At 36.0% G+C, this 144179-nt stretch overlaps 7 protein-coding genes and 1 long non-coding RNA gene across 9 annotated transcripts in view; 2 read left to right on the top strand and 6 right to left on the bottom strand.

Annotated features, from left to right (window-relative positions):
• Positions 1 to 6978: 6978 nt before the first annotated feature.
• Positions 6979 to 8277, top strand: LOC109150726. Its single transcript, XM_019298710.1, has one exon. The coding sequence runs from the start codon at positions 6979 to 6981 to the stop codon at positions 8275 to 8277; it is 1299 nt and encodes a 432-aa protein (XP_019154255.1).
• Positions 8278 to 13492: 5215 nt separating this feature from the next.
• LOC109150725 (putative late blight resistance protein homolog R1A-10) lies at positions 13493 to 20681 on the bottom strand. The gene is made up of 2 exons (XM_019298709.1): positions 19722 to 20681; positions 13493 to 14710 (listed from the first exon to the last, which is right to left on the bottom strand). Exons 1-2 carry the CDS (start codon positions 20679 to 20681, stop codon positions 13508 to 13510), a joined length of 2163 nt encoding a protein of 720 aa, XP_019154254.1. The 3' UTR covers positions 13493 to 13507.
• Positions 20682 to 52048: 31367 nt separating this feature from the next.
• Positions 52049 to 54072, bottom strand: LOC109150765 (putative late blight resistance protein homolog R1B-16). The gene is made up of 3 exons (XM_019298754.1): positions 53334 to 54072; positions 53057 to 53149; positions 52049 to 52456 (listed from the first exon to the last, which is right to left on the bottom strand). The coding sequence occupies exons 1-2, from the start codon at positions 54042 to 54044 to the stop codon at positions 53126 to 53128; spliced, it is 735 nt and encodes a 244-aa protein (XP_019154299.1). The 5' UTR covers positions 54045 to 54072; the 3' UTR covers positions 52049 to 52456; positions 53057 to 53125.
• Positions 54073 to 54129: 57 nt separating this feature from the next.
• On the bottom strand, positions 54130 to 132888 carry LOC109150724 (putative disease resistance RPP13-like protein 3). Its single transcript, XM_019298708.1, has 6 exons — positions 132758 to 132888; positions 112113 to 112424; positions 108147 to 108311; positions 76349 to 76354; positions 54178 to 55584; positions 54130 to 54139 (listed from the first exon to the last, which is right to left on the bottom strand). Exons 2-6 carry the CDS (start codon positions 112376 to 112378, stop codon positions 54130 to 54132), a joined length of 1854 nt encoding a protein of 617 aa, XP_019154253.1. The 5' UTR covers positions 112379 to 112424; positions 132758 to 132888.
• On the bottom strand, positions 73722 to 75286 carry LOC109150766. 2 transcript variants are annotated; one of them, XR_002049210.1, is made up of 3 exons: positions 74533 to 75286; positions 74305 to 74354; positions 73722 to 74053 (listed from the first exon to the last, which is right to left on the bottom strand). XR_002049210.1 is itself a non-coding variant. In XM_019298755.1 (2 exons), exons 1-2 carry the CDS (start codon positions 75238 to 75240, stop codon positions 74027 to 74029), a joined length of 735 nt encoding a protein of 244 aa, XP_019154300.1. In that variant the 5' UTR covers positions 75241 to 75286; the 3' UTR covers positions 73722 to 74026. The 2 variants fall into 2 exon arrangements, 1 of the variants encoding a protein (XP_019154300.1); XM_019298755.1 differs by lacking the exon at positions 74305 to 74354.
• LOC109150772 lies at positions 76375 to 92582 on the bottom strand. The gene is made up of 8 exons (XR_002049216.1): positions 92546 to 92582; positions 92288 to 92430; positions 89636 to 89747; positions 89185 to 89325; positions 88784 to 88924; positions 88596 to 88693; positions 82756 to 82758; positions 76375 to 76385 (listed from the first exon to the last, which is right to left on the bottom strand). It is a non-coding gene; the product is annotated as an uncharacterized LOC109150772 (long non-coding RNA).
• Positions 125420 to 127216, top strand: LOC109150723. The gene is made up of 2 exons (XM_019298706.1): positions 125420 to 125743; positions 126164 to 127216. Exons 1-2 carry the CDS (start codon positions 125420 to 125422, stop codon positions 127214 to 127216), a joined length of 1377 nt encoding a protein of 458 aa, XP_019154251.1.
• A 6947-nt stretch (positions 132889 to 139835) lies between the features above and the next one.
• LOC109150722 overlaps positions 139836 to 144179 on the bottom strand; it is a 6525-nt gene continuing 2181 nt past the window's right edge. The window contains exons 2-4 of the mRNA XM_019298705.1: positions 141825 to 142173; positions 140920 to 141482; positions 139836 to 140736 (exon numbers count right to left, since the gene is read on the bottom strand). Of these exons, the coding sequence (XP_019154250.1) occupies positions 139836 to 140736; positions 140920 to 141482; positions 141825 to 142173 (1813 nt within the window). The remainder of the gene's footprint in view (positions 140737 to 140919; positions 141483 to 141824; positions 142174 to 144179) is intronic.

Genomic DNA, 144179 nt, shown 5'->3' with positions numbered 1-144179 from the left:
GTGGCTGTTTCTGGAGAATGGACCTTTCTCCCAAGCTTAATGATGATATTTTGTACAGTGTCCGCCATTGATGTGCAATTTGGGTATGCAAGAAGGTAAACCCTAGGTAGAAGAGCAGAGAGAAAATAATCAGTGAGCAGAGATATTTTTGAACTCTTCTTCCTTTCAAGCTTGACCCGATAATTATATATAATCCCAAGGGAGAAGAACCCTATTCAATGCGGCTTATCAGATTACAGGCAGAGCTGATGTGATTGATGCATCGGTATACCTCCTTTTTAGGAAAGAAACGGAAGAGTTGAAGATTTGAAATTCGAAAAAGGCTAATTACTTTATGGTAACTTAGGTTAAGATATTCTCTTAACAAAACAGAAGGGAGTTTTAAAAGGAAGTCAAAGGCTGAAATTTGACCCGTAAATATAACACCATGTACTCTCCTTCTGTGAATCTTAATGCCTTATTAATCAATCCTGTAGATTCCCAGAGCGGATCTGAGAATCTCAAATCGATTTGCATCCAGGGGCTTAGTCAGAATGTCAGCCAATTGTTTATCTGTTTGAATGTATTCCAACTCTATCTCCTTGGACTCTACCAAGTCTCTGATGTAGTGATGCCTTATGTCAATATGCTTCGTTCTAGAATGTTGAACTGGATTCTTCGAGATATTGATTGCACTGACATTATCACAGTAGAGTGTCATAATTCTTTGAGTAAGCCCATAGTCCAGAAGCATCTATTTCATCCAAACCAACTGAGTGCAACATCCGCCAGCGGCTATATATTCTGCCTCTGCAGTACTTAAGGAAATTGAATTCTGTTTCTTGCTCAGCCACGATACCAAGTTCTACCAACAAAGAAGCATCCACCCGAAGTACTCTTTCTGTCATCAATATTTCCTGCCCAATCAGCATCACAATATGCAACTAGACTAAGTTCATTGTCCTTGGAGTACCATAGCCCGTATTGAATTGTTCCTTTTATATATTTCAAAATTTGTTTAGCAGCTATTAGGTGTGATTCTTTTGGATCAGATTGATACCTTGCACATATTCCAACACTGAACATTATGTCTGGCCGACTAGCGGTTAAGTACAGCAGACTTCCTATCAGACTTCGGTAGACTGTGTTATCCACTGATGCACCAGTGTCATCTTTTGATACTTTCGTGGAGGTAGAAATAGGTGTCCTGGATGGTTTACACGACTCCAGATCAAACTTCTTGACTAAATTCATAGCATACTTTTCTTGTGAGATAAAGTACCCTTCAGAACTTTGTTTAACTTGCAGCCCTAGGAAATAAGTCAGTTGGCCAACCATGGACAGATGTCATCCACATAAATCTGAGCAATTGTAACATGACTTCTAGTGGTTTTTACGAACAGGGTTTTGTCAACAATTCCTCGCTTATACCCATGGTGTAGCAGATACTGTGTCAGTCGTTCGTACCATGCCCTTGGAGCTTGTTTGAGACCATAGAGGGCTTTTCTGAGCTTGTAGACATGGGATGGATGATCTGGATCTTCAAATCCTTTCGGTTGAGCCACATAGATATCTTCATGCAGGTACCCATTCAAAAATGTTGTCTTAACATCTATCTGAAACAGTGTGAATCCCATAATACATGCGACTTCCAACAAAATTCTGATCGACTCTAACCTTGCCACATGAGCAAACGTTTCATCATAGTCAATTCCCTCTATCTGAGTGTATCCTTGAGCAACTAACCGAGCTTTGTTCCTTGCAATATTTCCAGCTTCATCAGTTTTATTTTTGAAGATCCACTTTGTTCCGATTATGTTGACACGATCAGGTCTTGGAACCAGATCCCAGACATGATTCCGGTCAAACTGGTGCAGCTCCTCTTGCATAGCCTGGATCCACAGATCATCCTGTAAAGATTCTTTTACACTTTTTGGTTCTATTTTTGAGGTATAGCAGGCTGATCCAGATATTTCTATCAGATTGTTTCTCATCCGGCTTCTGGTATTCATCCCATCTGTTGGATCGCCAATAATGTTGTCTGAAGGATGATTTTTCTGAGTTCTGGTGGGCTTTTTCTTACCCACATTATCAACGAGATACGTCTCTTGTTCAGAACTTTGTTGATCTTCATCTGATGAATCTTGAGTTTTGGATCTGGTGTCTTCAGCCGTGTCTAACTCACTAAGAGGAGGTTCTGTCTCTGGTTCAGTCACTGATGCTTCTACAGATTCGTCAGGATAGTCATCTATAACAACATTTACTGATTCCATTACAGATTGAGTTCTTTCGTTGTAGACTCGATAGGCTCGACTGTTTGGAGAGTACCCCAGGAAGATACCCTCATCACTCATAGGTTCAAACTTCCTCATTTGTTCCCTATCGATCAGCACATAACACTTTGTCCCAAACACATGAAAATACTTCAAGTTAGGCTTATTCTCCTTCCAGATCTCATATGGCGTTTTGGACGTACTTGGTCTCAGGTAGACTCTATTCACTATATGACATGCAGTGTGTACTGCTTCAGCCCAGAAACGTTGTGGTAGATGAGATGCATGTAGCATAACTCAAGCCATTTCCTGCAAGGTTCGATTCTTTCTTTCCACCACACCATTCTGTTGAGCTGTTCTGGGAGCTGAGAATTCATGGGCTATACCATTCTCGGAGCAGAAATCTGAATATAAAGAGTTTTCAAACTCTTTACCATGATCACTTCTTAGTCTCTAAATTTTTAATATAGGCACGTTCTTTTCTTTTTGAACCCTTATGCACAAGGTTCTAAAAGCATTGAAGGCTTCAGATTTTTCTCTTAGGAAATATACCCAGCTGAATCGAGAGAAGTCATCTACACACACAAATATGTATTTCTTTCCACCAATACTTTCAGTTTGTGTTGGTCCCATAAGGTCTATATGAACCAGTTCTAGGCATCTTTCGATAGTAATAACTTTTACTGCTTTGTGAGGAGTTCTTATTTGTTTCCCAATGGCACATGCACCACACACCCCTTCTTGTTCTATTCTGATCTTAGGTATCCCTCGCACAGCATCCAGTTTGATCATTTTATCCATGTCTCTGTAGTTTATGTGACCCAGTCGTCTATGCCAAAGTTTTGATTCATCTGATTTTGATAGGCGACAAGCATTTTCATTAGTCAGTACATAACAGTTGTCAGAGGATTGTGTTCCTTCCATTACCCGTTGATCTGCTTTATCCCTGACTCTGCAACCGTTACGATTGAAGCACACATTCCAATTTTGATCACACAACTGACTGATGCTAATAAGATTTGCTTTCAGACTACTGACTAATAGAACTTCTTCTAGATGGGGTAAGCCTGGTACATTTAGGGTACCTTTTCCAACTATTTTCCCTTTTTGTCCATCTCTATATGTAACTGATCCAGTGCTAGGTTGAACAGCCATAAGACACTTGACATTTCCTGTCATATGTCTAGAGCACCCACTGTCGAAATACCATCTTGCTTCGGTTGTAGAGGCGGTCAGAACTATAGTGGGGTAGCATATTACTTCTGACTTCCTGACCCAAACTTGTCTTGTGAACGGTGTAATAGTCTTGTTCTGATATTTCTCCTTCCTTTGGTCTCTGTAGAAGAAGTAACACTCAGGTCGAGTGTGACCTTTTGTTTGACAGTAGTGACAGATGGGTGTATATTGTCAGATTCTAGCAAATTTAGCTTTGAACTTTGAGTACTGAGATTGAAATGCCACTCTGCCAAAATCATTTTCTGCATGTGTCTTCCCTTTTTCCTTTATCTGGACTGACCGGGATGACTGTCCTATTTCATACCTGCGAGCTGGTGTATCAATTGACGTACCCTCTTTGACAAACACAGGAATAGTTTTCGAAGATTCTCCTCGTTTATAACCAAGACCCTTTTTGTCATTTGGATTTCGTCCAGAATCCAGAATTTTGTCTAGAGTTGATGTGGTGTCCATCATCTTTATGTTCTTCTTCAGATCCTCCAACTCTTTTATTAGTTTTCCTTCTCGAGTTCTTATCTGAGTTATAAGATCTTCTTTTGTGACAAGTTCTGTGTTCAGTTTCTTCAGAAGATCATCCCGTTGCTTTAGTTCTTCATTCAGATTTTTATTAACTTTCACCAGTTGCTCCCAGCTTGCAACAAGTTTAGCAAATTCCATCTCAAGTTGAGTATGCCTCACTTCAAAATCATCTGTCGAAATATAGGACTCTTCATCAGATTCATTTTCTTCGGACTGGTTTTCTGTAGCTGAAAAGAAAGCCACAAATTTTCCCACGTTGTCATCTAACTGACCATTAGATGCTTCCTCCTCATCATCACTTAGTGTAGCCACAATCATAGCATTTTTTCTTTTGAGATAAGTTGCACATTCACCCTTTATGTGTTCAAATCCTTCACACTCTCGACACTGCACTGACCGGTTGAGAGACCTACCTGTGTCAGTCGAACTGCTTTTGGGTTATCTTGGTCGGCCAGTTTGAGACTGATTGTTCTGATATGAGGAGTTACTACCTTTGTATTGTGTCTTGTTAGGTTGTCCTTGACTCTTTCTGTTAAAGCCTTTCAAGATCTTCTTAAAGTTCTTGGTTAGTAGGGCCAATGCTTCATCATCTATGTCATCTATGTCTGATTCTCGATCAGCTTCAGCAACAAAAGCCACTGACTTGCCTTTTCTGTTGATAGCAGGGTCATCATCAGCCAGCACTTCAAGTTCATATGTGTGTAAGCTTCCCATAAGCTCTCCCACACTCTTCTTTTCCTAGCCTGTGTGTTCCTGAATTGCGGTTACTTTCATTCGAAAGCGTTTTGGCAAAGATCGAAGGATCTTTTTGACTACTCTTTCATCAGTGAATGGTTCGCCGAGTATTGAGGCTCTGTTCATCAGATTTTGAACCCGACTGTGAAAGACTGAGATTGTTTCCTCTTCGCTCATTCTAAGGGCTTCAAACTCAGACAGAACCATTTGAAGCTTTGATTGCTTCACATCACTTGTTCCCTCAAACCTGGTTTCAAGAATTTCCCATACTCGTTTTGCTTCCTTTACCGCAGTGACTAAGGTAAACACAGATTCATGCAGAGATCCTACAATAGAGTTCAGTGCTTTATTGTTCAGGTCAGAGGCCGTCATCTCATTTTCCGTCCAAGTCTCAATAGGTTTTGCCGTAGTGGTTCCATCAGGGTTCTGAATAGTTGGATGGCTCCATCCAGAGAGAACAGTACGATAAACCCTGGTACCTTGTGCCTCAAGATAGATCTCCATTCGAGCATTCCAGAATGAATAGTTGTGACCATCCAATTCTGGTGGTTTCATGTTTGCATCCATCCTGAATAAAAACAACCAGCCAAAAACACACAAGCAGGCAGACTGCCAACCGACAACCAGTGACACTTCCAGTAAAAAGAGAGCAATGTAAATGCAAAAACTCCCCGTACGGATCAAGTCACTATGTAGAATTAAAAGCTCTGATACCACATGTAATTTTGCATTTTCTCAATTTAATAATATTAATTAAACGACTGACGAATTAGTCTGACAGATTCAGCGATGATATCAGTCAGATAGTTGAAACACTAATTAGCTTGCGGAAAGAATAAACTAAGGCAGACAGCGAAAAGAACAACACACAAGATGTTTACCCAATTCGATACAGTGTGTATCTACATCTGGGGGACGATCACATAGGCGTCCAATCCACTAACAAATAATCCAATGTACAAAGGTAGAGAACAGTAATCTCACCCAAGTGCCCCACACATGGTACATACCCAGTCTTCACTAATTTAGTGGATTGTTGAAGATGGAGAGTTGTGCATACAGAAGTCCAACGAAATCCCTTCACTTGGAGAGCTAACTCTGATGCAGTCCACTTCAATGACGCAATCCAACGTTGTTTCCACAACTGTGTGATCTTAGCGTCCTTTTCGTTTAAGCAACGATATTTCTTCTCAAGTTCTTCATCATAATCAACAAGAACGAATTGTCTTGAGAAGAATCATGATAATCAAAGATGTGATCTCTTAGTATATGTCGGAGTGTTTCTTTCTTCTCAAAAGCGTAACCCTAATTCTTGATCGAATAAGAGTATTTATAGTTCCATAATAAGAACACTCTCCATAGATATCTCTGATTGTAGATGGTAGGACGATATAAGAAGAATGTAATCTTAAAGATCCGGTCCATACCTTTCCAAGACAGATACGCTGATCTTCTTTCCAAAACTGACTTCTTAAACCGCGTTCTGTAAAAAGGAAACATCTTCTTAAAACAGATCTTCAGTGTCAGTCCCTCTGTTGCTATATCTGATCAATCAGTCCTCTGTAGAACAAACCGACACCAAGCTAACCCTATCTTAGTTTGCCATAATAATATTGCCAATTATATGTTGGGTTTTTTGAGCAATTAAAACACTAACAGAGTTGATTCATCACGAGAGTGGGGAAATTCCTTGTTCTAGTCCTTGTTAATTTGCTCGCGTGAGTGACTTATAGACTAGGTTTCCTATGTGCATCCCCTCTATTCCTTGGTTGTGTGATTTTCACCAATCCTTAGGTTGCGCTATGCATCTAGAATATAATGCTCCCTAGCTTGAGTCCTATTTCTTTATTTCGTGTTTACATCTTGTTAATATGTGTTTGTGTTACTTTGTTTAGTTACCATAGCCTCAATCTCGTTATGATTTGCTTAGCTTCTTGTTGGTTTCCTTATGCATGTGCCTAGTTTATTGCGATTGCATATTGCGTGCCATAACCCCCAATCTCCCGAGGACGACATTACACACCCGAGCTCACATCTTATTTTTGCTACATCAAAAATTGGCGTCGTTGCCGGGGATTGGAAATTTGGTGGTTCTATGTGATTACTTGTTTGACTAGCATTGGAGTTTCGGGAATTTTAGGAGACTAAGCTTTTATTTTTTGTTTTGTTTATTTGTGTTGTGGTTAAGTGCTTACAAGTCTATATCTTTATGTTTGATTGAAAGAGATTTTCAAAGATGGACCAAGGAGGATATTACAACTCTCAATCTTTTGGAGGCTTTGGAGACTACATGCCTCAACAAGGATACTATAATGTTCCATCCTTTAATCCTTGTACACCTCAAGCCCCACCTCCAAATAGCTACCATGATGCTCAATTTCAAGATCCTTACCCACCACAATCCTACCAAGACTTACCTTGTCATTCCCAACCTCCATGCCATAATCCATATTCTCAACAATACCAAGATCCTCAATATGATTTTTATGATCAACACCCTCAATTTTCACAAGACTACTATCCACCTCAACATCCTTTCCCACCACAAGATTACTCTCCAAATCCATACCCTTCACCCATTCATTACACACCATACCCCCGAGACACGCAACCCCCATATGATCATCACACCCATTCACCAAGTGTTGGAAAGTATGAATTAGATGAGGAGACTTTAGCATTGGCTAGGCGTTGGGGAGTCACTATTGTACCCGATGATTATATTGAGGATGAGGGCTATCCAATGCGACCAAGTGAGGATGAATATGCCAATAATCAATGGGAACCTCAAGAACCACTCTATCAAGAACCTCAACAAGAATTCAAACCATTTGATCAAGATCCGGAGATGAAGTTCATGATGGCCAACATGCTTAAGCAAATGAATGAGCAACAAGTTCTACTAGGCAACATGATGGCTCAAATACAAGGGTTGACAACTCAAGAACCCGTTCAAGAATTGTCTTCCAATGTAGATGTTCTACAAGAGTTTCTCTTGCCAAATGAAGGTCATGTGGTTGAAGAAAATAAAAAGCGAGGTGAGGACAATGATGGTGAAGATGAAGATGATGAGGTCTATGATGAATGCATTGAGATGGAGACACCAAGTTGGGGAGAAAGTGTAGAGTTTCAAGGGAATGGGGATAAGGAACAACTTGGAGATGGTCCAATTGAAAAAGTGCTCAAGGAAGATGAAATTGATGAAATATATGGCACAAACAAGGAATGCCCTTCAATGGATGACACTCCCTTGGATGAGGACTTTAGAGTGATTTGGGAACCGGGAGGTGTCAATGTTTATCAAAGTGGAGGCCCCCATTGGCCAATCTTCATGTCCAAGGATTGTTCTTTCATTATAGTGCATGAAGAGGACCAAAGATTCTCCCTACTTGCTCTAGAAAAGAAAAATCAAAAAGAGGAAAAAAATGGAGATCAAGAAATGGATCAAGCTCATGGCTACTATCTTGATCCAAAGTTTAGGAAGAAATCCTTGGTTGATTTATGGATCAAGAAGGATTTGAGGAAAGAGGCATGAAGTTTGGAATGAAGAGAAATGGAATCCTAGCAAATGGTGTGCCGAACTTGATCTTAAAGGAATTTGTTGATGCCCACCATTTGAAGCACTATCTTGAGGATAAGTTTGCTAGGAAGGATGGAATGTTCTTTCTCCAATCCAATGATGTTTGAAACTTGAGAGGTTGAGTCGAGCTAGCGACGTTAAACTTAGCGCTTCATGGGAGGCACCCCATGTTATCTTTCATTTTATTGCACTTTACTTTTTTTTTTCTGTACACTTTTATTTTTGATATATCATGCTTTCACTTGTGCTTTCATGTATAAATTCTCTTGACTCTAGGTATGACACTAAGGAGTATGCTCAATTCCAAGAAGGCTTCATGATAATTCTTTGAGACAAGAGATTCATTGGGGGAGTCTCATCTACCTTCTCTACTTTCTTTAATTGTGCATAATGCTTTACTTTGTGTAGATAGTAGAGATTGTGTTCCTTGTGCTTATTGTGCTATCCTTCCCCCTTGTTCTTTGTTGTCTTTCACATCGAGGACGATGTAATTTCTAAGTGTGGGGGAGGACAAAAATTGGGAAATTTTTGAAATTTTTGAAACTTTGCTAGGATGACTCATTGTGCATAATGTTTGGTAAATTGTCTTTCCTTGCTTGAAGTTGTGATTACTCCCTCTTTGTTGGTTTGTTTTGGTGGAACTTGTTGCAATTCAACTTGTGATTGATGAGCCAAGGGGTAACTCATGATTGATCTATTCTCTTGCCAATACCCTTGTTAAAAACTTAATAATTGAATAAATTCTTGATCTTGTGTGTTATGCATTGCTAGTGAAGGCTTATGTGAGATTCCGGTCATGGTTGTTTTGCTAGAACTTGGCTCATTACTCCTCATGTGAAGTCTAAGGTTTTCATGTTTTGAAATGATTTAGGCCATTTTTGTTTAGCCCGAGCCTTTCAAGCCTACCCTTTACACATGTTTTTACCCCTAGTTGTCCCCGTTGAGCCATTTGTTTGTTTAATAAGTGCTAAGCACTTGTCCCTACTTTGTGATTGTTTTTCCTTGTGTTAACCCTCATCATTTAACCCTTAACCCCTAGCCCAAATGTTTCCCTCCACCCTTGAGAGAATAGAGAATTTATTATTTTTCGTTGAAGATATCTTTATTGGAGTTTGTTTTATAAGCAATCCTCTTGATAATTTTGCCTAAGTGTGGGGGTCTTGATTCATTGAATAAGTTTGTTGGTTGATTTGAAAATAAATGAAAAAATGATGATGAGAAAATTGAGAAAAAAAATCTTGAAAAAGAGATGAAATGAGAAAAATGAAAAGAAAAGGAAGAAGAATAAAAGTTTGAAGCTTGATTCTAGTTTGTGTTGAAAGTTGTACTCAACCCCCACCTCTTTAGAGTGTTGCTCTGTGTTCCATTGTAAATTGCTCCTTAGTTTGTATATGTCATATCTCTTCTAGCCTCAATTGTGAATAAATGTGAAATTCTCTCCTTTGTTTATTTTCTGTACCCCTTCATTGTTAGCCATTCACCCTTAGCCCCATTACAAGCCTAATAAAGACCTACTTGATCTTAGCATGCATTCTTAGAGTTGAGCTAGTGGGAGTATGAAGGGCAAGCCTATGAGATCTCATTCAAAGCCAAGTTTTGCATAATCTCAACTTAGTATTTGTGCACACTTGATCCTCACATACTTTAATAATTTTGGTGCTTGGTTATGGGCTTGATAATGGAACATGTGTGGAATGCAAAAATGATTCTTGAAACAAGTTGTGCTGTAACAAATTGGATTGTGGTTTGATAGGTTGTGCAAAGTGGGAGTGTGATCAATTTCATTGCTAGGATGGTGATTTATTTATTTATTGATCTTTTTTTTTTTCTTTTTTTTTTTTTTTTTGCTTGAGGACAAGCAAAGGTTTAAGTGTGGGGGAGTTGATAAGTGCTTATTTGTCTATTCCCCCCCCCCCCCCCCCCCCTTCACTAAGCCATTTTTCATATAGATCTTTCCAAATTTTATGAGATTAGGACTAAATTGTGTTATTTTGCAAGGAGTTTGATTTGGAAAGCATTGGAAGCAAAGATGAGTAATATCATGAATTTTGGTGGATATTGGAATCAAGTGGAGCATTATGGATACATTTAGAGTTCATGGGAGCAAAGGAAAAGCTAAGAGGAAGGGAAAAACACTTCCAAGGAAGCCTAAGGGTGGTGCATTCAATGGTATTGGTCATTTGAGCAAACCAAAGCAAAAGAGAAGCAAAAGTTCATGGAATTGAAATTCCCGACCTGCACGTCGACGTCATAGTCATTGGATCATATCTCGAGCTAACAATGTCCAATTGAAGTGATTCTTGTGTCATTGGAAAGCTAACTTGAAGGTCTACAACTTTGATTCAAGCACCAAAGGCTAATTCAAACGTTTAGAGAGTGAAAAATGACATAGAGGACAAACTCAGTGCACAGGCAGTGCACGCTGCCTTTTGGCCACGGGTCTGGCCACGCCCATGGCCACACCCGTGGCCACTAGGCAGTGTAAACTGCATTTCTGGCCACGGGTGAAGCCACGCCCGTGGCCACACCCATGGCCAGCCATCTGCAACTCATATCAGCTCATTTTTTTTCTCTTTTAAAAGGGGATTTTTGATCCCAAAAACACATCTTTCATTTCCCTTTAGATTAGTGTAGATTTAGGTTGTTTTTCATATTTCAAGCTTGTAATCAAGGATTCAACACCTAGATTCCAAGATTCGCCATCCATTTCTCAATGAAGTTTTCTTTCTCTTATCTCTTTCTTTTGCAAGATTTATGTTTAATGCTTATGTTTTTGTGCTCTTTATGCTATTTAATGATGAGTAATTAGTTTATGGGCTTGAGTTAGGGTTGTATTTTCTATCTTGATGCTTGATTTGTGATTATTGCAAAAAGGGGAAGAACACTAACCTAGGGTTCTTGAGTTTATGAAGGATTTGTGTTTGTATATTGTTAATGCTTGGTGTACAACTTTCATTGGCATGTTTTGGAGGATTCTTGGCCTCAATGAGAGTTGGGTCAAGATTCCAAGTCACTCCTTGCATAAACCCGATTTTTCCTATGAAAATGGGGAAAATGGGAAAATTTGGGGTTTTAGATGCTTTGTATTCTTGAAGAACTTGGAATTGATTCACCACGAGAGTGGGGCAATTCCTTTTTATTATCCTTGTTAATTTGCTCACGTGAGTGACTTATAGAATAGTATTCCTACGTGCATCCCCTCTATTCCTTGGTTGTGTGATTTTTCCCAATCCTTAGGTTGTGCTATGCATCTAGAAGATAATGCTCCTTAGCTTGAGTCCTATTTCTTTATTTCGTGTTTACATCTTGTTAATATGTGTTTGTGTTACTTTGTTTAGTTACCGTAGCCTCAATCTCGTTATGATTTGCTTAGCTTCTTGTTGATTTCCTTATGTTAGTGGCTAGATTATTGCGATTGCATATTGCGAGCCATAACCCCCAATCCCCTGAGGACGACATTACACACCCGTACACTCACCACATCTTATTTTTGCTACAACCAAAATTGATCGGGTGTGTAAAAATGGTGAAATCATTTATTCAGCATATTACTTACTGTCTTCCTCCTATTCACGCACATCCATCCTTGAGAGTAAAGTTTGGAGTACGTAGAAAATGGGAATACATATAAAATTTTCTATTCATATATTACAGCTCCTGCTATCATCATATCCCGTCCATCATTGCTCAAGAGTACGTACACAACATCCATCCATCCATGGCAAACGGTTAGCTGAAGATCGAAGCACCTCTCGATCATATCACTCCATGGCAAACGATAAGTATCAATGAAGTTGAGCTTCTTAAGATTTGGAAGAAAACTAGTTGTCCATGGGATGCCACTACCCGGAATACGTTCAAGATTTAGATCTTTAATGATTAGCTTCTCAAGTTGCCCAGCTGCACAAAATTATTAAAGTAAACTGGATTTTCAGAAAAGAGTCCACCTTGAATTTTCATTTTTTTTAATTCAAAATTTTTGTAAAGAGATCCCACGTACAAAGATGCAACCAAGTTATAGTCTCTAAGTGTCTATGAACAGCCTGAAGTTTTTAATGAAAAAGGAATTCCCTCAACATAAAAATTCCTTAACAGTGACATTTTCCACAAGGAAGGTCTCATGTTCGAGTCCATCAAGGGTCGGCATACTTTGTTGAACAAGAAAGAAAAAATATAACCACCATGACTTATTCACCAACTATGGAAAGTTAACAGACTCAGATGCCCCCATTTATTGAGTGAAAAAAAAAAAAAAAAAAAAAAAAAAAAAAAAAAAAAAAAGATGTCCATCAACAACATCTTCTGAGAGGCAGAAACGCAGTGCAGTTTACCAAAATATAAAATAGTATGCTTTGCAACAGAGTATTCTGCCAATTCAATTACCTACCTGCCTAATCTACCAAAGCCCGCATCCACAATAAACAAATGCAAAAACCATTATGCACTCATTCATTCATCACTCTCTTCCTCCTCTTCCCTGCAATTGATAAATTAAGTAATTAAATATGAAAAAAAAAGGTGAACACACTGCAGTTAGATAGGTAAGGAAATATGAGATAGAAGTGAGAGGAAACATATCAGATATGATGGCATGAAGAATTCAAGTAGCATGAATTGAAGTAAGTGCATGTTAAATGGTCACACATATAATATATTAGAGGGATTGAAAGAGACCTTAATATTTTCCGAACGAACAAGGAGGGTATTTCCATAGTTGTATTGCTCTTCTTGAATAAACTTTGCGGAAGCCAGAACGGAATCCCAACACCTGTTTAACTGAATCAGTGCTACTGTGGTGGTATCCACTAAACCACTAGGAATCTCTTCCAAAGAATAGCAATTACGTAAGTCCAAACATTCTAGCACAGGGAAATGGTCACCCACGGCATTCCAACGTTGAAAAAATACACCTTCAATTACCAATCTTTTCAATTTACGGAACCCTTCCTCGGATGGCTCCCATATTTTGTCTTCCTTATAAATAGCATGTTTCAGTTTTAGAACCTCTAGATTAGGTAACATACCAATAAGCCTCATATCACTCCATTTCAATTTAGTCAAGAAGAATTTGAGCTTCTTAAGATTTGGTAGAAAATCAGTTGCCCATGGGATGCCGAAACATGGAATACAGAGATCAAGCCAATTTTTAATGCTTATCTCCTCAAGCTGCCTCAAGTGCACAAAATTATAAAAAACAATCTAGATTGTTTCTATTGTATCCATTATAAATCTCCAATTTTTTTTTTTTTAATTTTGGAATCCTTGTAAACAGATCCTTTGTACAGAGCATAGGATCTAACCAAGATATAATCTCTAAGTTTCTATGAACAACTGACAAAGTTCCTAATGAAACAATATGTCCAATGCAAATATTACTTAATAGTGGCATTTTCCAAATTCCAGATGCCTCAAAGGAATGGAATGTAGCATCAGCTCCACGAACAATAAAGCTTTGCATATTCAAATGCTCAAAGAGCTCTAAATCAAAATATTGGGTGGAAGCATATGTTGAATACCTCAAAGCTAAGTACATCAAATGAATAAGATTTGCAAGCCCATATAGTACCCCATATCCATGGTAAGATTTACATACTATGTCTACTACTCTTAGTAGTTTGAAGTGTGAAAATAGATGTTCCACACTTACAGAGTAATAAGAGTAGAAAGAGTGAAAGGAATGTGATTTGTGAAAGCACTTTGTCAAAGGAAGTAGATCAAACCCAGATGTAGCACTTATCCAATGACAAGAGATTTTCTTCTTGTAAAATGGAAGTTTTTCATCTCCAATGACATTCAAGAGATTTTCATGTCGAGCTTCTCTCAAACACAAATCACGCAACAAGTCATGTATTCTTACTGTCTTCATTTTCCCATTGTAGCTTTGTTTGCTAACAAAAACAAGACTTCTACCAACAAGATCTTGCAAGCATTCTATGGCCACTTCCTCCATATTTCGATGGTCCTCTGCCCTCAAAAATCCCTCTGCCGCCCACAACCTAGCCAACTTCTTCACATTGATCTCATAGTCTTCGAGAAAAACTCCAAAATATAGAAAACAAGCTTTTAAGTGGTGTGGTAATTGGTTGTAACTCAAATAGAGTATTCTGGAACATGCATCATTAGAATCACCAATTACATATCTACTTACATTTTCTGCAACACTACTCCACTTCTCCACTGTCACTTCTGTCTTAGCGAGAAGACTAGCTATTACAATAACAGCTAGAGGTAATCCATTACATTTCTTCACTATCTCTCTACCAATTTGCTCAAACACTGAAAGAAATTTCGTTTGACCAAACACATTGCAGTAGAGATTCCAACTTTCGTTCGCATCTAAGAATGACAAGTTAATGGTAGAGTTACCTGAACTTGCATATTCAGCCACCTCCCTGAGCCGAGAAGTCAATAGTATACGACTTTCATTATTATCATCTGGAAAGCATCTTTGCACACTATCCCAAGCAGTAGTGCTCCATATATCATCCATCACTATGAAATATCTCTGTTCCTTCAAGTGTTTACGTAAACGGTCTGCTAATGGCCTTCGTTGCCATTGCTGCTTTGTTCATCACTTGATGCACTAACACAACCAACAAGGCATTGGAGCATTTGTGATAGCTTATGCTCTTGAGATACTGTAACCCATGCTCGTATGTAAAAATGAGAAGTAATTGATGAATCTTCATAGACTTCGCGAGCTAAAATGGTCTTGCCAATTCCTCCCATGCCTACAATTGACACAATTTGTAGCTGTTGTGCTGATTGTCGGGTGAGCTGATCCATTATCGTCTTGAACTCCTCGTTGCATCCAACCATTCTACTGTCAAACTTTATTGAAGTGTTTTTGGAAAATTTACTCACAGTAATATTATTCTCGCGTTCTGGGTCAGGCTGTGATGATGTTGAACCAAGGAGTAGTCCTATTTGTCGCATCCGACCAAGGAGTGAAACACTAGTGATTGATGGACCCTTTGCAAAGTGGCGTTTACATTTAATCTTAATCAGCTTCTTCTTGAGGTAATCAGTCTGTTTTACTGCTTGCTTGAAGATTCCATGAAGACTGATGAGGAGGCAAGCGTCCTCTATACTGCTTGGTTGAAGAAGATATTTGCTACTCAATTCCATCTCAATCCTTTCTTCGGCTTTGAACGCTATATCTCTCATCCCTGCCTCTAAACGTTTAATCGCCGAATTACCATAGACGATCTCAGATTTCTCAAGGACTTCTTGGAGGAAACCAAGATTTTCATGGAGAGAAACTATTTGCTGTTTGTGTTGAAGAGGGAAGCGTGGTTCTGACTGCAAGAAATGTAGATATATATAGTGTTCCTTTAAGCGAAGTTACAGCAGCATAAGCCATTTGAGTCTGTGTATGTGGTAAGCTGATCGATGATCAGAGCAGAACAAACTAAGAAGAAATGAAAGATGTGATACAATCAATTTAGACAGCAATTCTATCGTCAGCGCTAAAGTCTACACAACTGGAATTAGTGGACAGTAGTTAGCGCGTTTTCTTTTTAATTAAATTACAAAAATATATTTACATGCGTCAAGTTTTTATGGACCATATTTTTTTTCTTAATTTTTGAATCAAAATTATTTAGTTATTTTGTTTTAATTAACATATATATGACTAATAATGTTACTATCATTATCATAACCAGTGTTGCAAAAATCGCGCTAGGCGCTAGGCGGTGGGAGGCCGCCGCGAGGAATGGCCTCGGCGGCCTCCTCCGCGGCCGGCTAGGCGGCCGCATAGACCGCCTAACCGGCCGGTTCAGGGGATTTTTAAAGGCATAACTTTTAACTCGGTTGTTCGATTTGGACAAATTTTTTTTTCAAATCGCGTATTTTTTCAAAATGCTTCTTTAGCTCTAAATTCTAGTTTTTTATGTAATTAGATGGTTTAAACAATCTTTTGAAAAATTTTACAAACACTTTCGTAAATAGTTTCTAAGAAATAACTATGGAAACCTTATGTTTTATTACTAAATTTTGAAAAATTTGAATTTTTAATTGTATTTTTAATTTTAAAAAAAATTAAAATAAATAAATAAATAAACAAATCGGCGCCTAGGCGCCCCCTTGCCGCCTAGGGGGCGCCTAATATTTTTTGCAACATTGATCATAAGTTATATATTATGATATTTATGTGGATTGAAGTTGGTTTATGTGGCTAAGGTCTTTGTAATCAAACCCCTTGCAATTTTGATAAAGATTAGGCTGATGTGAGTTGCCCGCAGACGTAGGAGTTTAGCTCCGAACTGCGTAATCATTTGTTGTGTCCCTGGTTTTGATTTTATTTTCGAACAATATATTAATTAATGGTAAGTTAATTTGATAATTAAAACCAAGTATAACTATAGGTTTCAACTTGCATTCAAGACTCATGGATCAATTTGAATTTGTATCAAACCTCGGAGACTTAAATTATTAGTCTATCGATTTTGTTGTTTTGTTCAATCTCACGGTGTTCTAAGTGTTTCAGGATGGATCGATATAAGCCCCCTCCTCAGTTATCAAGTGATAACTACGTCTATTGGAAAGCCCGAACCAGAACTCATCTTAAAGCTCAAGGAGAACATGTTTGGCGTTCTATTTTAACAGGATGGACACATCCTACCAAGGCTGGAGCAACTGCAGATGATCCCCCAGTAACAAAACCTGAAGTAGAATGGACTGATGCTGAAATAACCGACGCTGGAGATAACGACAAAGCTCTTGACACAATTTGTTCACTAATGCATGAAAGTCAATTTACTTTGGTTACAGGTTGTGATTCGGTGAAAGCTGCATGGGAAATTCTCGAAACCACCTACGAAGGAACGAATTTTGTAAAGTAATCAAAATTACAACTTGTTCAATCTGACTTTGAGGAACTATGAATGAACGAGGATGAGACCATTGTTAGTTTTTATGAGCATGTTCAAGAATTTACAAATAGAGCAATCATGCTTGGAGAACCTTTCTCTCAATCGGAGCTGGTCAAGAAAATTCTAAGGTCATTACCACATCGATTCAGGATGAAGGTAACTACTATCCAAAAACATAAAGGTTGGAAAATTATTTACAATTTGTCTTCACAGTGCAACGTAGAACGTGGCACTCCTTTTCAAGATTCGAATGAGAAGAGGTGATGGGAGAGTATGGCTACGTGGTCAGCGCCGACAACCAATTCATCATCAATCTTATCCTTAAAATTTTTGTAATAAATAAAAGGCTTAACAAAAGATAAAGTAGGTCCATTCCTATGTTGTAGTTGTTTGTATGTGTTTAAGAATTAGATGTTAAGGAGAAAGGAAAGATTAAGATTAAAAGCATGCATTTAGTTTGTTTGGTCATTATAAAAGTACACTAGAAACAAAACAAAATAGACGCAACAGGCGTATGCAAATAGTATACAAGAGATGACTTATTTAAGTACGAACCTACCCTGCCTTATTCATTCCTCACTCTCTACCTTCCCCATCATCACATGACCTTCTGGATGCTGGAAACAATAAATTAAGGGTTATTAAAAAAAAAAAAAAAAAAGAAAAAAAAAAAAAAGGAAAGGTTGTCACATTTATATATAGGTAAGGAAATATGAGGTACAGAAAATTGAGAGAAAGCATGCAGATAATTATTGATTGCAGAGAAATTGAAAAGAATTCAAATAGCATGAAATGTGAAACGGTCAGAGATATAATGAAGGCAAGGATAGAAAGAGACCTGAATATATTTCTAGAACGAACAAGGAGGGCTTCATTTCCATAGCTACGATGCTCATCTTGAATAAGCTTCGCAGAAGTCAAAACGGAATCCCAGCAGTATTTTAATTGAATCAATTCAAGTGTGGTAATATCAGCAAACGTAATAGGGATCTCTCGCAACAAACGGCAATCACTTAACTCTAAATGTTGAAGCACAGGGAAATGATCACCCACAGCATTCCAATCTTGGAAACATATGCTTTCAATTACCAACTTTTTCAATTGACGGAACCCTCCCTCAGATGTCTCCCACTCTCTGTCTTGGCAAGCATGTATTAATTTTAGAATTTCTAGATTCGGCAACATACAAATAAGCCTCATATCACTCCATGCCAACCTAGTTCGGAAGAATTTGAGCTTCTTAAGATTTGGTAGAAAACTAGTTGCCCATGGAATGCCACTATTAGGAAGTTTGAGATGCCACTCTTTGATGCTTAGTTTCTCAAGCTGACTCAAGTGCACAAAATTATAGAAACCATCTGAATTTTCATTTTCAAAATTCATTTTACCTTGAATCCCGAGTTCTTTTAAATTTGGAATCCTTGTAAAAAGATCCTCTGTACAACACTTTGGACGCAACCAAGATATAGTCTCTATGATTCTATGAACAACCTCCAAAGCCTCTAATGTAAAAGGAATTATGTCGGCATAAAAATTCTTTAATAGCGGCATTTTCCAAATTCCAGATGCCTCAGAGGAATCCAATATAACACTACATCCACGGACAATAAAAGTTTGCATATTCCAATGCTCAAAGAGCTTTAGTTTAAGAGGGCCTACTCTTTCACTTAGGGACAAAGCTAAGTATCTCAAGTGAACAAGATTTACCATATATAACATCTTATCTTCAAAGTTCCAGAGTTCAAGTTTCATGTCTACTACTCTTAATAGTTTGAAGTGACAAAGAACCTTAATGCTGAAATCAATAATACGACCAACAGAGTGTAAGGAATGGAATTTGTCAAATCCCATAGATTTAATTTGAATATTGTAACATTCAGGTTTAATACTTATCCAAGGACAAGCAACAGCACCATGATCATCATTTCCAATGACATACAAGAGATTTTCACATCGAGCTTCTCTTAAGCACAAGTCTCGCAAGAGATCATGCATCCTAATTGTCTTGATTTTGCCATCATAACTCTGTTTACCAACAAGAACAAGACTTCTATCAACAAGATCTTGCAAGCATTCCATGGCCACTTCCTCCAAATTCTTATTGTTCACTGCCCCGAAAAATCCCTCTGCTACCCACAACTTAACTAACTTTTTTACAGTGATTTCATAATCTTCTGGAAAAACTCCAAAATATAGAAAGCAAGCTTTAGACGGGTGTGGTAATTGGTTGTAACTCAAAGATAGTACACTTGAGCATGCTTCATTAGAATCACCAATTACACTTTCTGCAACATTCTTCCACTTTTGCACATTCTCCTCTGTCTTGGAGAGAAGACTAGCCACTAAAGTAATAGCTAGAGGCAATCCTTTACATTTCTTCACTATGTCTCTACCAATTTGCTCAAACACCAAAAGAAATTCCGTTTTACCAAACACACTGCAGTAGAGATTCCAACTTTCAGTGGCATCTAAGAAAGGCATGTTAATCATAGAGTTACCGAAACTTGCAGCATATTCAGCCACCTCTCTGAGCCGAGAAGTCAGTAGTATACGGCTTCCATTATTATCATCTGGAAAGCACCTTTGCACACTATCCCAAGCTTCTTTGCTCCATATATCATCTATCACTATCAAGTATCTCTGATCTTTCAAGCGTTTACGTAGTGTTTCTGCTAATCTGCCTTGGTCATTGCTACTTTGTTTATCACTTGATTCACTAACACAACCAATAAGGCATCCGAGCATTTTCCCCACGGTATACTCTTGGGATATAGTAACCCATGCTTGCTTGTAAAAATGAGAAGTAATTGATGGATCCTTGTAGACTTTCTCAGCTAAAGTGGTCTTGCCTATTCCTCCCATGCCAACGATTGATACAACTTGGAGCTGCTCAGCTGATTGTTGCGTGAGCTTATCCAATATCGTCTTGAATAACTTGTCGCATCCAACCATTCTATTTTCAAACTTTGAAGCGCTTTTGGAAAATTTACTCACAGTAATATTATTCTCGCGTTCTGGATCAGCAGGCTGCAATGATGTTGAACCGAGTAGTCCTCCTTGTCGCATCCGACCAAGGAGTGAAACGCCAGTTATTGATGGACCCTTTGCAATCTGCTTTTCAGTTTTAATCTTAATAAACTTCTTCTTGAGGTAATTAGTCTGTTTTACTGCTTGAGTGAAGATTCCATGAAGCCTGAGGAGGCAAGCCTCTATACTGCTTGGTTGAAGATATATGCTACTCAATTCCACCTCAATTCTTTCTTCAGCTTCGAACGCTACATCTCTCATCTGTGCCTCTAAATCTTTCATCGCCGAATTATTATAGGCGATATCAGATTTCTCAAGAATTTCTTGGAGGAAACCAAGATTTTCATGGAGAGAATTAACTATCTCTTGGTTGTCTTGAAGAGGCAAGCGTGGTTGTGATTGCAAGAAATGTAGATGGAGTGTTCCTTTAAGCGAAGTTACAGCAGCATAAGCCATTTGCCTCTGTCTATGTGGTAGCTGATCAGAGCAGAACAAAGAAGAAATGAAAGATGTGATGCAATTTACACAACCATGATTTTAAAATTATATTTTCAAAATAGGAACAACTAATCAGGTTAATGTTTTAAAAATTCGGTTTAATTTTTTAAAAATGTAAGTAGGGATTGTAGATCAGGTTCATGAATACAAGTGAATTAGGCTGAGCTTGGAAATAGGAAAAATAATTTTTTGAAAAATATTTTATTCTTTACAAGGTAGTATGTGTTCTATACTTTCTAAAACATTTGTATTTCAAAGAATCTAAGCCTCTATCACCGGAGTTCGAACCTATGACCACCAATTTGGAATGGTAACCGAGATGTCATCACACAACATGGTAGTTGGCAATTATTTTTTATTTAGTTAAAAGTAAAAAAATTATAATTTTTCTATTTGATTAATTTTTTACAAACATGAGGATAACCCTATTACATGGTAGTTGGCAATTATTTTTTATTTAGTTAAAAGTAAAAAAATTATAATTTTTCTATTTGATTAATTTTTTACAAACATGAGGATAACCCTATTACAAAGTTATTTCTTATAAAATATAAATTATTTTAATGATGATAATAATTATTATTTATATTAAAAACATAATTATAAAGTAAACTTTATAATAGTTAAAATGTAAATAAATAATTTTAATTTATAATTTATTATAACTAACAAAAAAAAATATATAAATTATTAGCTAAGATTTTATTATAGATGCTTCTATGATTCCAATTGCATAAAAAGAGTATGTATTGAATTAACTAAGACTCTTGTTGTGAGAAGATTGACTTTGTGAGTTTTATGTGTTTGATAAATTGTTCCAATTAGAATTGAATCGCCATAAGAGTATGATTCTTTGCTAATTGAAGTTTGTAGCTCTTCGTATAAATAAGAACAGGAAAGAAGAAGAAGACCAAGAAGATTACCTAAATTAAAGCAGCACTAAGAAATCCCAGTAGCCTCTCTTCACCCTATCACCACAACCAGATAGCTAAGCTCTACTTCTTCTTCTTCTTCTTCTTCTTCTCCTTCTTCAATTCCTCCTTGCTTAGCTTGTTGGTGCTAAGGATTTAGTTGTTCGAACATTTGATATGAGTTGGTATCAAATACCCGGCATGTTGAGAGAGAATTGAGGTAGGTGCAATATAATAAGAATAGGGATCAACTTTTCTATGTATGATTTGGAAGAAGCTACTAAGCTAGTGAGGCTAAATACCTCATTATTATATATATTATGCCCATCTTGTGCATACCTCAAATTCATTAACTTAATACTTAATTTTTGTTTCATTAGCAAAAAAACAAAAAGCACATGGTTGGGGCAATTTTCTTCCGGCATGCAGCAGAGCGTAGTGGCTAATTAATATAATTCAATTTCCATCTCTCAGCTCCTCATGTGTGATTAAGGCAGCGCAAGTGGAGTACTTCAATATAGTAGATTTCAAGAGCGAAAGCATTATATTTTTAATTGCAAAATGACAGCATTATATTGACTTTTAATTTAGTACTTCATATTAAAATTTATGTGGCTTTCTGCAACTTGTAACACTAATTGCCAGAAATATGAAATTAAATATTAGAGAAAGATAATGACAACGTGAGACGGAATTGTTTAATGTTAATTGCGAATTTTACAGCACAAATTTTTCTCTTTTTTGCCTCTCTATTTTGTGTGTATCGAAGTCAACTCCAGCTTGATCCAAAATAGAAATAGCTAATTACGTTATTGTTTCAAAAATTCACTTTATAAAAATTAAGTAGGGATTGTAGATTAGGTTCATGAATACAAGTGAATTAGGCTCAGCTTGGAAATATGAAAAATAGTTTTTAGAAAATAATTAATATTTTAAAAAATATTTCCATTTGTTAGTGTTTGGATGAAAGTTAGAAATCAATCTGTTCTATATTGATCACCAATTTGAAATGGTAATCGGGATGTCATCGATCACACATGATAGTCAATTTTTTTTTTTTAGTTAAAAGCAAAAATATTATATGTTTTCTATTTGATTCATTTTTTTTAAACATGAGCATAACTCTATTACAAAGCTATTTCTTATAAAATATAAATTATTTTAATCATGATAATAATTATTATTATATTAAAATAAAATTGTAAAGTAAACTTTATAATAGTTGTAAACATTAATAATAATTATAATAAAAATATGAATAAATAATTTTAACTTAAAATTTATTATAACAAAAATAAATATATAAATTGATCAATATAATTGCTTTGAAGTTAAAAAAAAAATGAAGAAAAAATGTACTTTATTATTATTATTATCTTTTTTTCGTAGTGTGCGCCAAGTCAGTCAATAATTTTTTTTTGGCTTGGCTTGGCCTGACCAGTCATTGATAAATGCAATAACGTACTCTAAACTAAAAATATTAAAGAAAAAGTATTTTTTTGGATTTTGGATCGGGTTAAATTTTTATTGTTTGTTACAGCTTTACTCAATACATAGTTTAAATGGTCATTGACAAATATAATAAGTTTAAACTAAAGAAATTGAAAAAAAAAAAAAAAAAACGTAAATGCCTTTTTCTAAAAAAAAAAAAAATGTGGTCTATGGGGAAGGTCGGGTTAAGATTTTTATTGTTTAGCTCAATCTAACCAAACCCATATTTTAACGGAACTCGCCTAGTTCAGTTAAAATAATAACTAGACAGCGGCCCAACCCACCCATTTGACACTTCTCACAGGCAGGGTTGGTCCTATCATTTTATAGGCTCAAGGCAAAGTAAAAAAAAAAAAAAACTAGTAATTAATGAAGACTAGTAATCAAGACCCTTTAAAAAAAAAAAAAAAAAAAAAAAAAAAAAAAAAAAACTAGTAATTAATGAAGACTAGCAATCAAGACCCTTTAAAAAAAAAAAAACTAGTAATCAAGACCCTTAATATATAAAGTTAAAACTAGTAAGCTACCCGTGCGATGCACGGATTAGAATTTTAGAATTAATAAACTTATGTTTGTTGTATTGTTGGATAACTATTTTTTTTTTTTTATGTGGATATTAAAATTCCTATAGGATTTCAAATTTGCGATTTAAACATACTTAAAAGTAATAAGCGTTAGTGATATAAAATGACAAATTATTTTAAATTACAAATTATTAAAGATCTCTTTGTACAGTACATTGGTGATTGAATTACAATGATTGCCTAACTCATTACAAATCAAAATTTTAATTAGTCCATTTGAAGTTCTGAATGTAATACTAATCATCTATATTAATGGAATCTGTATTCAAGCACGACTTTAACTTACAATTATACTCGAATTAAAAAGACAATCGTTATACCCTACACCACGGCGCGCGTAGCACTGTGCGTCGCGCACCTCGCAAAACGACGTCATTTTGGGGTCGTTTTGGGAGGCGCGGTAGGAAGTTGCTGTGATTATGTGTATTTGTTCACACAATTATGTATATTTGTTCATACAGTTATGTACATTTTTTATACAATTATGTACATTCTTTTTATACAATTATGTACATCCGAATTAGAAAATTTGTGTGTATTATGTTAAGAGTTGATGTGTATTATGTTAAAAGTTTATGTTTATTATGTATTATGTTAGATTATGTGTATTATCTTTTAAAAAGAGTATGTATATTTTGTTATATAATTATGTACATTCATGTATACAATTATGTGTATTCTAGTATAACATTATGTACATTTTTGAACAGCGGGTTTTTTTTAAAGAAAAAATTACTGCCATTCACTGGGGCTGGAATTTTCAAATAAAAAAAAAAAAAAATTAAAACGACGTCGTTTTGCATCTGGGCGCACAATGCAACGCGCACCGTAGTGTAGGATATAAATTGCCTTAAAAAGAAGCCACAATTTGGCTATCAATAAAAAATCATGGAATAAGGGTCAAATAAGCCACTGAACTGCACACAAAAATGCAATTAGGCCACTGAACCTAAAAAAACCTACAATTGAGCCCCTAAACTAACCAATCTCATTCAATTTGTCTATTTTTCAGGTTTCTCAAGTTGCTAACAAGTTACCCTTCCACCTAAGATGCTTATGTGGCATTTTTTAAAAAATAATTTATTTTTAAATTAGTTTTTTTAATGTTTAATAAATAAAAATTAAAATAAATTATTTTTAAATTAGTCTTTTAATGCTTAATAAATAAAAACTAAAATAATTTTTTTTTTTTTAATAAATAAAATAATTTGTATTTGTTTAAAGTTCGCAAATCACCAAATACAAACTAATTATTTTAAAATTCAAAAATTACCAAATCACGATAGTTTCAATTAAATAAGTTGTTATTTGTTTTAATATTTGTTCCTGGCCACGAATCCACGATGCAGTAATTGAAAAAGTGAAATATATTATGCATATCTAATTTGAAGTTGACTGTGATGAAGTCTGCAAGAAGTCTTACTGCGATTAATCTCTTTGATCTAAACAAGTAATTCGATTGTTTAATAGGAAACAAATTAGTAAATTAAATTATTTTAATTTTTATTTATTAAACATTAAAAAACTAAATTTTTAATAGGAAACAAATTAGTAAATTAAATAATTATTTTAATTTTTATTTATTAAACATTAAAAAAAAACTAATTTAAAAATAAATTATTTTTAAAGAAATACCACATATGCATCCTAGGTAGAGGGGTAACTTGTTAGCAACTTGAGAAACCTGAAAATTTGACATATTGAATGAAATTGATTAGTTTAGGGACCCAATTGTAGATTTTTTAGGTTCGGTGGCCTAATTGCATTCTCATGTGCAGTTCAGTGGCCTATTTGACCCTTATTCCAAAAATCATTTATAATAGGCCTACAATTTGGCTGTCCATGAGGTCCACGTTTAATTTGGCAGATTAATCATCAAGGGATATATATGCTCATTTCCATACCTACACCTTGAGGGCAAAGTGTGTTTTTTAAGGGGTACCCGTGGAGAGTGATATACCCTTAATTATACAATAATCATAGGAATAAATTATGTAACTTAATTAGAAGAATTAATTAACGTTTCTAGAATTAATAATAGAATAATAAGAATTGAGTTAATACCCAAAATCGTCCTAGACTATAGTGGTTTTTCTCAATTTCGTCCTAAACGACTTTGGTGACCTAATATCGTCCCAGACTTTTGTGTTTCGCTCAATTTAGTCCTCCATTTGTTATTCCGTCAAATTGGTGTTAAATAAAGGGACAATTCAGTAATGTCAATATTGATCTCTCTTTACTTTCAACTTGTGAAGTGCGAAATTCCTCTTTCTTGTACGAATTACACCTAGAATTACTCCCAGACCTACAAATCAAATTTTATATTCACAGTTTTAGGAGTAATTCTGGGAGTAATTCGTAAAAAAAAAAAAAAAAAAAAAAAAAAAAAAAAAAAAAAAGGGATTTCGCAGTTCACATGTCTATGAGTAAAGAGATGCCAATATTAAAATTACTGAATTGTCTATTTATTTAACACCAAATGGACAGAATAACAAATGAGGGACTAAATTGAGCAAAAATACAAAAGTCTGGGACTAAATTGAGCGAAACACAAAAGTCTGGGACGATATTAGGTCACCAAAGTCGTTTAGGACGAAATTGAGAAAAACCACTATAGTCGAGGACGATTTTGGGTATTCACTCAATAAGAATTGTACAACTTAATTAATTAGTGGGAGATCAGAGTTAATATCATGTCTAGATTAGCATAGGGAAATTATGTATATCATAATATAATATATGAGTTAATTCTAGCCATGGTCCTCCGACTATTATGATTTTCTAAAATTGGTCCTCGCCTTTTAATTTGGATAAAAAAAGACACTTGTTTCATATATATATATATATATATATATATATATATATATATATATATATATATATATATATATATATATATATATATATATATATATATATATATATATTGGTTCCTGTGAGGTCAGGTCTTCCTGTGCGGTCAGTGCGGCATACACCATTAGTTATGCATAAATACACCATATAGTGTTCGAAAATACACCAGAGTGAAATGACAAAAAATACACCACACAAAAATAAATACACCACACATTATGGTGTATTTACGAACACTGTGTGGTGCATTTATGCATACCTAATGGTGTATGCTGCACGGGAAGACCTGACTTATCTTCTATTATAATATAGCAAAATAAGTAGTTCCCGCCAAAAGTATGTAATAAAATAATTAATAAAATAATAAAATAATAAAATAATATAAAAGCTATATATATGAGTATTCACGGTTGGGTTACAAAGACTGTTGAGGATTAGAGTCTTTTAAAATTACCACTAGCAACTGTTGAGATATAATAATTAGTGATACAATAAGTATTCACTAATTATTATTCAATGAATCCTCATTCCTTTGAGATTCCAAAACTTACCGTGAACAAGTATATAAATAGCTCCAAAGAATACAAGTTTACATCCAACTGGAATACTACAAATCAGTTCAAGTATACAAATCATATCAGTCGAAAATATCAATTCAAGTATGCCTCCTCTCTACATTTTGGCCAGTCAGATAACACCCGTGAAAACTACGTCTGTGTTGAAGGTAAGATGTATTCGTACGTATGAGGTTAGAGAACGTGGGGGCAGTGATATTGTCAAATGTCGAGAATGCGTGTTCCATGATCGGGAGGTAAGCATCTAATCTGTGAAAATAAATTCATCAATTACAGGGTAATTTGCAAAATCACAACAGTATAATTTTTTCTTTTTAATGTAATTGCAGGGTAATGTCTTACATGCTCATATACCACGCGAGCATGTTGTTAAATTTCAGAATAGATTCGTTGAAGGCAAAGTTTATTGTCTAAAAAAATTTCTGGTTGTTACTAACTTTTATACTTATAAGACTAGCAATAACAAATTTATGGTCAAGTTAAACTATTCTACCATTGTCAAGGAGTACAAAAATCAATATTTTCCTAGGCACATGTTTCGTTTGAGAAGTTTTAAATCTTTGAAATCAACTGAGATAGACGACAAGAAACTTATTGGTAAATAATCTATTTCATTAATTTTTTTTTTGATACTGCATTCCTATTTATATTGGATTTAATTCTTTGTAACTTTTGGTTTTTAGATGTGATTGGAAGTATAATTGAAATATATTCTCCTATAGAAAAGGTTATTGGTGGAAGGCCTTCTAGGTTGATAGACTTTCTTATGAAAGATGAAAGGTATATTATGTGTTAGTTCACAATTTTATTGTAATCCTAATTTTTTTTGGATACTAAACTGTTTTTGTGTCTTTAGTGGTGAGGAAATGAAATGCAGTGTCTGGGATGACCACGTTGATAAGGTCGATTCTTGGTACAAAAAAAGTGCCACTGATCCTGTCATTATTTTGATACAATTTTATAGGGTAAAAACTTGTGTTAACAGTAAGTTCACATCTCTACTTCATTTTATAGCCTATGTAGTTTTTTATTATTTCATTAATACAAATTATTCTGTCTTTTTCAATAGCTGGGGAAACTAAAATTTCATCTTCATATGATGCGACTCAATTATTTATAAATGAAGACATTCCTGAAATAATTGATTTTAGGGAAAGGTAAATACTACCATTGAGTCTTCAAATTTTTACAGTTTGTGAGTTTTTTTATTTTTACTTTCTGTTGTGTTCATTTTAGTATGGGTGGTGAGAAGACTCCTATGCGGAGTATTTGTTCTAACACAAGTCTTTCTGCTGCCAATACTTTTGACACATTCAACCGTGGGTCTATGATTATCAGTACCATAAGTGATGTGTATGAGAAATGACAGGTATTGAGTTTTCTAAAGTCTATTACTTATTATAATATAAACAATAGTCTTCCCTGACTTTTTATTTTTAATGTATTTGAAATGTTTGATATCCAGTTTGGAGATTATTGGGTTGTCGCGAAGATTGTTGGAATAGAAAGTGGTTTGTGTTGACAAGTTTGTCAAATTCTAGACAAAAGGGGATCATCAAGTCAAACAAGGATTAGGAATTCAATTCCTAATCTAAATAGGATTAGCAACCCTAATCCCATTCAATCAATAACTCTCGGCTTATAAAAGAAGATGCATCACAATTCCTCTTCTTACGCTTTCAACACCTAATCGTGAGCACGAGAGTAATTGAGAGAGATACCCAAATCCCCTTGAAAAGTAGTACAAGTGTTTGGGTCTCAATAGCTTGATAGGAAATCATATTGTGTAATCCCCGTTCCCTAAACCAAGTGTACTTTAAATATTGAGCTTTTAGTGGATTTAGGCAAATTCTCAATTTGAGAAGTGCCTCGCAGATTAGGGCTGCTTGCCCGAAACTGCGTTATAAATATTTGTGTCACTACGTCTGTTTCAACGTTACCGAATTCAAACGTCTATATTAATTTCAATTGGTATCAGAGCGGGTCTGCTCAAGTTACCAGCAGGATCCAAATGGAGTTCCCAAGAGAAGGTCTTTCAAACAATAGACCCCCAGCTCTACTTGGCACAAACTTCTCCTACTGGAAAGCTCGAATGCAGATATACATTCTAGCACAAGGAGAAGGCGTCTGGAATGCAATAGAAAACGAATGGAAAACTCCAGTTGATGATAAAGGGAATGCAAAACCTAGAACTGATTGGAGCAAAGAAGAGAAAACCAAATATGACTTCAACTCAAAAGCTATGAATGCAATATATGGGGCAGTAAGCGAAGACACTTTTAAACTAATTGCATCAACACGCATAGCCAAAATTGCGTGGAGTATATTGTGCGATCATCATGAAGGAAACACAACTGTAAGACAATCGAAGCTTCAGATGATACAAACCGAATTTGAAAACCTGAAAATGGGGGAGGAAGAAAGCATCACCCAATTCAGTACCAGAGTCTTAAGTATATCTGGAGATGCATTCAACTTAGGCGAACCTATACCCGAACATAGGATCGTCAAAAAGGTTCTACGCTCACTACCGGGAAGATTCCAAATGAAAGTCACCGCTATTCAAGAGCATAAAGATCTGAATATATACAGACTAAGTGACCTAATCGGAAATCTTCAAACCTATGAACTGGAGATGCTACAAGGTCAGAAAAACAATGGTAAAGGAATAGCATTACAGTCCAGACAAGAAGAGAACTCAGAAACTGATTCAGAAACCATGGAACAGTCAATTGCACTACTAACAAAGAATTTTAACCGAGTTCTCAAGAAGTTTAACAAGTCCAGAAATAAAAACTTCTCAAAAACCCGGTAAATTCTACAAATCAAAAACCATCCAATCCAAAGAGAAGAGATAATACAATTACTGAAGGAATACAATGCTATGAATGCAAAGGCTTTGGACACATTCAATCAGAATGTGCTACATACTTGAAAAGGAAAAATAAAACATATATAACAACTCTGAGCGATGACTCAGATAGTGAAGAAGATGATAACAACACGAACTTCGTAGCATTCACTGCTAGTCATGAAGACAACAATAGTGATGACATGCAAGAGTTACTAGAGGCATACTCTCAACTAAATGCCAAATGGGAGCAAATCATCAAGAAAAACTTGGAACTCATGGAAGATAATCACTATTTAAAGAATGAAAAAGAGCGAATAGAGAAACAGTACAAAGAAGCCCAGAACGAACTCCTAGACCTCAAGAACAGAGAAACAAAATTGCTACAAGAAATTAAGGAGCTTACCAAAAGACCCGGGACTCCAAGCACGGACACCAGTGAGAATAACCAACCTGAAATACAGGAGGTGTCGCAACAGCACTTCCGACATCGAAGAAGAATAAGGTGCTACTATTGTCACAAACTAGGACACATCAAATCACATTGCTACAAAAGACAAAACGACTATTACTACAGACAAAACAACAGGGTATGGTCACCATACAACAGAAATAATAGCAAGAAAATCTGGGTAAGAAAAGACCAAAATGTTGCATACACTTCCAAAACAAACAAGGAGCAAGATATATGGTATTTTGACAGTGGATGTTCCAGGCATATGACAGGAAATCCAGAAAATTTAGAGAACATACACTATAAAGATGAAGGATATGTTACCTTCGGAGATGGAGGAAAAGGGAAAATCGTTGCAAATGGAATCCTGAATGTACATGGACTACCAAAACTGTCAAAAGTCTTCCTAGTGCAGGGTTTAAAAGCAAACCTGATTAGTATAAGTCAACTATGTGAAGATGAACTTAAAGTGGAATTCACAAAAAAATAGTTGCAATGTTCTCAATCATAATCATGAATGTATTATGATCGGAAGAAAATCCACAAATAAATGCTACACATGGGACGGTGATCTATCTTGCCTACAGACAACTATCAATCAAACACAACTATGGCACCAACGGATGGGCCACATAAACTTTCATGACATGAAAAAGGGTTTAAAGAAGGGAGTCTATCGAGGAGTTCCAACACTTGACATAGATGATAGCAAAAAATGTGATGCATGCCTTGAAAACAAGATAACCCGAACAGCCCATAAGAAGACCTCAGGATTATACACTTCTAGAATCTTAGAACTACTTCACATGGACTTGTTTGGACCAACTCAGACAGAAAGCACAGGGGGGAAAAGATATGTCTATGTAACAGTTGATGACTACTCAAGATTCACATGGGTAAACTTTCTTAGAGAAAAATCAGAAGCATTTGAAACATTCAAAACCCTCATCATCAAAATTCAGAATGAAAAAGAAGGAAGAATATGAAAAATTATTCGCCTAAGAAGTGATCATGGAAGAGAGTTCGAGAATTCAAAATTCAAAGAATACTGTACAGAAAATGGAATTCATCATGAGTTCTCCGCACCAAAAACACCCCAACAAAATGGGGTAGTTGAACGAAAGAATCGAACCATCCAAGAAATGGCAAGAGTCCTCTTAAATCACAAAAGGCTTCCATCAAAATTCTGGGCAGAAGCAGTTAACACAGCATGCTACCTGATAAACCGAGTATTCATTCGAAAAGAAATCAACATGACACCATATCAAATATGGAAAGGAAGAACACCAAATTTAAAACACACACATGTGTTTGGAAGCAAATGCTATATTCTAAAAGATAGAGAACCATTGGGAAAGTTTGATATCAAAGGAGATGAAGGGATCTTTCTAGGATACTCCTCAAACAGCCGGGCATACCGAGTATATAACCTCAGGACAAACACTGTCATGGAGTCCATCAATGTTGTGGTCAATGACACAACAGAAGATTTTCCCAAAGATGATGAAGAGATAACTGGTGTTGAAACAGCAGTTCCAACATCACACAATCAGAAATCAGAACCAGAAACATTAGAAAAAGAAGAAGCTGTAGACCTTGAAGAAAAAGAAGAAATCCATACCACTGATGAAACCAGGGTACAGAAGAATCATCCAATAGAGAACATCATAGGAGGACTAAATGAAGGAATCAGGACCAGAGGAAAGAAACGAGACTATCAAAAAATGGAAGAAGGAGACTATGACTATTGCTACACCTCAAAAATTGAACCCAAAAACATCACGGAAGCCCTAAAAGATGAATTTTGGGTAGAAGCCATGCAAGAAGAATTACAGCAATTCAACAGACATAATGTCTGGGAGCTAGTCCCCAAACCGGAACATGCTAATATCATAGGGACAAAATGGATTTACAAAAATAAAACGGATGAACAAGGAAACATCATACGTAACAAAGCCCGACTAGTAGCTCAAGGATACACTCAAGTAGAAGGAACAGACTTCGAGGAAACATTCGCCCCAGTAGCCAGAATTGAATCAATTCGGCTACTCATAGCAGTAGCTTGCATACTCAAAATAAAACTCTACCAAATGGATGTGAAAACTGCATTTCTGAATGGATATTTAAAAGAAGAGGTTTATGTTGCCCAACCAAAAGGATTTGAAGACCCCCATTTTCCACAAAGTGTTTTTAAACTCAACAAAGCACTATACGGTCTAAAACAAGCACCACGGGCTTGGTACGAATGCCTCACTGATTTCCTAGTCAAAAAGGGTTACACAAGAGGCAGCCTGGACAAAACCCTATTCGTCAAACAACTTGGTCAAAATATAGTCATTGCCCAAATCTATGTTGATGACATAGTATTTGGCTCAACACTCGAGGACCACAAAGACCAATTCATCATCAACATGGTAGGAGAATTTGAGATGAGCATGGTTGGGGAATTAACCTACTTTCTTGGTCTACAAATCAGACAACTAGACAATGGAATCTTTATTTCTCAAAGAAAATATGCCAAAAATTTAGTCAAGAGATTCGGTCTAGAAGAAAGCAAAGTTGTCAGAACACCTGTTCCAACAACAGAGAGAATATCAAGGGATACAGAGGGAAAACCGGTTGAACAAACCCTGTATCGAAGCATGATAGGAGGGTTACTGTATCTAACCGCTAGCAGACCAGATCTAAGCTTTACAGTAGGAATTTGTGCAAGATACCAAGCAAATCCAACCGAGCAACATTTAAAAGCGGTCAAAAGAATCATTAAATACGTAAAAGGGACATCTGATCTAGGAATATGGTATTCATTTGACACCAATCATCATCTCTCAGCTTATTGTGATACTGATTGGGCAGGTAACATAGATGATAGAAAAAGTACGTCAGGAGGATGTTTTTTCCTAGGTACTAATCTAGTATCTTGGATCAGCAAGAAACAAAGCTCTATTTCCCTATCAACAGCAGAGGCCGAATATATTGCAGCAGGAAGCTGTTGCACACAACTACTTTGGATGAAACAGATGCTAGAAGACTATGGAATGCAACAGTCAACCATGACAATCCACTGTGACAATAAGAGCGCAATAGACATTTCAAAAAATCCAGTCCAACACTCAAGGACAAAACACATAGACATCAGACATCATTTCATAAGGGAATTAGTTGAAGATGAAATCATCAGTCTTACTCACATAAGTACAGAAAGACAACTAGCAGATATTTTAACCAAAGCGCTAGATGGGAATAGATACACAAAATTAAGGGCTGAAATGGGCCTGTGTATCCTATAATACTCACCAATTAAAACAAATAACACATGGGCCCAATCCACAAAACAAGTCCATCAACCCATAACCGGCCCATGTCTTACCATCACTCCGCCCCTTCACTAAAGCTCAAACCCGGATCCATACCTCAAAAGCCCCAAATCCAAAACAGAGTCATCACTCTCACCCGATTCCACTCAACCTCCACCTAAGAAATCACCACCCATCCTCAACCTTCATACAACAGTAACCATGGTGAGAACCAGAAATCAGAGAATGGGAAAGTTACCTCGAAGAGGAACAACCAACAGCACCTCAAAACACACCGGCATTGGAGAATCATCGAACCCTGTGTGTGTCGAAGAAGAGGATTCCGCCAACATTGCGATGGACCCTGTTCCGATAGCCAGAGTACCGTTCGGAAAACCACAAGAACAGAACGCCAATTCACCAGGTAACCAAAATATTCCCCTAATTGATCCTGTTGAACAACCTGAATGCATGCCCATTGCGGCTGACTTTGGGGACAATCGAATTGTCGACCCAAACGACCTTGTAGTGCAACTTAGGTTTGCCATAAATCGCGGTTGGGAACCCGATTTAGGATCTTATGTCAGCTCCGTAGAAGAGGCAAACTCCGAGGAGACAAACCGTTCCCCCACACCATAGAACGAAGAACACACCACACCCATTGAATCCCCTGTTCCAATTTCTCCAGTAAATGAAAACCCTAGAAAAAGGAAGAAACCCGACCCGTTTGAAGGAGCTGATCCTAGGGCAAAAAGGCCAAACGACTTCCCAATACGGGTAGGTCCTCCTCAACGAAAGCCAAACATCCCATCTATGCCCTCAACAAGCAAGAAATCAAGAAGGATAGCAACAGAGGATGAACCGGACTGGTCACCACATGAAGAAAATGAAAGCCTTATTAGAGTAAAGACCCGAGCCCAAATGAAATCCCAGGTACCTGCCAGAAAAGATAAACAACAAAAGAAAACACCTAAACTGTCTAAAAAGGAAAAAGGGAAACAGAAGGCAGTTACTAATGCTGATATGTCAAACCTGCCAAAACCCCACAGTACAGTCTTTTTGAAAAAAGAATCAGCAAGTCTACTGAAAAGAATAGTGGGAAGAAAGATTATAAGCCAAAAACTGCTTGACATAAGTAAGCTAGAAAACCAAGAACAGATTCAAGATATCTTAGTCACAAACCAGCTTCTTGGAACAGTGACTAATATTGAGCCCTATGAAGCAAAGATAGTACAAGAGTTCTACTGCAATCTTACAAAAACCTTCTCTACACCTAGCAGTCCTATGTATGGAAAGGCATACTTGAGAGGTAAATTTTATAAATTCACACCAGACACTATCAACAAGTACCTAGGAACCCCAGAAGCAGAACAAAACATGGAGATAAATAGTGAGGAAATTGCACAAGAACTCACAGCTGGAAATGTCATCTTTGAAAAGAACAAGATCAAGGCAGCATCTCTTACAAGCAAATATGCAGTCCTCCAGAAAATAGCACTTGCCAACTAGATGCCCTCTCTACATGAATCTACTGTGAAATGGACCCTAGCTGAGTTACTGTACAAGATAGGGAAAGGGATTCAATCAAATATGGGTAACATTATTCACTCTCAAATCATAAACCTAGCAGAGGACACCAAATCCAACACCTCCCTGATTTTTCCAAACCTCATCTTTGCCATCCTGACAGAACAAGGTCTCAAAACACATGGTCCAAAAATCAGTGTCAAGAACATCAACACCACTATCAAGCTGAGAAAGGGGAACCATCAAAATGATCTAAAAACCACAGCTCCAAAGGAAAATCCACTAGCCTCCAAGACATTGATCAAATATTTTGAAAGAAGACTAACAGAGTTAGAAATCTCAGAAAAAGAACTCCTAAGAAAACATATGAACATCAAGGAAGAAAAAGCAGAGATATCAGAATGGCTAACAGTTCTAAAAGAGCATGATGAAGAAAAACAAGAAGAAGAACAAGGATCAGAAGAAGGAAGCCAGGAACACTCTCAAGACAAGGATGTTGAAACTTCTGTTTCAACATCAGAAAACAGACCTTAAACCTTTTAGCAAAAAAGGGGGAGACAATGTGGAAGCAATGGCATCAGCAGACTGAACAGTCCCCTTATTTTTGGTCTTTTATTTTTGTTTCTCCTTGGTTCAGGCAAATCTGTTACTATGAAACACAAGGAAGTTTTTTTGTAAAGCAGGCAGGCAGACAGCAGCTGAAACAGAACAAGTCCTTTTATCTCTATTTCTGTTTGGTTCAGACAAATGACACTATAAAAAAAAAAAAAAAAAAAAAAAAAAAAAAAAAAAAAAAAAAAGGCAAACTTCTTTTGTTAAAGCCTAGCATATTATTTATGCAACCCCAGTCTTTGGCATCAACTCAAATCATTTCCTTGAAGACAAGAATCCAAAACCATCAACCAAAATAACCCCACAAATTAAGGGGGAGAAAAATTGCTTAGACAACCCATGAGAATAATCAAAATTGAAGAAGAGATCCACAAATTAAGGGGGAGACAAATCACACGTGGCAACTCTTGAGAAGATTCCAGATGGATCAATGTTTTTGCTAAAATTTGACAAAGGGGGAGATTGTTGACAAGTTTGTCAAATTCTAGACAAAAGGGGATCATCAAGTCAAACAAGGATTAGGAATTCAATTCCTAATCTAAATAGGATTAGCAACCCTATTCCCATTCAATCAATAACTCTCGGCTTATAAAAGAAGATGCATCACAATTCCTCTTCTTACGCTTTCAGCACCTAATCGTGAGCACGAGAGTAATTGAGAGAGATACCCAAATCCCCTTGAAAAGTAGTACAAGTGTTTAGGTCTCAATAGCTTGATAGGAAATCATATTGTGTAATCCCCGTTCCCTAAACCAAGTGTACTTTAAATATTGAGCTTTTAGTGGATTTAGGCAAATTCTCAATTTGAGAAGTGCCTCGCAGATTAGGGCTGCTTGCCCGAAACTGCGTTATAAATATTTGTATCACTATGTCTGTTTCAACGTTACCGAATTCAAACATCTATATTAATTTCAGTTTGGACTGGTGTTATAACTCATGCAAGACACGAGGATGCAACAAAAACCTTTCCTTGAATACTAAGGGCTTCTATGACTGTTACAAGTGTAAAAGAACATGGGGATAAGGTATTTTGAGGTATAGAATTAAAGTGAGCGTTGTGGACAGGGGTGGTTATGCACCATTCCTTTTATGGGACAAGGAGTGTAAGGAATTGATAGGCATGTCGGCTATAGAACTGAGAGGAAAATATCCACAGGTAATGCACAATTACTTATTAAATGAGTTTACTTTCAAAGTCTTAAGCTTACTATTAACTATATCTAATTCTTGACTTATAGGATAAGCAACTACTCCCAAATGAGATTTTATTGTTGTGTTCCATGACACTGATTTTTAAGATTTCTGTGAGAAAAGAACAGTTTGATAACCTTCCTAATGCCTTCGATGTTATGAAGATTATTAATGATCGTTCATTGGTTGATTCCTACTGTCCTGAATTACTGGAAAACTTTGACAATGATCCAACTTCTAAGTTAGAGTCCAAGGACTATTTTGAATCAGATGAGGTAAAACTGAAATACTTTTTACCTTATATCAATTCAAATCTATGTCTTAGTCCTATATGAAAATTAATAAAGCTTTCTTTTTCAGGAGTTTCTTTCAGAAGGTGAGGCTGAAAGTCCCCTGGCCTTAATTGGGACTGCGAAGGATGTTGAGGATCTATAGACTCAGGAGTTGTCAAAGCGTTGTCTATTAGATAGTTTTTCTCAAGCAAGACCTCTTCAAAGAAACTACCAATTGAGATCAAGTTGGAGAACAACATTGATGATGCAGTTTGACACTTAAAGAGAATTTTAAGTTGAACCATTATTTTGGTGTTTCGGTTCTGGTCCCATTTAAGACATGTTTGGCTTCTTCTTTTTTTATTATGAACTTTGAGACTTTTTAAAATCCTTAATAGTTAAGGACTTTGCTATCTTTTTTAGACTAATCTTTATAATGACTCTTTTAAAATCCTTACAAGGGTTTATCAAGTGATTGGATGGTTTTTAGAAATGCAATTTATGTCAAAGTCATCTACTATTCTGGTGTCTTGGTTCTACAAGACCACAAGGTGTACCTCAGGCTGGACAAACTGAATTCTATGTTCAAAGTTCACAGTACATGAACTATGGAGTTTTTAGTTGATGTATGTAAAAGTTAGTGTTTACTGTTTAGCCTGTAGATTGGACCAGATTGGAGTAATCTCAAGCTGATGGTTGATCAAATGTTAAGTATGAATAAGACTTACATACCATTTGATGGTATGTAAGTCTTATTTATTAACCACCCGACAGCACTACTTAATACACAAACAAAAGTTAACACTAAATCACATTATCAGAATTGCAAGTTAAACAATAAGAAAATTAACTTTGTGATTCAAAAGGCATAGTAAAAACAGTATATTAACTCTAATTCAGTATAATAGGTAGACTTAGTTTTTTAAGCAGACAGATAACAATAACATGCCATATAAAATAAATTGCCAAAAAATTTACCAGAAATTTCAATTCAGATAGTATTATTTCAACTACGGAAAAAACAAAAAAAAAAAATCACATTACAGGTTTATAATTTTCGAATGAAAAAATTCAGAGTAAAAGATTATCTAGAAGCTTAGATCGCTGAGAATAAAACCACAGCCCAAAGATTTCATTGCATGCATAATTAAAAACAAATTTGCAGGATAAATTTTAGAAATAAGCTGGAAAATCTAAACGATCTAAAATTTGGAATACATTACGACAGCCATCAACACTCTTATGAGACTAAAAATCAAGATATCTAACTCTAATTCAGTATAATAGGTAGACTTAGTTTTGACAGATAACAATAACATGCCATATAAAAAAAATTGCCAAAAAATTTACCAGAAATTTCAATTCAGATAGTATTATTTCAACTACGGAAAAAACAAACAAAAAAAAATCAAACTGCAGGTTTATAATTTTCGAATGAAAAAATCCAGAGTAAAAATTTATCTAGAAGCTTAGATCTCCGAGAATAAAACCACAGCCCAAAGATTTCGTTGCATGCATAATTAAAAACAAATTTGCAGGATAAATTTTAGAAATAAGCTGGAAAATCTAAACGATCTAAAATTTGGAATACATTACGACAACAATCAACACTATTATGAGACTAAAAATCAAGAAATCCAAGCTTTTATTCGAAAATCGACTAAAAATAGGCAAAATAAAGAAATCGGAGTAAGAAAAACCGTACCTTTAATTTCTTTGAAATGAAGCTTCGATTAGCTCCTGAGAAGATCTTCCTGATGAGTGATGTTTTGAGGGTTGGTAAGGATGTTTCAAACCCATGAATCAATAATTATTCACTAATTTTTTGGGTTCTTGAGTTCATGGAGGTAGAAGCAAAGTTTTTAATGGCTTTTTGGGTTGAAGATCTTAGCATCGAACGATGATATAGTGAAATGGTGTTGCTTTCTAGAATAGTGTAGGTAGAGGGAATTTAGGAGATTTCAGTGAAGAAGAAGGTGAGTGGAGAGAATGGCTGGCTTGATTCGTGGTGGGGGAGGTGGGTTATACTTATGGGCTGAATCTTTTTTGGGCTCGACCCATTATTATTATTATTATGATTATGATTATTATAATTTGTTTTTTTTTTTTTTTTTGAATAGATTATGAATTCATGATTATAATTGTTATTATGAGTTAATACCATCTAGAATCTTTTTGAATATAGTGGTTTGCCACATTTAGTCCTAAACTTTCTAATTGACTACTTATGCTCTCTTGACATTTTTACCTAAAGATGGACTTTTCGTATAAAATATATACATACGTTATTGTATGTTGTATGTTGCAACTTCAAGAGTTAGCCATCTAAATTGTTTAAAATGTTTTAAGTCAACCACTAATGTGATTTACAAATAAGCTTTTAATTAATTTTTTTGTTCTATTATTATCCATTAATAATAACGATTTTGTTCTATTATTATCAATTAATAATAACGATTGATATAAGACCATAATATTTATGCTTATATTTCTATACCGTGCATCGCACGGGAAAAATACTAGTGTATATATATATATATATATATATATATATATATATATATATATATATATATATATATATATATGGAAGGGTTCAGGTGCGGGTATAGCTTCCCGTGCGATTGTGCGGGTGATTAATGTGCGTGAATTTTGTACTTAGTGTGCGTGAGTATTTTGCTTAATATGCATGAGGTTTGTGCTTAATGTGCGTGACGCACATTATTCACCGATGAAGAACACCCCATCGGACTCAACTAATGAACAGCTTTCGTGAAGTACTTGAAGGGCTCCTCCAGGAGGACCATAATGTAAAACACAGGAGGGAACGCATTTAGAAACAATCTTCTCTTCTTTCAAAACTTACCAGGCAACTCAGTATCCATCCCCTGTTGGAAAAATGAATTTTCATTCACAATTTTTGATGTTTTTGGCGACATTTGTATAGGTTCCTGTACATCTGATGGGTCTGTATTTGATGATAATCGACCAGCTACTGCTACTGCCGCCTCCAGCTACTCAAATGGTGAAGCAGCTTCCGAGAAAGGTAGATTAAACAATAGTCACATTAAGTACACACTCACGCACATTAAGCACACAACTCACGCACCTTAGGCACAAGACTCATACACCTTATGTACAAAACTCACGCACATTAAGCACTATACACTCACGCACATTAAGTACAGATCTCGCGCACCTTAAGCACAAGACTCACGCACATTAAGTACAAAACTCACGCACATTAATCACCCGCACAACCGCACGGGAAGCATCCACCCGCACTGGAACTTAATTCTATATATATATATTGATGGGCACATTTTACACTCATATTTTAGATACATCTTTATAATAATTTTGCATTAATTATTTAATATTATCTAATAATTAGTTCTTTTTATATATAATATTTAATATATATAATATTTAATATATAATATATAATATATAATATATATAATATATAATACATATTACGTACTATACTTATATATACATATATATTATGTACTACTATATATATATATGCATTATACATGTATATCTATATATTATATATTATTTAAGTGGCCCACATTCACTTTAATTTCCAAAGCATTGAACAACCAATGAAACATATATTTTGTCTTCCTTTTTTTTTTGTGGCGTGAAGAATTTTCAAGGGCGAAGAAGGAGGAAATGGCGTGCAATTGTCCGGAAGACCATTTCGGCATCATGGCGCAAACATAGGAAATTAGTGGAAGGAAAATGCTTAGAAACATGTATAAATAGTAAGATGAATTATGTTGTGGGGACACAATTTCACGTTCATTCTTCCCCTCTCGATTATTCTGTAAAGCTGTTATCAATGTCCATTCATTGCTAATTTCTTTAGCTTGGTTTAGTGAATTGAAGCCCCGGAATTGATTATGCTGTAAGATTATTTATTTATTTTATTATACAATTTTTATGCATTTGGGTATTAAATATTCTTCTAACCTATTTGATATAATTCTTTGCTATATTAGATAATGTTGTGCTACAAATTATTCTAATATTCAGTAGCAACTAAGGTTAATTATTGACAGCTTAGTGATAATTGATTTCAGGAAAAATATTTTCCTAAATTAAATGCAACCGCTTGTGCTTGTGTTATTTAGTTTGTCGGTTTTCCTAGTTCCTATTGCTGCTATTAAATTAAATCTATAGCGCTTGTCTTAGGTTATTTAGTAGTTAGGGGTGATTAAACCGCGTGTGCTTTAGTTACCTACAACTAAGGGAAAACGGAAATGAAACAATTTCACGACAAATATTCAATTGCATATCAATTACCTTTTTGAGTCAATGATCAGTGTTAAATTCCGGTGGTGGATCTTTGCTAACCAAGGTTTTCTATTCTGAGTGTTTTCAATATATTGTTTTCATTGCTTTATTCGTTTATTTTCTTTGATTATCACCTTCATACCAAACCCCCCTTTACTATAATTTGAACACATACATTAAACTAGTTACTCCTCGTGGGATCGATCCTTACTCCCGCTACTACGTTTGTAAGGTTTTAATTTGGGAACCTACGACAACTCACCATATATATATATATATATATATATATATATATATATATATATATATATATATATTGATATAGATATAGATATACATTCATATAGATATAGATTTTCAGTGTGCGTTTTGGCATATGTGGTTTAATTTTGAGATTCTTGCATCACCCCAAATTCAATTATGAAAATTATTATAAAACAATCTCCATTTTTTTAGGGATCAAGTGGATAAAGCAACATGTGACACATCACCTCATCACTCCATAACTAACTTTGTTGAGACTGTTAAAAGTAGTTGAGTAGTCTTGATTTGTAATAAGTTTTCCCGCTTCCCTTCCTGCCTTCTCTATCATGTACATATATAAGCTTGCTGCTTTCCTTGAATGAACATACAGAATACACCTTTCATAACCGTTTTCCATAATCTGTTTTTCCTCCTTCCCTTCATCACAACATGGTATCAGAGCTCCTGTGAGGAGCCTACAGAGGAGTTACCATGGCAGCGTGGCCGTCAATTGGTACACGGACAACTCCGAGTGATAGTGCAGCAGGAGGTCCAGCAATTGGAACTCCGGCGCCGGTACTGGCACCTTCATCTACTACTCTGCCGAATACTTCCAATGTAACAGAGGTATCCTTAGATTCATAATCGCAATCCAATCCATATTTTATGCATGCAAGTGAGAATCCAGCTTTGGAGCTTGTATCAACTCCCTTAGAATGTCTAAATTATCATCCATGGGCTAGGGCTGTAACCATGGCACTATCGTGCAATAACAAACTGGAATTTGTGGATGGAACCATTACTAAGCCTTCCAGAGATGATCGGAGGTATCCATACTGGGAGTGATGCAATAATATGGTGGTAACCTGGCTGATTCGTTCTCTATCACCAACGATTGGCCGGAGCGTTCTCTGGATCGACACAGCTTATGGAGTATGGAGAGACCTAAAAAAGAGATTTAGCCAACAAGATTGTTGGTCCCGAAAGGGTGGTGAGAAGTCTAGGGGGGGGGGGGGTGAATAGACTTCTCTAACTTTTTCAACTTCTTCTAAAAACACACAAGGCAAATGACACTTCGGTAAATTCAACTCTAAGTAACAAGCATCAACAAGTTAAACAACTTAGAGTGTGCAGCGGAATAGGTAGCGGTAAAGTGTTATGCTTAATACTGCGGTGCTCAAAGAGAGATTCTAAACATGCAACACGTTAGAAACACTTGATATGGTTCAAGGATGATGTACGTAAAGTTTGGCTTGCATGCGAACGTGTGAACTATTAAACCCAGACAGATAAAGATATGCGATAAAACGTAATCGGGTTAGTTCGCAGTTAGAATAAGCATGCACAAAATATATGAGCAGTAAGTAAAGAGAGAGAGAGAGAGATTTATAGTGGTTCGGAGATGGTGTAATTCTCCTACTCCACTCTTCTTCTTTCACTTCAAGGAGGAAATTCACTATTCTTCGATCACCCAGATACAATAGTGAATAAGTGTCCACCGACACTTCTTCGAGTGCTTCGCACAAAGCTACACTCTTTCAAGGTTTTTCGCAAGCTCCTCTTGTTACTCCACCTTCCCGAGTACTTCGCACCAAGCTGTACTCCTACACCACGAGAACTACGCACAAAGCTACGCTCTCACATGGTTTTCACAAGCTCCCCTTGTTACTCTGCCCTTTACAACGAGTGCTACGCACAAAGCTACAATCAACCAGGATTTTTCATTCTCTCTAGTTACTCCGCCCTCTTTCTACACTCAGTAGAGAAGTTTACAAAGAAATAAAATATTTCTCTCACTCAAACTTGAATTCTATCGTATATAGCTCAATATATTGCTTCTTGGCTGATTTGAATATTGCTTGCTTTTCTCTTGCTTGTATATCTTAGTTGATCAGCCGTATTCAAAATCGTGCTTGTCTTCAAGTCTGCTTGGACAATTAATAGCCAATGAAAGCTATTTGCCCGTTGATCAACTTTCGATCTCGATCGTCCATCTTTGTATGTAGTTGATCAAAATAAAGTTGTCAACTTGATCTGAAATGTTAGGCAGTAGTCTTTTCGCTTTTTGTCAAATGATTTGAATATTTTGCCCGTTGCCGTGTCTTGAATTTTGTAGCCTCCAAAATTTGAATAAGTTCAGCGCGGCAAACTTGACATTTCTTGTCATTAATAATGTTCTGACATATCAAGTTGATCAAATAATTCATCTGCTGATTCTTGCTTGAGTATGAAAATATATCTCCGTGAATCAGCCTTCTTCGAGCGTCTCTGGTTCCATCGTAAAAATATTGATGTTCAGATGAAAATATATCAGTTATTTTTTCCTTCATAATCCATGTAGAATGATATATTGGAACCTCTGTAAAAACTTCATTGTTGTTCATGGTGAGATGCTCTGTTTCGATTTTGTGTTTGAACCACCTTACTTGGTGTATTTCTTCATCTGTGCATGGATTTTGTGAGACTAGTGTATTCAACTTGGTTAGTCTCCCTTTTTACTTAGTCTCCACCTTGCATAGTCTCCAACTTGGTTAGTCTCCTTCTTGCCTAGTCTCCAAGTTAGTTAGTCTCCCAAGCTAGCTAGTCTCCATCTTGGGTTAGTCTCCCAAGCTAGCTAGTCTCCATATTGGGTTAGTCTCCATTTTGGGTAGTCTCCCAAGCTAGCTAGTCTCCATCTTGAGTTAGTCTACCAAACTAGTTAGTCTCCTTCTTGGTTAGTCTCCCAAGCTAGCTAGTCTCCCATGTTGGTTGGTCTCCAATATGGTTTGCTTAGTCTCCCATGGCATAGCTTACATACGTATCATCCAACTCTTCTAGCATGGTTCTTGATGACTTATCCGCATTATAATTGTGTTAAGCTATAATCCCGCTTAATTTCTTCAAATAAATTATGATCTTCAAGACTTGTACGTGGGTTGCATGATATGGGTGCACCATACTCTGTAGACTCAAAACTGACTCAAATAAAATAAAATTGGGGACTACTTGATTTTTCAAAAATACATTCGACTCATCAAAATTTACAATTTATTCCTAACAAAGATCTATTTCGAGTCGCAGAAATCAAGTGCGAAATCTATCAATCTAAACAAGGTGACAATTCATTGAATGAATACTTCACTCAATAGAAGCTACTGTGGGACGAATTGCAGATACTTAGACATCTGTGTTCTACGATTGCATCTCTAGATGTGAATGCGGAAAGAAAATAAATGTGTTGAACGAATAAATGGAGAAAGATAAACGGTCCATTTTTCTGATCGGATTACACGACAGGTATACTGGTGCTAGAAATCAGATTATGTTGATGAAGCCTTTGCCAGAGGTCAGTGAAGCCTACTCTATGATAGCACAACAAGAGAGGCAATTCCATATCAATTCTACTGGTTATGGAAGTCCCTTATTTCAAACTGGAGAGAATAATGCTCTTGGAAATGTATTGATGACCAGGGCACATACTGGTTCATAGCAGAATTACAAAAAATTCGCACGAGGAAACAAGAAAGCTATATGCACTTTATGTGGTTTTACAAGGCACACAGAGGACAAGTGTTATAAAAAACATGGCTAACCACCTGGGTGGAAGCCAAGATCAAGGAGCCAAGGTTTTGCTGCAAACAATACTCAAGGACCATTGGCAATTCAACAGCCAAATTCTGATGGAGGTATATCATTTACTCAAGATGATTTTAAGAAGTTTTTGGAATTTTTGCAGATTCAAAAGTCCAATGAGAAAGGATTGATGGACAGTACTCCACTTGATCAATCCACATATAATGCACATGCCAATACCATTTCAGCTAACCAGATGGAAGGTATTGATTCTCTTCCCAAATCTGTTAGCTATAGCAAAAATACATGGATATTGGACAGTGGGGCTACTATCATATTGTGTGCTATATGGACCTACTATCTAATCCTAAGGAAGTCCACAATATGTATGTTAGACTGCCAAATGGACAGCAGGTTGCTATTTCATGCATTGGAACAGTTTGTTTGTCTAATGAGTTCATTCTGCAAAATGTTTTGTACATTCCTGGTTTTTGCTATAATTTGATATCTGTGGGGGCTTTCATCCAAACCTCTAGATGCACTATGAAACTACACACTAACCAGTGTGTCATACAGGATGCTATGCATGGCAAGATGATTGGATTGGCTGAGCTTCAGAATGGATTATATCTCCTGACTTTTCCAGTTAGTTGTTTTTCTGTGCACAATGTTAGTTCAAATGTGAATAAGTGCACCTTGTGTCATGCTAGATTAGGGCATGCCTCATACTCTAAGATTAGTGGCAGACAATTCTGAAGCAGTGGCTGAGAATGGGATTTAAACAGTCAGTGGCAGACAATTCCTTGTTCAGCAAAGGCAAGGGATCATCTTTTGTGGCACTACTAGTATATGTTGATGACATAGTAGTGTCAAGTGCTGATCCAGATTCAATTCAGCAGATCAAGGTTCAGCTTAATAACAATATCCAGATAAAAGATCTAGAACCTTAGAATATTTCCTAGGTTTGGAGGTGGCAAGGCAGAAGAGGGGAATTGCAGTATCACAGAGGAAATATGCTCTTAAGTTGTTAGAAGAAACAGGTTTCATTAATTCCAAACCTGTGTATAGTCCTACTGTCCCTTCCCAGAAACTGAGTAAGGATGAGGGTGATTTCCTTGATGATAATGTTTAGTACACAAGACTAGTTGCGAAATTATTATACCTTACCATTACCAGGCCTGACATTAGCTTTGCCACACAACAGCTATCTCAGTTCCTGGACAAACCTACAAACCTACACCGGCAAGAAGCTCACAGGGTGTTAAGGTACATCAAGAGTGCTCCAGGACAGGGACTGTTCTTTCTAGCATCTTCCGATTTGAGCTTGAAGGCTTTTTCTGATGCAGACTGGGGTGCTTGCATTGATTCCAGAAAATCTGTAACAGGGTTTTGTATCTTCTTGGGGCAGGCCTTAATTTCATGGAAATCCAAAAATCAAGCCACAGTTTCTAAGTCCTCCTCAGAGGCTGAGTATAGGGCTCTAGCTGCTACTACCTGTGAAGTGCAGTGGATACTTTACTTGCTGATTTTGGTTTATTGCCTACAACTCCCACAGCTGTTTATTGTGATAGCAAGTCTGCTATAGCTATTACTGAGAACCCGGTCTTTCATGAACATACAAAGCACATCGAGATCGATTGCCATCTTGTTAGAGAGAAAACTCATAAAGGGATCATCAAGTTATTTCATATCAGTTCTGCAAACCAGTTGGTAGACATTCTTACTAAGGCACACTGTCCAAGCTCTTTCTATAGCTATGTTAAGTTTCCAAGCTTGGCTTGCTCAATATCTACAATCCAAGCTTGAGGGGGGCTTTTAGGGATCAAGTGGATAAAGCAGCATGTGACACATCACCTCATCACTCCATAACTAACTTTGTTGAGACTGTTAAAAGTAGTTGAGTAGTCTTGATTTGTAACTAGTTTTCCCACTTCCCTTACTGCCTTCTCTATCATGTACATATATAAGCTTGCTGCTTTCCTTGAATGAACATACAGAATACACCTTTCATAACCGTTTTCCATAATCTGTTTTTCCTCCTTCCCCTCATCACAACAATTTTTACTAAATGATATATTGCCCGAGGTATATAGTATAATTTATGAGAAGAAAAAGTTCATAGAGTTGATGAGTTAGACAAAAAAATTATAGTCTGTTATTGTCATGAAGAAAAAGCTCGCAGAGTTTATGAGAAAAAGAGAAAAAAAAAATTGTAGAGTTTAGTCATGAACAAAAGGTACGATAAAGAAAAAATAAACTTTAGAATTTAGGAAAAATGTTCATAGAGTTTAAACGGGAGAAACAAAGTATATATATAGAGTTTAGTAAAGGAGAGAAAGCATGTAGAGTTGTCAGGGGGAAAGTTTAGGAAGGGAGAGAAACTGTAACAATCCCAAAATTCTAACAACAAAATAACAATCCCAAGGCATTCTTCTTAACTTAACAATAAGAATTAATAAGCATATATAATGTACCCGACATCCAACAATAGGTGATAAGTCATGAAATAGCCCATAATTGTGCTTCATTTGTACTAAATTTTTTTTATTGAATGCTAGGTAATTGTGCCGGAATAGGGTTTTGTTCATGTGTTTATGGTTCAAGGAAGGAGAATATGGACTTAAGCATGCAGAAGCTTAAAGTGAGGACAATTCGAAATGATAACAAGGCAAAATGGTCAAAAAACGGAGGGTCTAAAGCATAGTACGGAGAAACGGAGTAACAAAGCGAAGGCAGTGCCCAAAAGTGCTTCTAGTAGGGTGTCACGCTAAAGGTCACGTCGTGACCATCAGCGTGACACTCTGGCCAGCTTCGGATGATTAGGTGTCATGCTGATGGTCATGTCGTGACTACTAGCGTGACAACCTAATCATCCGCAAGAGGCCAAGCTTGTCACGATGAAGGTCACGACGTGACCTCCATCATGACCTGCTAGGCCACCTTGCGGTCCTGGTTGTCACGTTGGTGGTCACACCGTGACTACCAGCGTGACACCCTGGGACCTAAGGGCTAGTTTGAAGGGTCACGACCACTTTCACGCCGTGAAGGTGATCGTGATATATCCTTGGCTATCCGAGAGGCACTGGGCCTGGTCACGATGATGTTCACAGAAATGGTCACGATTGAGTCCACTTAATACTAAATACTCCAGTATAGGGACATGGTCACCAAAAATTCCTCCCGCAAATGGCTCCAACTTTTAAGGAAGTATAATAAAGTTGTGAAAATTTTAATTAAACACTTAAAAACTATTGATTCACGGTTATTTAGATTTTTTATACCCCGTAAAAAAAGCAGCCCAATACTTTAATATTTTGATAATCACTTAGAATTAAATGCTTATGAATTGCCAACTACATACTATGTACTATGTCACTGTGAAGTCATCTCTACTACCATTTCAAATGGATGGTCACACGATCAAACGCCGATGGTGGGGATATTAATTCTTTGGACTGAAAAATATTGAGAAAATATAGGATAGAAAAATGATTATGATTTAATAAATAAAAAAAATTATTACAAAAATAAAATAGGACTGTTTTTAAACTAACTGATGTGGTATAGATATTATTTTGTAATTTATATTTAGCTTGTTTGGTGATTATAAAACTACACTAGACTAATAATTGTGAACGAATGTGGAATTTCAGTTAATAAAAATTAGATAAATATTCTAAAAAAAAAAAAAGGATGGAATTAGTGCGCAGAGATTGATTTAAAATGTAATGTGTACTAAATTTGTATACAAACCATTACCAGAATGGAGTGCAAAGGATAAACAAGGGTCCAGTTTGGTAAATGCTTGTTAGTTGATAGCTATTAGTTGTTAGCCGATTCGGTTAATTAGATGGTATAACTTGTTGATTGTAGAGATGTGTTTGGTAAATTAGCTGTTAGCTGATAGCCGTTTGGTATAATTTCTTTTCTCAAAAAGTTAATTGAGAATGTTGCTTTGAGCAGCTTTTTGAATTTTAGCATTTTGGAGTTACAAAAAGCTATTAGGTTAACTATTTTACTAAACAGGATTAAAGTGTTATCAAACTCAAGATCTCTCACATTCAAAGCAAGAATCATACCACTAGACCAAACACCCGATGATATTAGCAAGGTTGCGAATGAATCATACTAGCTGATCTTTTTAGTATGATGAGACAAAGTTGAGTATCAAATTGTTTACTTGCTGATATTGAAATAAAAACTCATGATTCATGAAAGCTTTCTCAAATCGACAAAAACTACTAAATTACTCCGTACCTTACATTAATTTTACCAAAAATAGTGTTGAGATTAAGATAGGTTTTTTTTTTTTTTTTGAAAGAGATTAAGATAGTTATTGTGCCTTTTTGTTGTAATCAAACCGATAAGATTTGATATTAAAAATACATTTACAACATAAGCCTCATGAGCATATATATGCTACAAACTAATTCTTTAGCAAAATGTGTGATGTGCAACACCGTATTCAGTTGACTAAAACAAACAATTGAGACTTGAGATGGGGAAATTCAATTGTTGTCCCATGGAATTAGCTCAGTTGGTTCAACCGATCATCTTAAAGTCTTATTTCAATTTCAATTCTAATCCTCCAAAACACCCACAACAAACCACTACGCACATTCATGTTTCTACCATTATGTTTTTCTTTTTCTTAAACAAAAAAAATCTTGGCAAGTCGAGTTTGTCCGCTAGCGGACTTTTGATAGGTAGACTGGGTCGACCGATTTCATACCCGCAATTTGGAAGATTTTTTTAGCCTGCTCCACTGGTCCATTTTGACGGCTCTAGTTAGACTATACAAACTCTTTTTTCCCAATTGTTAAAATTACATATGTTCGATTGCTTTTATCTATAGCAGCAATAAGACCTTGGTCCTTATATACCAACTGGACATTAAAAATGTTTTCTTACATGTAGATTTCAACAAAGAGATTTATATGGAGCAACCATTAGGATTTGTTACTCAGGGGGGAATCGGGCTTGGTTTGTAAACTTCGACAATCTCTATATGGTTTAAAGTAGTAGTCCCCAAGAGCATGGTTTGGTCATTTTAGGTCAACTATTAGTGAATTTGGAATAATTTGGAGCAAAGTTAAATATTTTGTGTTGTACCGATGCTAGATGGATGGGAAGTGTATCTACCTTATAGTATATGTGGATGACATTGCAATGACAAAGAAATCATATCTCAATTAAAAGAACACCTGTTTAAGAGATTATAGACTAAGGATTTGGCTAAGTTAAAATATTTTTTTTGGAATTAAGGATGTATAGACAATTTTGAAAAAACTGGGATGCTTGAATGCAAACCCATTGATAGTCCTATGGATCTTAATGTCAAACTCTTTCCAAATAAGGGGAATACTATCCGAATCAGAACATTAGATGAGACTTATGGAAAACTGAACTATCTCATAATCAGTCATTCATATATCTCTTTTGCAGTAAGTGTATTAAGTCAATTTTTTTTAGTATTTGAAATCCTTGTATTGATCACTAGAATGCTACTACTCATTGGTAGTAACTTGATTTCATAGAAAAGTAAGAAACAAGATGTGGTAGTCAGAACTAGATGTTGAATTCTTGCCATGATTTTAGCTACATATGAACTCATATGGCTAAAGCACTTACTTCAAGAGCTACAATATTGGAATGTGACAACTAGACATCTCAACATATTGCTATGAATCTAGTCTTTCATAAATGAACCAAACGTATTGAAGTTTACTCTCACTACTTCATTAAGGAAATGATTGCATCAAGATTGATTATTACAATTCATGTTAACTCCACTAATCAATTGGTGGATATTCTTAATAAGTGATCCCAAGATAAATTATATTTGTAACCAACTTGGCACATGTAACTTATATGCTCCAACTTGAGGGACATTGTTAGAATACAATAGTCATGTCTTATAAGAAAGTCAGTTTAGCTTCCTTGGATATATACCTTGTACCAATCATTTTAAATCATCAAATTCATGAATGTTTCTTTACAATAATGATATGAGAGTAAAAGAATATTTCAAAGATGCACATAGATTAAAAAGTAAAATTAGTTGAAAAATGTAGCATTAATGTACCCATTTTTTTAATTTATTCAGAAAAAAAAAAAAAAAAAACAACACCATCAACTTGTTTTGAAATTGCTGCTTTCGTTCTTGTCTGACATGGAGTATGAAGACAAACTAGGATGGGTTTTCGATCCAAAAGGGAACTTTTCTGTCAGCTCTACCAATACTGCAATTACCAAAGCGGAGGAGGCAATTGATCCGAGGCCATGGGAGAACATTTGGAGTCTAAAAGTAGGTAGCAGAGTTCAACCCCCTACTGCAGACTCGCTGGTGATTCCTCGGACAACATCATTATAGCTTGCAGACGTGAACTTACGAACATAGGTGATTGGAATATTGCAGCAGTCTCCAGGGAATGCAACTCGGCTGCTGACATCTTGTCATTCAGGCCTCACTTTATTCAGCCAACCCCCTACTTGTCTCTTACATGTTTTAGAGGATGATACTCTTGGCCTGCCAATATGGCGCCAACTTGTCTCACCATTTATGTAATCTTGGGTGTCCCCCTTCCATTTGATCGAAAAAAAAAAAAAACTTGTTTTGAGTTGCAATAAAAATTAAATAATTACATTATTTCATAAATGGATTGCTTATAAAATTACAGATTAGATATAGTATATCATGTAACAGAGTATCACAACAATAAGCCCACAACAAGTACAAAACCACTAGCAGATTCATTATATTCCAAGCCAAAACTCCAACAGCAACTTCAACCCAGAAAAACAAACCATTTCAGATCACCAAAACAGCCAACGCCTCTCATTTGTGCCTCTAAACTTAATTGATCTATGGAGATCTGATGGGATTCAGCTGCAGAAGCACTCCTCATATCACTCCATGGCAAATGATAAGATTTGGAAGAAAACTATACTAGTTGTCTATGGGATGCCGCTACCCGGAATACATCCAAGATTTTGATCTTCTCAAGCTGCCCCAGCTGCACAAAATTATTAAAGTAAACTGGATTTTCAAAAAAGGGTTCACCTTGAATTCCCAATTTTTTTAAATTCGAAATTTTTGTAAAGAGATCCCTCGTACAACACTTAGGATCCAACAAAGATATAGTCTCTAAGTGTATGAACAACCTCTGAAATTTCTAATGAAAAAGGAATTCCCTCAACATAAAAATTCCTTAACAGTGACATTTTCAAAATTTTATATGCCTGAGAAGTATCCAACATATCACCACGAATAATAAAACTTTGCATATTCCAATGCTCAAAGAGCATTAGTTTAAGAGGAAAGAATTTTCCATTTAGAGACAAAGCTAAGTATTTCCAATAAACAAGATTTTCCGTATTTAGTACCCCAACTCCCAAATTCAGGTACCCAAGTTTCATGTCTACAACTCTTAGTATAGTAGATTGAAGCTACAAAATGCCTCAATTCTTAAATCAATATATTCAAAAGAGTGTAAGGAATGGAATTTGTCAAAGAGCTTCAACTCGGATTGAATATTGAAATATTTCAGTTCACCAAAATATAGAATAGTATGCTTTGCAACAGAGTATTCTGCCAATATAATTCAAATACCTACCTGCCTAATCCACCAAAGCATCCACAATAACAAATGCAAAAACCATTATGCACTCATTCATTCATCACTCTATTCCTCCTCATCCCTTCTTCCCTGCAATTGATAAATTAAGTAAAAATTAAAAAAGGTGAACACAGCAGTTAGATAGGTAAGGAAATATAAGATAGAAGTGAGAGGAAGCAAATCAGATATGATGGCCATGAAGAATTGAAGTAGCATGAAGTAAGCGCATGTTAAATGGTCACACATAAAATATATTAGAGGAATAGAAAGAGACCATAATATTTTCCGAACGAACAAGGAGGGCATTTCCATAGTTGTTGTATTGCTCTTCTTGAATCAACTTTGCGGAAGTCAGAACGGAATCCCAACACCAGTTTAACTGAATTAGTGCTAGTGTGGTGATATCCGCAAAACCACTAGGGATCTCTCGCAAATACTTGCATTCACGTATCTCTAAACATTCTAGCAAAGGGAAATGTTCACCCACGGCACTCCAACGTTGCAAAAATGTATCTTCAATTACCAATCTTTTCAATTGACGGAGCCCTTCCTTGGATGGCTCCCAGATTCTGTATTTGCTATCAATAGCATGTATTAGTTTTAGAACCTCTAGATTTGGCAACATGCCAATAAGCCTCATATCACCCCATGCAAATTTTGTCCAGAAGAATTTGAGCTTCTTAAGATTTGGTAAAAAACTAGATTCCCATGAGAAGCCGATAGATGGAATATATTTGATTGTCCACCTTTTGATGCTTAACTTCTCAAGCTGCCTCAAGTGCACAAAATTATAAAAATAATCTAGATTGTCTTCATGGAATCCACAATCAATCCCCAATTTTTTTAAATTTGGAATCATTATAAACAGATCCTTTGTACAAAGCTTAGAATCCAACCAAGATACATTCTCTAAGTTTCTATGAACAACTGACAAAGTTCCTAATGAAACAATACGTCCAATGCAAAAATTCCTTAATAGTGGCATTTTCCAAACTCCTGATGCCTCAAAGAAATTATACTTATATGTAGCATGAACATCACAAACAATAAAACTTTGCAAGTTCCAATGCTCAAAGAGCTCTAAAGGAAAATTTTCGCGGTAAACATTTGTTGAATACCTCAAAGCTAAGTATCTCAAATGAATAAGATTTGCAAGCCCATTTAGTAACCCATATCCATAGTAAGGTCCGCATACTATGTCTACTACTCTTAGTAGCTTTAAGCGTGAAAATAGAAGTTCCACACTTGAGTAATAAGCATAAGGATAGTGAAAGGAATGTGATTTGTGAAAGAGCTCCAAAGGAAGTAGATAATACTGTGATGTAGCAGTACTTATCCAACGACAAGAGATTATCTTATTGAAAAATGGATGTTTTTCATCTCCAATGACATTCAAAAGATTTTCATGTCGAGCTTCTCTTAAACACAAATCCCGCAACAGGTCATGCATTTTTATTGTCTTCATTTTCCCATTGTAGCTCTGTTTGCTAACAAAAACAAGACTTCTATCAACAAGACCTTGCAAGCATTCCATGGCCACTTCCTCCATATTTTGATTGTCCATTTCCCTCAAAAATCCTTCTGCCACCCACAACCTAACCAACTTCTTCACATGGATCTCGAAGTCTTCTGGAAAAACTCCAAAATATAGAAAACAAGCTTTTAAGTGGTGTGGTAATTGGTTGTAACTCAAATATAGTACTCTTGAACAAGCATCACTAGAATCACCAATTACATATCTACTCACGTTTTCAGCAACATTTTTCCACTTCTCGACTGCCGCCTCGGTCATGGAGAGAAGACTAGCTACTAGAATAATAGCTAGAGGTAATCCTTCACATTTGTTCACTATATCTCTACCAATTTGCTCAAACACCGAAAGAAATTTTGTTTTACCAAGCACATTGCAGAAGAGACTCCAACCTTTATTTGCATCTAAGAAAGGCATGATAATTGTAGAGTTACCTGAGCTAGCATATTCTGCCACCTCTCTGAGTCGAGAAGTCAATAGTATACGACTTCCATTATTATCATCTGGAAAGCATCTTTGCACATTATCCCAAGCAGTTGTGCTCCATATATCATCAATCACTATCAAATATCTATAATCCTTCAAGTGTTTACGCAAACTTTCTGCTAAGTTGTCATTTCTTTGTTCATGGTGTACATTGCTCAGTTTAGGGAGTTCATCATTTGATGCTGCAATAACACAACCAATAAGGCATTGGACCATTTGTTCCACGTTAAACTCTTGAGATACAGTAACCCAGGCTCGTTTGTCAAAATGAGAAGTAATTGATGAATCTTCATATACTTTCTGAGCTAAAGTGGTCTTGCCAATTCCTCCCATGCCTACAATTGATACGACTTGTAACTGCTTTGCTGATTGTCGGGTGAGCTGATCCATTATCGTCTTGAACTCCTCGTTGCATCCGACCATTCCACTGTCAAACTTTATTGAAGCGTTTTTGGAAAATTTACTCACAGTAATGTTCTCTTGTTCTGGATCAGGCTGTGATGATGTTGAACCAAGGAGTAATCCTCTTTGTCGCATCCTTTCATCATGTGATGGACCCTTTGCGAGCTGCTTTTCAATTTTAATCTTTATCAACTTCTTCTTGAGGTAATCAGTCTGTTTTACAGCTTCATTGAAGATTCCATGAAGCCTGAGTAGGCAAGCAAGATGCTTCATCCAACCCTTTGCCAGATAAATGGTAGTCAACTCCATCTCAATTCTTTCTTCAGCTTCGAACGCTACATCTCTTATCTCTTCCTCTAGATCTTTCATCGCCCCCGCATCATCATAGGCGATCTCAGATTTCTCAAGACTTTCTTGAAGGAAACCAAGATTTCTATGGAGAGAGACCACCTTTCGTTTATATATAAGAGGCAGACGTGGTTCTGACTGCAAGAAATGTAGATATAGTGTTCCGTCAAGCGAAGTTACAGCAGCATAAGCCATTTTCAATTCGTCTCTCTATGTGGTAAGCTGATCTATGATCAGTCGATCAGAGCAGAACTACGTAAGAAGAAATGAAAGATGTGATACAATAATTTAGACAGCAATTCTCTCGTCAACGATAAAGTCTACACAGCTGGAATGAGTGGACAGTAGTTAGCGATTTTTTTCTTTTTTAATAAATTACAAAAATATTTATACGCCGTGTCAAGGTTTTATGGCTTATATTTCTTTTCTTAATTTTTTAAACAAAAATATTTAGTTATTTTATTTTATTTAACATATGACTAATAATCTTATTATCATTATCATATATAAATTATATATTATGATATTTATAATTTATATATTATGATATTTATAATTTATAGTCATCATAATTCATAAATGCCTGTATAAGACAAGTACATATATAAAATGATTATTCATCTAATTACTAATGCGGTTTAAATATACATTTTAATTTTATCTTTCCTTAACCTACTTTAAATATGTGTTTATTATAGAAGAAAATTTACTAACCACTATATAAGGTGAGACATTATATTCATAATTTGTTTTCCATATTCACCACAATTTGAAAGCAAGCTAAGTTGAGACAAAAACACCAAAATAAACAGCTAGCTGCGTGCGCATACAACATTCATACCCTTATTCATCACTCTCTATCTTCCTCCCCATCACTATCTACGTATTAGATATAGAGAAATGAGATCAAGTGAGAGAAAACAAATGACTATCCCTTGCAGATATTCAAGTAGCTAGATAGCATGAAATGTGAAGTGATCAGAGATATATTAGAGATATAGAATGAGACCCAAACTTTTTCAGAACGAACAAGGAAGACATCATTTTCATAATTGTGTTGTTCATCCTGAATCCTCTTTGCGGAAACCATAACGGAACTCTAACATTCGTTTAATGAATCAATGGTAGTGTGTTGATATGGGCAAAACCACGTACTAAGGATCTCTTGCAACAAACGAAATTCACTTAACTCTAAACATTATTCGAGCATTGGGAAATGCATGGTCACCTATTGTTGTCCAATGTTGAAGATTTGTTACTTTAACTACCAACTTTTTCAATTGACATAATGCATCGCTAAAAATCTTCAATTTTCCAACCACCCAGAAAAATGGTTGAAAAAGTGACATTTTTTTTTGTAAGTGTAAAAAAATATTACACATTGGACCCACCTTATGTGGGCTAAATTAGTTGTCAAAATAAAGTAGTTAGTTGGCTCTGGAGCAGGGTCAGGTCGTGCTCCAATCAGGGTTTTACTTCTTCAACAGGTTGTTCTCCTTAGGCCCTATTTGTATGCTGATTTAAAACGTGTGGTGCAACTTCTCTTGAGGACTTAGCAGCTGCACGATTTTAGACAAGGAGGTTCTTATTTTTACCTCTATAAAATGCTACTTTGATTATTCATTGGTGAGAAGATTGAATGATTATTATCTACCATATCATCCCTCTGTCCTCTGGTGTTTTCTATCTAGATCATCATAGTGTTGAAGATACCTCTTGAAAGAGTGAAGATGGCTAGCACGATCAGTCCATGGTGGTGATGTAGGGTCGGTTGGGATAGTGTAGTATATACTGTAGTGTGTATTGAACTCTCCTGTATACTCTGTGTTGATCATTTAGTGGATTAGGATGATGTGAGTGGCCCCGCAGATGTAGGAGTGAGGCTCTGAACTGCGCGAACATATCCTAGTACCTGGTTCTTCTTTTTACTTCTTGTTCTTGTTCGTTTTAATTCTAACACAGTACCTAGCTTTAATCCATGTTAACAATTGAACGTAAAATTAAGTAGGAATATGGCTCTGTTTGTCAACGCTAAGCTAGGGATGCTACTTCATTATGGGATGCTAGATCATGATCATGCTAACAGTTTTATTTTAAAAAGTGTTTACTTTTTTTGGAAGACGAAATGTTAAATTTTAATATGTAAACAGAACTAATTTAAATTTTATGAAGATGTCCTTTTTAGTCTTTTTACATTTATCAGCTTATCAAAAAGCTAATTTTACCAAACACTTTCAATCATAACAGCTAGCTTAACAGCTCTTCAATTTTCAGCTCCGAGCTTATAGCTTTTCAGCTTTCAGCTCCTTTTCAGTTATCGGCTCCTAGCTTATAGCTTTTCAGCTAGGTGTGCCAAACAGATCCTATATCATTGAAGAAAGTCTTGCATTCCAGATCCATACACTGTTTCATTTTTATTTTCCATGGTCGACGGAAATAGGTCGAAATTCCGACCATATTTACTTAGTGGTCGGTACCGACCACAAAGTAAAGATGCTCCGACCACCTTGGTGGTCGGTATTTCCGACCACCTTCAATAGTGGTAGGAACTACTGATCACTAAGTCAAGGTGGTAGGAAATCCTTTGTTTTTTTTTTTTTTTTGGTTGTTCAATGGTATGAATTGCGACCACATGATTTATCTTTTTTATCATTAATTATTTTACTCATACTCGTTTTGAAAAAAAAAAAAATTAGCTTGCATTTCTTAATGAGAAAATTTCAATTTTGGTCACACGACTATAGGGGCTTTGTTAATTTCAGCACCTAACTTTCAAAAATGTCAGTTTAGTATCTTGAGTATGTAATTTTTGTCAATTTTGGTCACTCCAGCCAAATTGCCGGTCAAATTTGACCGGAAAAATTTAGTCCAACATTTAGTCTAAACTCTGAGAGGCAAAATGGTCTTTTATCTCCTTTCTTGGACTAAATTTTTCCGGTCAAATTTGGTCGACAATTTAGCCGGAGTGATAAAAATTGACAGAAATTACATACTCAAGGTACTAAATTGACACTTTTGAAAGTTATGTGTTGAAATTAACAAAGCCCCTATAGTCGTGTGACCAAAATTGAAATTTTCTCTTTCTTATTTATTTATTTTTGGGGTAAAAATAAAGAAAAAAGAGAAAACCACGACACAGAGTTTACTGGTAGTATGTTGACATGTTGTGATGTTCAATATAAACAACCAATTTAACATACCTTTGGGCAAATTAGGATCCAAGATGCTTTGAAATAATCCATTAATAGTAGCAAAAAACTAACGTCGTATAAATTTTTAAAAAAATTATATACAACGTTGGTTAACTTTACAAACCGACGTATATATTTTATAAATTTTCAAAATTAACATACGACGTTAGTTTTGTGCTAAAAACCGACGTCATATGTTTATTTACAAAAAATTTTTAAAAAATATATGACATCGATTTTTAATAAACGACGTCGTATCATTTATTTATTACATTTGTCAGAATGATGTCGATAAAAAATCGACGTCGTATTCAAAAAACTAACGTTAAAAGTGTTATTTGTAGTAGTGCCTTTCTATACAGATACATGCAATCATTTTCACTTTGCATCTCATTATTGTGCTTGATGAGAAAATCTGTAATACCCACTACTTTAGAAATAAAGATATATCTATGTTATTAAAATAGGTCAACAAGTCAAAGGTTATTAAAATTGATATTGGATGAATTTACTAAATTGCCCCTCTTTGTCCTTAAAGCTTAAGGAATCATATCTCTTCTATCTTGGAAGACCATATCATTTGAAAGAAGAAAAAGAGAATTTTGGCTAGAGAGATAGAGGAAGGGAAAAACCTTGATGAAGCTTTGATCTCCATCTTCTTCAAGCATAATTAGATCTCAAAGCTGTTGGAATATTCTAGGTGAGTTTGACATCCATATTTCACTCTAGTTGGGTTTATCATTTGAGCCCTAAGATTGATGTTTGAAAATATTAGGAATTTTGACGAGGAGTATTTGGGTGAGCTAAATAGCTAAGGTTTGGGTGTTTCAGGTAAGTGGTTAACTCTTCTCTCCTTACTTTGCAAAACCCATAACCTATTTTGAAATCTCTACTACTTTGAATACCCCTTTCTAGGCTTAGTATGAGTAAAAAGTATTTTGGGCTATGCTATGTTTTTGAGCTGTTAAACTTGACTAAAGATATCCTTGGGCATGCCTAAGTTTGGATTTTGTGAATAAATGAACACGGCTATTTTTTATTATATTTGTATGTGTATGATTTGTACTAATGTGTTTTGCTCTAAATGAGGATCAAGTAATTTATTTGACAATTATTAGTTTACGATTTCATATCACTTTTGAATATGTACTTTGTTATGTGATTTTTAAGGAAATGATTTTTGCTACATCGGCCTATTTGACTATAAGAACTATTTTTAATGTTTGGTCAAACTCATGAGACAACCAACATTTGTTGATTTTTTTGTTCGGCTTGGAACGTTCCTAATTGCTCATTCCGAATCGTCGAGCTTGACTCAATCCGAATCGTCAAGTCTTTTGAATTATATTTTTGAACGTTCCATCCGGCTCATTCTGAATCGTCGAACCTGACTCATTCCGAATCGTTGATTCTTTCTAAATAATTATGCCGATAATGGCCTTTGCCACGAGTTATAATAGTGGATGTAGGCTGCCAATGAGTCATATGTTAACGAATGATTTGTGCTTTTGAAAGTATTGCATTATGAAATAATGTTGATGCCCATGTAGCTAAAGTTTTCTGTTTTGGGAACTTGTGTATAGTATGATGGAAGTGTTATGACTTTGATAAAGTTTAAAGATCGAGATTTGCATCTAATTATTACTCTAAAGCTTAGTGAATTATATTAGGGTTACTTTATTTGGGGTGAGAAGAGTACCACTTACTGGGCATTAGCTCATTATTTGTATTTTTCCTCATGTTTCAGAGTAGTTAAGGACATGTGAATAGCACGAGCACAAGTGGTGGGGTCTTGAAGGTGACTCTTGAAACTAGGAAACTTAGTCCTAGTATTGGAGCTTATCACGGACTTTTGTTTATTTGAATATTCTCTTTGACCCTTTGTATTTTTGATAAACCATTGTGCTTGGTTTTGGTGCTTGTGATGCATTTTGGACATACTACTCTTGATTGTAAATATTTAATAGTGGATTTGATGAGTTTTTGGGAATAACTAGTTGATTATATTTTGCCATTTTAGCTGTGGAATTATTATGTATTCAAGTGTTATTGTGAAGGTTTCGAGAGGTATGTATGGTTAGGCTGCGTATTGTTACAAGTCTTCACGTAACGATACGGCCGGGTCATATCCTAGAAGTGGGGCGTGACAAGATCAACTTCCACAAGTTCTACTTTTTTCCTAAAACCAATTTGACATAGCTAGCATGATTATTGTAATTTTTACTATTTTACATAATTACCTTGCTTTATGTCTCTAGTTTTTTTCCTAATCTCTAGTTGTTGTTGTTGTTGTTGTTGTTGTTGTTATTATTATTATTATTATTATTGTTATTATTATTGTTATTATTATTATTGTTATTATTGTTATTATTATTATTATTATTATTATTATTATCATTATTATCATTATTATCATTATTATTATTATTATTATTATTATTATTATTATTATTGAACTTTTTTTTCTTGTTGGTATCATTTCAGGGCACTTGTGTGATTCCACAAATTGAAAATGGAAGAGATAAATATGATTATTCGATAACTATGGCAACAAACTTACACGGGACAAGATATAGATTACATAAGATTATAAGAACTCACTCAAATTCGGAAAGTTCATGCACTCCTTATAGTTGCGCTATAAGGTAGTTAACTCTATTCTACTATTATTTGTGTTGTTATTGTGTGTTTGTTTTTTTTTTTTTTCACTTTCTATTGTGTATATGTTTCTTTATTATAAAATATCAGTGGGGAAATGACATCTAAAAAGACGACAGCAAAATTCAAAAGCAATGGCTTACATTATGATTAGTGTGTTGCATTTTTAGAAATCTCAAAAAACATCTCACAAAAAGGGATGCACTTAGAAATATATGTAAAAGCGGTGTGTCTAGCACTATTGTAAAACTTTCCCTAGGCAAAAACGAAATACGCGAAAGTTGCCACTTTAGGTTTCCTGTGACTCTGTGAGTCCAAATAGATTGTTTTATTTTCTTTATTCTTCTATTATTTTCTATGCGATTGCTAAATGCTAAACATAGTACTTTTGGGCCCGAGCTCTCTCAAATTCTCAATCTATTTACTCTACCTTTCTATTGTAGTGGCAAGGCAATGCAGTTTACAAAGTATAACCATGTCGTATGATGCTTGTGAGTTGTGATTGATTAGACATTCGTGCCATATATTTGCATTTGAATTGTATTAAGTGTTTGGTTTGGTGTTATTTATTCTGATTAGTATCACAAACTTGTATTCTTATGAAACTGCTATTGGTGTTAAAATTAGTATTTGTAAGTGGATAATTTGTGTTTTAAATTAAATTTACAGAGCAGTTTTTTTTTTACTTAATTACTTCCCGACCACCAAAGTGGTCGGAAGCTCAATCTTTTTGGTGGTCGATTTTTCTGATCACTTTACAAAATTGGACACTATTTCTGACAACCTTGTCCGGTGGTCGGATAGCAACGAAAGTTTTTCCGAATAAAAAAAATGTGGTCAAAACTGGGGTTTCATTCTGACCAGATTTAGGCCATTTACGATCACTTTCAGGTGGTCGGAAATTCGTTGATTTCCAGCTGTGACATTTACTTGCAACACCACTAGGGATCTCTTGCAACAAGTGACATTCACTTAACTCTAAACATTATTCGAGCACAGGGAAATGCATGGTCACCTATTGTTGTCCAATGTTCAAGATTTGTTAATTCAATTACCAACCTTTTTAATCGACGGAACCTGCCTCCCTCAAATGGCTACCACTTTCGCCCTTAGCAAGCATGTATTAGTTTAAGAATTTCTAGATTACATACCAACGTGTGAACCCTAGCCACGGTATAAGGCAAATTTTATTGTGGATCATGGTCCATGAAGTAATTATCATTCTAATTACACTTAAGTTTCATTTGACAATATTGCTCTGTTTTTCAGTTTCTATTTTCACACATACTAGTTTCATTATAGCAATACCAAAGTATCATTTTAATTCTACTACAGTTTCATTTGACAATATGCATTATTGCATGAGCTCTATTTTGTAGTTTCATTTTTCACACACACTAATTTAATTGTAGTAATATCTAAGTATTATTTTAATTACACTCGTTCATTTGACAATATATGTTATTGTATGACTCTTGATTTTAATTTCATTTTCCACATACACTAGTTTCATTATAATAACACAAAAGTATCATTTTAATAATACTACAGTTTCATTTGACAATTACGTTGAATGAGTCTTGTTTTTAGTTTGAATTTCCACACACACTAGCTAGTTTCATTAGAGCTACAATAAAATGTCATTTTAATTCTACTATAATTTCATTTGATGACCATGATCCATTTAATAACAACTAATGATACACAATCGTTATACCCTACACTACGGCGCGAGTAGCATTGTGCGCTGCGCGCCTCCCAAAACGACGTCGTCTTGGGAGGCGCGGTAGGAAGTTGCTGTGATGTTATGTATATTTGTTCATACAATTATGTATATTTGTTCATACAATTATGTATATTTGTTCATGCAATTATGTACATTCTTTTTATACAATTATGTAAATCCGAATCAGGAAATTTTTGTGTATTATGTTAAGAGTTGATGTGTATTATGTTAAAAGTTTATGTTTATTATGTATTATGTTAGATTATGTGTATTATCTTTTAAAAAAGAGTATGTATATTTTGTTATATAATTATGTACATTCATGTATACAATTATGTGTATTCTAGTATAACATTATGTACATTTTTGAACATGGGTTTATTTTTTAAAGAAAATTAACTGCCAAACACTGGGGCGGAAAATTTCAAAAAAAAAAAATAAATAAAATTGAAACGACGTCGTTTTGCATCTGGGCGCACAATGCAACGCGCGCCGTAATGCAGGATATAAATTGCCAATGATACAAGGTATAACAATTGAGGTTACATTTCAAAGAAAAAAACTTTCTTAAAAGTACGTAAAGCCCAATGTGCATAACTAAGGCCCAATCTATATTTTCTCAGTCGTTATATGCACCGCGGTAAAAAACGGCGCTGTTTCTTTAAGTAAAGAAACGGCCCGCCGTTATAGTTAACGGAGTCCGCTTGTTTGGTGTATTAAACACCAACTGACACTACAGTATATCTAAACCGACACTGCAGTTATATCAAAATGTTACTGTAGTTATAGTGAAATGAAACTACAATGTATATAAAATGAAACTGAATAACATTTCACATATTTGAGTGTATATTGTACAATGAAGCTGTAATTATATCAAATGATCATGTAGTTGTGTTTTAATGAAACTATAGTGTATATAAAATAAAATTAAATAACATTTTCACATATTTGAGTCTATAAATATCGAATGAAAATATAGTTATATTGAAATGAAACTGTAGTTGTGTTGAACGACTGAAACTGCAGTGTATACAAAATGACACTGAATAACAGAGTTACTTTTTGCGAAAGGGTGCGAAACGGCGGAAAACAAACACCGTTTCTTTTCATTTAATAAAAGGATGCGCGGTGCATGATATAATTTGCCATATTTTCTTTTTAAAAAATAGGAAAATTAAAATTTATTTTCAAACTAAAATTGGAAAATTATGATGTGGAACCGTGTCCACCTTGCAAGGTGGATCTTGTTTCAAAACATATTCATAATTGTGAATATAAAGTTCAAAAATTATGAACATAGAGTTCTATAATTAAGAACATAGAGTTCTGTAATTGTGAATATAAAGTTCAATAATTGTACATATGAAGTTCAAAAATTATGAATATAGAGTTTTATAATTATGAACATAGAGTTTAGTAATTATGAACATAGAATTCTGTAATTGTGAATATATAGTTCAATAATTGTGAATATATAGAGTTCAATAATTATGAATATAAAGTTCAAAAATTATAGGGAAAAGGGTCCAATAGGCCCTCGAACTTTAGCTTAAAAGTCAATTAGACCCCTAAACTTTTTAAACGTGCAATTACCCTCATCAACAATTCATTTAGGTACAATGAAACTCAAAAACAAGTTAATGACCTGCTATCACAGGTCATTAGGGTTCAAGTCACCTTCCGACTGGGGCGGATGCAAGTATAGGTTGTGGGGGGCCTTTCCCCCCCTCCACCCCACCCTAATTTTTAATATTATATATAATATTAATTCTTTTTTGAAAAAATATTATATAGAATATTAAAATTTTGTGGTTCTTTCAAAATATTTGCCCCCCCTCCCACTTAAATTAATCCTACAGGTTAAGTTATAAACTTCTTCATCTTCTCAAACTTCTCTAGTTTTCTTCTGTTTCAAATTATGTCTTCTCCATATTGTTGACTCACATTCAAATTAAACCTCATTTAACCAACCATACATTCAAATTAAACCTCATTTAACCAATCGTTTCTCTCTCTAGAACCATACATATATGTGGCATATACGCTATAACAAGATAATTTGTCATTAAAATCTATTCGTATTCTCAAGTTAATTTTTGTTTTTTTTTTTATTTTTTAATTTTTGTTTCATATTCTATTGTTTATTTTAAATAGTTTTTTTGTTTATTCTAAATAATGGATATCAAGGTGCATTTGTTTGATTAATTATGCAAATTTGTAGTTATGTGATAAATTTTGTATTTAATTAATTTAACATACATATAATAATGTAAAAATTGTGTAGTACAGTATATGTATTTGAGAAAAATAGTTGTTATTATGTTATGGTGTGAAGATGGTAGTTTTCAAGAAATAATCAATAGTCATTTAAAACATGCGTGAATGTTTTCATTCTTTCAACCGTATAAAGCAATGTGTGTATTGGAAAGCATATTACAAAATAATTTAATATAGATTCAATTATAAATGATTTATTCTAAACTTTATTAAATTTGTAATGTAATGATTATTTTGAAATATGTTAACTGGATATCAATATATTTGATTTAGTACTTCAACTGTACTAGTTGGCCCCCGCCCTATTCAATCCTGGCTCTGCCCCTACCTTCCGACAAATTTTCCGACAAAAAATGTAAACGGCGACCGAAATTGTTGACTCACATTCAAATTAAACCTCATTTAACCAACCATACATTCAAATTAAACCTCATTTAACCAATCGTTTCTCTCTCTAGAACCATACATATATGTAGCATATACGCTATAACAAGATAATTTGTCATTAAAATCTATTCGTATTCTCAAGTTAATTTTTGTTTTTTAATTTTTTAATTTTTGTTTCATATTCTATTGTTTATTTTAAATAGTTGTTTTGTTTGATTCTAAATAATTGATATCAAGGTGCATTTGTTTGATTAATTATGCAAATTTGTAGTTATGTGATAAATTTTGTATTTAATTAATTTAACATACATATAATAATGTAAAAATTGTGTAGTACAGTATATGTATTTGAGAAAAATAGTTGTTATTATGATATGTTTTGAAGATGGCAGTTTTCAAGAAATAATCAATAGTCATTTAAAACATGCGTGAATGTTTTCATTCTTTCAACCGTATAAAGCAATGTGTGTATTGGAAAGCATATTACAAAATAATTTAGCGAAATTTTCGGCAAAAAAGTGACCGACGACCGATGAACGTGAAACCATCCCATTTCTGAATCTGTGTATCTAAACACGGATTGAAAACAGGATTTGTATCGGCAGAAAATGCAGACTCCATTGCCATCATCATCATCAACAATACTGCAACTTCTACCGCCATGATCGCCTTCCCCATGTTTCTTCACCATCAGAATTCAAGCTCTACAGATCATGATCTACCCAGGAAACACCAAAAAACATGAAAGGACATCAAGAGAACAAACCCAACAATGACTCGACTTACCCAGATAAGATCACATTTAATTTAATTTGTATGAACGTTTCCAGATTCAAGAAACTGCTGAATAAAAAAAGTTTAATTTGTTTTAACTAATCACACTGTTATTCTCAATGTTAAGAACTAATTAAGTGATCAGATTACAAAGGGAAAGGGAAAGTGAAAGGAATTGTGTAAAAAGATGGATTCTTTGCGTGTAAGAAGAAGATTGGGGAATTTACGGAAGGAGAGGGTGGCAGAGTAGAGAAACCAAAGGAGAAGGCGACCCAGATCTGGTCGTCTTCTCCGAACGGTCGCCGGTCACTTTTTGATCGGAAATTTCGTCGGTCAATTCTTTAACTTGTTTTGGGCTTCATTGCACCTAAATTAATTGTTGATGGGTGTAATTGAACCTTTAAAAAGTTTAAGGGCTTAATTGAATTTTAAGCTAAAGTTCGAGGGTCTATTTGACCATTTTCCCAAAATTATAAATATAGAGTTTTATAATTATGAACATAGAACCGTTTTCTCCTTGCAATGTGGACACGGTTCCACGGCATAACTTTTGCCAAATGAGAGGAGATCATATTATGATGGTTTTTGGGCTGATTGACACTTGATTTGGAGCATGTTTTATTTAAGAGTAAATACACAAAATGGTCCTTTGACTATAGCTAAATTTACAAATTGATCTTTGACTTTCAATTTCAACCAATTAAGTCCTTAACTTTGCAATTTTAACAAGATTTGATCCTCCGTCTATTTGACCGTTTGTTGACTGTGTTTTTGAGGATATATATGTAATTTCATGGTCTATCATCGGTTTTTTAAGGTTCCGGTTGCATTTTCATACCGCACTCTAGTTGAGTTCGTACCAGAGCGAAGAAGACGACATGTTTCCAAAATGGTGCAACATCATCATGGAGGCCTCCATGTGCTCCGACGAGAGCTACAGGTTCTTCTGGAGATCGTCGATGACGGCGCAGCCGCCAGCGATGATGCAGAATCGCGGTGAATGATGCAGAATCGTGAAATTACATATATATCCTCAAAGATCACGGTCAACAAACTGTCAAATAGACGGATGACCAAATTGTGTTAAAATTGCAAAGTTAAGGACTTAATTGGTTGAAATTGAAAGTCGAGGACCAATTTGTGAATTTAGCTATAGTCAAGGGACCATTTTGAGTATTTACTCTTTATTTAATTTCATTTTTTTTTTAAATATTGGTACTCCGAATATTGCTAGTCCAAAGTCTGAACATTTTCCTCAGGATAGTTATGCCATAGATTGGGGTCCACCTTGCAAGGTTGATCCAGATTATATTCACAATTTTTAAACTTTATATTCACAATTTTAGAAATGCATATTCACAACCAATGATTTAAAAAAAAAAAAAATTATTGAAAACAACTCAACGAGTAAATATTCAATTTTGTAATTGTGAATAAAGAGTTATGAAATTGTGAATAAAGAGTTTTGTAATTATAAATATAGAATTCAAAAATTGTGAATATAGAGTTCAAAAATTGTGAATATTGAGTTCTGTAATTTTGTGTATTGAGATCTAAAATTGTGAATATTCAATTTTAATATTGTGAATATAGAGTTCAAAAATTGTAAATATAAAATTAAAAAATTGTGAATATAACGCAGATCCACATTGCAAGGTGGACACGGGTCCACAGCATAATTTGCCTTTTCCTCAAGTGCCATATTGCCAAGCTTGCAACATAACAATAAGGTTCAGCATGGGAGACAGGTCTTAATGAAGTTGAGCTTCTTCAGATTTAGTAGAAAACTAATTCCCTCATAAATGACTATTTCCAAATAGCTCATTCATTTCTAGTCTAGTAATAATAAATAAAAGCCTTAACAACACTCCGTAAATTCCTGAGTAATCAACCAAAATAACCACAGCAATAAACCCACAATAAGTACAGTACAGTACAAAAACCTGACTCTCATATGGGTCCTAAAGTTCTACTACCTGACTCTCAAATTTCCGACCACCTGAAAGTGATCTTAAATCAAGTTAATATCAAAAAGTGGTCGGAAATAGCAACAAAGATTTTTCCGAATACCAAAAGTGGTCGGAACAAGGCTTTCAACTTGATTTAAGATCACTTTTAGGTGGTCGGAAATTCCATAATTTCCACTAGTGTGACAGATATTGATTAACAACTTTTTTTTTCATATAGGTCCTAATACAAGTGTTTACATCAAGATTTTGTGTGTACGAATAAAAGTTTGGAATAAAAAATAGGAATACCAACATCATATCCATCGTCACTCAAGAACATGTACACAACATCCATCATCATCATCTCTGCTTAGCTTTGTGGCTCTTAACTTTTCGTCGCCCCCCAATCTTTGCAGTTGTCTGTATGTGTTTAAGATTTAAGAATTAGATGTTAAGGAGAAACGAAATGTAAATGTCTGATGAAAGATTAAGATTAAAAGCATATAAACAATAGTGAAATAGTAAGAAAATAAAAACAACTAAGCGTATGTGATTTTTCTTTGAGAAGAAACAAAACAAAATAAGCATATATATGCAAATACATACAACACACTTATTTAAGTACCTACCCGGCTACCCTCGTCACATCCTTCCTTTAATTTGAAACAATAAATTAAGCATTTATACAGGTAATAAAAAATGAGATACAGAAAAATGAGAGAAAGCGTGCAGATAATTATTGATTGCAAAGGAATTGGGACCTAGAATTTAAATAGCATGAAATGTGAAACAAGGAGAACATCAATTTATTCCATAGCTCCGCTGCTCATCTTGAATACGCTTTGCAGAAGCCAGAACAGAATGCAAACATCTATTTAACTGAATCAATGCAACTGTGGTGATATCGGCAAACTCAATCGGATCTCTCGCAACAAACTGCAACAACTTAACTCTAATTGCTCAAGCAAAGGGAAATGATCACCCACAGCATTCCAATCTTTGAAACATACGCCTTCTGTTGAGATTAACGAGAACAAGAAAAATAATAATGGTTGAAAGTAAAGAACACAAGATTTACGTGGTTCGGCCTACATCCACGGGAGTGAAACAATACTCTTATTCATAGTGATGATGACAGTGGTGACACAACCCCTTAGGGATACAACAAATATATTTATAGGCATCTAATCCTTGTACAAAGGGTCTACCCGTTTCACTCCTACTCCTAGTATGAGACAAACTCATATTCCTAATCCATATATGAGACAAACTCAACAATCTCCACCTTGGCGAATATGCTCTTTAGGAGAAAAGATAACTCAACAAATCTCCACCTTAACGAATATGCTCTTTAGGAGAAAAGACTATCTCCACCTTTGCGAATATGTCCCTTAGGAGAAAAGATAACTCAACAAATCTCCACCTTAGCAAATATGTCCCTTAGGAGAAAAGACTTATCTCACCATCTCCACCTTTACAAATATGCCCTTTAGGAGAAAAAAAGATTTATCTCACATATACACATGGGTAGGAACAACCATGCTCATCCCAACTAGCCAACCACACGCATACGCAGCATCAAACGTTACCCAGTGCATGTACACGAACTGCTTCGTCCCAAGCTATTCGTCCTCAGCCGTCGACTTGTTATACTAGTCGCGACTCATGCTAACTGCCCGTTCAGCTGACCTCCTGCATCTGGCACATACCAGGTCCATGTCCCCTCTTGGTATCCACGCTGCCCCAACACAACAGCGCCCCTGCAAAGTCACACTAAACCCGTGTGCCTACTCCTATTCCTCCACTAACCAGTAATTGCCACTAGTCAGCAACACGCACCACGCAGCATCAACGTTCCCAATGCATGTTCACGAACTGCTTCATCCCGAAGCGTCCGCCCATACCAGCCGTGACTTATGCCAAGCCCGACCCATGCCAGTGGCATACTGGCCCATACTAGGTCCGCGACCCCTCCTGGTATCCGTGTTGCCCAACACTACAGCGCCCCTCACCACCTTCACATCTAGACTCTAGAAACACCAAACAAGTGCAAACAAGGTTCGAACTTGTTACTAGTTACCGCTAGAACATCACCTTCACTATAATAAGAGTCATCGGCTTGAACCACGTTCATAGCCTCCTGCTTCTTCAACTCCTCCCAATCAGCCTCTTCCAGATTACCTGGCTTTTCCGTCCTCAAGGTTTTCAGAAGGCCCTGATATGCCAACAAATCCTTTACCCTAGATTGCCATAACCCAAAATTCCTTGTACCATCAAATTTTGATACCTCGAATTTTGTACTTAAACTAGCCATCTCAACAGTGCTCTGATACCAATTTGTTGAGATTAACGAGAACAAGAAAAATAATAATGACTGAAAGTAAAGAACACAAGATTTACGTGGTTCGGCAATATGCCTACATCCACGGGAGTGAAATAATACTCTTATTCATAGTGATGATGATAGTGGTGACACAACCTCTTAGGGATACAATCAATATATTTATAGGCATCTAATCCCTGTACAAAGGGTGTACCCGTTTCACTTCTACTCCTAGTATGAGACAAACTCATATTCCTAATCTATATATGAGACAAACTCAACACCTTCAATTACCAACCTTTTCAATTTACGGAACCCTCCCTCACACGGCTTCCACTTTTTGCCTTTACAAGCATGTATCAATTTTAGAACTTTTAGATTCGGCAACATACCAATAAGTCTCATATCACTCCATGGCAGCCTAGTCTCAAAGAATTTGAGCTTCTTAAGATTTGGTAGAAAACTAGTAGCCCATAGGATGCTGCTATACTGAAGATTGGGATCCCACCTTTTGATGCTTAGTTTCTAAGCTGCCCCAAGTGTACAAAATTATAGAAACTATCTGAATTTTCATTTTCACAATGCATTTCACCTCGAATCCCCAATTTTTTTTAAATTTGGAATTCTTGTAAAAAGATCCTCTCTACAACACTCCGAACGCAACCAAGATATAGTCTCTATGTTTCTATTAACAACCTCCGAAGCCTCTAATGTAAAAGGAAAATTCTCGATATAAAAATTTCTTAACAGTGGCATTTTCCAAATTTCAGATGCGGCCTTAGAGGAATCCAATATAATAGTACATCCACAGACAATAAAACTTTGCATATTCCAATTCTCAAAGAACTTTATTTATTTCAAGAGGGCCAAGGGTACTGTCTAGAGACAAAGCTAAGTATCTCAAATGAACAAGATTTCCCATATATAGCACCTTATTTTCAGAATTCCAGAATCCAAGTTTCATGTCCACTACTCTTAATAGTTTGAAGTGACAAAGCACCTTAATGTTGATATCAAAATGATCAACAGAGTGTATGGAATGCAATTTGTCAGAGCACTTAGATCTGATTTCAATATTGAAATATCCAGGTATAATACTTATCCAAGGACAAGCTTTTGAAAACAAGTGTTGTAATTTCCTCTTGTAAAATGGAAGTGTAACGGGTCGAATGACATTCAAGAGGACGGAATATTTGTTGAAAAAATGTAACGGAAAACAATTCCATCGTTATTTTTGTGACGGAAAAGATAATATCGCGACGGAATATTCGAGTCGGAAATAGAGCCAGAAACATTTCTGTTGCGAAAATTGCGACGGAACTTTTCAGTCGCGAATTCCGTCGCCAAATTTTGCAAAGGAACTATTTCGTCGTCTATCGAAATACGACAAGGCAATAGACGACGGAATAAATTCCATCGCCATTCTTTCGTGACAAAATTTTTCTTATATACGTCGTTTAGGACCAAGGTCCATGGTATAAGGATTGGTATATCATGTAACAGACTAAACAGAGTATTGAGCCAAAATAATATATCCACAACAATAAGCCCACAGCAAGTACAAAGGCAAATTATGCCCTGGACCTGTGTCCACAATGAATTGTGGACACGGGCCTAAAACGACGTCGTTTAAAAAAAAAAACCCGTCATTTAGTTAAAAAAAGAAAAAATTCGCGCGTGTTTTGCCGTTAACGGCGTTATTATTTTTTTTTTTTTATTTTTTATTATGAATGTACAGTTATGCCGTTATGAATGTACAATTATGCCGTTATGAATGTACAGTTATGCAATTATGAAATTATGAACACAGAGCTCTAACATTATGAACTTACAATTATGAACATATAGTGATAAAATTATGACCATGGAGCTTTAAAATTGTGAATATAGAGCTTCGAAGATTATGAATGTACAGTTATGGAGTTATGAATGTACAGTTATGGAGTTATGAATCTACAGTTATGAGATTATGAATCTACAGTTATGAGATTATGAATCTACAGTTATGGAATTATGAATGTACAGTTATTGATCGAATTATGAACAAAGAGCTATTACATTATGAACTTACAATTATGAACATATAGTGATAAAATTATGAACATAGAGCTCTAAAATTGTGAACATAGAGCTTCGAAAATTATGAATGTACAATTATGGAGTTATGAATGTACAGTTATGGAGTTATGAATGTACAATTATTAACATATAGTAATAAAATTATGAACATATACTCCTATAACGAAGTGGTCTGTAATTAAAAAAAAAAAAAGAAAAAAAAAGGAGATAATGATTGAAGCACTATTACCCGTGTCCAGCATGCATGCTGGACACAGGTCGGTCCATAGCATAACGATTGAAGTACAAAAGCACAAGCAGATTCATTATATTCCAAGCCAAAGCTCCAATCAGCAACTTCAACCCAAAAAAACAAAACATTTCAGATCACCAAAACAGCTACAGAAGCACCTCATTTATCTGTGTTTAAGATGATATCGAATAAGATGTTAAAGAGAAACAGAATGGTGAAATCTTTTTTTTTGATTACGCCCCCAAATCTTTTTTTTTTGAATCTACTGAAACACAAAGAGCTAATAACGCCCCCATTAAGGCTTGGATTTACAACCTTCCAAATAGAAGTTCAACCCGGGTACCATTAGACCACATAGTCCTGGTGAAATTATTTATTCAGCATATTACTCACTGTCTTCCTCCTATTCACGCACATCCATCCTTGAGAGTAAAAGATTGGAATAGAAAATGGGACTACATATAAAATTTTCCATTCATATATTACATCTCCTGCTATGCTACCACAACATCATATCCATCATCACTCAACAACACCTACATAACATCCTTATTCCATCATCATCATCTCTGCTTAGCTTTGTGCCTCCTAACTTTTCAATTCATCGCCACACAATCTTTGTAGTTGTCTGTGTTTAAGAATTACGGAGTAGATGTTAAGGAGAAACGAAATGCAAATGCCTGATGAAAGATTAAGAATAAAAGCATATAAACAATACTGAAATAGCTAAAAAATGAAAACAACTAAGCATGATTTTTCTTTGAGAAGAAACAAAACAAAATAAACATATATATATATATATATATATATATATATATATATATATATATATATATAGGTGTACGGAAATACATATAACAGACTTATTTAAGTACCTACCCTCGTCACATCCTTCCTTTAATTTGAGAAGTGTACTATCGTCATAGATGCTGGAAACAATAAATTAAGTTATTAACGCATTTATATAGGTACAAAAAAAAAATGAGATACAGAACAATGAGATAAAGCATGCACATAATTATTTATTGCAGGAATTGCTACCCTGGGCAAAGAATTTAAATAGCATGAACTATGAAACAGAGATATAATGGAGGGTTAGAAAGAGACCCGAATATATTTAGAACGAACAAGGAGGGCTTCATTTCCATAGCTTCGCTGCTCATCTTGAATAAGCTTCACAGAAGTCAAAACGAAATCCCAGCAGTATTTTAATTGAATCAATTCAAGTGTGGTAATATTGGCAAACGCAATAGGGATCTCTCGCAAAGAACTGCAACTTAACTCTAAATGTTGAAGCACAGGGAAATGATCACCCACAGCATTCCAATATTTCCAAGTCCAACTTTTAATTACCAACCTTTTCAATTGACAGAACCCTCCCAAACATGGCTTCCACTCTCTGCCTTCACAAGCATGTATCAATTTTAGATCTTTTAGATTCGGCAACATACCAATAAGCCTCATATCACTCCATGGTAACCTAGTCTCAAAGAATTTGAGCTTCTTAAGATTGGGTAGAAAACTAGTTTTCCATGGGATACCACTATACTGAAGTTTGAGATCCCACCTTTTGATGCTTAGTTTCTCAAGCTGCTCCAAGTGCACAAAATTATAGAAACCATCTGAATTTTCATTTTCAAAATACATTTGACCTTGAATCCCTATTCTTTTTAAATTTGGAATCCTTGTAAAAAGATCATATCTACAACACCACGGACGCAACCAAGATATAGTCTCTATGTTTCTATGAACAACCTCCGAAGTCTCTAATGTAAAATGAAATCCGTCAACATAAAAATTCTTTAAGAGTGGCATTTTCCAAATTGCAGATGCATTAGAGGAATCCAATATAACACTACATCCACGGATAACAAAACTTTGCATATTCCAATGCTCAAAGTAGGGCCGGTAGCGGCAAAAGAGCCAAGGAAACGTGAGAATGATAGAAATGAGAGCAACGTTAACACTCAACATGACCTCCATTGCATGTCTGATGAAGTAGCTCGTAAGTCGTAGTAGCTTGACCTCCACTCGAGTCAACTCCGACTTGTCATGGTGTTGCTCCTTGGATTCTTCAATGCCTTTGATGGATATATTGGACCCGGAACGAACCGACCCGGAGAGACGGACCTGAGACGTCTCGGCCCAGTCCCTTGGGCCGTGGCCGAGTCTGCCCAAAGCATCTCGGCCGTGGGCCGAGCCCGGCCACGGACGTGCTCGGTACCCGAGCTCGTCACCATGGACTCGGCCACTGCCGAGCTGGTCCATGGTGGACTCGGCTAGGCCAAGCTCGGCACGTGCCCAGCTCGGCCATGCCGAGTCGACCCGCTTTGGACCCGGCCCCGAAGGGGACGCGGTCAAAGCGGGCCGATCTAACCACCGTACCCTCGGTTTTAGGGGTGCGATTGGGGTTTGAGCTTATATAAAAAGCCTACATGTTGTCCTAAACAGGGACACAACTTATTCTTGAACTACTATCTTCTAGCATTATTGTCCTAATCAAGTATTGTAATAGCTTATTAGTGATAATTAATACAATATACGGTCCCTGTGACCTTACGACATCTCTGCGTTATATCATTTATTTCGTACACATTCTTATCCGGGTTTAATAATTCGGCCCCCCCCCCCCCAGGTGAATTAAATCCATCATTGGTGCTCTTGTTGAGAGCTGATGTACCAGCTCAAGCGTGTTCTATATTTAGTAGTCCACCGCGACCAGCTACCATGATAAGGTCGAGATCCAACTCTCGACCACACCAACGGTTTCCGTGGCACCCAGCTCGCCGCAACCGAGAACGGCCCCAACGGAGCCCCCTGCCTCCAACAGGCTGCCTCCACTAGGTCGGGGACTTGAGAGATCACCTCACCAACCATCGCAGCGATGGGGTGCCAGCTTCCATCGCCCCTCCTCCAAATCTCGCCTCGCTACAGGAGGGGGCGGTTACTCTTTAGCAATCCTCTACGACTTTGGCTCACCTCACAGAGGGTCCCCAAGGAGGTGCGCACGACGATCTGGAGGCCACACAAAGGATGCCAACCTCGCCTCCACCTCCCTCAAGGGGCGCACCGGTACAAGCACCCGGCTACCCCGGGCACTCAACACTCAAATCGAAGAGGATGTCCACTCACCCCAACCATTGGACACGCGGGGAGGGGCTGACATCCGCCAAAATCACCATCGAGAGGGTGATAGAGGGAGGTCGACCCATGTTAGGCCTGCCTTTAAGAGGCTGGGCATGCGCGTGTCGGCCCGAGATAGGTTGGGCCCAAGGCCAACCCCTAACGCGCTACAAGCGGAGGAATCATGTCCCCGACGCCGTATGTTACATACGACGTCGGTTGTTTAACCGACGTCGTATCATTTACTTACGACGTCTCTAAAGTCGACGTCGAAAGATAATCGACGTTAAATGGGGTATTTTAACCGACGTTAAAACCGTTTTCTGTAGTAGTGCAAGGTCGAAGCCAAGCCGGTGGGGAGAACCTACATAGTCCCCCGTGATATACACTACAAGAAGTCTTCCAATGACACCTTGCTACATTAGCTGTCAGTCATAGAGGAAGCCAACAAAGGGACCTGCCCGGTCCACCGGGGGGTCCGTCCCCTGTAATGATGTTTTAAGAGGTGGAGCATTCCCCCCAAAGATGTTGCAAGAGGTGATCTATCCTCTCTAATGATGTTTCAAGAGGTCGTCCGTCCTCTCCAATGATGTTTCAAGAGGGGGAATGTCTCCTCCAACGATGTTTTAAGAGGTGGAGCGTCCCCTCCAAAGATGTGGCAAGAGGTGATCCATCCTCTCCAATGATCTTCCAAGAGGTGGGACGTCTCATGCATCCTACAACGTTTTAAGAGGTGGAACGTCCCCTCCAACGGTGTTGTAAGAATCGAGTACTCATCCGACCTCCCCAAGCGTACCCTAAGGGGGCACGAGGTCCGACCTCGCGTACCAACCCCGACGGGAGAGCCTGATGGCTTAGTCCGGCAGGACTTGGCGCATGTGGGTAGCGTACCCTAAGGGGGCACGAGGTCCAACCTCGCGTACCAACCCCGACGGAAGAGCTCGGTAGCTTAGTCCGGCAGGACTCGACCCAAGCGGCTTGCGCACCCTAAGGGGGCACGAGGTCCGACCTCGCGTACCAACCCCGACGGGAGAGTCCGATGGCTTAGTCTGCAGGACTTGGCTCATGCGGGTAGCGTACCCTAAGGGGGCACGAGGTCCGACCTCGCGTACCAACCCCGACGGAAGAGTTAGGTGGCTTAGTCCGGCAGGACTCGGCCCAAGCGGCTTGCGCACCCTTAGGGGGCACGAGGTCCGACCTCGCGTACCAACCCTGACAGGAGAGTCCGATGACTTAGTCCGGCAGGACTAGCTCATGCGGCTAATGCACCCTAAGGGGCACGAGGTCCGACCTCGCGTACCAACCCCGACGGAAGAGCCCGGTGGTTTAGTCCAGTAGGACTAGGCTCAAGCGGCTAACGTACCCTAAGGGGGCACGAGGTCCAACCTCGCGTACCAACCTCGGCGGAGGTGCCCGGCGGCTTAGTTCAGGGGGGCTAGGCTCAAGCGGTTAACATAAGGCAGTGTGCTAAAAAAATGAATCAATAAGGGAGAGCTGATTGTCCATTCAAAACGCCAAGTCAACACAATGTGCCCACCTCCTAGAGGGGAAACATAAAACGTGCCCACCTCCGGGAGGGGGAACATGTTTAACGAAACAAAGACAAAAGGAAGTACCTCCCGGAGGGGAGACATAAAATGTGCCCACCTCCGGGAGGGGAAGCATGTTTATCGAAGCAAGGTACAAAAAGACACACCTTCCAGAGGGGGCCATAAGATATGCCTACCTCCCGGAGGGGAGACATAAAAAATGCCCACCTCCCAGAGGGGAGTCATAAAATGTGCCCACCTCGCGGAGGGGAGACATAAAATGTGCCCACCTCCCGGAGGAGAGACACAAATGTGTCTACCTCCGGGGGGAAAGGCACGTTAGGAAAAGTACAAAGTGGTGGAGCGGAAGACGGAACCCATATGATAAAGAAGGGATGACGTTAATCAAGCCACTATCAAGTCTAATCCTTGAGGTTGGGGTCGGCCACGTTGGGATCGGCCACGTTGGGGTCGGCCATGTTGGGGTCGGCCGTGTGGGCCTCGGACCCATGGAGTGCGACTCGTGTTTACTTTCCTTCATTAACGAACCTCGGCCCAAGACGCCTCGACACAAGGCACCTCGGCCCAAGAGGGGCTACCACATGAGCTCACCCAAGAGGAGGACGACTACCTCATGAGCTCGCCCAAAAGTGAACTCAGAAATCAAAGTCTCATACACGATGCCAGGGAGTCCAAGACTTGTTAGTGTTCTTGCGGAAGAGAAGAAGTCTCGCTCATGATGGATATATTATGATTGGAGCAAACCGACCCGGGAAAGCGGAACAAGGAAGTATGAAATAGACCCGGGGCATAGTGGTTGGGCCCCGTGCTCGGCCCAAGGTGCCTCAGTCATGGTGAGCTCGGTCACAGAAGGTCGGCTAATTATCAACTCGGGTCAATCGCGTGGGAGTCGGCTCGCAATGTGTCTACTCTTTATCGTTGTCGACTTATCACAACGAAGAGAGTGGGGGACTCGTGATGGATATATTGGACCCGGAACGAACCGACCCGGAGAGACAGACCCGAGACGTCTCGGCCCAGTCCCTTGGGCCGTGGCCGAGTCGGCCCAAAGCATTTCGGCCGTGGGCCGAGCCCGGCCACGGACGAGCTCGGTACACCCGAGCTCGTCACCATGGACTCGGCCACTGCCGAGCCGGTCCATGGTGGACTCGGCTAGGCCAAGCTCGGCACGTGCCCAGCTCGGCCATGCCGAGTCGACCCGCTTTGGACCCGGTCCCGAAGGGGACGCGGTCAAAGCGGGCCGATCTAACCACCCCCGGTTTTAGGGGTGCGGTTGGGGGTTTGAGCTGATATAAAAAGCCTTCATCTTGTCCTAACACAGGGACACAACATATTCTTGAATTACTATCTTCTAGCATTATTGTCCTAATCAAGTCTTGTAATAGCTTATTAGTGATAATTAATACAATATACGGTCCCTGCGACCTTACGACATCTCTGCGTTATATCATTTATTTCGTACACATTCTTATCCGGGTTTAATAATTCGGGACCCCCCGGGTGAATTAAATCCATCAGCCTTCAATTTTTGCCGAATTTGGACTCCACAGCGATAGGAATTTTTGTCGATTTGGGACTCCACAGTTTGGCTACGCTTTCTCAGGAAAGATGAAGTCAATGGCGACACTTTGGAGTCAATGGCTTGGTAAGAAGAGGGCTGAACAAATGAAAAGACCAAAATGTCCATGCTAAATAGGAGTCCTCACCGGCTGAACGACAGATCACGACCGAAAGGACTTTTTTGACCAAAAATAATTAATTTCAAGGACCAAATTAAGTAATATGGAATTGAGGGACTACATTGGCAGTTTGCAAACAATTGAAGGACCAAATTATTGATTTTCCCTATTTAATTATAGTAATGAGTTTAAGTAGGATGAGTCTTTGTGTTTTATAATAAATAGAAATTGAAATTAAAATAGTATTATACTTCAAAGAACCAGTCCAAAAGTCTTTCAATTGGCAATTGCATAATGGCTCTAAGTGAAATAATTGCAAGACCAAAGCATTATATTTTTAATTGCAAAATGGCAGCATTATATTGACGGTTAGCACTTTATAATAAAATTTATGTGGCTTTCTACAACTTGAAACACTAATTGCGTGTAATATGAAATTAAATATTAGAGGACAATAATGACAACATGAGAAGAAATTCTGTAATGTTAAGTGAGAATTTTACAGCTCAAATCTATCTGTTTTTTTTTCGCTGTTTTGTGTTTATCGACGGTACCTCCAGCTAGATCCAAAATTAGGTTAATGTTTCAAAAATTGGCTTTAATATAAATTAAGTAGGGATTGCAGGATTTGTAGATCATGTTCATGAATATACAAGTGAATAAGGGTGAGCTTGGAAATAGGAAAATAATGCTTAAAAAAAATTAATTTTTAAAAAGAATATTTACATTTCTTAGTGTTTAATTCAACGTTAGAAATTAGTCATTTTTTATTCCGTTAATATTTTCTCTGAGATTTGGATTAATATTTTCTCTGAGATTTGGATTAAACTTGCTCTTATTATAGATGCTTCTATGATTTCAATTGCATAAAAAAAGTATGTATTGAATTAGCTATAATTTTATCTCTTGTATCATTTAGAGTTCAATTATGATTGAGAATATTTGGAATTGTGTGTAGCTATAAGAATAGGACACACAATTAGACATACTACATACTCACAATTTCGATCTCACTTTGAAAAAAGGGGATTGGAAGAAGATCAACTTTGTGGGTTATGTGTTTGATAAATTGTTCCAATTAGAATTGAATTGCCATAAGAGTATGATTGTTTGCTAATTGAAGTTTGTAGTTCTTCATATAATTAAATAAGTAGAGGAAGAAGAAGAAGAAGAATACCTAAATTAAAGCAGCATTAAGAAATCCCAGTAGTCTGTCTTCACCCTATCACCACAACCAGATAGCTAAGCTAAGCTTTTATCTCCACATATGGCGGCGGCTGAGGATGATGGTGGTGGCACTTCTTCTTCTTCCTCCTTGCTTATTGTTGCTAAGGATTTTGTTGTTGGACGGCTAACATATCTGTTGGTATCAAATGCCCATGTATGTTGAGAATTCAGGTAGGTCATAGGTCATAGGTGCAATTTAATAATATAAGAAGAGGGATCAAATTTTGTATGTATGATTTGGAACAAGTACAGTGAGGCTAAAATATAATACCTCATTATTATATATATTATGCCCATCATATGCATAGTTGACATTGATTAACTTAATACATAATTTTGTTTCATTACCAAAAAGAAAAAAAAGCATTGTTGGGGCAATTTCCTTCTGGCAGCAGATCAGAGGGTAGTGGCTAATTAATATAATTCAATTTCCATCTCTCAGCTCCTCATGTTAAGGCAACACAAGGCCGAAGCATTATATTTTTAATTGCAAAATGACAGCATTATATTGACTTTTAATTTAGTACGTACTTCATATTAAAATTTATGTGGCTTTCTACAACTTGTAACTCTAATTGCCAGAAATATGAAACTAAATATTAGAGGAAGATAATGACAACAAGAGACGAAATTGTTTAATATTAAGTGGGAATCTTACAACTCAAATATGTCTTCTTCTTTTTTGCCCTCTCTATTTTATGTGCATTGAAGCCAGCTCCAGCTTGATCCAAAATAGAAAAAGCTAATCAGGTTAATGTTTCAAAAATTTGCTTTAAAAAAATTAAGTAGGAATTGTGGATCAAGTTCATGAATACAAGTGAATTAGGCTGAGTTTGGAAATAGGAAAAATAATTTTTAGAAAATAATAATTAATTTTTTGAAAAATATTTTCATTTGTTAGTGTTTGGCTGAATTTTAAAAATAAAAATACTATTTTTAAAAAATATTTCCAAACATACAACTTCATTTGATTTATAGTTAAAAAAAAAAAAAGTTCCGAGAAGCAGAAACCATTTCAGCTCACCATAATGGTACATGGTGCAACACACTGCGTAAATTTCTTTATTCCAACAAAATAACCACAGCAACCTACAACAAGTATTATACTATGCTATGATATGCATTGTTGCAAATAATGGTTGAGAAAACCAATAATAATCGTACGAAAAATTATTATTATTTTTTGGGAATTTCTGAGGAGGATGATAGGATTTCGTGGGAAGGGGTTAATACAAGTCGAACGAATCACTTTTTCTTAAAACCTTATTTGTTACCTCCCAAAAGTTCTATGAGCATTGTATCCTAGGTTTTTAATTTTCAGGATAAAACGTACTGTGGTTCAATGTTTGAGCAACCAAAAAAAAGAACCCGACGAACTAGAGCAAAGCAAGAACAACAGGAGGCAAGAAAGGAGTAGAAGCAGAGATTTTGAGAGCTGAAACCGTAGGTGATTAAGTTATAAAATTCTGCTGCTCTACAACAACTTTATATAGGCGTTGTCAACAGATACACAAGTCAAGTCAACAGCCTCCTCTATAAATATCCATACAACTACCTCTTGTAACTGATTTATGTTAGCTTAGCTTTATAGCTTCCTTCTTCCCGCTTCTTTCCAGTTAGCATATATAGCTTTGTATGTGTGTAAACCAGTTGATACAGAAATATACAGTTTTCTTTTCTCTCTTCGTTCCTTTGGAAACTCTCCTCTCAGTTTCCCAATATGGTATCAGAGCCACTATGGCTTGGCGTACACCCTCTATAAACACAATTCGTCCATCAATGGCTACAAATCCAACTTTTCAAGGCAACAATCAGGCTGGAACTTCGAATGCGATTCCGACTTCAATTCCGGCACCTACTCCGGTTCCAGTTCCAGTAGCTGTTGGCTTTGATCCTAAGGATCGAACTGATCCTCTTTACCTTCATCCAAATGAGAGTCCATCGCTGCAATTAGTGACTGTCCAGTTGGAAGGAAGATCAAACTACCACCCATGGGCAAGAGCCATGGAAATGGCGCTCAGATCCAAAAACAAAATGGTTCTAGTGGACGGGACGATGGTGATCCCTAGCAGATCTGATCCTAAGTATATTTTTTGGGATCAATGCAACACTATGATCCTATTATGGATCCTCAGAGCCCTCTCACCTACTGTTGGTAGAAGCGTATTATGGATCAACACAGCTGAAGGCGTATGGAATGATATGAGAAAACGTTTCAGCCAGCAGGATGTGTTCCGTATCTCTGAAATTCAAGCAGAAATTTATCAGACAAGACAAGGCACATCTACGGTAAATGAATACTTCACTCAATTAAAGCTTTTATCGGATGAATTACTTGTATTAAGGCCTGTTCCTGCTTGTGAATGTTCACAAAGTTGTAAATGTGGAAGTGACTTGTCTAAGAAGGTTAGAAATCACCTAGAGAATGATATGTTGTCAGCCTTTCTCATTGGCCTCAATGAGAACTACACTAATACCAAACACCAGATCATGTTGATGAGGCCACTCCCTGATGTTGGAAAAGCCTTCTGATACGCCATTCATTGTAATTATGGAGCTTAATTACGAAGAATTACTTATATTTCTAGAATTAGTATGATAATTAGGATGATACAACTTAATTAGTGTGTGAGTTAATATTGTGCCTAAGTTAGTATAGGGAAATTATGTAAATCACAATATATCATTACCTTGTATAGTTAGTATAATTTTAGTAGGTTAATTATTATATGTATTAGTAAATTAGTATAAATAGACCATTGTATATGTAGATGGAAGAAGGAGAGAAATGTATTGTTATTCTAGTCTTTTATATTGAAGAGTTCTTCATTTTCTTTTGTTATATTGTTTTACTTTTGGAGTTACCGTAACTCGAATACGGATTGGAGTTAGAAGCCTGCTCGAAAGGTTTCTTCAGTTGCGTACTAAATTTCAGTGCGTAACATTGGTGCTTTCATTGAGCCCATTGGTGAGAGTATCTCCTATCTTTTATTTATTTATTATTATTTTTTTGTTTTCTTGCATCCCTTGGAATTTTTTTTTAAAAAAAAAAAGAGAAAAAAATTTGAAAAAAAAAAACAAACAAACGACATAAAGGAAAAAAGTAAAAAAAAAAAACGAGGGAAAATAAAAAAATACAAAAAAAGGAATTATTTTTTATGAAAAATATTACTCACCGGTGCTTACTAGTTTCTGTACACCAAGTATGGTATCCTATCGATGATGTTGTATTGTATGAGATCTTTTCTACGAAAGGATCCATACAATATATTCATATTTTAAAGGATGAGGATCACACCTTATTCCAAGCTTTGGTATTGTTTGATTCCATTGTGGATTCAATCGTTGCCAAACAAGCATTCCATGGCCACAACATTTATGAAGGGTATTGCACTATGAATATAGAATTTCCTGATGCAAATTTAATATTGGCTACCTGTGTGGAAGTAGATCATCATCAACCTCCCACTCATCAGGTGGAAATTGATGCGGAATTAATGATCGAAAAAGAGTTTGGTGATAATGTGGTTGATATGAGTTCTAGTGCAATTGCTGGTGAGGACTATACTAATCAATTCAATGAGGAAGAAATTAAGAATTTTACTCATGAGGAGGTAGATCATGCATCAAATAGCAGGGATTCAACTCAAATTGAAGCACCAATTCAAGCTAAAGCAACAACTACAATCGGGTATATCAAATCCCCCCAATTGTTTCAAGAATCAATTTTCACATCAATAGTGTCTTTGGAGGAAAGTCTCATCCACGTTGCAGTAGAAATGATTCCCAAATTGGTCCAAGTCATAACACCAACAAGCAGGAATTCTGTTACAGGGCAATCCAGTGAACATGTAGTCTATGATGTTCATGTTTGGCAAATCAATCAAACAGTATCATCAAGGCATGAATATGCTCATTTCCATACATACACCTTGAGGACAAGGTGTTTTTTGAAGGGGTGGAGAGTGATACGCCATTCATTGTAATTATGGAGCTTAATTAGGAAGAATTAATTATATTTCTAGAATTAGTATGATAATTAGGATCGTACAACTCAATTAGTGTGTGAGTTAATATTGTGCCTAAATTAGTATAGGGAAATTATGTAAATCACAATATATCATTACCTTGTATAGTTAGTATAATTTTAGTAGGTTAATTATTATATGTATTAGTAAATTAGTATAAATAGACCATTGTATATGAAGATGGAAGAAGGAGAGAAATATATTGTTATTCTAGTCTTTTATATTGAAGAGTTCTTAATTTTCTTTTGTTATATTATTTTACTTTTGGAGTTACCGTAACTCGAATACAGATTGGAGTTAGAAGCCTGCTCGAAAGGTTTCTTCAGTTGCGTACTAAATTTCAGTGTGTAACACCTTTTCTATGGTTTCACAACAAGAAAGGCAAGTCACTATTGGTTCAAACTCTCTGGGGGATAGTATAACAGGTGCAACTGCTTTTTTCACCAAGACTGATGGCAATAAAAAGTCTTTTCCCACCTAGAAACAAAAACCTGGATGTAACTTCGGTGGATATACAGGTCATACTATTGAAAAGCGCTATAAAAAGCATGGCTACCCCCCCGGTTGGAAGCCAAGAAGTAAAGGGATGGGGTCACCAAATCAGGTTCAGACATCATCCTTGCAAGAAGCTGGAAATTTTGAGGGCAATCCTCCAATTGATCAAGAGGACTATAGGAGATTCTTGGAGTTCATGCAACTTGAAAAGGCCAGCAGTTTTCCTCTCAGTATTTCCCATCATGTCAATGCCATAGCACCCAATTTCATTGCAAACAACTCACTAGAAGGTAAATCTGCCACTTCTAGTCATAAATTGACAAATACTGAGACTCTATGGATTCTTGATAATGGAGTTACTCATCATATTGTCTGTAGAATGCATCTTTTACAAAATTCAAGAACAGTTCAGGGCATATATGTTGATCTACCTAATGGACATAATGCCCAAGTATCCCACATTGGGAGTGTCCAACTGTCTGTTGAGCTAATCTTACAGAATGTGTTATGTGTTCCCATTTTTCACTACAATATGATATCCTTGGGTGAATTGATAAAAGGATCACATTGCAGCATATTATTCCAATCTAATCAATGCATTATACAGGATCAACATCATGGGAGGATGATTGGAATGGCTGAGCTCAGGAAAGGTCTCAACCAGCTTACTTTTCCTGCTTTTATGCACTGTAAAGTTGCTGCCAATGTATGCAGTTCTTGGCATGCCAGATTGGGACATGCTTCTGAATGGAAAATTAGGTTCCTTCATACTATAGACAATAAAATTTGTAATGACAAACCTACTACTTGTGATTGTTGTCATTTTGCAAAACAAAGAAGATTACCTTTTCAGCATAGTTATTCTGCTTCAAATGATTGTTTTGATCTTATACATGCTGATATTTGGGGGCCATATCACATCCCTACTGTCTATGGCCATCAATATTTTCTAACATTAGTAGATGATCATTGTAGGGCCACTTGGGTTTATCTCTTAAGAAGAAAAGGTGAGGTTAAGCAGATTATGCAGTCTTTTTGTGAGTTGATTAACACACAATTTGGGAAGCATATCAAATGTGCAAGATCTGACAATAGAAGAGAATTCATTATGGAAGAGTTTTACCAACATAAAGGCATTCTCCACCAGAGATCATGTGTATATACCCCTCAACAAAACAGTGTTGTTGAGAGGAAACATGGTCATATCTTGTCAGTAGAGATTGCATACTCCATGCAGTGTACATAATCCATAGGCTTCCTTCAGCAGCCATAGACAACAAAATCCCATATCAACTGTTATTAAACAAAGTGCCACAATACCAACATCTTAGAGTTTTTGGTTGTCTAACCTTTGCTCTTATTCCTAGCTGTCAGAGAAGCAAATTTGCACCAAGAGCTAGGAAGTGCATTTTTTGGGCTTTGCAAATGGGGTAAAAGGGTACAAGTTATTTGATATACAAACAAATGAGATTTTTCTATCCAGAGATGTCCATTTTTATAAGAACACATTCCCCTATCAAAATTCAAAAGATATCCAGCCTGCTGAATTGGTCTTGCCTTCTGAAAGGACACTTCACCTAGATACTAAAGAGTTCTCACCTGAAGACTCTATATGTCAGCAACCAAATACTGCCAACCAGAACTCACCTGGGGTTCAACCAGGAAGGCCAAATCAGATTGATGAGTCCAGAGATACAGATCCACCATCTGTACCCCAACCAAGGATATCAACCAGGGTAAAGGCTACACCAGCCTATCTAAGTGGCTACACATGTCAAAATGTGGCTGTCAACAGAACCTACCATCATGATATCTCCAAGGACTTATCTTATGCCAATCTATCACAATGATATAAAGCTTTTGTCACTAATGTTGTGCAGGCAAAAGAACCAAGGTCTTACAATGAGGCCATCAAAGCAAAATGTTGGAAAAAGGCCATGGAAGCTGAAATCACTTCTTTGCAAGATAACAATACTTGGGTGCTCACTGATCTCCCACCCAACAAAGAACCCATAGGCTGCAAATGGGTATACAAAACTAAGTTAAGAGCTGATGAGGACATTCAAAGGCACAAGGCTAGGCTTGTGGCCACATCATCAACACACAATAAACATATTATTATGCACTCTCAATCATTTCTAAGCATCAAATCTCAAGAAATCTAACAACATAGAGATAAAATAATAGATTTGGGAATCCATGGTTTATACCTTGATCTAGCCAAATCCATCCTAAGCTCATCCCCTAAGCTTTATCTTCTTCCACCATCTCCATTTCTCAAGCATGCCACCACAAAAACACAAACAAACATATATTCACATCTTAGGAAAATATAATGAAGGAAGAATGGAGGAGAAGAAAAGAAGAGAAGAGGAAAAACTTACTTAAATATTGGGATCTCTAGGCTAGCTTAATCTCTGTTGAAGGAATGAAGAAGATGATGATGGAGGGGAGATACACGAGAGAGAGAGTCTTGAAGATGTTGGCTACTGAAGTGAAAAGAGAATGAATAGCATATCTGCTCTAAGGGTGTTTAAATTGTAGGGCACCAAACCTTAGGGAAGGGCATGTGTGAATTTTGGCTTAGTGAGGGCCAATTTGATCACTTCGCGATTAAAATCTCGGGTTACAATTTTGGGTCAAAAGTTGGATCGAGTTAGGATAAAAATAGGTTTCTAAATTCTTTGGAATAAAATAGACTCATTTTAATGAATATTCCTATGCCAAAACACTTGAATCATTTTTGATGGTTTTTGGACTGTATGTAAGGGAAACGTCCAATGGCACACTCAAGGATCACCATGCCCAAACTCCCTATGTCACTCTTATAGTTTGCAGCTACAAGTTTTCAAATAAAGTATGTTGAGAATTATAGATTTCAAAAGGATTAGTTCAATTTACCTGCAACCTCAAAATGATCTTCATTCACTTTTCAAAAAAAATTGAATGCCAATAAACCACAAAAACTGCAATGATGACAATTCTAGAATAAATCAGAGATAGATAGCTACCAACACTGCACAATCAAAAGAGTAAAAATTCCAAAAAGGTGTTAGATAGATAGTTACCCAAGAACATGACATCCTCTATCATAGACTCTTTTGGAAATCAAACCCATCAAACTTATACTTCCACCACCATAAACCAAGTCTATCTTCCTACTTACCTACAGCCAACATTCACAAGTCAAAACCATAATATACAAGCACATAGCATTAAAATAATGAAAGAACTGGTTCGACAGTTTCTTACTCACCCAATAAGATGTTGCCGCTTTTTAAATCTCTATGGATAACCGTCAACCTCAAATATTTGTGTAGATAGAGTAACCCCTGAGCAATTCCTTCTACAATGTTCAATCGGTTCCCCCATCTTAGCAGCTCCTTCCTGTTAGGGTCTGTTCATTCCAAATTCAGATATGACTCAGGGAGATAGAGACAAATGCTTAACACATATGACTCATAATTTGATTTTATCAAAGATAAAAGGTGCAGATGATGATTTTAGCTGTTTATTCAGAGCTCAACTAATTCATATAAATTCTTCTTACATGTAGAAACCATAGCCCAAGAAATTTTTCTTACATGTACTCATCTACCACATTTGTCAATTAACAAAGTCAAAAATAGAAAGTAATTAGGAACTAAGTTCACTCACCATCTCCTGCTTAATCCTTTTGAGGTCCTTGTCAGTCAGCAGTCCAGGTGTGGCACCACCTCTAAAGGTTACAAGTGATGAGAGTCATGAGACACCTCAACAAATTGAACCAGGTTCTACAAAGAGATGTCTGCTGGATGCCTGGATCAATTATCATCCAGTTAATGGAACTTACACAAAAAACGCTGGATAACGTTCAATCTGGATATTGGAGGGGACTCCAATCTGACATAAAATGCTGAACGACAGAGCCTAGAAGACTTAAAAAGTTTACAATAACTTATTATAAAGAGTGCACCAAAAACGATACTTTAAGGCTTTAATAAATTTTTAATTTGTGGGAGTATATGCACAATAGGACAAACGTACATATTTACTCCAACATTGTTTCAATTCAAAGAATTGCTTACTCTAGACTCTAGTGAGAATGTGGATTATGAAAAAAGATTACCTTGGACTTTGTTTTGGCATAAGGTGTTAAGCAGGGGTTTAATATAAATCCTTGAGAAACATATCATCTCATCTGGACTGCCTGGTGTTGTCTGATCTCCATAACTGAATTCCTGGTAGGATCACATATCAAAAACAGAATAAAAATGTGAATTATTGAAATTCACCTATTAGGCCATTACATAGTTCAAGATAGATGTATTGCAATATAAACAATGAAATTGCAGAAGGGCATATATTTGAAATTTGGCTTTAAGTGAACCAGGAGGGCATGCATAATCCAAAGTTACAGGGTAGCACAAGAAATCCAAGTCCTAGAATTCGAAAAATAGATGCAGACGACAAAATAGAATTTAAAACCAAACTACTATATGTTTAGATTAACTAATTAAGGAAGGATCATCAAATTTGCAGTTGGTCGTTCACTGAAATAGAATGAACAAGTCAAGAAAAGCCTACAGTGTAAAAAAGGAAAAGAAAAAAAAGACTTGTGTTTTTCAGCAAGAAAAGGAAACCCTCATACACATCAAGAAAATATGAGAGTATATATATATATATATATATATATATATATATACCAAGTTTGGAGAGGGGAGATTGATGCATCTCCCCATGCCATAATTGTTGACATAAAAAAGAATGCTTCTCCCATCGAACAATACATGCATCATGATATCAAATCCTCATCATTAAAGAAAAACGCCTTTTTGGTTGTAACTAGTAAAAGTAAAACACACATATATATTACCTAGCTTACCCAAAGATAAGTAATGAAGATCACTCAGCTCGCTAGCTTACACTCTGTCTGCAAATGCATCACATTGCAAAACTTTAACTAGTAAAGGCATATCTCTGTATACCCTACCCAAAAAATGATTTTTTGTCAATCTTTACTCCTAGCATCTAATTAACAAGTAAGCTTCGTTTTCTACTTCTTCATCACTACTGACTGCCATTATATCAATTGTTTGATTGTGTTATGTGCTCCCGTCATGGGCAAGAAAACATGAAGAAAAAGAAAGGAAAAGAAGAAAACACTGGGTGTGCTTGAGACCCAAAACTCCCTTAGACCCTTTTTGGATTAAACTTCTGCTTGCTTTTCATTAGAATTGGTTCCCCTTTTTATAGGGTAAAGTACAACTCATAGAATGACTAAATAAGCTAAGTAATCTGCTGAAATCTTCTAAGTAATTAAACTACCTAAATTAATTCGAAGACTAAGAATAATAAGGTAAATAACTACGGAGTATTTAGTAATTTCTAAATAACTATTTATTAGTTTCTAAATAACTATTTAGTAATTTATTAATATCTAAACTATGTAATATAATAAAATAAGACTTCCTCAGCATGTATCATTACACCCCTCCTGGACATTAAGCTTGCCCGCAAGCTTGATAACTTTGTGCATCACGTAGCCAACACTTCCCACGATCAAATGGCCTCACCAAAAGAATTGCAAACGGGAAAGCTACAGTTGACACTAGATATTGTTGGGAAGCAAGATTAGGTGTGAAATTTAAAGGCATCAGACTAGAAAGGGTGACTGAAGAGATCTGCACAAGAGCTTGGGCTGGATAAGCCATTGGAAAATCACATGTCATTGAATGAGGGGTAGTCATCGGTGGAATGGGGAATGGTGGAGCATAATGAAAGCTGCTTCCTGCTGCATCACCAACACATTGTGACTGAATAATAGCAGGATCATGTGGTATTGCTTCCTCCACCTGAGACTTCACTTGTAGCTCCTCAATTTTTGTAGAATCAACAATCTTCTCCGTTGGATCGATACGAGGCTGATCATCTGAAACATTGGCCTGCATTGGCGCTGTCTCCACATGTGGGTGGTCAACAATGATTGTGGATGATTCCAGTGAAGTAGCATCATCATCTGTTTGTTGAATACCTAAGGAAGTGGGCTTATTGATTTTTGGTGTTTGGTCATTCAGGAATTTTGTAATACATTGCTTCAGGTCATTGGGAAATTCACCCAATTCTCCAAGGCGACATCTGCATAGCTCTTTTGCTAAGAGTTTCAACTCATTCACTGATGCTTTGAGAGCTTCAAACTCAGACCGAGTGACGCCCATGACGCCGGCAACGGAACCAATGAAATGTCGGACAGCGGTTAGGATATCTGGCTTTCACCCAGGCGACCCGGGTTCGATTCCCGGCAACGGAACCAATGTTTTGTGCTCCCGTCATGGGCAAGAAAACATGAAGAAGAAGAAAGGAAAAGAAGAAAACACTGGGTGTGCTTGAGACCCAAAACTCCCTTAGACCCTTTTTGGATTAAACTTCTGCTTGCTTTTCATTAGAATTGGTTCCCCTTTTTATAGGGTAAAGTACAACTCATAGAGTGACTAAATAAGCTAAGTAATCTGCTGAAATCTTCTAAGTAATTAAACTACCTAAAGTAATTCGAAGACTAAGAATAATAAGGTAAATAACTACGGAGTATTTAGTAATTTCTAAATAACTATTTATTAGTTTCTAAATAACTATTTAGTAATTTATTAATATCTAAACTATGTAATATAATAAAATAAGACTTCCTCAGCACGTATCAGATTGCCTAAACAGAATAGGGTAATGACACAAGTATTAAAGTTTGAAACCCATCCAGCCTTGATGTGATAATAGTGTTACTAACCTGGATCTGATCTATTCCAAGCTAAGAATGAATCCAAGAGTCCAAGACACATGCATGCATGAGAAGCATTGGTGTGGTTTTTGCAGATCGAATGAAGGGGAACATTCATAATCCAAGAAAATAGCAACACCAGAAAAAGGCTTCTGAGAGTAGGAAAGAAGACTAATTTGAACACAATAACAGCTTGATCAGGGAGTAAGGTATTGAAGATAGATAAGAATAAGATGGAAATTAAAACCTAATAAGAAACTAACTTACAATTATATATAGTAGAAAGAAATTCTTGAATTGAGTGAAGCAGATCAGATCAGATCAACGTGCTGACACTTCAGTTCTGCGGCCCTCATATATATGCATGCATAAGATTTCAAAATTGATATGATAGCTCAACCGGTGGCATTGCATATACAGATCGAACAGCATTATATTCTTTGATAGCTCAACCGGTGGCATTGCATATAATCACCTTACAAGAATTTATAACAATTGAAAGAAGTTTTAGAATATGGTTGTTTTATAACAATTGAAAGTAAAGCAGATAATAATATACCATGAACAGCTTCTAGAGGAATTCTTGTCATGGGTATCCCCGAATTGCGACCTTCTTTGATAGAACATTTAGAGAAATCATTTGTGACGTCTGCTGGATTATGCCGGCCACAATTTTTGGAATACAAGACAGATGGCCTGCATCCAAATCTTTATTTAGGGGCATGAACATTATATTGACCAAAACGGTGAAAATGGAGTTCCAAAAGCTGAGAATTGTAAACAAAAGCACTCGATCTACCTTGGCAGTGATGAGGCTTGTTGTCTCTCAGGTGGGGCAACAACTCCTCCACCTTTTCCATAGTGCTCCTCAAGATATGCAAATTGTTTCTTAAATTTGTCAACCGCACTGTAGTTAATCAGGAGTGGGAAAAAAAAATTATTAGAAGCATCATATGATTAAGATGTGTGATGTTGAGGATACATAACTTATCAATTTGCTATATATAATGCACTTAATTTTTTTCGGTACGTAAAGAAAAACTGGAAAAATGCATCAGAAAGATGTTGAAAAGGTAAACATCTCAAATAAGTTTTTATAAGAATACCTAGGGTACATGAAACCTGTTGGCTCTGCCCCCTCTACGTACTCCTTCAACATCTTTGGATGGTATTCTAGAATCTCTCGGTAGATTATATCTCTTACATCCTCTTTTGTTATCCTTGGCTGTTCAAATTCAAATTCCATTTTTGTAACTGTATGTGCAGAAGGCTCTCTCTCAACTTTGGCCAAGTTTCAGAAATATGGATCTGCAAGAGCCTGGAAGCACGCGACCCACATTAAAATTTGGATTTCTAGTGGGCGGAGACGTCGGCTATGGCGGTGGTAGCAGCAGTGGCGTCGGCAGATCAGCGGTGGAGGCGGTGGCTGCGTCGAGGTTGTCATGGTGTGGTGCACATCGGCAGATCGTCGTCACGGTGGAGGTCATGAGGCCAACGGCGTGGTGGCGGTGGGTGTTGTGGCGGTGAGACGATCGAAGCAGATGGCGGATGAAGATTTTAGATCTGAGATGCGATTTTGATGGCCGTGGCTGTGGCGTGTGGCGGTGCGTCGCGGTGAACGAAGCAGACGGCGGTGGGTGGCCGGCGGCGTCAGACTATCGGCAAACGGTGTTGAAGATCGGAGCAGATCTGCAGGTCGGAGCAGACGGTGTTGGGTATGAGAGGATGAGCATATCATATCTGATGGAGTGGTGGATAGATCTAGGGTTAATATTAGGCAACCATTTCTATTCAAAATGGTTGCCTATTGTAAAACAAGTTCTATTTTAAGGCAACCATTTCTATTAGGAATGGTTGTCTATTATAAATCAATTTTTTTTTTTAAATAAATACAAAATACAATGGGCAACCATTACAACTAACAATGGTGGTGAATTATTGATCACTTATTTACAAAATTGCCACCGCGAATTTTTGGGTTAAGATTAGGCAACCATTCTTTCAACAATGGTGGCCTATGGTCAATCTTCTATGTTCAATTTTGTACTAGTGAGCTGACATGTGCCCGACGCTTCAATACAACTCTTGTGAGGATGTCAATGCAGTTGGAGGATTTCCGGGACAACCACAAAGAAATTATGATCCCTACTCAAATACATACAACCCAGGATGGAGGAATCATCCTAATTTTAGCTATAAAGCACGCCCACAGTTTCAACAATATCAGCATGTTCCACAACAACAACCTTCATACTCACAACAGTCATCTTCTAATTCAGGTACGTCATTGGAAGATATTGTTAAGTCACTTGCTACTAACACACAACAATTTCAGCAGGAAACACGAACAAGTATTCAACACTTAGAAAGTTAATTGAGCCAGCTTGCATCTACCGTGAGTAGATTGGAGTCTCAAGGTAAATTGCCATCACAAACTGTTGTGAACCCAAAGGAAAATGTAAGTGCAATTACATTGAGAAGTGGAAAAGAGTTGAAAGAACATACTCAAGTAAGAAAAACACCCACTTGATCCCAAAAGCACCCACTTGGCGTAATTTGTTTCCTTTTTGTTGCATCAACATCTACTCTTGTCTTTCTTTCACAATCAAGAGCCCTTAAATCCTTAGTCTTTAAACTCCAATTGCTTTCTTTTCTTCAGATCTGTCTTTAGTTGTGTGGGATCCACTTCAACTTTTGGGTTTAGCTTAGACCTTGCAGACATTATCACGTGAGTGGTGATGCCTATTCCTTCGCGCATAGGCTGCTACTGTCAACTTTAAACCGCAAGTCGAAAAGTCTTCTTCATCAAGTTCTTCGGTTGTCTAGATACATACACTACTACCTTACTATTTCGCAACAATAGACATCCAAACTACTTTTTCTTCTTACTCGGGTCTTTAACCAGGCTAAACGAAGCAACTACTTAACTAACAAAGAGGAACTTACCAGAAGGTGCACCCCATCAGGGTGCAACAACCACCAAAACTCACTTAGCAAATATAAAGCATAGCTCTTACACTTGTCAATTTAGCAAAACTTATCACATAACTTTCAACTTCTGAGAATAAAATAAACTAAATGCTAAAAAAGTTAGATAACATATAATCATGTTATGCACGCGCATGAAACTCACAATCTCACCGCGTTCCTATACATAACTGATGTCCTCAAAAGAACTTCTTAGCCTGAAAATCTCATACTTAAGCACTTTGCTTATGGTCAAACTCCCTAGGCTCAAGTAAGACCATCATACTCATCTTATAACTTATAACTTAGGGCTCATTTCTTTAACTTTAACCACCACAGGATTCAACCTAGGGTTCTTATACCCAATCTCAAAGCTTAGTTTTCTTATGTCCTAGCGGTTCGTACCGCTCTAATACCGACTTGTAACACCCCTTTTTCTAAACTCTAGAGCCCCAAAATAAACATTCTAAATAGGATTAATCAAGGTAAGATTAAATAAACTAGGATACAAAATCCAATTCAAACACTAAGGGGAATGTCACCGCCATAGTTACCCACTCTCGAGTAACTACACAGGCTAAACAAAACTACTAAGTACTAGAGTCAAAGCTCAACAAAACGACAAAAAAAAGGGGGAAGCAATCCCTGGTGTCTACGCACCAACAAGAGTAAGGTAGTCTAGCTACAACCAACAACAAAATACTACTAAGGAAAGGGGAGTACAGATCTAACATCTACTAAAACTAGAGCTACGCACTACTCTATTGACGTGCGCTCTCATCATGCACTGGGTCCACCTGGAAGGGGTTATAAAAACACATAGGAAAAAAATAAACCCGTTAGCATATTTATTGTAGCAAAAATAAGTGATTGTGAGTGTACGGGTGTGTAATGTCTTCCTCAGGGGATTGGGGGTTATGGCACGCAATATGCAATCACAAGAAAATAGGCACTAGCATAAGGAAATCAACAAGAAGCTAAGCAAATCATAACGAGATTGAGGCTACGGTAACTACACAAAGTAACACAAACACACATTAACAAGATGTGAACACGAAATAAAGAAATAGGACTCAAGCTAGGGAGCATTATCTTCTAGATGCATAGCACAACCTAATGATTGGGAAAAATCACACAACCAAGGAATAGAGGGGATGCATGTAGGAATCCTAGTCTATAAGCCACTCACGTGAGCAATGACAAGGATTAGAACAAGGAGTTACTCCACTTTCGTGGTGAATCAACTCCAAGTTCTTCAAGAACACAAAGCATCTAAAACCACCAATTTCCCCCATTTTCATAGGAAAAATCGAGTTTATGCAAGGAGTGGCTTGGAATATTGACCCAACTCTCATCGAGGCAAAGAATCCTCCAAAACATGCCAATGAATGTTGTACACCAAGCATTAACAATATAAAAACACAAATCATTCATAAACTCAAGAACCCTAGGTTAGAGTTCTTCCCCTTTTTGCAATAATCATAAATCAAGCATCAAGATAGAAAATACAACCCTAACTCAAATCCATAAAGTAACTACTTATGATAAATAGCATAAATAACACAAAAACACAAGCATTAAACATAAATCTTGCAAAAGAAAAAGATAAGCAAAAGAAAGCTTTTCTATTGAAAATGGATGGTGGAGTCTTGAAATGTTGGAATCCAAGCTTCAAATCCAAGATTACAAGCTTTAAAAGTGTTAAGAAACATAAATCTAAGCCTAATCTAACCTAAAAATATGAAGGAAATGAGTAGAGAATGTCTAGGGTTGGAACAAGGTCCAAAACCATGTATAAATGACTAAAACTGCGCCTATATAGTGAACAGAGCACAGTGGTACTGCCTCAGGGATGGGGGTACGCAAGGCAGTACCATTTTTGGTGCATTTCCACAGAACACTGGATCAGGGAGAAGAGATTCGTACTTCTGGATAATGGAATCCGTGGACAACCAATGAGGGACGGTCATAATAAAATTTACAAGTCATTTTGGCCAAGGGATGGGGGTACGCAAGGCAGTACCAGGCTCCTGAAAACACAATTCTGTGCACTTGTCATGACGTCTAGGCTATTTTTTACCCCTAAAACCATTTTATTGGCACTTGTGGTCTTCAACAGAGTTGTAGCAATTTAAGTTTATTTTGAAATGGTGCACGAATCACTTTATTTGGACATTCCTAGGCCGAGATATGGTCAAAATACCGAACAGCGTCTGAAATGAGCAAAAATTACAATGTCTTGATCTTTTGCTCCTCTTTTGTTTTGATTTGCCCAAATGACTAAGACCATTGAGTACACCACTATTAGGCTCTCTTGGAAGTATTTGTCCATCCTCTTAACTTCTCATTGGCTCCCATGGACTCCTAATGCATCCAAAACGATCCATTTGACTCCAATGTCCTTCAAAATGCATGATATTACTCATCTTTGCTTCCAATGCTTTCCAAACCAAACTCCTTGCAAAATAACACAATTTAGTCATAATCTCATGAAATTTGGAATGATCTATAAACAAAATGGCTTAGTTAAAGGAGGGAAAATATAGACAAATAGATACTTATCACATAGAATGCTTAGTATAAAGCCACTCAACCCTGTAAAATACTATAAATATAGGTTGGAAAACGTTTTGCATTCATACACATTCTCAAGTATGAACATAAGCAAATAATACACTCAATCAGTAGATATACTTTATATACTTCTATATGCTCAACAACTTATACTCATATCAACAGCTATTAACTCATAACTCAAACTCATGCACATAACATGTACTGGATATAGATACAGATCTTTTATAAGCTACTATGCACATCTTGCAATCATACTGATGCTTTCAAGATAGATACTGACATGAACTAAAGCTAACAGATAGGATCATGCCTTCATGCTAATACTCAAGCAATGAATGATACCTTACTTCTCATATAAACAAGATAGGACATATGTTATGCCATGATATAAGTAAGGATATGATGCTATATGTATACTTATACTCGTGTTGTTTATTTAAAAAGAAATACTTTTCTGTGGTGGATCTCCGTTGGCAAGGCCCGCAAGGCCAAACAGGGTCTCAGACCAGAGAACTTCTGCAACACATCAGATGATTAAATCTCCATTTATAAAGCTCAGACATCAACAAAATACTTCCACACAACCATGAATAGTTCATATAACATCATCAACACACAATAAACATATTATCATGCACTCTCAATCATTTCTAAGCATCAAATCTCAAGAAATCAAGCAACATAGGGCTAAAATAATAGATTTGGGAATCCCTGGTTTATACCTTGATCTAGCCAAATCCATTCCTAAGCTCATCCCCTAAGCTTTATCTTCTTCCACCATCTCCATTTCTCAAGCAAGCCACCACAAAAACCCAAACAAACACATTCACAGCTTAGAAAATGAAGGAAGAATGAAGGAGAAGAAAAGAAGAAAAGAGGAAAAACTTACTGAAATATTGGGATCTCTAGGCTAGCTTAATCTCTGTTGAAGGAATAAAGAAGATGATGATGGAGGGGAGATACACGAGAGAGAGAGTCTTGAAGATGTTGGCTGCTGAAGAGAAAAGAGAATGAATAGCATATCTGCTCTAAGGGTGTTTAAATAGTAGGGCACCAAACCTTAAGGAAGGGCTGATGAGAATTTCGGCCAAGTGAGGGCCAATTTGATCATTTCACGATTAAAACCCCGGCTTATAATTTTGGGTCAAAAATTGGGTCAATTTAGGATAAAAATAGGTTTCTAAATTTTTAGGAATAAAATAGATTCATTTGAAAGTATATTCCTAGGGCAAAACACTTGAATCAGTTTCACAGGTCCCTATCAAGTTTCGCTCAGATTGACTTTTTGGGTCAAAACTTGGTACGTAAGTATACCTAATAAATAGGATTTTCAAAATATAAGAATTTTTGGTGTTGAATTATTTGAAATAAGGAATTTAAAAATATTTAATTCATACACCCTTTTAGAAAATTTTCATAGGAGTAAAAATAATTTATTTTGGAATTTCATAAAATAGAATTTGGGAAAACAATTTTTGGATTGTCACAAAAACACTTACATTCTTCTTACCCCTTGATTTTGATCTACCTCGGTTGTGACTCCCATTGGAGCCAGGCTCCATTGATTTTTCTCTTGTCACTGTCAACGCTTGAGTTTGTTGTGAGATTCCAACTTTATCTTCTTTGATTTTGACCCGACATTCTTCTTCAAGACCTGTAGCTGGAATATCATCGAAGACAAGCACTTCCTTGTTGTTAACTAGATTGATAATGAGTTGATCATATGAATCTAGTAGACTTTGGAGTAAGATTTCAGCATGTTCATTCACTTCTATTTTATAACTCAACACCGAGAATTGTGAAAATAGAGTGTTGAGAGTGTTGATGTGCGTAGTTACTGAGGATGTCTCCATCATCCTGAGAGTGTATAGCTTCCTCTTCAAGAAGATTTTGTTATAAAGTGATCTGGCCTCATACAAATTTATGAGAGTATCCCATACCTCTTTTGTCATACCTGTTTCTGCCACACTTGACAAAACTTCATCACAAAGTGCTAAATGCATATTAGCAATAGCGTTGCTATCAATTTCTGTCCACTTCGCATCATAAATCGGCTGGTCTTTCTCCAATTGCTACTATGCAGTTATCTTTCTTGAAAACTGCTTTAATTCTCATTTTCCACAATGAAAAATTGTTCCCATTGAACTTTTCAATCTCATAATTTGCCACCATTGTAAGTGGTGTTTTGGATTCAAAACTTGAACAATATATCTATGAACCAACCGGGCTCAAAATACCACTTTGTTAGGATTGATACGGTTCACAACACCAGAATACAATAACAACTTGAACCAGAATTATTGAGAATAAATTTATAGTGTAAAATTTATAATAAATCATACACAAAATAAAGCAATTTGAAGAAGAATTTTCTGTATTGGAAAAAGGATATTACAATAGGAATTACAAATATAACTCTCTATTTTTACTCTCTGTATTTTGCTATACTACTCTCTGTATTTCGAATGGGATGATTAAAATGAATGCAGCGATGTTGCTTATATATAGCAACCAAATGCCTAGAGATTTGCAAGATATGAAAATCTACTCTTGCAAAGTTTCCCCAAGCAAAACCTATGCCCAAGCTTTCCCCAAGCAAAGCCTATGCCCAAGCTTTTCCCCAAGCAAAACCTATGCCCAAGGAATTCCACTTTACTCAAACCTATGCCCAAGGAATTGCTCCTCCTTATCCCAAGAAAAACCTCATCCCAAGCATTTACTCCATCAAAACCTCATCCCAAGGTTTTAAACCTCTGCCCATTTCCACATTTGACTTTAATATTTACAAAACAACCATCACCTCTCATTTGTGCCTCCAAACACTTGATCTTTGGAGATCTGGGATTCAGCTGCGGGTAGAAGCACCTCCTCATATCACTCCATGACAAATGATAAGTATCAATGAAGTTGACCTTCTTAAGATTTGGAACAAAACTAGTTGTCCATGGGATGACGCTACCCCGAATACATTCAAGATTTAGATCTTTGATGATTAGCTTCACAAGCTGCCCCAGCTGCACAAAATTATTAAAGTAAACTAGATTTTTGAAAAAGCTAAAGAGTCCACCTTGAATTCCCAATTTTTTTAAAATTCAAAATCTTTGTAAAGAGATCCCTCGTACAACACTTAGGATTCAACCAAGATAGTCTCTAAGTGTCTATGAACAACCTATGAAGTTTCTAATGAAAACGGAATTCCCTCAACACAAAAATTCCTTAACAGTGACATTTCCCAAATTTTATATGCTTGAGAGGTATCCAACATATCACACGTGCACGAATAATAAAACTTTGCATATTCCAATGCTCAAAGGGCCTTTCTAAGAGAAAATTACACATAATTTTGGGGTTCTAATTTGCTTGATAAAATTTACTTAGTATTATCAAAATCTATTTAAGAAATGATTCCTAACCATTTTTATTTTTATTTTATTATGACAAAACTTCAAACTTACAGAAAAAAGAACATCTAATGCTCATTAATGCTTGTACACACCTAAATAACTAAATTTTCATTAAGATGAAAACTTTGAGTGCATAATATTAGTTACAAAGCTTAGATATAAAAGTTTTGTAGTGTGGTTTAAAATAAATAAAATTATGGTTTAAAAGTTAAAAGTGGATTAACAAGGGAAAATCAATCACAAGGTAAACATGCTATTTGACTATTATAATGTAGCTCAAAATCAAATTATGACCTTAATCATGCATGTGAATCATGCATGTGCCAATTAAACTAGTTTTAAAGAGAATACAATTCAAGTTCTAGAGACAAAATTATGGAAGGATAAAACACACAAGAAAGAAACAAATGGGACTAAAGTATCAAACAATGGCTCAAAAATCTCACAGGTTCTATGCTTAGTTTATAAATGACCATATCAACAAAAGTACTAACTCGATTATTTATCGTAATTTGCCAAACTATTTATTCGATCATGTTACGAATTTACTTAACAAACTGTTGAGAAGTGCAGTTCACAACAAGCAATAGCTAAGTTGTTTGAGGCTAAAAAATCCAAGCAAGATGTTAGGTCTCCCTTGGTCAAGCTCTCTCCGATAACACTTGCTCTCTCATCACCCACTCTGATCTGTTACATGAAAATGGTTATTAAGCTGCTGCAACCAACAAAATATATAATATTATGATTTGCAACAGAGTATTGTGCCAATTCAAATACCAGCAGCCTAATTCACCAAAACATCACTGTACTCTCTTCCTCCACATCCAGTTCTTCCTCTTTGTTGTTTACACGTACGTTTCATCTGCGATTGATAAATTAAGTAAAAAAGAAAAGGTGAACACACAGCAGTTAGATAGGTAAAGAAATATGAGATAGAAGTGAAGGGAAATAGATTAGATCAGATGGCCATGAAGAATTCAAGTAGCATGAAGTAAGTGCATGTTAAATGATCACTCATATATTAGAGGGATAGAAAGAGACCATAATATTTTCCGAACGAACAAGAAGGGCATTTCCATAGTTGCTGTATTGCTCTTCTTGAATTAACTTTGAGGAAGCCAGAACGGAATCCCAACAGCAGTTTAACTAAATCAGTGCTAGTGTGATGATACCGGCAAAACCACTAGGGATCTCTCACAAATGGTCGCATGTACGTAACTCTAAGCATTCTAGCACAGGGAAATTGTTACCCACGGCATTCCAACGTTCCAAATATTCATTTTCAATTACCAATCTTTTCAATTGACAGAACCCTTCCTCGGATGGCTCCCACATTCTGTCTTTCCTATCAATAGCATGTTTCAGTTTTAGAACCTCTAGATTGTCTTCATCGTATCTACCCTTAATCCCCAATTTTTTTTTTTTAAATTTGAAATCCTTGTAAATAGATCCTCTGTACAGAGCTTAGGATCCAACCAAGATAATCTCTCTAAGTTTCTATGAACAACTGGCAAAGTTCATAATGAAATAATCAATTCAATGTATAAATTCCTTAATAGTCGCATTTTCAAACTTCCAGATGCCACAAAGAAATTGACTGTATCTTAATGGTTATTAACAATAAAGCTTTGCAAATTGCAATTCTCAAAGAGCTCAAAATAAATATATTTGGGGGGATTCATTGTTGAATACCTCAAAGCTAAGTATCTCAAACGAATAAGATTTGCAAGCTCATTTGGTAGCATATATCTAAAGCAAAGTAGACATGCTATGTCTACTACTCTTAGTAGTTTGAAGCGTGAAAATAGATGTTCCGGACTTGTATGGAAATAAGAAAAAGGATAGTGAAAGGAATGTGATTTGTGAAAGCACTTTGTCAAAGGAAGTAGATGAAACCTGCTTGATGAAACACTTATCCAACGACAAGAGATTTTCTTCTCGAAAAATGGAAATTTTTCATCTCCAATAACATTCAAGAGATTTTCATGTCGAGCTTCTCTCCAACACAAATCACCCAACATGTCATGTATTCTTATTGTCTTCATTTTCCCATTATAGCTCTGTTTGCTAACAAAAACAAGACTTTTATCAACAAGATCTTGCAAGCATTCCATGGCCACTTCCTCCATATTTCGATGCTCCTCTGCCCTCAAAAATCCCTTTACCTCCCACAACCTAACCAAGTAACCAACTTCTTCAGAGGGATCTCTTAGTCTTCTCGAAAAACTCCAAAATATAGAAAACAAGTTTTTAAGTGGTGTGGTAATTGGTTGTAACTCAAATATAATATTTTGGAACATGCATCATTAGAATCACCAATTACATATCTACTCAAATTTTCTGCAACATTATTCCACTTCTCGACTATCGCCTCTATCTTGGAGAGAAGACTAACTACTACAGTAATAGCTAGAGGTAGTCCATTACATTTCTTCACTATGTTTCTACCAATTTGCGCAAACACGAAAAGAAATTTCGTTTGACCAAACACATTGAAGTAGAGATTCCAACTTTCATTGGCATCTGAGAATGGCATGTTGGGAAAAGACATTCAAATTAGAAGTCAACATTCTTGTCCTAACTTCTAGGTTCCATGTGCTCCTTGTCCACAAAAGTGGTGTGAACGTGGGTATGACAAAGTAGAGTAATGGTCTAAGCCTTCCACTATTTGCGTGAGTGTATGTGGTCATGGTTAGAGCTCCTTAACTATAAATATAGTATCCTTCACCATTCATCAATACACTCAAATAGGAAGTTTCCTTTTTTTGGCTTTTCTTCACTTCGTGCATATCCTCTAGTCTGAGCATATATATAGTCAGGTTCGCCTACGTGATTGCTAGTGCAAGCTATCCGTAGTAGGTCTGTGTAGCCTGTCGAAAGCATGCCAGGGTTCTAACTGCACCGTTACCGGGCAAATAACGCTTTTAAGGTAGTGTTATTGTAACACGGCACAGATTTCCTTTCAACCATACACCAATAGTGTCCGTGCTTCTTAAAAGGCTTCCAGATCGCGCGTTGACGTTGCAATTTTCCCCAACAGTTAAAAGCGTTATTTGTGCAATAGTCAACCTTTAGAATTATGGCACCTTCTGTCATACCGGATCTATCAAAAATTACCGCGCTTGATGGGAAAAATTACAGCAGGTGGGCTCAAAGAATGCTTATTCTCTTTGAACAATTAAAGTTGGTTTACGTGCTATATTCAGTTGCACCTGAACCTACTCCAACAATGTTCTCTCCCTTTGGTGCTACAAAAGCTAACCATGAATCTGATTACACTCCAGGTGAAGAATCGAGAGAAAACAGTCCTGAAATAGATTATATTCCGGGTCAAGAACCGGGTGTAACTCTGATGCAGTTTAGAAATGACAATGCAGCAGTCAGAGGATACCTTCTATCACAAATAAATGACGATTTGTTTGACATCTATATCAAACAAGACTCAGCAAAAGTCATTTGGGAATCACTGTCAGAAAAGAATGGTGCCAATGAAACTAAAAATCAAAGTTTCAGAACTGTCTACAACAAAAGGAGTAGAAAAATCAAGAAGTTCAAAGGAAGGTATTTTACATACAGAAAGCAAGGACACCGAGCACACCAGTGCTACCATCACAATGGCAAAACTAGCAAAAGTCAATCTGACAGAGCAAGATGAGTATTGAATCTCTTTAAATAAGTAGTTATTTTTGAGTAACTATATTTACTCTAGTTCTAAGGGTTCGCATGAAGTATGATTGTCTTAGTACTGAGTTATAGTTGAGTTGTCTAGATTTTGATTACTTAGTAGTACTTATTTCTTTAGTATTTTGAATACTAATGACATTGATTGAAATAATTCGTGCATAGATATTGCTCAAACATTTTACTAAAATTATTTGTATAAAAATAAGAGCATATATCATAGGCTTCAATTGTAATTTAGTGAGAACATGGAAAAGTCATCATTCTTAAACACTCTGTCTAGGAAGATGGGTTTTAAATAAACTTCGGTTTCACCACTCGACCTGGGAGTACTTAAGAAGTAGGGCATTGATCATGCAGGCTAGTTAGAGCGCCACTTGATCTTCACCTGAAATGAGGTTGACTTTCATATGTTGTTAAACAATCAAAGCCTTGCAATAGAATTTGTTGAAGTACTGCAATAGTAATATTGATCTGCATCTATGAATGCTTTCCATGAGTTTTGATTTCCTCAAGGGAATGGAAATTCTGCAAGTGGCAACTCTGAAGTCTCATTGTTGAGAGACATTTCCGAATAAATATGAGCTCGAACATATTCCTTGTGTATGAGATTAATTTCTTATAAGAATATGATGTGAAATTTATGATTATGTTGTTCAACTTGATGTAGCATGTGGACAACATTATTTCTATGGCTTACTAACAATGAACATTTGTATATATATTATTTAAACTCTTGGTTGAGTCATATTGAAATACCTATAATTCCCAGTTAAAGAGTAATTGTGATCAATTGAGATAATCAAGTTTGTTGAAATACATTCAACTGTTGAGCATGTATCAGGCAGAGTGCGAAACTTCTATAATGCTCCAAAAAGCAAGTCGGCAAAACTCAGTCTACAAAGGAGCTAATGATGGGCACCAAATATCAGTCTGGGTAAGATATCAAATACATTTGACAAAAATATTTGTAAATGTTGCATTGTGGGGGTAATAAACTCCTTATATTTTCATCAAAAGTTTCTCTGTGGTATTGAGAATAATGATGAAAGAGGATGTTTCATGTTAAACATGAAAATCTCAAGGGATTATTTACGAGTAAAAGAAGTAATCGTCAAAGTGCATGTAAGTTTGATCAAGAGAATTAACTTACTTGATGGCTAACTATGAAGATTAGTCGCTGACTCATTTGAAGGACTTAAAGTCCAAGTGGTAATGAATTCGTGGTGGATCCCACTTCTGTGGTCAAACGAAGCCATGAAAAGAGTTACAAAATAGTACACTAGTTGGTCATTCTGACAGTGTGTGTACTTGTGAGGTTGAGCTACATCTCTTAATGAATTCATAACTCTTTGAGAAATGGTGGTTTTGTTGAGACAAACCTATTGAATTCACCGCATAATGACATGAGTAATACAAAGTGCTCTTGGTGACTTATACTCAATTGGGGTGGTCTATGTTGAGGTAGACCTAAAGAGATCCCTAACTTGAGTAGAAAATGACTAACCGCCTCATATGAAAGATAATGGGGTTATCCCAAGAAGCTGAGTGGCTATGAAACATGTTGATAACCGTGCAGTTGTGGGGGTGTCCAACACCTTCACCACATTGTGATTCACAAACTGTCATTTTCTTTGCAAATAACAGTGCCTATGATAGGACGAAAAGACTTACAACTGATTTATGTCTTTAACTACTCTATAAGTCTTTAATGGTAGTCTATACTAAGATAGACTTGATAGAGTTGAAATTCTATATTGAGATAGACTTGATAAGACATAAAAATCTGTAATGGGGTAAGACTTGTCAAAGTTAAAAGTCTATGTTGTGATAGACTTTGACAGGGTATAGTAGAAGTCTATATTTGAGACAGACGTAACATTCCTTAATACTAAGGGTGTTCATAAGAAGTCAAAGAGTTTAACTTTTGTAGGACCTACCTTTTGAGTTGGTGTGTGCATTCGAGTTCAAAATTTATCTAACCGGTGAGTTCAAGATTCACATCACTCCCGGGAAGAAAATTACTCAGTGTCACTACGTGTCAGTTCAAGTTCTCAAACATTGACATTAAGATCAACTCATTTGTATTGCTTAGACATGGTTTCCTTCTAGCCTTCAACTTTGAACGTGTGGGGGATTGTTGGGAAAAGACATTCAAATTAGAAGTCAACATTCTTGTCCTAACTTCTAGGCTCCACGTGCTCCTTGTCCACAAAAGTGGTGTGAACGTGGGTATGACAAAGTAGAGTAATGGTCTAAGCCTTCCACTATTTGCGTGAGTGTATGTGGTCATGGTTAGAGCTCCTTGACTATAAATATAGTATCCTTCACCATTCATCAATACACTCAAAAAGGAAGTTTCCTTTTTGGCTTTTGTTCACTTCGTGCATATCCTCTAGTCTGAGCATATATATAGTCAGGTTCGCCTACGTGATTGCTAGTGCAAGCTATCCGTAGTAGGTCTGTGTAGCCTGTCGAAAGCGTCCAAGGTTTCTAAATGCACCGTTACCGGGCAAATAACGCTTTTAAGGTAGTGTTATTGTAACACGACACAAATTTCCTTTCAACCATACACCAATAGTGTCCATGCTTCTTAAAAGGCTTCCAGATCGCGCGTTGACGTTGCAATTTTCCCCAACATGGCAAGTTAATGGTAGAGTTACCTAAACTTGCATATTCAGCCACCTCCTTGAGCCGAGAGGTCAATAATATACGACTTCCATTATTATCATCTAGAAAGCATCTTTGCACACTATCCCAAGCAGTAGTGCTCCATATATCATCCATCACTATCAAATATCTTTGTTCCTTCAAGTGTTTACGTAGACGGTCTGCTAATTGGCCTTCATCGTCATTGCTACTTTGTTCATCACTTGATGCACTAACACAACCAACAAGGCATTGGAGAATTTGTGGCAACTTATGCTCTTGAGATACAGTAACCCATGCTCGTTTGTCAAAATGAAAAGTAATTGATGAATCTTCGTAGACTTTGCGAGCTAAAGTGGTCTTGCCAATTCCTCCATTGCCTACAATTGACACAACTTGGAGCTGTTGTGCTGATTTTCGGGTGAGCTGATCCATTATCGTCTTGAACTCCTTGTTGCATCCGACCATTCTACTGTACGTCAAACTTTGTTGAAGCGTTTTTGGAAAATTTACTCTGGCGTTGTAGATCATGCTGTGATGATGTTGAACCAAGGAGTAGTCCTCTTTGTCGCATCCGACCAAGGAGTGAAATCCTTTCACCTTGTGATGGACCATTCGCTAGCTGCTTTTCACTAATTTTAATCAACTCCTTCTTGAGGTAATCAGTCTGGTTTACTGCTTTAGTGAAGATTTCACGAAGCCTGAGGAGGGAAGCCTTTATACGAATACGCTTTGTCCAACCCTTTGCTAGATATATGCTACTCAACTCTATCTCAATCTTTTGAATATTACCTTTGACCCTTTGTATTTTTGGTAACCCATTGTGTTTGGTTTTGGTGCTTGTGATGCATTTTGGACATACTGCTCATGATTGTAAATATTTAAATATTTTACTATCAATTTTCATCCACGACTATTATTTTAGTGACAAAATTCATCACGTCGGTCACCCCTTCGTTTAAGACATTCTAAATATGAAATTTAAACCCTAAGATCGATCACAATTTGCAGTTCTCCTTATCAAATTAAGTATCCTGGTTCTCTCCAATGGGTGGTTATAGGTTCGAATTTCGGTGGTGGGGCTTAGATTTTTTGGGTGAAAATATTTGAAAAAGTATAAAATAAATACTACCTTGTAAAGAATAATAAGTATTTCAACCAAAAAAAAAAAGTACTAATATTGTATGTCCTAATAGCAATCTCAACAATAAGATTTTAGTGGATTTTTAAATAGTATTTTCCTACATGAATGAGGGAGGATAGAACAGGTTTTTGAGATAGTATTAATGTGAGTTTTTTTTTTTCTTTTTTTTTTTGTTCTTGATGAGTTGATGGGTAACAGTTGCTCCATTTGCTCTCTCTTCACCCACTCTGTTACATGAAAATGGTTAGTAAACTGCTGCAACCAAAAAGAGCATCACTCATTCACTTGGATGGCATAATTGAAAAACATTATATTGACACCAAGATTGCAAGTTCAAATTTATATTGTAGTTATAACTTCAAAACTACCAATGCTCTATATATATTCTGAAATTTGGATACTTTAATTAAACAATTTAAAATAATTAAGCACATTCAAGTGAATAACTTTCTTCTTATTGGATATCTGCTTTCAAAAATCTAATCTCAAAATACTCTTTAAAAAAGCAAGACCAAACAACTTTCAGAAGATCCTAAGCTCTTTCTGCAAACACAGTCGAAAACTAAAATAATAAAAAGCAGCAGTTTACTAAGCTCTTTCCATCAGCAACTTCTTCTGACAAGCAGAAACCATTGCAGTTTACTAAAATATATAATACTATGATTTGCAACAGAATATTCGATCTGCCAAATACTGCTAAAGATCACTCTCTTCCTCCATATCCCATTCTTCCTATTTGTTGTTTGCACGTTCCGTCTGCAATCGATAAATTAAGTAAAAATGAAAAGGTGAACACACAGCAGTTAGATAGGTAAGGAAATATGAGATAGAAGTGATGGGAGGAAACAGATCAGATCAGATATAATGGCCATGAAGAATTCAAGTAGCATGCATGAAGTAAGTGCATATATGTTAAATGGTAACGCATTATAATATATATATTAGAGCTGAGGGATAGAAAGAGACCATAATACTTTCCGAACGAACAAGGAGGGCATTTCCATAGTTGTTGTATTGCTTTTCTTGAATCAACTTTGCAGAAACCAGAACAGAATCCCAACAGCGGTTTAACTGAATCAGTGCTAGTGTGGTGATATCGGCAAAACCACTAGGGATTTCTTGCAAATGCTTGCATTCACGTAACTCTAAACATTCTAGCAGAGGGAAATGGTCACCCATGGCATTCCAACGTTCCAAAAATGTATCTTCAATTACCAATCTTTTCAATTGAGGGAATCCTTCCTCGGATGGCTCCCACATTCTGTGTTTGCTAGCAATAGCACGTTTCAGCTTTAGAACTTCTAGATTCGGCAACATACCAAAAAGCCTCATATCACTCCATGCCAAATAAGTCAAGAAGAATTTTAGCTTCTTAAGATTTGTTAGAAAACTAGTTCCCCATGGAATGCCGCTACATGGAATACGGTTGAGATTACACCACTCTCTTATGCTTAGCTCCTCAAGCTGCCCCAAGTGCACAAAATTATAAAAACAATCTGGATTGTTTTCACCCAATCCACCATCAATCCCCAATTTTTTTAAATTTGGAATCCTTGTAAACATATCCTTTGTACAGAGCTTAGAATGCAACCAATATATACACTCTAAGTTTGTATGAACAAATGACGAAGTTCCTAATGAAAAAATCTGGTCAATGCAAAGATTCCTTAGTAGTGGCATTTTCCAAATTCCATATGCCTTAGAGGAATCCACTATAGCACGACCTCCACGAACAATAAAGCTTTGGATATTTGAATGCTCAAAGTGCTCTAAACAAAAACGTGTGCGGACAACATCTCTAGAACACCTCAAAGTTAAGTATCTCAAATGAATAAGATTTGTAAAAGCATATAGCAGTACCGTATATTCACGGTTAGATATAAGCTCTATGTCTACTACTCTTAGTAGTTTGAACTGTGAAAATAGACGTTCCACACTTGCAAAGTTAGAGTAAAAAACATAATAATGAGAGTGTAAGGAATGCAATTTGTCAGAGCACTTTGTCAAAGCACGTAGATGAAACTGTGATGTAGCAGTTATCCAACGACAAGAGATTTTCTTCTTGTAAAATGGAAGTTTTTCATCTCCAATGACATTCAAGAGATTTTCACGTCGAGCTTCTCTCAAACACAAATCACGCAACAGGTCATGTATTCTTATTGCCTTCATCTTCCCATTGAAACTCTGTTTGCTAACAAAAACAAGACTTCTATCAACAAGATCTTGCAAACACTCCATAGCCACTTCCTCCATATTTTGATGGTCCTCTGCCCTCAAAAATCCCTCTACTGCCCACAACATAACCAACTTCTTCACAGGGATTTCATAGTCTTCTCGAAAAACTCCCAAATATAGAAAACAAGCTTTTAAGTGGTGTGGTAATTGGTTGTAACTCAAATATAATATTTTGGAACATGCATCATTAGAATCACCAATTACATATCTACTCACATTTTCTGCAACATTATTCCACTTCTCCACTGCCGCCTCTGTCTTAGAGAGAAGACTAGCTACTACAATAATAGCTAGAGGTAATCCATTACATTTCTTCACTATGTTTCTACCAATTTGCTCAAACACTGAAAGAAATTTAGTTTGACCAAACACATTGCAGTAGAGATTCCAACTTTCATTGGCATCTAAGAATGGCAAGTTAATGGTAGAGTTACCTGAACTTGCATATTCAGCCACCTCCTTGTGCCGAGAAGTCAATAGTATACGACTTCCATTATCATCATTTGGAAAACATCTTTGCACACTATCCCAAGCACTAGTGCTCTATATATCATCCATCACTATCAAATATCTCTGTTCCTTCAAGTGTTTACGTAGACGGTCTGCTAATTGGCCTTCATCGTCATTGCTGCTTTGTTCATCACTTGATGCACTAACACAACCAACAAGGCATTGGAGCATTTGTGGCAGCTTATGCTCTTGAGATACAGTAACCCATGCTCGTTTGTCAAAATGAAAAGCAATTGATGAATCTTCGTAGACTTCGCGAGCTAAAGTGGTCTTGCCAATTCCTCCCATGCCTACAATTGACACAACTTGTAGCTGTTGTGCTGATTGTCGGGTGAGCTGATCCATTATCGTCTTGAACTCCTCGTTGCATCCGACCATTCTATTGTCAAACTTTGTTGAAGCGTTTTTGGAAAATTTACTCTGGCATTGTAGATCATGCTGTGATGATGTTGAACCAAGGAGTAGTCCTCGTTGTCGCATCCGACCAAGGAGTGAAACGTCAGTGATCCTTTCACCTTGTGATGAACCCTTTGCAACCTGCTTTGCACTAATTTTAATCAACTTCTTCTTGAGATAATCAGTCTGTTTTACTGCTTCATTGAAGATTCCACGAAGCCTAAGGAGGGAAGCCTTTATACGAATACCCGTACAACCCTTTGCTAGATATATGCTACTCAATTCCATCTCAATCATTTCTTCTGCTTTGAACGCTACATCTCTGATCTCTGCCTCTAAATCTTTCATCCCCGCATTATTATAGGCTATCTCAGATTTCTCAAGAACTTGTTGGAGGAAACCAAGATTTTCATGGAGAGAATTAAGTATCTTTTGGTTGTGTTGAAGAGGCAAGCGTGGTTGTGATTGCAAGAAGTGTAGATGGAGTGTTCCTTTAAGCGAAGTTACAGCAGCATAAGCCATTTGCGATAAACTCATCGATGATCAGACTTCATTGCAGAACTAACTAAGAAGAAATGAAAGTCTACACAGCTGGAATGAGTGGACAGCAGTTAGCGCGTTTTTTTTTTTTTTTTTTTTTTTTTTTTTTTTTAAATTAGATTACAAAATTATCTATACGGTGTGTCAAATTTTTGTGGACCATATTTATTTTTTTCTTATTTTTTAAAACAAAATTATTTAATTTATTTTGTTTTAATTAACATATGACTAATAATGCTATTACAATTATCATAAATTATATATTATGATATTCATAATTTATATACAGATCAAAAATATTTATATATAGTCATCACAAATGCCTGTATAGTGTATAAGACAAGTACATAAAGCGATTATTCATCAAGTTACTAGTGCGGTTTAAATATACATTTTAATTTTATCTTCTACTATTGCGTCATAGCGAACCCAAGTGTTCGAGCCTTGAGAGCCCACGAGTCCCGGTCCAAACGACACGTAGCTGAGCCACAGAGGGCCCGACCAGTAAGCTTTTTGGCCTGGCGGAGCTTGGTGGGCCTTGAGCAATGGATCTATCTGAGATTCGTGCCCAAGAGCCGGCTCTCCACGGGACTAGCCAGTAGTCCTTCACTAGGACTGTTGGCTAGTTCCGTGAACCTATTTGGTGCACAAATAGTGTGCACCAGCGGGTTCCTTCTTCACCTGAAAACAAACCAGAGCAACATGACAAATCTCCAAACCCCAATAAATCAAACATAGATCAACAATAGCTCACTAATAGCTCAACCACAACAATAATCTAACATTTCTAAGCATTTACACCTCAAAACTAGACTTCACAGAGTAAAATAAATAGTTGGGAGTTCATGGGTTATACCTTTGTTGCCTCTTCTTCCTTGTATGGATTCTTCCTTCTTCCCAAGTCAGCCACTACCCCCCTTCACCACCTAAATACCTCAAACAAGCCACACAACAACCCTTAAGAAAAGAACCTCAGAGATAGGAAGCTAATGAAGGGAAGCTAGATGGAAAATGGATGAATGGATGAAATGAACCTACGAACATACTGTGTTTTTCCTTTGATTCTTGCAGAGCTCTTGGTGGGAAGACAAAGGGATGGAATCAGGAGGAAATGTTCGCTTACTATTCATTTTATAATGGCTCATAACCCTAGGAAGATCAATAATGATTGGTGAGGGGCAAAGTGTCTTTTGGCTTGAACCTTCAAAATATCAGACAATGCATTGGAGGCTTATGGTCCACCTTATAACATGAACCTTAGTCTACACTACTACAGAATTCAAATACAACATCGGGGCCTTTAACGTCAGCTATATAAATAGCCGACGTTAAAAACATTTTTATTTTTTATTTTTTAAATTAAATTTATAACGTCGGCTATTTATTAATAGCCGACGTTATAAATAAAAAAAAAATATAAAAGAAATAAACAACCTACGACGTCGGCTATTTTTATAGCCGACGTCGTAAGTTGTGTATTGTTTTTTTTTAAAAATAATTTATATATAACGTCGGCTAAATCCTATTAGCCGACGTTATATACTAAAAAATTTAAACAAAAAAAAAAGAAATAAATATAATACGACGTCGGCTAACTATCTAGCCAACGTCGTATTATATTTTAAAATTTTTTAAAAAATTTGTTTTATTTTTAACGTCGGCTAAGTGCATTTAGCCGATGTTAAAAAGTTTATAAAATCCCCAAAATTTTAATTTACGCTCAGTTACGCACTACGCACCATTTTACGCACTCATCCATCTTCATAACCTCTACGCACTCATCCATCTTCACCGCCGCTGCCGCCGCTCGCAACCATCTGCAAATCGCCGTGATAGGCATATTTTACGCTCATATTTTAGGTACATCTTTATAATATTTTTATATTAATTATTTAATATTATCTAATAATTAGTTCTTTTTATATACATAGTATAATCTATTCTTATACTATATATAATATATATAATATATAATTTATAAGAGTACATACTACGTACTTAATACTATATATATATAATATACAATATAATATATAATATAATATATATAATATAGAATGCATTATAGTATACATATAATGCGTACTACATTATAATTACTTTTATATATATATATATATATATATATATATATATATATATATATATATATTATAAATCTAAACTTTACAATTGATTTTTTCTTTTTGTACAGGCATGCATCATAATAACATGGCTAGAATTATGGAAGACTCAGGCATAAGGCAAAATAATAGGAAAAATGAGTGGTAGAAAATGATTGGGAAAATATATAAATAGTTAAGGTTTTCTATTGTAAAATGTTCATTCTTCCCCTCTCGATTATTCTGTAAAGCTGTTATCAATGTTCATTCATTGCTAATTTCTTTAGCTTGGTTTAGTGAATTGAAGGCCCGGAATTGATCATGCTGTAAGATTATTTATTTATTTTTATTATATAATTTTTACGCATTTGGGTATTAAATATTCTTCTAAGTTATTTGAATAGTTGTATCATTTAATTGCTAGGGAGACCTACTAGTTATTTACTTGATATAATTATTTGCTATATTAGATAATGTTGTGCTACAAATTATTCTAATATTCAGTAGCAACTGAGGTTAATTATTGACGGCTTAGTGATAATTGGTCTCGGGTAGAATATTTTCCTAAATTAAATGCAACCGCTTGTGTTTGTGTTATTTAGTTTGTCGGTTTTCCTAGTTCCTATTGTTGCTACTAAATTAAATCTATAGCGCTTGTCTTAGATTATTTAGTAGTTAGGGGTAATTAAACCGCTTGTGCTTTATTTACCTACAACTAAGGGAAAACAGAAATGAAATAATTTCACGACAAATATTCAATTGCATATTAATTACTTTATTAATCAATGATCAGTGTTAAATTCCGGTGGTGGATCTTTACTAACCAAGGTTTCTTATTATAAGTGTTTTCGATATATTATTTTCATTGCTTTATTCGTTCAGTTAAATTACTTGTTTATTTAAATTCTCTTTTAATTTATCTTTATTCTCAATATTTTCCAAACCCCCCTACCTTTAATTTGAGCACAAAAGTTAAACTAGTTACTCCTCGTGGGATCGATCCTTACTCCCGCTACTACGTTTGTAAGGTTTTAATTTGGGAGCCTACGACAGCTCGCCAAATTTTGGCGCCGTTGCCGGGGAGATTTTCTAGCTTATTTTGTGTTTGTTTATTTATTTAATTATTTATTTTGTTATTTGTTTATTTGTTTTTCATTTGTCCCAAAAAAAAAATTAAAAAAAAAAATCTTTTCGTTCGTTACTTTTACATAATTGCTGCAATATATTTCCTTTTTGTTTATGCCTATAACTCGATCTGCTAATCAAAAAATCTTGCCGTACGATCCAGAAATTGAAAGAACTGTACGCAAGTGGAAGAAACAAGCTTTGCGGAAATTGGAGTTTAGTGATCTGGCTACCGACCCTCAACCTTCCAACAATTCTGATTCCGAAGAGGAACCCATGGCTCAAAATCGGACTTTAAAAGAGCTTGGAGCTCCAAATTTGGATCAGCAACCTTTGTGCATTACTTTTCCCGCTCTAGATGCTAATATACAATTTGAGCTAAAATCTGGACTAATTCATCTTTTGCCTTCTTTTCATGGACTTGCAGGTGAAGATCCCCACAAACACTTAAAGGAATTCCATGTGGTGTGTTCAAGTATGAAACCCACAGGGGTTACTGAAGAACAAATTAAGTTGAGAGCCTTTCCCTTTTCGTTGAAAGATTCAGCGAAGGATTGGCTATACTATCTACCTTCTGGGAGCATCACCACATGGAATAACTTGAAGACAATGTTCCTTGAAAAGTATTTCCCAGATTCAAGGGCTGCCAACATTAGGAAGGAAATATGTGGTATAAGGCAAAACAATGGAGAATCATTGTATGAATATTGGGAGCGTTTCAAGAAGTTATGTGCAAGCTGCCCACACCATCAAATCAGTGATCAATTACTCATTCAATACTTTTATGAAGGACTTTTTCCGACTGATAGGAGCATGATTGATGCCGCGAGCGGTGGTGCTTTAGTTGACAAGACACCAGACGCTGCAAGAACTCTAATTGCAAACATGGCTGCAAATTCTCAACAGTTTGGCAATAGAATTGTCCAACCGTCTAAGCAAGTGAATGAGGTAAATATTTCTGCTCTTGAACAACAAATTACTAGTTTAACTACTCTTGTTCGTCAATTAGCAGTAGGCAATATGCAATCTGTAAACGCATGTGGAATTTGCTCGGTAGTTGGGCACCAAACTGATGCCTGCCCAACTCTTCAAGAAGAACCTACTGAATAAGTTAACATGGCTGGAGGTTTTCCTGGACAACCTCAAGGTAAGTATGATCCGTTTTCTAATAAATATAATCCTGGATGGAGGGATCACCCGAACCTTAGCTATGGGAACTCACAAGGAAACCAGTTTGTTCAGAATCGTCCCAATTTTCAGCAGTATAGACAACCATTTCCTTCCAAACAACAACCAGTCCAAAGCTCTAGCTCAGGTATGAATTTAGAAGAAATTGTTAAATCCCTTGCTACTAACACTTTACAGTTTCAGCAGGAAACACAACAATTTCAACAAGAAACAAGAGCTAGTATTCAAGAAACGAAGGCTAGTATTCAGATCTTGGAAAGACAGATGGGTCAACTAGCGACTACGGTAAGTCGGTTGGAATCACAGAGTTCTGGCAAACTACCCTCGCAAACGGTGGTTAATCCAAGAGAAAATGCAAGTGCAATTGTGTTGAGAAGTGGTAAGGAAATTGAAGGGCCTGCGGTTGCTTCCCCATCAGTGAACCAAGAAAAAGAGGGGACTAACAACAATGAAAAATCTCAAGGTAAGTCTCCCAATCTTTCTGATTATGAACCAGTTCCCCCGTTCCCTCAAGCTTTGTCAAAACCTATAAAAGGAACGAAAGATGAAGAGTTGTATGAAACTTTCAAAAATTGTGAAGTGAATATCCCGTTACTTGATGCAATAAAACAAGTTCCTAGATATGCTAAGTTCTTAAAGGAGTTGTGTACAACAAAAAGGAAACAAAGGCCAAAGAAGGGTGATAAAGTGCTAATGGGTAAGAATGTTTCTGCTGTAATTCAAAGCAAGCTTCCTGAAAAATGCAAGGATCCAGGTATGTTTACTATTCCCTGTATGATAGGCGATACTAAACTTGAGAAAGCCATGTTAGACTTAGGAGCATCTATTAATGTTATGCCATATTCTGTGTATGCGTCTTTAAAACTTGGACCTTTGAATAAAACTACTGTAGTTATCCAATTGGCCGATAGGTCTAATGCATATCCTAGGGGTGTAATTGAAGATGTATTGTTGCAAGTTAATAATTTAATCTTCCCTACTGATTTCTATGTGCTAGATATGGAAAATAATGATCATTCTGCACCTATTCTGTTAGGAAGACCATTTTTAAAAACTGCAAAAACAAAAATTGATATTCATAGTGGCACACTTACTATGGAATTTGATGGTAATGTTGTTACATTCAATATTTATAATGCTATGAAATACCCTGGAGGTGATTGTGTTGCTTATTCTGTTGATATTATTGATTCATTGGTTGAAGAAGTTTTTGAATTTAATGGTAAAGATAAATTGGAAGTTGTTATTTGTGAACACCTTGAAAATGATGAATTTGCTATGAGTGACAATTTACGCGAAATTATTGCATCATTGAATCATTGTCCTAAATTGCGCCAACAAAGTAATGTTTCTTATATGGCTTTACCTGCTTCTAGTGAAAAATTGTTACCATCTGTTGTGCAAGCACCGATCCCCGCATTGAAACCCCTTCCTGAACACCTTAAATATGCTTTCTTAGGAGAAAATAAAACATTGCCAGTCATAATTTCAACTAAACTGTCTGCAATAGAAGAGGAAAAACTTGTCCAAGTGCTAAAAGAACACAAAACTGCCATTGGGTGGACAATTGCAGACATCAAAGGGATAAGTCCATCCACTTGCATGCACCGAATCCTTCTAGATGAAGGAGCAGAACCATCTCGTCAACCACAAAGAAGGCTAAACCCGCCCATGATGGAAGTAGTCAAGGAAGAGGTCATCAAACTCCTTGGAGCTGGGATAATCTATCCAATTTCAGACAGCAAATGGGTTAGCCCAACTCAAGTGGTTCCTAAGAAAACAGGAATTACGGTTGTCAAAAACCAAAATGATGAACTGGTCCCCACTCGTATTCAAAATGGGTGGCGAGTTTGTATAGATTATAGGAAGTTGAATGCTGTTACAAGAAAAGATCACTTCCCCTTACCGTTTATTGACCAAATGTTAGAAAGGTTAGCTGGTCGCTCTTATTTTTGTTTTCTTGATGGTTATTCAGGTTATTTCCAGATTGCAATTGCTCCGGAAGACCAGGAAAAAATGACTTTTACATGTCCCTTCGGCACTTTTGCATATCGACGCATGCCGTTTGGCCTCTGTAATGCCCCGGGTACCTTTCAAAGGTGTATGGTTAGTATATTTTCTGATTATGTAGGGCATATGATTGAAGTTTTCATGGATGATTTTACAGTTTATGGTGACTCTTTTGATACCTGCTTACATAACCTTTCACTTATTTTGAAAAGATGCGTAGAGAGTAATCTTGTGTTAAATTCTGAAAAATGTCATTTTATGGTTGAACAAGGTAATGTCTTAGGGCATGTTATTTCGTCTAGTGAGATTGAGGTTGATAAAGCCAAGGTTGATATTATAGAATCTCTGCCGTATCCAACTAATGTGCGGGAAGTCCGCTCTTTTCTTGGACATGCAGGTTTTTTTATCGAAGGTTTATCAAAGACTTCTCGAAAATAGCCTTACCTTTGAGCAAATTGTTGCAGAAAGAGACATCCTTTGAGTTTGACAAAGAGTGTAAAGGAGCATTTGACGAATTGAAAGAGTTGTTGACATCTGCGCCGATCATTCAGCCACCTAACTGGGACTACCCATTTGAGATTATGTGTGATGCAAGTGATCACGCAGTTGGGGCTGTGTTGGGCCAAAAGATCGGGAAATCTTCCCACGTTATTTATTATGCTTCTAGGACTTTAAATGATGCTCAGAAAAACTATTCTACTACAGAAAAAGAACTTTTAGCCATTGTTTTTGCTTTAGAAAAATTTAGGTCTTATTTGCTGGGCACAAAAGTTATAGTTTATTCTGACCATGCAGCTCTTCGCTACTTGATGCAAAAGAAGGAAGCCAAACCACGATTAATAAGATGGATACTCCTCTTAAGTGAGTTTGATGTGGAGATCAAAGATAAGAAGGGGTCAGAAAATCTTGTGGCCGATCATTTGAGTCGGTTGGTACACATTGAACCTGAACCTCCACTGCGAGAAGCATTCCCTGATGAGCACCTATTGGCTGCAACTGTGGTTTTACCTTGGTATGCTAACATAGTCAACTTTTTGGTTGCTAACAAGTTTCCTTTTGATTCCTCTAAGGCACAAAAAGATAAAATCAGGAGTAATGCCAAGTACTATGTATGGGATGAACCGTACCTCTGGAAACATTGTGCTGACCAAGTGGTAAGGCGGTGTGTACCTGATGATGAAATTGCTTCAATCCTTACCTTTTGTCATTCTTATGCTTGTGGAGGCCACTTTGGTGCTAAGAGAACAGCAAGGAAGGTATTGGAGTCTGGATTTTATTGGCCAACTTTGTTTAAAGATTCATACTCATTTTGCAAGTGTTGTGATGCTTGCCTAAAGTCAGGTAATTTATCCCGGAGAAATGAAATGCCACAAACTCCGGTCCTATTTTGTGAGGTTTTTGATGTTTGGGGCATTGATTTTATGGGCCCATTTCCTGTATCTTTTGGTTTTGTTTATATTTTACTTGCTGTTGATTATGTTTCAAAGTGGGTGGAAGCTAAAGCCACCAGGACTGATGATTCTAAAGTTGTTGCAGATTTTATCAAATCTAACATCTTTTCCAGGTTTGGCATTCCAAGGGCTATAATAAGTGATCAGGGTACTCACTTTTGTAATCGCACCATCGAAGCTTTGCTTAAAAAGTATCATGTCACCCATAAGGTGTCAACTGCCTACCACCCGCAGACTAATGGGCAAGCAGAGGTATCCAACCGAGAAGTAAAGTCAATCCTTGAGAAAACAGTCAACCCAAACAGGAAGGATTGGAGTTTGCGATTAGATGATGCATTATGGGCGTACAGAACCGCATACAAAACACCTATTGGTATGTCCCCTTATCGCATTGTGTTTGGAAAAGCTTGTCACCTCCCCGTCGAGTTGGAACACAAAGCTTATTGGGCTGTCAAGAGCTTTAATATGAACATTGATGAAAGTGGCCTACATCGGAAGTTGCAACTTTTTGAGTTGGAGGAGATTCGCAATGAGGCCTACGAGAATTCAAGACTCTATAAAGAAAAGACAAAAGCATTTCATTACAAGATGCTTTTGAGAAAGGAATTTTCAATTGGACAAAAAGTCCTACTCTTCCAGTCACGTCTTCGGCTATTCCCAAGTAAGTTACGTTCTCGATGGGTTGGTCCATTTATTATCACTAATATTTTTCCTCATGGTGCGATAGAGATTCAAAGTTTACAGACTTCTAAGATATTCAAGGTGAATGGTCATCGGCTTAAACCCTACCATGAAGGGGCTCAAGTTGATTATATTGCTGATATACTTCTTGAAGATCCCAGCTACTTTGAATAATATGCACAACTAGAAGGGGAGTTTGTTCTATTCTCTTTTTCTTAATCGTTATTTTTCATTTAATAATCCTTTTCTGCATGTTTTTATTCAACATTGGGGACAATGTTGGTAATAAGTGTGGGGGGAGGAGATTTAGTTTTAGTTTTATTATTTCTCTGCTTAATTTAGTTTTATTGTTTGTTTGATTAATTTAGTTTTATTGTTTGTTTGCTTATGTCAAAAAAAAAATTTATTATTTATTTTCTTATTTCATAATTTTCAAAAAATATTTTACTATTATTTTATGCAAAATAAGTATTATTTTGAAAAATAATATTTTTTTTCTTTCTTGGAATGCATAACATAATTGAATAAATAGTTTGGCAAGTTGTGATTAGTTTGTTAGCATCTCTTGTTTGATATGTAGTGGCTATATTAAGTAAGCAATAAACCTGTGAGTGTTTTAAGCCACTGACTGACACTTCGGTCTTATTTTCTTTCTTTTGTGTGATTTCTTCCATAATTTTGTTTCTCTAGAACTTGCCTTGATTCTCTTTTAAAGCTAATTAGACCATGCATGATTCAAATGTGATTAAGGTCATTATTTGACTTTGAGCCTCACTAGCCAAATAACCGGTTTGTCCTGATTTATTTCCCTTTGTTAACCACTTTGAGCTTTATGGCCATTCCTTTCTTTATTTTGGACCACATTACAAGCCTTTTATATCTAAAATAATGCCTTCACCCAGCTGAATAACTAGTGGAGCAAATTTTGGATTATTTTTGTAATCTTCGTGAGGTTGGGAAGGATAAGTGTGGGGGAGATCACTTACTTTTATTAATATGATTGAGAGTGAGGTGAGTTGTATCTTCGTTGCCAATATGTCGTTGGTCTTCTATGAAAAAAGAAAAGAGGAAGCAGTTCACGATTCAAAAAAAAAAAAAAAAAGCATGAAAAATTGAAAAAAATGAAATGGAAAAATGAAGAATATACGTTTGAAAAAGAAGAATATTGCTGAAAATTTATGAGAAAATGAAAAAGAATCAGCAATTGATTTTGAGTTGAAGTTACTTCTAAATAAATGAAGTAAGGGGAAATTCTGGTAATACTGAGGAAGCATTCTGTACCTCAATGGGATGTGTTTTTTGATTGGAAATTGAGGGTGTTGGATTACTTGTATTTATTTGTTCCTCTAGTTTGAAGGTTTTGTTTAAACTACTTTCCTAAAATATTCACTACCCTAACCCTAGCCCCATTACAACCTGTGAAAAGTCCTTATGATTTGTGTCATGCATGACTCTTGTAGTGGTGATTGAGAAGATATGCAAGCCTATGGTAGAGCAATTTTATAGGAATGAACATAGTGAAATCTATACCCATCAAACACTTGAGTGATGAGTGATATTCCTGTGAGGGCTTACTTATTTAATTCTCTCCATTTTCAAATAGGGGTGCTAACTTAATAATTGCAGGGTGCTTCAGATTGTTGTTCATGATATGTTATGAGTTTTGGGAATTTTATTTATTTACTTTGCAAATAATATTTTTGCTTGGGGACAAGCAAATGTTTTAGTGTGGGGGAATTTGATAGGCATATTTTACGCTCATATTTTAGGTACATCTTTATAATATTTTTATATTAATTATTTAATATTATCTAATAATTAGTTCTTTTTATATACATAGTATAATCTATTCTTATACTATATATAATATATATAATATATAATTTATAAGAGTACATACTATGTACTTAATACTATATATATATAATATACAATATAATATATAATATAATATATATAATATAGAATGCATTATAGTATACATATAATGCGTACTACATTATAATTACTTTTATATATATATATATATATATATATATATATATATATATATATATATATTATAAATCTAAACTTTACAATTGATTTTTTCTTTTTGTACAGGCATGCATCATAATAACATGGCTAGAATTATGGAAGACTCAGGCATAAGGCAAAATAATAGGAAAAATGAGTGGTAGAAAATGATTGGGAAAATATATAAATAGTTAAGGTTTTCTATTGTAAAATGTTCATTCTTCCCCTCTCGATTATTCTGTAAAGCTGTTATCAATGTTCATTCATTGCTAATTTCTTTAGCTTGGTTTAGTGAATTGAAGGCCCGGAATTGATCATGCTGTAAGATTATTTATTTATTTTTATTATATAATTTTTACGCATTTGGGTATTAAATATTCTTCTAAGTTATTTGAATAGTTGTATCATTTAATTGCTAGGGAGACCTACTAGTTATTTACTTAATATAATTATTTGCTATATTAGATAATGTTGTGCTACAAATTATTCTAATATTCAGTAGCAACTGAGGTTAATTATTGACGGCTTAGTGATAATTGGTCTCGGGTAGAATATTTTCCTAAATTAAATGCAACCGCTTGTGTTTGTGTTATTTAGTTTGTCGGTTTTCCTAGTTCCTATTGTTGCTACTAAATTAAATCTATAGCGCTTGTCTTAGATTATTTAGTAGTTAGGGGTAATTAAACCGCTTGTGCTTTATTTACCTACAACTAAGGGAAAACAGAAATGAAATAATTTCACGACAAATATTCAATTGCATATTAATTACTTTATTAATCAATGATCAGTGTTAAATTCCGGTGGTGGATCTTTACTAACCAAGGTTTCTTATTATAAGTGTTTTCGATATATTATTTTCATTGCTTTATTCGTTCAGTTAAATTACTTGTTTATTTAAATTCTCTTTTAATTTATCTTTATTCTCAATATTTTCCAAACCCCCCTACCTTTAATTTGAGCACAAAAGTTAAACTAGTTACTCCTCGTGGGATCGATCCTTACTCCCGCTACTACGTTTGTAAGGTTTTAATTTGGGAGCCTACGACAGCTCGCCACGCCGCCGTCGTCGTCGTCTCCGATCAACCTCCTTCGCTGCTGCAACTTCAAGCCGCCGACGCTTCACCCTCTCCTCCCCGCCGGTGCACCGTCTCCTCCTTGCCGCTGCATCACGTCGCGCCTCCGCTGCCGCTGCTACGCCATCGAGTCGCGCCGCTGCTACGCCGGTACGTTATTTTTTTAATTATTATTAATTCATTTCAAATTTTATTAAATTTATTTGCAATTTAGGGTTTGTTTGTATATATTTGTAAGTTTTATTGATTAATTTTGAATTTTATTAAATTTATTTGCAATTTAGGGTTTATTTGTATATATTTGTAATTATTATTGATTAATTTTGAATTTTAGTCAATTTATTTGCATTTTAGGGTTTATTTGTATATATTTGTAATTATTATTGATTAATTTCGAATTTTAGTCAATTTATTTACATTTTAGGGTTTATTTGTATATATTTGTAATTATTATTTATTAATTTCAAATTTTAGTCAAGTTATTTGCATTTTAGGGTTTGTTTGTATATATTTGTAATTATTATTGATTAATTTCGAATTTTAGTCAATTTATTTGCATTTTAAGGTTTATTTGTATATATTTGTAATTTTTATTGATTAATTTCGAATTTTAGTCAATTTATTTGCATTTTAGGGTTTATTTGTATATATTTGTAATTATTATTGATTACTTTCGAATTTTAGTCAATTTATTTGTATTTTAGGGTTTATTTGTATATATTTGTAATTATTATTGATTAATTTCGAATTTTAGTCAATTTATTTTCATTTTAGGGTTTATTTGTATATATTTGTAATTACTAGTCTATTTTCAGCATATCAATTATTTTAGATAGAGTTGAATCAATGTTAACAAAAGTTTAATTGGAATTAATTGGTAAGGCAAGTTCGAAAGGGCCACCAGCTAAAGTTATGTGGTATCTCCCAATTCTTCCAAGATTTAAGCGTATGTTTGCAAATCCAAGCGACGCGAAAAACTTAACATGGCATGCAGATCAAAAAATTTCTGTGGCAAGCTTCGACACCCAGCTGATTCTACTCAATGGAAAACCTTTGATAATATTTTTCCTGAATTTGGCAATGAGTCGAGAAATCTTAGACTTGACCTTTGTACTGATGGTATAAACCCTCACGGGAACCTAAGTAGCAAGCATAGCTCGTGGCAAGTTATGTTAGTGATTTATAACCTACCTCATTGGTTGTGTATGAAATGCAAATATATATTACTGTCCTTGATGATTTCTGGCCCAAAACAACCCGGTAATGATATAGATGTCTTTTGGGCACCTTTGATTGAGGACTTGAAAAAATTGTGGGATGAAGGTGTGTTAGTGTTTGATGCCTACCGGAAAGAGAATTTTAAGTTGCATGCTATGCTTTTTTGCACAATCAATGACTTTCCAGCTTATGGAAACCTGCCTGGGTATAGTGTCAAAGGGACATAAGGCATGCCCTATATGTGAAGATAATACATGTTATACACAACTTGTCCATGGCAGAAAGACAGTCTACTTGGGTCACCGGAGGTTTCTTGATAGAGCTCACCCTTACAGGAGATTAAAAAAGGCTTTCAATGGGCAACAAGACTATACAGATGCTCCACAACCAATGACTGGGATTGAAGTTTATGAACGTGTAAAAGGTATAAATTTTACTTTTGGTAAAACTCAAAAGCTTAAATCTCAAAGAGGTAAGAGGTCAAGAGCTAATGTTGAGGTACATCCAAATGAAAAGAGTCCATGGAAAAAGAAATCCATATTTTTTGATCTTCCATATTGGAAGACATTAGATGTGAGACATAGTATTGATGTGATGCATGCGGAGAAAAATGTGTGTGATAGTCTTGTTGGAACTCTTTTAGATATAAAAGGTAAGACTAAAGATGGACTCAATGCTAGATTAGACTTGATTGAAATGAACATAAAAGCAACATTAGCTCCACGACAAGGGGATAAGAAGACATATTTGCCTCCAGCTGCTCATACTTTATCAAGAAAGGAGAAAATAAGTTTTTGTGAGTGTTTACGTGGAGTCAAGGTACCACAATGGTACTCATCAAATATTAGAACACTTGTGAATATGCAAGATTTAAAATTGGTGGGATTGAAATCTCATGATTGTCATGCCTTAATGCAGCAACTATTGCCAGTGGTTGTCAGAGGTATATTGCCCAAAAAGTTGAGATATACTATTATAAGATTTTGTTTCTTTTTCAATGCTATCTGTGGAAAAGTGATTGATCCAGACAAACTAGATGAGTTGCAAAATGGCATTATTGTTACATTATGCCAGTTGGAGATGTATTTTCCACCGTCATTTTTTGATGTCATGGTTCATTTGGTTGTACATCTAGTGCGAGAGATCAGACAATGCAGTCCTGTTTATTTGAGGTGGATGTACCCATTTGAACGGTACATGAAAGTCTTAAAAGGTTATGTGAGGAACCGATATCGACCAGAAGCATCAATTGTTGAAAGCTATATTGCTGAGGAGGTAACTGAATTTTGTACTGAGTATTTGGCGGGGGTAGAAGCTATTGATCTTTCTAAGTATCGACATGAAGGAAGAAGTGCTGGGAAAGGTACTCGAAGATGCAAAGTAGCCAGTATGCCTCGTGAAGATATTGAGGAAGCACATTTGTACATCTTGCATAATACAAGTGAAGTCGAGCCATATTTAGATGAGCACAATGCATTAATTAAAGAGCAAAATCCAAAAAAGACAGACATGTGGATTGTGAGCGAACATAATCGTACTTTTATTAGTTGGTTCCAAAATAAAGTTCTGAGTGCTACTAACTATTCTGAAACAGTACGATGGTTAGCTCATGGTCCTTGTATGCAAGTCATATGTTATACTGGATATGATATAAATGGATTTTCTTTTTATACAAAAAAACAAGATGAAAAAAGCACTATGCAAAACAGTGGAGTTTCTTTGGTTGCAAATTCAGTGCACTTCAGTAGTTCGAAAGATAAAAATCCGATCATTGCAGAGTTGTCATATTATGGTGTGATTGAAGAAATATGGGAGGTTGATTATGTTCAGTTCAGAGTGCCGATGTTCCGATGTAAATGGGTAGATAGTAAACATGGTGTTAAAGCTGATGAGTTAGGGTTTACACTTGTCGATTTGAACAGGGAAGGTCACAAAAATGAGCAATTCATAATGGCATCTCAAGCAAAATAAGTATTTTATGTTACTGATCCTAGTGATAAAAAATGGTATGTTGTTCTTCATGGAAAGAGACAAATTACTGGTGAAGGGAATGAAGATGTTAGTTATGAGATTGAGGAAATACCACCTTTTTCTTCAAGTTTATTACCAGTTATTATAGATAATGAGATAGATGAAGTGCATGCATCACGAGATGATCATCATGAAGGGCTATGGGAGAATTGATTATTATTTGTAATGCTTTAACTTCTTCTTGTGTTTACTATATCTAAATATTTACAGTTATATTTATGTATATTATTCTTTTGTCAATTCACTAATAATTTCTTTGCTAAACATGCATATGGATTCATCAAATGACCCCCCTATTGATAGTACCACCCAAGCTAAAGGTACTAATACCAAAGCTAAGAAGAGGGGTGCCACTGTTATGACAAAATTAATTTCTGGGCGTGGTGACACAAACAAGAAATTGGTGGTTCAATTTGATAGTAAACACGAAGCTGTTGGGGCAGGGAGCGCCCAATTCAAAAGTTATTTTTCTCTAATTGCACGGAGCAAAGTTCCTATCACTTATAAAAATTGGAAAGTGGTCCCAGAAGAGAGTAAAGAGTTGGTGTGGGATGATATCGTGGTATGCAACTTATTTATAAAACTTTTGAATTAATTGTATTTAATTTGTTTCTAATAAATAATCTTGTCTTGCAGAGCGTTTATGATATTCCCACTGATGCGGATCTGAAGGATTCTTTGATGAAATATGCGGGTGAACGGTGGAGAGATTTTAAAAGTAGATTGAACAGAGGCTACATATTCAATAATGAAGACCCAATAAACAATACACCATGTCAAAAATACACATTCGTTGATCCAAATACATGGAAAAATTACTTGGAGCGTCGTAAAACTGCAGAGTTTGAGGTATATATTATTTGTTTTCTATCAATTATTTATTAACTGAAATATATTAAAGATATATTATTACTTAATGTTTTCTTTTTGTGTAGGAATCAAGAAAGAAACATCAAGAGATACAGAGTAAGAATGTTCATCCACATCATTTAGCCTGAGGAGGCTATAAGAGATTGGAGAAGATTATGATGGATGAGAAGATGAAAGAACAAGAAGAAGCTGCAAGTTCAGATCCATGGTCAATAATTTCTCCTCCATCTCCACCAGCTAGACATGAAAAGTGGAAGAGGGCAAGAATGAACAGATCAGGAAATATCAACAACGAAGCGACTAGAATGGTCGTGGAAAAGATTGTAAGTAATATGTTAAAATTTTCTACATTATTAAGATAGCTAGTAATCATTATTAAATATTGTTTTTATATGTTAGGATTTTCTATCATTGCAAGCTTCTCAAGGAGACTTTGTTGAGTCTGGTAGACAAGATATATTGTCTAATGCCATAGGTACAGATGAGCATTGCGGACGTGTTAGAGCCGTGGGTAGAGCACATGGCTTAAAAAGCTACTTTGGTCCTGCAAAACGTCGTCAAAGCCAGTCTACACCAGAAGTGAAAGATATGATTAAAACAGCAGTTGCTGAGGCGTTAGCAATTGCCCGAGAGCAATATGAAACATCCTTGCAAGCAGCCATTCAAGAGATGAGGGATGAAATTAGTAGTATGAAGACTCCAGCGGCTCAACCTGTACCATCAAGGCAGGAGGAAGACATGCGTGTAGCTGTCCAACCACATGGTCATAGTGAAAAAGCAAGTTCTCTAGACCCTTTTGCTGATTTACCGGCCGTAAGTAATCATTTATAACTAATCTTATTATTATTTGTTAAAAACATTTTAGCTATTTCTTAATATGAATTCACGCAGTTAGGAGCAGGATGTGAATTATATTTAGAAGATCCCATTAGACATAAAGTTGCACGTGGGACAGTTTACAAGGCCGAAAGGGTTCACGGGATACAAATACATGTGGATCAAGTGAAGGTCACCGTGACTGAAATTCTTGTGTCAAGTGCAAAGGTACCCTTCCCTACCGATAAGGTTCAACTGTTAAGGGATGCACTCCACAACGTTATTATTTGGCCAAAGAAGTTGGTTGAGTTATATACCGAAGCTGATGAGGTATGTATTTTTAAAATTTTTGGATTTTAAAATATTATTTAATTTACTTTTTAAAAATAGTAATTGTTACTTATATTGAACAGGCACAAATGACTTATGATTCCGGTGTGCAACGACCTTCTGTTGATCTCACTATAGCTGATCCGACTTCTTTGAGTCCTCGATGTCTAAAGGTATATAAAATTGTTCGCAAACTAGATGAAAATGTTGTGATAAAGATGGAGCTTGGTATTGTGGGTGATGTTGACTATCCCTTACAACTTGACCCGTTGGAGATTATGCGTTTCATAAGGATGGAGACGTTAGATGTTTCCATATTGTAGTTCTTTATAAGGTAATAATTAAGTTCTTTACTTATATTTGTTTATATAATATTTTTCATTTCATCTATTATATTACTAATATATATGATTGATTGTATTTTTGAATAGGGGTCTTTATGACAAATTTGATTTGGCATGAAAGACCACATATGGCTTCTTAGATCCACATTTCATTCAACCAGTTTCGAATACTATAGATGAACGGACAAGGTATATCAACGTCACCACTCAATATGGCAAAAAACAATGCTATCTAGCGCCATATATTTTAAAGTAAGTTTTAATTGTTTCAAATAAAATAACTTATATATAATACACTTTTATTATATATTATATTTACTTACAACTAATACATTATTGTTTTGTAGTGACCATTGGATGTTGATGGCAATTTGTCCTCAACTTAATGAAATCTATTGGTTTGATTCAATTGGAGGCCAGCCACGTGATGACATCAAAGATATTGTTGAAAAGTATGTGAACTTATAAGTATTAATATGTATAATTAATAAAGTATGCATGATGTCATAAAGTATTTACGTATACTAATCTCTTATAATTTTAGGTGTGTCAATTCAGCAAAGTTGTTGAGAAGCAATGAATCAACTCGTTCACCAAGATGGACTAAGGTTTTGGTAAGTATTTTATATATTTGTAAAAATACATATATTTTATTGTTTTTTATTAAATAAAATTTTAAATGTAATTTAATTCAAATGTAGTGTGATCAACAAGTTGGAAGTACGGCATGTGGATATTATGTAATGAAATACATGCTTGAAATTCTTTCCAAAGAAGCATGTGCGGGAATGGATAAGGCATGTAATTTAATATAATACCTTTCTCTTTCTAATTTTAAAAATGCTAGCTTACTAATTATTTAATAATTATCAACTTTGTAGATTGTTGAGAGAGTTCGTGGATCGAGCTACACTCAACAAGAAATTGATCAAGTAAGAGACGTATGAGCCGACTTCTTTGTTAAAAGAAGTTTCGTCCTCGAAACTTAGAACGAACGGACGGATTTTCTTAGAACGGAAACTTTAATAAAGATGGTAAGAATTTCAAGATTTGGCTTAAGAGTTTTTCTTGGGATACATGGAAGTTTAGGAATCTCTGAGTTTCAAGCTAACTCACCACAACTAAAGCGCTACTTAAAACTAACAACTTAAGTAAAGTCTACTAACTGAACTTAAAGCTTAACGATTTACCTTGATTGAAATCTCCGGGAGCACCACCTGAGGCATGTAGTTGGGATCCCATCCATACGGGGTCCATCTCTGAACATTCTCCACTCCCCATCTTTCTTCAAGAACTGCAACCCTTTGATCAAGGTTTGCAAAACCGTAGTTCACTTGAGCACTTAAATTGTCGAATCTTTGGTTGACCATCGCATAAAGTTCCTCGTTGGTATGTCCCCTTGACCCTCCTCCATAACCTCCTGATGGCCTTCCTTGAGGTGCTACAATATTTGTCTCTTCGTTTCTAGTACCCATCTCTTGATCAGTCCTTGTGATGTTCCCTTCACCGCCTTCCTCAGATATCGCTCCGGCCTCAATGCCAACACTTGATCACTCCTTTCGTGGTATATTTAGGCTAACCACGAATGCCATCCTCAGCTCTCATCCATGGGCTTCTTAGCAATATTCGTCAAGGTTAGATATTTGTTGTCGGTGATTTGATACAAATCATAATAATATCTCAAGTTTGTTGCATTAAGGGTTGTCCTTGTAGTTCTTTGTATCCTTTGTCCTCTCTCAGGTAAATTCATCTTGATAAAGATCCAACTGAGGACCATACCATAAGGCAAATATTTCCTATTTCTTGCCTTCGAGTAGGTTATGTGCTTAAGCATCAAAACTGGCAAATTTATCTCAATCCCACACCTTATAAAGTAAGCCATGGTACAAGCCCAACTACCAACCTCATTAGAATTGTTCTTGCAAGGAAATAAACAATCTTCTATTAACAAGATTAAAATCTTCTTCTCACCACTCAAGGTGGATTTCTTGGGTCTAAACTCTTTGGGAAATTCCTCTCTTCTTCCTGTCATATACCTCAAATATTCAGCATACCCCACTCTCTCATGGGAAATCCAATCATCCCTATCATAAACATCTACTCCACTCAAAGGCAAATCAAACCAATTTGATAACTTTTGCGGGGTTAATTCCACTTTAGTGCCTCTAACATTGGAAGTAAGTACAGTAATTCCCTTCTTTAATTTGGTGGACAAATTCTCATAAAATTCAATAATCAAATCGGGGTAAATCTCTTCTTGAATTCTTAGAAATTTTCTTAGTAATCCTTGATTTTCCAACAAGTGATTAGTTGCTTCAATTCACAAAAATGCTCAGGGAAGTAAGTTTTACCTCCAATGACCGAGTAGCTAGGTTGATCCCTCATGGCTACTCTCTCCTACTTGTTGTTTCCCCTTTGCCATTTGACTCCACACACTACTTGCCTTGAACCTGATCGGAATTGAGTGAATGACCCAAGTAGTATTTTTCTTGCACTTAGTAGGAGTTGGAGAATGAAACTTTAAATTTCCTAGAAACAAAGATGAAGTTTTGAAGAAGATGGATTTTGCTTTGGGGTGAGACAGTGTGCACACGTAGAAACTGAAGAAGAAAGGGGGTTTCAGCACTTTGATTTGGGGAAGAATTTGAAAGAAGACCAAAATGGCCTTGGCGGGGCTTGGTCACGGTACTCCTCGTGATCCACCGCCCTGATCCGCTGTCTGCTCCTCTGCCACGGTCCCAGGTCACAGATCATAACGTGGTCCGTGACCACTAATTATGCCAACTTTGTTTGGGATGAGGTTTGAACCTAAGACCTTTTTTTTTTATTGAAATCAATGAGTAAATTAACGGTGAACTAACGGCAATTCTTAAAATTTTAACGGAATTAGTAACGGTGTGTGGGTATTTTAGGAAATTTTAATGTAAAATTTAAATCTTATCAATCTTTTAACCAATCTGAGCCATTCATTTGATTAAAATCTGTGACCGCCATTTTTTCTACCCATTATAGGCCTAACTCTCTTGGGCTCTTATTAGTGTATATAATATATATATATATATATATATATATATATATATATATATAGTAGAGATAGTAGATTTATGTGGCTTTCTGTAACTTGTAACACTAATTGTGAGTATATGGAATTAAATATTAGAGGAAGATAATGACAACATGAGAAGAAATTTTTTAATGTTAAGTGGGAATCTTACAGTTTAAATTTCTCCTTTTATTTTTTTCTCTCTCTCTGTTTTGTGTTTATCGAAGGCAGCTCCAGCTAGATCTATCCAAATTAGGAACAACTAATCACGCTTTAAGAAAAATTAACTAGGGATTATAGATCATGAATACATGTGAATAAGGGTGAGCTTGGAAATATGACAAATAAGTTTTAAAAAATAATTAATTTTTATTTCAAAAAAATAATTAATTTTTTAAAATAATATTTACATTTGTTAGTGTTTGATTCAATGTTAGAAATCAGTCATTTTTTATTCCGTTAAAAGAAAATATTGTAGTATTTTTTCTGTTTGATTGATTTTTTAAAAACATGTGCAACATCTAGGTTTAAATTGATGCACAAATTAGTGTAGAATTGTAGACCCTTCAAAATATACACAAAATGAGAAATGGTGTAACACCCCTCAATTTTACCGTTCAAACCCGAATTAATTGTTTAATTAATTTTAAGTCGCCCCATCATTATTTCAATGATGTTCGTTAAGAGTGGTTAAAAGGAATTAATTTGGCCCAGAATCCCTTAAATTATTGATATGGTCCATGGTGGACCGTGGACCCTTGTCAATAATAAAGCCCTTGAGCTTGTTAGAATGAAGAAGGTGAGCCCATTACTATTCAGATTCTCATTAGGAATCTTAAACCTATTTAAAAGGAATTAGAAAACATTTAGAACCATTTCCACCCATCCATATTCTCTCACTCGAAAACTCCCTCCCAAGACATAGTCAAAGAATTCCCCATCTTTTCCACCATTGAAGGCTATCAGGTTTATACCATTCCCGATCACCGAGCTTAGGAAAGATCAATTGGAAGAGGACCTTGAAGAAGAATTTTAGGATTTGTGAGAAGTTTAATTAAGCTAAAAGGTAACCCATGTCTTACAAAACCTATTTTCTTTGCTATATTACGATTTATTGGTATCCGTGAATGATGGAATGCGTTATCTTGTGATTATGCCTTGATAGAGCTTGTATTTAGGGTTTATATTGTGGGTTCTTAATATTCTTGATGTTCTTGAGCGATTGAATGCATATTCTTGTATTTATGCATGTTTAGAACTTGTAATTAGGGTTCAATAATATTATTCCTTGGGCCATTCAATGTATTCAAGTCCCTATTATTGTTGATGTGAGTTTTGATGTGTTTGGACTTCAATTTGGGCATAATTGTTTAATTCCCGAAGTGGGGAAATTTGCCACAGGTTTGGTACCAGTGGGTAGTCGGTGGGGGGACGAACCCCCACTTGACCACCCGCTGGAACAGTTTGTTCCGCCGGCAGGTAGTTGTCGACCCGCCGTACCATCTGCTGGTACGTCCGCCGCAGTGGTCCGTCGGCCTCCGTTGGGTCGATCCCCGTGCCCCGAAGTGTCTTTTGACATTTCTTATGTCTAGAGCGATGTCCTTAGTACCGTAAATAGGATTTGTGAGTCGTGATTAATGCATATGGTCTAGACTTATACCTTGTTGGTTCGGAGTACGGTCTATTACGTTCCTCATGAGTCTTGTGGTTATCTTGATGTCACTTAAGGTAAACATTATGATGTCCCCTATGAGTTATATGTTTATATTGATGTCACTTGTCGCTGAGAATCTGTGCATGTGTTGTACCCTTCCCTGATTATCCATTGTTGGAGTCATTGTTGAGTCGAGAATGTCGTATTGATGTCCATGATGATGAATTGAAGCTGGCGGTATGATATTGTGTTACGGTACGATTACCTTATGGGGTGGCACTGCGTGTGCTTATATTACAATGCTGCGGTACTGATGTTTTGGTACTACGTGTGTTTATGTTATTGCGATGCGGTGCAATTATGATTATGATTACTAAAAGCAGGTGGAGATGCAGGCGGGGAGGCGGGGAGCATTGCTCAGGAGGGATAAGGTTGGACTGATGTACAGGGTGGTCTCGGAGGTACAGGTTGGAACTGATATAAGGATGGAGCGGTGTTATAAGTTCGGAACTTGGCATAAGGTTGGAACATGGACGTGTCATGTGGTCATGGTTTGTTGTTCTTGTCTCCTATTGTTGTCTTGTCATGCCTATCCTAAATGTTATGTTACGAGTCTAATTGTGTCGATGAGTGTATCCTCCTATGAGTCATTATCCTGATTTTAAAGCTAGAGTTGTTTAGGACTATATTTATGTATTCCCAAGTCTCGAAATGGTTTTCTTATATCTATATTTATTGTACTCAACGCGTGGGAGTGGGTTACTTAGCATCATTCGCTAAGGATTGCTACACCATATGTTTTTCAGGTACAGACTAGTTGACATGAGAGCGCGCTAGATGGAACCGTGGTTCCTAGACGTATTATTATAGGCGATCTCAGATTTCTCAAGAATTTCTTGGAGGAAAACAAGATTTTCATGGAGAGAATTAAGTATCTCTTGGTTGTCTTGAAGAGGCAAGCGTGGCTGTGGTTGCAAGAAGTGTAGATGGAGTGTTCCTTTAAGCGAAGTTACAGCAGCATAAGCCATTTGCGTCTATGTGGTAAACCGATGATCAGAGCAGAACTAAGTAAGAAGAAATGGAAAAAGTGTTACAGTTTAGACATCAATTCTCTCGTCAACGCTAAAGTTTAAACAACCATGATTTTAAAATTATATATTAGCGGTAGTGGGTTAGCAGTGTTTTTTTTTGTCCCAGATAATTTAATATCAAATATTTCTACCCTATCACAATTATGTCCAATTATTTTAATTAAGTTTACAAATAATTAAACTCTATTGATTTATTTATATATTAGTTAATTTGGTGGTTATATATAATATTTAAATATAATTATATGTAGGAGAAATATAATTACATTTTTTGTTGTAGATTAGAGGGCAATTTATATCCTACACCACGGCGCGCGTTGCATTGTGCGCCCAGATGTAAAACGACACCGTTTCAATTTTTTTTTTTTTTTTTTTTTTTTAAATTTCACTACCCAGTGTTTGACAGTTAATTTTCCTTAAAAAAAAATCTAATGTTCAAAAATGTACATAATGTTATACTAGAATACACATAATTGTATACATGAATGTACATAATTATATAACAAAATACACATACTCTTTTTTCAAAGATAATACACATAATCTAACATAATACATAATAAACATAAACTTTTAACATAATACACATCAACTCTTAACATAATACACAAAAATTTCCTGATTCGGATGTACATAATTGTATAAAAAAAATGTACATAATTGTATAAAAAATGTACATAATAAAAAATATACATAATTGTATAAACAAATATACATAATCATGTCAACTTCCTACCGCGCTTCGCAAAACAACGTCGTTTTGGGAAGCGCGGGGCGCACAGTGCACTGTGCGCCGTGGTGCAGGGTATAACGATTGATAGGATACCCCATAAACCTAAACACCAATCGAGGATTAATTGAAGAATTAATCCAAGTTTCCTTGCTAATTCATTCCTAAAAATCCTGAAATTTGATAGTCAAGGGACTAGATTTTGACTATCACTTAAGTCAAAAGGGTGAACCTTGTGCTTCTTGAGTTGTGCCCTTGTTCCCTTGTGATTGCTATAATCTGCAAGCGCACAGAGTCAATCACAGTATAAATTCCTGGAGTATTCCAGGGTCGATCCCACGAAGAACACTATTAACTGTTATCTTTAATAATCAAATTGTTGATAAGGAAAATCTCAAATAAATATAATTAATGTGATTAAAAATAATATTTATGAACTTAATGAAAAGAAAATTCCAATTGAGAGAAGACTAGGGATTTGGGTTCACCTATTAGATAATTAACTAACTCTCCTAAATATTAATTCTTATGACTATAATGATGATTGCTTCAAATATATCCTAATACTCCGTCGAGCTACTAGGTTGTATCCAATTAACTGTGATCATCCGTCGATATCTCACAAACATTAATTAAACCCATTAAGCAACAATCAAATATCACCACAAATACCTAAAGCTATGTCTAGTTTATGTCAATTGTGTTTATCTTACGAGTTCGAGGTTCATAATTCACCTGTCAGTTCTTCTTATGAATCCTAATATTAGAATTATGCAATGGCCAGTCACACAATTCACAATTAAAATACATAAAATAAATATAATCAAATTCAATTATTAAATTGAAATTGGAAGAATTAACCCTGAAAAATAGTCAATTAATCTAATATAGGCTAATCCAAATCCCTAATTTAAGTTCTAGCCAATAATCATAATTAAATGCATAAATTGTTCAAGGAACATCATTCTGAAAATTTAAACAAGAAATAAAGTAAGGAAGAAAAACAATTCAAGCCTAAGAGATGATAGCTGCGATTGAAGCTCAGAAATTCCTCGCTGAAGTCGCTGCCGCGCACCCAGGCTCTCTGGTTCTTCTCTCCGGCGTTTTCTTGTTATGTTTCGTCTCACCCGAATCAAAACAAAGGAAAGGAAGTTTTAAAAGGGCTTTTATCCTTTCTTTTTTCCTTTCCCTAGGCTGCACAAAAACCCAAGTTAATTTCCCTTTTCTTTTTTCCTTTCTATTTCGTTAGTTTCCAGTGAATCCCTAAACAAGAAACAAAAATATCTTTCTTTTATTCCCATGATCTCTCTTTATTTCTTCATTCATCACCAAAGCTTTTTAGGTTTGCAAATTGACCCCTGAATTCTTTAATCTCCCTTCAATTGAATCCATCTTCATATCATCAAATAAGCTTACTCACAATTTGACCTCAAAACTTATGATTCTCTTCAATTAAGTCCTACCTGACAAAGAGTGCACAATTAATAAGATTTAACTCAAAATGAATCCCATTTAATAATAATGGACCTAAAATCACAATGGAATAATATATAAAATACGCACATATTCTAGACCTATCAAACTTCCCCACACTCCAGGTTTTGCTTGTCCCCAAGCAAACTTATGCAATGAAACAAAACTACCAACCATGACCATATCTACTAGGCATTCAATTCAAGGGAATTGGTGAACACATAATATTTCATGAGAGTTCAAAGTCATATGCACACAAGACAATAGAGAATAGTAGTCCTCACGGTTGTTCACTCAATCTCTCTTAAATATATGTATAAGAAAGGTACACACCATCCTCTATTGAGAGTGCACTTGCCATAGGCTTGCTTGTCAACCAAAACTCCACTACCAAAATTATATGAAGAACACAAGTCAAAAGGTCTTTATTTATGGGTTGTAATGGGGCCAAGGGTATGTGGTTTAACAAAGAATGGATATAAGGGAATACAAATAAAGTCCAAGGAATCAGTAGAACCATAATTCCACCATATCAAGAGCAAGAAACTGTATTCTACCAATGCAATGTACTCTACCAAAACAAGCCATCACTTATACTTCAGTTTCCCTCATCCTTTTCACTGAAAAACTCTCAAAACAACTTCAAAATCTCATTTTTCATCATTTTTTTCTTCATTTTTTTCTTGGTTTTTTTCCTTTTTTTCTTTTTTTTTTCCTGGTAAGACCGAATAGATAGCTCATCGTTTCCACATCACCCTCAATAGTACTCTTTCCATAATCATCAAATTTCTATGATGCCTTCATTGCTCATAAATCATTTTCAGAATAAAATGAGCACAAAAGTTTAGGCTAATAAGATTTTTCAACCCACAAAATTAGAATAGATCTCATTTTGTTCATTTTTTCATTTTCACCCCCTTTGATCACAAAAAATTCTTCACTCAAAGAAAACCAATTGTACAATCACCTTTCAACTCCAATCTCACCCATCCTTCATCACTTTTGGTCACCTTGCACAAATAAATGAAATAATGACATCTACTGACCCAAGGACGGGTTAAGAGGCTTCTTTTTATGAGCTAAGGTTCTTTGGAACTGGCTAATGAAGAAAAATGTCTTATATTTATTTTAAAGCTCAAAAATGGTTCACTAGGGGAAATATAACATGTATAAGGATGTGGTCATTTTAAAGGCTATAAGGCTAAATCCTAATGCCTAAATCATTCTCGTGTCATCATATAACATGTAGTTCTGAAATGGTATAAAGCAAGTTCTAGAAGTAACACAATCAAGGAAGGCAATAAACACTCAAAATGAAAATAAGTTGCAGTGGGCAACCTCTAGGCTCAAAAGCTCACGGTGTGATAGAATTTGACTACCAACTCTATGCAAGCATACATATAGCCAAACACATTCATTGATATTATGCACTCCCAAAACACTAGAAATTATCTCCCAACCAACATAGTCATTAGATGGTAGTTTTTAAACTTAATTTGCTAAGAAATTGCAGAAAAATGAATGAAAAGATGCAGAAAATTCCATAAAAATGCAGAAAATTAGTGCAGAAAATGCAGAAAAATAGAAAAATGCATGCAGAAAATTCCATAAAAAATGTAGAAAATTAATGCAGAAAAATAGAAAAATGCAGAAAATGTTGCAGAAAATTGCAAGAAAAATGCAGAATTTTTTTTATATTGCCTATTTTGCATAAAACTTGCATAAAACATCCCCTAATCTTACTGTCCCTTCCCCACACTCAAACTCAACATTGTCCACAATGTTAAATATAAAAGCAAGTATGAGAAAATGAAATAAACAGGAAACTTCCCTGTTAGTTGCCAGTTTCTTCCGGGGCTGCCTTTTGGTGAAGCAACCATGAATGGTCTCTTTTTCTCTCTTGCAATCGCTATGGCCTCATACGAACAAACTCTAGTGACCATGAAAGGACCAAACCATCTAGACTTCAATTTCTCTAGAAAAAACTTAAGACAAGAATTAGACAACAAAACTTCTTGCCCTACATTGAATTCTCTCCAAAAATTATTTTTTTCATGCCAAGCTTTAGTCAATGTTCTCCACAATCTCTCTTCTTTTGCATTAAGTAAATGAGCATACGAAATCATAAGAAAAGTACCATTGTCACTCAAAAAGTCATATTTGAACCGCAGTGAAGGTGGTTTAAGTTCAAGTTGATGTGGTGTTTCACTAGCTAGGTGAATGCTTAACAAATTCTTCTTCTGAAGGTTTCTCAATAACATCAACAAAAATACATGATTCATCAAAAGTTGGTAATTTTACAGCTTTAGAGATAGAGAATTCCTCTTTTTTTGTTCCTACTCTAAAAATCAGTTTCCCTAAAGGCATATCAATTAATACTCCTCCTGTTAACAAAAATGGCCTACCAAGTATAAGGGATGTATCTGTATCACTACCCATGTCCAAAATCAGAAAATCAGCATGAAAATAAAATTTACTAACTTTTACCAAGATATCCTCCACTACTCCAAGCGGGTACTTGACTGATCTATCAGCAAGTTGAAGAGAGATTGTTGTTGGCTTCATTTCAGCTATTTCCAACTTCTTGAAAAGAGTTAAAGACATAAGGTTAATACTAGCACCTAGATCACATAAGCATTTATCAATAACAGTATTACCAATAGTGCAAGGAATAGAAAAACTCCCTGGATCCATTAACTTAGGAGGTAATTTGCTTTGCAAAACAGCACTACACTCCTCATTTAGGTGCACAGTAGCAAACTCTTCCAATTTCTTTTTATTCGACACAATTTCCTTAATGTACTTGGCATAAGATGGCATATTGGCAAGTGCTTCTGTAAAAGGAATATTAATTTGTAATTTTTTAAAAACCTCTAAGAATCTTTTGAAGTTATTATCCTGGTTCCTCTTTTGTAACCTTTGTGGATATGGAATGGGGGGTACATAAGGTTTTACTGTAGAGGAAGTGAGGTTTTGATCACTAGAATTCTCTTTAGGCACTTGATCCTCTTCTTTATCACTCTCTTTCTCAACCCTCGTGGGTTCATTTTCTTTCATAATTTCATTCAATATCTTACCACTTCTCAACGTGACAGCCATAGCTCCTTCCCTAGGGTTTATTTCAGTGTTACTAGGAAACTTACCTCGATCTTTTTCTGCAACCAATTTAGCCAATTGACCTACTTGCACCTCTAAATTATGAATGGATGCTTGGTTGGACTGAGCAACCTTATCAATTTTTGCATCCATTTTCTTCATCATCGTGTCCTGGCTAGCCATGTATTGCATGAACATCTCCTCCAATTGAGGCTTTTTCTCCTGAGCAGGAAGTTGAGACTGTTGTGGTGCAGGTGGCTGTTGGAAAGGTCTGTATTGCTGATTCTGGAATCCTGATTGTCCTTGTTGCTGGAATCCGGGTGGTTCCATTGGTCTTGCATTACCTTGATCTCTCCATGAGAAGTTAGGGTGATTTCGCCAACCTGAATTATATGTATTAGAAAATGGATCATTTCTTTGTTGTTGCCTACCCATGTTGGATCCCATGTAATTAGCTTCCTCATAATATGATTGTGATGACTCTGCATTCATACAAACAGAAGAATTATGACCATATGTATTGCAAAAAGCACAAAATTCTCTATTCGAACTATCACGAGTCATCAACAAGTTAATCTGTTTAGTCAATTCAGCCATTTGCGTTGTCAACTCAGATTGTGTGCTAATTTCATGCACAGCAGCTCTTCGACCTCTCACTGCCTTTTGTCGAGAATTAGTAGCTAAGCTCTCATAGATAGCTTCTAATTCATCACTATTTTTATCACCTGTGTATCCACCTGCAGCAGTATCTACAAGAGACTGACAATTAGGAGTTAAACCATCATAAAAGAATTGTGTCAACAATAACAATGGGAATTGATGGTGTGGACATTGTGTCAAAAGCAATTTAAAACGATCCCATGCTTCATGAAATAACTCAGCCTCTCTTTGAGTGAAAGTGCATATCCTACTCCTATAGTCCATTGTCTTTTGAGATGAATAATATTTAAACATGAAAGCGTTGTAAACATCATCCCAAGCTCTTAAAGAACCCTCTGGTAAATTTAACAACCACTGCCTAGCATCTCCCCTCATGCAATATGGAAAACATTTCATTCTAAGCTCTTCTTCAGATAAATTATTTAAAGGTAAAGTTTGTACCGTACTATAGAGCTCTCGCATGAAACCCAAAGCATCTTCACTTCCCAAACCGTTAAAGGTAGGGAGCATATTCAGATGGAAAGTCTTGAGCTCATAATTTCTAGTTGCATAAGATAATTGAATGCAAGAAGGGTTAATAGCTATTACCGATCTTTGGATGTCACGAAGACGTGGTTGAGCTGCTTGATTTTGAGGAGGTGGAACTATTGGTGGTACGGGGTCATCCAGTTGACCCACTCTATTATTTTCAGCCATATCAAGCCGCCTTCGTACCCTGTTTTTTCTGCAAGTACGCTCAATTTCAAGATCAATAGGAGATAATTCAATGTTTTTATGCCTCAGTGATCGCCTTAAGTTCATAAACAGAACAAAATAAAAACAGAAAAACAAAAACTAAATAAAAATAAAAATAAAATAATAACGAACCTAACAACCTAAATAAATTTGAAAATAAAATTTTAAGGAAAACAGTTTAACAAAGTGTTCCCCGGCAACGGCGCCAAAAACTTGATTGCTATAATCTGCAAGCGCATAGAGTCAATCACAATATAAATTCCTGGAGTATTCCAGGGTCGATCCCACGAAGAACACTATTAACTGTTATCTTTAATAATCAAATTGTTGATAAGGAAAATCTCAAATAAATATAATTAATGTGATTAAAAATAATATTTATGAACTTAATGAAAAGAAAATTCCAATTGAGAGAAGACTAGGGATTTGGGTTCACCTATTAGATAATTAACTAACTCTCCTAAATATTAATTCTTATGACTATAGTGATGATTGCTTCAAATATATCCTAATACTCCGTCGAGCTACTAGGTTGTATCCAATTAACTGTGATCATCCGTCGATATCTCACAAACATTAATTAAACCCATTAAGCAACAATCAAATATCACCACAAATACCTAAAGCTATGTCTAGTTTAGGTCAATTGTGTTTATCTTACGAGTTCGAGGTTCATAATTCACCTGTCAGTTCTTCTTATGAATCCTAATATTAGAATTATGCAATGGCCAGTCACACAATTCACAATTAAAATACATAAAATAAATATAATCAAATTCAATTATTAAATTGAAATTGGAAGAATTAACCCTGAAAAATAGTCAATTAATCTAATATAGGCTAATCCAAATCCCTAATTTAAGTTCTAGCCAATAATCATAATTAAATGCATAAATTGTTCAAGGAACATCATTCTGAAAATTTAAACAAGAAATAAAGTAAGGAAGAAAAACAATTCAAGCCTAAGAGATGATAGCTGCGATTGAAGCTCAGAAATTCCTCGCTGAAGTCGCTGCCGCGCACCCAGGCTCTCTGGTTCTTCTCTCCGGCGTTTTCTTGTTATGTTTCGTCTCACCCGAATCAAAACAAAGGAAAGGAAGTTTTAAAAGGGCTTTTATCCTTTCTTTTTTCCTTTCCCTAGGCTGCACAAAAACCCAAGTTAATTTCCCTTTTCTTTTTTCCTTTCTATTTCGTTAGTTTCCAGTGAATCCCTAAACAAGAAACAAAAATATCTTTCTTTTATTCCCATGATCTCTCTTTATTTCTTCATTCATCACCAAAGCTTTTTAGGTTTGCAAATTGACCCCTGAATTCTTTAATCTCCCTTCAATTGAATCCATCTTCATATCATCAAATAAGCTTACTCACAATTTGACCTCAAAACTTATGATTCTCTTCAATTAAGTCCTACCTGACAAAGAGTGCACAATTAATAAGATTTAACTCAAAATGAATCCCATTTAATAATAATGGACCTAAAATCACAATGGAATAATATATAAAATACGCACATATTCTAGACCTATCACCTTGTCTTTCCAACATTAGTAAGGGAAGAGATGTCTTTTCACCTATGAATTGTGATTCAAGCTACCCTAGCAAGACATCCTCATTTCATTCATCCTTTCAGCCTAAAACTCAAACACTCTAGCCTCTCTCTAAAATAATTTAGCTTATTCTCCAAGCAAGAAAGTGAACTTTCAAGCCTTGCAAGATTTTCTAACAAGATTCCTACTTTCCCTTTCTTGAGCATAGGAAAGGGTAAGATTCTTAGCTTTTTGGTGTTTTTAACCTTCTTTTGGGTGTCTTTAACTAAAGTTAGGGTCTTTCTTGTGTTTTGGTTTGTGTAAGAAGTTGGTGTGGAAGAAGAGCTCTAGGAAAAGGCTTAAAAGGGTGGAAAGAAGAAGTTGTTAGGCTACAAAGGTAACCCAAGCTATACAAAACCTATTTTCACTTGATACTAAGGATTATTGGCTTCTACTTATTGTTCTTGTGATAATTTGTGAGATTTGATGCATGATCTTGTGATGACGCATGTTTAGAGCTTGTTTTTAGGTTTCT

This window comes from Ipomoea nil, unplaced genomic scaffold, assembly GCF_001879475.1.
Source record: "Ipomoea nil cultivar Tokyo-kokei standard unplaced genomic scaffold, Asagao_1.1 scaffold2280, whole genome shotgun sequence".
In the NCBI taxonomy this organism is placed as follows: Eukaryota; Viridiplantae; Streptophyta; class Magnoliopsida; order Solanales; family Convolvulaceae; genus Ipomoea; species Ipomoea nil.
The sequence above is the reverse complement of the archived record's forward strand: the minus strand, read 5'-3'. Positions and strand labels throughout refer to the sequence as shown.

Coding starts and splice junctions, on each gene's coding strand:
- LOC109150723 (XM_019298706.1), top strand. CDS start 125,420: ATGACTTTCCAGCTTATGGAAACCTGCCTGGGTATAGTGTCAAAGGGA. Junction 125,744..126,163: donor GGTCAAGAGCTAATGTTGAG/GTACATCCAAAT, acceptor GCCTTAATGCAG/CAACTATTGCCAGTGGTTGT.
- LOC109150766 (XM_019298755.1), bottom strand. CDS start 75,240: ATGCCACTCTTAAAGAATTTTTATGTTGACGGATTTCATTTTACATTA. Junction 74,054..74,532: donor TTCGTTCTAAATATATTCGG/GTCTCTTTCTAA, acceptor TCTTAAACACAG/ACAACTACAAAGATTGTGTG.
- LOC109150726 (XM_019298710.1), top strand. CDS start 6,979: ATGGACCAAGGAGGATATTACAACTCTCAATCTTTTGGAGGCTTTGGA.
- LOC109150765 (XM_019298754.1), bottom strand. CDS start 54,044: ATGCCACTATTAAGGAATTTTTGCATTGGACGTATTGTTTCATTAGGA. Junction 53,150..53,333: donor TTCGTTCGGAAAATATTATG/GTCTCTTTCTAT, acceptor TATCAATTGCAG/GGAAGAAGGGATGAGGAGGA.
- LOC109150724 (XM_019298708.1), bottom strand. CDS start 112,378: ATGAGTTTATCGCAAATGGCTTATGCTGCTGTAACTTCGCTTAAAGGA. Junction 108,312..112,112: donor GAGATGGAATTGAGTAGCAT/ATATCTAGCAAA, acceptor GTTGAGTAGCAT/ATATCTAGCAAAGGGTTGGA.
- LOC109150725 (XM_019298709.1), bottom strand. CDS start 20,681: ATGGCTTATGCTGCTGTAACTTCGCTTAAAGGAACACTCCATCTACAT. Junction 14,711..19,721: donor TGACTTCTCGGCTCAGAGAG/GTGGCTGAATAT, acceptor CGGCTCAGGGAG/GTGGCTGAATATGCAAGTTC.